A 144,179-nucleotide genomic window follows, 5' to 3' on the forward strand; every position below is an offset into this window, starting at 1 on the left:
TTGCCTTTGTAGCAGCTGCCTGACACTGGCCACTGAATTTAAGTTTGTAATCCACCCATACACCCAGGTCTTTTTCATTGACGGTTTTGCCCAGAGTTTTAGAATTAAGCACATAATTATACATCTTATTACTTCTACCCAAGTGCATGACCTTACATTTATCCCCATTAAAGCTCATTTGCCATTTATCAGCCCAAGCTTCTAGTTTACATAAATCATCCTGTAATATAAAATTGTCCTCCTCTGTATTGATTACCCTGCAGAGTTTAGTGTCATCTGCAAATATTGAAATTCTACTCTGAATGCCCCCTACAAGGTCATTAATAAATATGTTAAAAAGAAGAGGGCCCAATACTGACCCCTGTGGTACCCCACTGCTAACCGCTACCCAGTCTGAGTGTGCTCCATTAATAACCACCCTTTGTTTCCTATCCCTGAGCCAGCTCTCAACCCACTTGCACATATTTTCCCCTATCCCCATTATTCTCATTTTATGTATCAACCTTTTGTGTGGCACCGTATCAAAAGCTTTTGAAAAGTCCATATACACTACATCCACTGGGTTCCCTTGGTCCAATCCGGAACTTACCTCTTCATAGAAACTGATCAAATTAGTCTGACATGAACGGTCCCTAGTAAACCCGTGCTGATACTGGGTCATGAGGTTATTCCTCTTCAGATACTCCAGTATAGCGTCCCTTAGTATGCCCTCCAGGATTTTACCCACAGTAGAGGTTAAGCTTACTGGCCTATAGTTTCCGAGTTCAGTTTTTGTTCCCTTTTTGAATATTGGCACCACATTTGCTATACGCCAGTCCTGTGGCACAGACCCTGTTATTATGGAGTCTTTAAAGATTAAAAATAATGGTCTATCAATGACTGTACTTAATTCCTGCAGTACTCGAGGGTGTATCCCATCCGGGCCCGGAGATTTGTCAATTTTAGTGATTTTTAGACGCCGCCGCACTTCCTGCTGGGTTAAGCAGGTGACATTTAATTGGGAATTTTTATCACTAGACATTTTGTCTGCCATGGGATTTTCTTGTGTAAATACTGATGAAAAAAGTCATTTAGCATATTGGCTTTTTCCTCATCCTCATCCACCATCTCACCTGATGGTGACAGCTGATCAGATGTGCTCAACTTTCAGCGTCAGCAGAAACACCAAGCGCTGGCCAATGGTCATATTTTTCGCTATGCTAAATTTGGGTGGTATAAATTCACAAATCATTTACCTTGAAAACCAGCTTGAACCACTCCGTAGACGATTGTACCTGAAAAAATTGGCCCATGAACTAATGCTTGGAGAGCTACGCAGGAGAAGTATGAAAACCATCGGTATCCCCTCTGGCCTTCAAGTGAGGCTCAAAAGATTCCGCCCAGAAGATGATGGTGAAAATCCAACACCTGTACCACCTCCCAAAAGAAGGAGATGCACCACCTGCACCATGGAAAGCGGGAACAGAAGGCTTTCTAATTATCAATGTCACAAATTTCATAATGCAATCTGCCTGACACATGCAAAAATGTATTGCAATTCTTTCTCCTCTTTGCAAATGTGTTTTTTCTGGGGAACCTTCAGGATCTAATTCAGATTAATTCTGTGTGTAATATTATTCTAGGTGCCTAGAAAATGTTTTTGTGCCAAAATTTTCTCTTTTTAGTAACCGTTACTTGATATCATTGGGGGCTATTTGGTGGGAGTTTTGAAATTTGTGTATATCAAAGTTATTACTTTTATGTTGAGTAAATGGGTTTGTTTTGCACCTGATAATGTGTAGTCTCTTTTATTACTTCCCTATGAAGGTCTATGATCACTTTTAGATCACTGAAATTGAGAAAATTGGATATTCTAGGCATTTTTCTAGCCTGCGCTTGACAGGCACATTGTTCCATTACGACTCTACGAGTTAGTACGAATATTGTTCCTGACGGAGGGTTAAGTCTCCCATGACTGCACCCCAAGAGAATTACAGAGATGTAAAGAATTTAGGGAGGGACCACCGCTTCCAGCACCCTTCTGCCAAATGTGAGATCATCGCCTCCGATCTCTCAGCCCAGGATGTTGCCATGGCTCGCGTGGAGTGAGCTTTCAGACCCCTCGGAACTGCAACGCCACTTGCTGTTTAGGCTAAAGAAATTGCCTCCCTGATCCACCTAGCTAAGGTACTTTTGGAGACTCTAAGCTCCTTCCTAACTCTCTGAAAGGAGACAAAGAATTCTCATTCCAAGGGTCAGTCCCTGAAATATAACTACCACCTAGACACCTAACGTCTAGTGAATGTACAGTAGCTTTCTTTTTGATTCCCAGGGTTAGCGCAGAAGGAAGAACTCAGGGGCGGACCTACCGCCGGTTCAACCGGTGCAGCCGCACCGGGGCCCAGAGGTGGAGGGGGGCCCTTTCAGGCAGGGGCATACAGGGGCCTGGCTTTCTGCTGCTGCTGTAGATCGGTGCAGGCCCCACACTGTATTAGCAGTTTACAAGTGCCGGCCGGCATCCCCCTATTGCAGACAGCAGGCTGTGTATCTGCTGATCTGACGTCACCTGCGCGCCTGTTTCTTCTTCACGTGACGGACTTCATCTGATTCCTGCTTTCTTATCTGCTTTCTGTAGAGGATCTATATGTACTGTACAGAGATTTATTGCACCATCTTAATCTTACAGACAGATAAGGTCCCGGCTCCAGCGTCACCCGATCTGCATGTAAGCTGAAGCTGCAGAAATAAGTCACAGTGATCCTCACCCTGCACTGTGTGACCCTGAGCCCCGCTCCAGGACATCCCGCATTATATATCATATATATTATAATGTGAGTTCCTGCAGCCTGGTCAGTGCTCAGTGCGTGTAACACTATATATGTGCACATAGTACAGTGGTGCCAAACCTACAGTACAGTGGTGGCGAACCTATGGCATGTGTGCCAGAGGGGGCACGCGTGCCATCTCCTCAAAACTAGCTCCGCCATCACTTTTCTCAGCCCGCTTGTAATCTCCCCGACTCTCATCACTAGCACCACAGCCACTCTGCTCCTAAGGGTAAGGTTCCACGTTCTGGATTGCCGACGCTAAATGGACGGAGTGAAAAACTCACTCCGCCCAAAGCGCCGCCCCCTCCTATATGCCCGGTGATTCCGGATGTGTTCATTGCACATATTCGGAATCTCCGCACCCCATTCATAGGACCCTGTGATTTACCTTGCTGCGACGGAGCGTCGCCATAAGGTAAACAGACATGCTGCATTCTAAAAAGACGCGCCGCATGTCTGGAAACGCAGGGCCGCTGGGTGCGTGTTACCACGCATAGTGGAGACGGGATTTCATAAAATCACCTCCACTATGTTGTAATATCTGAACGCTGCGGATTGAACGCTCTGGTTGTACGCAGCATTCAATCCGCAGCTAATCCGCATGTAATCCAGACAGTGGAAACGCACCCCAACTCTCCCATCAGGCCGCATGCCATTCCATCAGTCTGCGCTCTTGCTGAGGATGGGGATGGCACGCGATCTGAGGAGAGTGACAGCGGCACTATTGCCGAGATGGTGCGCATGCCCACAGGTAGGACTGATATATGAAGAGACTAGATCAGTGTTGGAACGGACAGAGGTGAGTATTTTTTTTTGTAATGCAAGGCCATTACACAGTATGGAGCAGTATATGGGGCCATTATACTGTATGTAGCATCATGTGGGGCCATTATACTGTATGTAGCATCATGTGGGACCATTATACTGTATGCAGCGTCATATGTGGCCATTATAATGTATGCTGCATCATATTTGGCCATTATACTGTATGCATCATCATGTGGGGCTATTATATTGTATGCATCATCACGTGGGGCCATTATATTATATGCATCATCACGTGGGGCCATTATATTGTATGCATCATCACGTGGGGCCATTATACTCTATGTACCATCACAGGGGGCCATTATATTGTATGCATCATCATGTGGGGCCATTGTATTGTATGCATCATCACGTGGGACCATTATATTGTATGCATCATCATGTGGGGCCATTATACAGTACGGAGCATCATGTGAGGCCATTATAATGTATAAATCATCATGTGGGGCCATTATACTGTATAAATCATCATGTGGGGCCATTATACTGTATGTGTCATGTGGGGCCATTATAAAGTATGCATCATCATGTGGGGCCATTTTACTGTATGCATCATCATGTGGGGGCACTATAAAGTATGCATCATCATGTGGGGCCATTATACTGTGTGCATCATCATGTGGGGCCATTATACAGTATTGAGCATCATCATGTGGGGCCATTATACAGTATGGAGCATCATATGTGGCCATTATACAGTAGGCAGCATCATGTGGGGCCATTATACAGTATGGAGCATCATATGTGGCCATTATACAGTATGGAGCATTGTGTTGCCATTACACAGTAGGCAGCATCATATATGGCCATTATACAGTATGGAGCATCATGTGTGGCCATTATAGAGTACTAGATTGTGGCCCGATTCTAACGCATCGGGTATTCTAGAATATGCATGTCCCCGTAGTATATGGACAATGATGATTCCAGAATTTGCGGCAGACTGTGCCCGTCGCTGATTGGTCGAGGCAACCTTTATGACATCATCGTCGCCATGGCAACCATTATGACATCTACGTCGATACTGTGCCCGTCGCTGAATCAGAAACGTGGGATTTCTACGTCCTTTATGACATCATCGTCGCTGTGCCCGTTGCTGATTGGTCGAGCCCTGGCGGCCTCGACCAATCAGAGATGCGGGATTTCTACGTCGATGCTGTGTCCGTTGCTGATTGGTCGAGGCCTGGCGACCATTATGACATCTACGTCGATACTGTGCCCGTCGCTGAATCAGAAACGTGAGATGTCTACGTCCTTTATGACATCATCATCGCTGTGCCCGTTGCTGATTGGTCGAGGCCTGGCGGCCTCGACCAATCAGACGCGGGATTTCTACATCCTTTATGACATCATCGTCGCTGTGCACGTTGCTGATTGGTCGAGGCCGCCAGGCCTCGACCAATCAGACGCGGGATTTCTACATCCTTTATGACATCATCGTCGCTGTGCCCGTTGCTGATTGGTCGAGGCCTGGCGGCCTCGACCAATCAGAGAGCCGGGATTTCCAGGACAGACAGACAGACAGACAGACAGACAGACAGACGGAAAAACCCTTAGACAATTATATATATAGATGGAGAATCATCATGTGAGGCCATTATACAATATGCATCATCATGTGTGGCCATTATACAGTAGGCAGCATCATGTGGGGCCACTATACAGTATGGAGCATCATATGTGGCCATTACACAGTATGGAGCATCATATGTGGCCATTTCACAGTATGGAGCATCGTGTGGCCATTATACAGTATGGAGCATCATGTGTGGCCATTACACAGTATGGAGCATCGTGTGGCCATTATACAGTAGGCAGCATCGTATATGGTCATTATACAGTATGGAGCATCATGTGTGGCCATTATACAGTAGGCACTATCATGTGTGGCCATTATACAGTATGGAGCATCATGTGTGGCCATTACACAGTAGGCAGCATCATATATGGTCATTATACAGTAGGCACCATCATGTGGGGCCATTACACAGTATGGAGCACTATGTGAGGCCCATTTCACTGTATGGAGGAATATGTGAATTTAGTTTGACATCCCTGGCTTAAAGGGTTATTCTCATCATGATAAAGGGTTACAATTGCAAAGAGGCTGTAAAAAACAAACAACTTGGCAATTTTACTTTGGAATAAAAATCCTCTTCATTCTTAAGAACAGACCTCCACTGCATTCGGTGGCTAGTATCTTTGGCTTGGAGTGCAGTGCTTACAAGCTCTTTGCTATAGACGCTATAGCACGCTAATGTAGGAGATTTTCTAATCTAAAACCACAGTATTCCGGTTAAATTGCCGTGCTGGCACTTTGTGATAAATAAGTGGATTTTAGATTGCAGTTTGGGCACTCGGTCTCTAAAAGGTTCGCCGTCAGTGGTATAGTACATAACACCCAGTACACAGATTAGTATATGGCTCATATATAACAGACCTGGGCAAAATGTGGAAATCGAACCGGGCTATCTGTGATAACAAAACATCCTGACACACTGGTCCGCAGGTCACAATATACAGCTGACCTGCATCCAGATGTCATCGGGGACTCTGTGAGGGCTCCTGCTCTATATAGGGGGCTCTGTGAGGGCACAAATTGTATATAGGGAGAGCTGTGTGGGGGCCCTCCCTGTAGTACGTCTTTTACATGATACTGTTATATGGAATAGTGCAGTCTACTACAGGATTCCATACTTTTATTTGTAGTATACTATCAGATACCAGACATATAATGTAATATAATATTTAGGTACATGGTCAGGCTCTGCCGTTTCCCACAGTAATCACATAACCAAGAGGATGCACTTCGCACACTTGCTGTCATGTGCCAACTAGAGAGTCTAAATGAGGAGATTGGTATTAGATGGCCACATCACGTAGGTACAGTGCGTACGTGTTCACAAGGATGCGTGCTAGCCGGACTTGTACTCAACCTTGTGGTAACTACATCATGCAAGGGGGGAATGTGGAAACCACAGAAAAAACGACAATAGGAGAAAAGATTATCAATAGCAAATAAACCTTTATTAATGCAAATGACATACAAGATAAGATATGGACCATAACTTAGAACAAAGTGCCAAGATAATGCAAACCACAGGAAAACTGCTACCTGTGCAGAAAGGACATGCAGCTGAGGAACTGGCTACCCATGGAACAAATCCAAGATTATGCAGTGGAGATTGTAGCTAGCCAGCTACGGCATCTACTCTAAATGGTGTCCATGTCCACCTAGGCATAAACCCTACACACGAGTGTACAAAACGCTAATGCGGCTCCAGCGTTAATAACCTATCTGCAAGTGCACTCTAATGAGCCAACATGTCTTAGACATAATCAGAGGAGGGTAATGCCCATACATGGAGGTCAAACAAATGAGACCCAGTCATCAGATTATAATCAAGCCACATCCACATAGCCGCAACCATAGAGGTGCACTAATTAATCACATGGTGTAAAACAGACACTGCTGCTGCAAGGTATATTACCTGTTAGTGCGGCTGATAGTACTCTGCCAGGACCTGAAGCTGCACGTCCGCCCGACGTGCGTTTCGGAGGGGAACTCCTTCGTCAGGGGGCGTGTCTCTATAAGAGACCTGGCACCGCCCTGCTCGCCACATTCTGCTCCGGACTTAGCGAGTGCAGGGAGACCTGCTGCTGAGATAGGGTCAGAATCATCCTTTTAATAGTTAGTGTAGGTCAGCATCAACTGTTCTGTCCACAACTCGTGAGAAACCAAAAGTCATTTTAGGGCTAATTCGGGGGTCCCGAGATTGCAGCGCTAGGTAGGCAGGGGAGTTTATGTGCACATATCCACATCAGTGCAAGGCCTGCAGGCACTGTATATGAGTACATAGCTCTCACTGCATACCTCCAAAAGCTCCATTACTGTCTGCTGCTGCTTATTTAATACTAGATTGTGGCCCGATTCTAACGCATCGGGTATTCTAGAATATGCATGTCCCCGTAGTATATGGACAATGATGATTCCAGAATTTGCGGCAGACTGTGCCCGTCGCTGATTGGTCGAGGCAACCTTTATGACATCATCGTCGCCATGGCAACCATTATGACATCTACGTCGATACTGTGCCCGTCGCTGAATCAGAAACGTGGGATTTCTACGTCCTTTATGACATCATCGTCGCTGTGCCCGTTGCTGATTGGTCGAGCCCTGGCGGCCTCGACCAATCAGAGATGCGGGATTTCTACGTCGATGCTGTGTCCGTTGCTGATTGGTCGAGGCCTGGCGGACATTATGACATCTACGTCGATACTGTGCCCGTCGCTGAATCAGAAACGTGAGATGTCTACGTCCTTTATGACATCATCGTCGTTGTGCCCGTTGCTGATTGGTCGAGGCCTAGCGGCCTCGACCAATCAGACGCTGGATTTCTACATCCTTTATGACATCATCGTCGCTGTGCCCGTTGCTGATTGGTCGAGGCCTGGCGGCCTCGACCAATCAGAGACGCGGGATTTCTACGTCGATGCTGTGCCGGTCTCTGATTGGTCGAGGCCTGGTGGCCTCGACCAATCAGAGAGCCGGGTTTTCCAGGACAGACAGACAGACAGACAGACGGAAAAACCCTTAGACATTTATATATATAGATATACCTAGCTGCAGTTATCTGTGGCAATTTTTTTTTTCTTCACCGTACACCTGTTCCTTTTATTGTAAAGCAATCCATAGCCTCCTTATTTCTACATTTATTTGCTTGGTCACGTTGCAGACTACAACCAGGTCATTCTAATGAGCATGCAAACCTAATCATTTTTTTTGGTTCCAGGCATCATATGTGAGTGCACCAAAATTATAAGACTCTGCCGATAACCCCAAACAGGCCATTTGCAGCACCTGCCATGCCAGCATCAGCAGGGGTAGCAAAACTACCAGCCTGACCACAGCCACCATGATCAGGCACATGGCAGCAAAGCACCTGACTTTGTGAGCCGAACCCCAGGCTCCAGGAATACTGTCTGCAGGTGACACCACTGATTCTTCCACTGTTTTGCGTAGAAGCCAATCCCCAGTCCACCGTGCATGTGAAGATGCCTAAAGCCCTGCCCCGTTGTTGCCCACAGTCAAACAGCACCATCATCAAGCACGTCCTTGTCCCAGCACAGCCTTCAGTTATCTATTCCCAAGTCATTAGAACGCAAGAGGAAATACCCAGCCAACGCCCCACAGGCCACAGTACTAAATTCTAACATTTCTTTTCTGCTTGCGCTCGAAATGTCTTTTAAGCTCGTTGGGACGGGAGCTTTCCGCAACCTGATGGCGGCGGCCGTCCCAGTCACCACTATTTCTCCCGGTGTGCCGTCCGCGCATTACACCAGCATGTGTCCCACATTACCAGCGCCCTCAACAATGCTGTTACTGGGAAAGTCCACCTAACCACGGACACGTGGACAAGTGCTTGTGGGCAGGGACGGTACATCTCACTGATGGCACACTGGGTTAACATAGTGGAAGCCGGAACCCAGTCGAACCTTGGGATGGAACACATCCTCCCCACACCCGAGGATTGCGGGCCCTATGTCAATCAGGGTTGCCCCCACAGTCTACAGCTCCTCCACCACCTCCTCCTCCTGTTTGTCAGCCCATGCACTGCGTGTATGGGCATTACAAGTCTAGGAGACACACTCCTTTACATTGGGACTAGTTTTTAATGAGACATTCCTCCACCTCATCATTTCCACCACTAGATCACCAGGGTTCACGTCTTCCGTGCTGCTACAGACACTCAATTTTTTGGCAAGGGTGTCTATGATCCCCATTAAATATTTTTAAAAAATGTACCACCCATGGGGAAATGTTTGTCAGCCCATGCACTTAGTGTATGGGCATTACGAGTCTAGGAGACCCACTCCTTTGTAATGGGACAGTTTTTTTTTTATGAGGCCCACCTCCATGTTTCTTCCAAGGGGGGATTGGGGTGCGTGCAAATTTGGGCCCTTGCATTCAGTGCATAAGGAGACAGTATGGCAGGACCAACTGAAGAATGTGAAGTGGGTTTTCCTGTGGCCATCCAGTACCTGGGTTCACAGGATTCTTGGGGTGCATATGACTTGATAGCAGGGCAGGCCTTGCATTCCATTTAATGCAACATTTTTTCAGGAAGCCCTCTTGTACCTCTCATGAAAGGGGTATTTGGGTGCGTCATAATTCTTGGCAGCCCAGCCACTCACTGCATAGGCAATAACAGCATAGGAGACCCACTCTTTAATAATGGCCCTTTGAGAAAATTAATGCTGCCTGATGCCCCTCTAAAAGTAGGCTTTGTGACTTTGAGTCCATCCTTCATAAATGAAACAAGATGTGTCTGCTTATGTGTCACAGACCACATGGCCAGCTAGGGTTGTTAAGTGTTGCAATGCATTTGTATTGGTTGAAAGCAATGTTAAAGTTGAAAAATGCATCAAAACCGCTGCGTGTGAACATAGCCCAAGTGGTGGAGGAACATTTTGGTCTGGGGTAAATTATTTTGCCTTAAATACAAGTCATTAGCCTGGAAAGGATGTACCTTAACATATTTCCCAGCAAAATCCATTTTGGTTACGTTATTGTATGTTTGTTGGTGCACTTGTAAAAAACTCTGACAACATTACTTACAGCTGTGATCTAGGAGTCAAAAATGCTTCCAGGGGCGATCCCCATGATGTTCCTTTGTTATTTGAGCAGTGTTTCCATCATTTTCTGACATTTTTAGACCTTAAAAGGAAATATTTTTGAGTTGAAGTCGGCAGGAAGTGGAAAGGGCTTGGATATGTGGTTTGAAGGAGAGATCAGCATCAAGGATTACCCCGAGGCAGCGAGCTTGTGCGACTGGGGAGAGTGGGCAGCCATTTACTGTATTGGATAGGTTCGTTGGGGGGGTCGTGTGAGATGGGGGAAAGATGATGAATTCTGTGAGTACCCGAGTATTCCAATTTGCTCGACCCGAGCAAAGAGCACCCGAGCATTTTAGTGATCGCTCATCACTAGTAAGCACATGTGAAAGTTAGGTTTAGCTTAAAATGTTGTATTTATTGCTACTAACCTGGGAGGTTGTCACGATATTGTATGAAATATTATATAAGTTTAGTTTCGCTGCCAGCACACATAGGGTGGGCGGCGACCCCCCCCCCTTTCACTCTGTGTTTAGCTTGCCTTGTGAATGTGTGTAGGAGAGCTTTTATGGCTTCTTGCAAATTCCTGACTTTCAGCTCCCAAACCCCTCCTGCCCCTCCTAAAGGAATTTTTACGACTAGGCTCAAATCTTCCTCTAGCTGGAACTGGTAAAAATGGCTCCAAAATCCATGGAAGTCCTTTGTTCCAATATGTTAAGATATTGGGCCAACTACTGGGCGTAAGAGAATTTTAAATAGATATTGCTAAAGTCCATCGGAGCCTCTATCAATCACACTAAACCTGAGCTTCTAACTCCATCAGGTAAAAAAGTAGGGATTTCTCGGTAATTAGGCATCCCAAATAGGACATATTTGATCTCGTTAGAATGTTAATACGAGATGAATACTGGGTTTGTTATGACCATGACATGTTCTGTAGCGGAGTTACAAGCATTAGAGAAAATAGGTTAAAGTTAGTTTACACGGAGGAGGTAGGAGGGACGGAGCAAACCAACTCCTTTCTGTGATGTCACAGGCTGCAGCTATAACTTTTTGGCCAGATCCCAGCAGTCAGTCTGCTGCTGGAAGCCATGTGAGTCTGACCTGAAGAGCTATTCCTAACCAGTCCTAATGCATTGGGACATATGGACCTAGCCTGGTTGCCTGAACTGATATGAACTAAGAACAGGTGAGTTGTACCTATTCTTATTTAATCCCTGTTTATTTTATAATTACCTTGTACATTTTTTCAATTGTCTCATATTGTAACATCTTTATATAACTTTTTATAAACACTGCCTGAAAATCATTTATGGAGTATAATATTTAATATACTAGATTTGTTCTCCTGTTCTAAAACGTACCCTAAGTCTCCTGAAGGGAATTACGCTACTGTTTTGGGTTAGCTTCAGACCCGTTTAATCGAAGCTGGTGGCAGCAATACCTTTGGGTGTCTTTGTAGCGACTGCGGCGTTGATAATTATTGTTCCTGCCTGAGTGGGAGTAGTTTATTGCGTCGCTGCAGCGTGCCCAATAGCCAGTGCATAGCAGGCAGCCGTTCTGGCGACTAATTACCCCAGGTGCAGTACCTAATCTGACCTGAGAGTAAGGGGGGCACCAGAGAGCTGCAAGTCTTAAGTGGAACTGTAAGCGGATATACATAAATCCCTGCAGTTTGTGGTATATTGGAGAGCAGTGGGATACCTAAAATAAGCCCCTGCTGTAAACTAAGAGGTCAATAGCCTTGTGTGTGTTTTTTTCATCACATTGTGGAGTGGAGGGATAACTAAGATAAGCCCCCCTGCACATGTGATAGCCGTCTGTTGGTCTAAAGTCACCCCGACCCGTGACGTAGGGGTGACAGTCACGGTGTGAATCGTGACAGAGATCCTCTCATGCTCTTTAATTCAACTGATGCAGGAGAGGTGCCGCCCTTTTATGCCTGTAGGTTTCCTGTCCCTGAAGGGCGGATCCCCTCTCTCGTGGTGCTGTCATGGGCTCTGAAAAACTCCGCTACCGGTAAGTAGCTAAGCATTTCTTTATTAAATTTGCAAAAATTTCTACATTTCTGACTTTCTTTCAGTCAAGATGGGGTGCAGAGTGTACATTAATGTGAAAAAAATGAACTTTTTTAATTTACCAAATGGCTGCAAGCAGTATTATAGTAGTTATATTCTTGTACATAGGAGCAGTATTTTAGTAGATATCTTTTTGTACAGTACAGAACAAAAGTTTGGACACACCATCTCATTTAAAGATTTTTCTGTATTTTCATGACTATGAAAATTGTACAGTCACACTGAAGGCATCAAAACTATGAATTAACACATGTGGAATTATATACTTAACAAAAAAGTGTGAAACAACTGAAATTATGTCTTATATTCTAGGTTCTTCAAAAGTAGCCACCTTTTGCTTTGATGACTGCTTTGCACACTCTTGGCATTCTCTTGTAGTTATAGTTATATTCTTGTACATAGGAGCAGTATTATAGTAGTTATATTCTTGTACATAGGGGGCAGTTTTATAGTACTTACCGTATTTTCCGGCGTATAAGACGACTGGGCGTATAAGACGACCCCCCAACTTTTCCAGTTAAAATATAAAATCTTAAAAATCGGGGGTCTTCTTATACGCCGTATGTCATCTTATACGGCCGGTGACTAATGTGCCTTTTTTTTTGGGGGGGGAGTGGTCCCGATGACGGAGGGGCGTCTCACAGGGAAGTGTGAGTATGCCCCATTACCTCATATTGTAGCTGCAGCGTCAGCGTGGGGTGCTGGGGAGCGGCGGCGGCTGCTCCTTTGTGCCGCGTGGGTGCTGTGGGGCGGCGGTTCCTTTTGGTACAGCGCCGGGGCTCTGTGCTGTGGGGCGGCAGCGGCGGCGTATCTTCAGGGAGAGTCAGTCGGGGCTCCTCCGGCATCTCCCGAAATCCCGGAGGCGCCGGCAGCTCCATTGCTGCGATGCGGTGGCCTCCGGGAAAATGGCCGCTGGAGGCGGCGCAGGCTCAGATTCAGATCTCGTCTCCCAAGATCTCGGGACGAGATCTGAATCTGAGCCTGCGCCGCCCCCAGCGGCCATTTTCCCGGAGGCCACCGCATCGCAGCAATGGAGCTGCCGGCGCCTCCGGGATTTCGGGAGATGCCGGAGGAGCCCCGACTGACTCTCCCTGAAGATACGCCGCCGCTGCCGCCCCCGCTGCCGCCCCACAGCACAGAGCCCCGGCGCTGTACCAAAAGGAACCGCCGCCCCACAGCACCCACGCGGCACAAAGGAGCAGCCGCCGCCGCTCCCCAGCACCCCACGCTGACGCTGCAGCTACAATATGAGGTAATGGGGCATACTCACACTTCCCTGTGAGACGCCCCCTCCGTCATCGGGACCACTCCCCCCCCCACCCACCATAGATACCCGGCGTATAAGACGACCCCCGACTTTTAAGAAGATTTTCAGGGGTTAAAAAGTCGTCTTATACGCCGGAAAATACGGTATATTCTTGTACATAGGAGCATTATTATAGTAGTTATATTCTTGTACATAGGAGCAGTATTACAATAGTATATGTTGTAGAATATTTATATTTCCTGGTTAAATTGCTATATAACAGCACTAAAACACAAGTAAAATAGACCTTTATAGTCACTTTCTCCCATAATAATAAAGTTCACTGAACCGGGTGATAATTAAATTTGTCTTGTTTTACTATTTGCAATGAAATAAGAACCTCACCCACAATAGAAAATGTGGTACAGTAAGTAAAAATGTTTACATTTTGTTTGTAATATATCACATTGCATCCTACTAAAATTATATCAAACATCAGGTCCTTTAGACCCTAAGTTCCCACCTTGTATGTGAACCTGTGCTGATGATTTTTTTTAATGTAAACTGCAGTGTATCATTATTCACATACTATCTATAGGCTTGGGGGAACTTGGGAATCCTTTTTATAGTTAGGATGCTTGGCTTACAGAGTACCAGTCTTATTAATTGTTGCTTCATGGCTCAATAGTACAAGTGAAAATAAACAACTTTGTAATGTCTTATCAGAGGAATCTGCTTCCAAGGTTCTTATCACCAGCTTAAGTGATTACAGTTTCATGATCCAGTCCTCATGTACTCATACAGTAGATGTAGAGAGGCATTCCATAAAAGTTGTGATTTAATCAGTCCTTCTAAACCAATCGCACGTTAATCTCTACAAAATTAACAACTTGAAAATTACCCAGCTATATTTGGTCAATTATACATCACATGGGAGACACAGACTGCTGTATATGCATCACATGGGAGACACAGACTGCTGTATATGCATCACATGGGAGACACTTGTGCTCGAAGTTATTAAGGGTCGGAGGCCTGGTTTTGTACTGTGGTTCATCATCCCTGCTCTATATACTACACCACAAGGGTCCCATACGCTATATACTACACCGCATCGGACACATCCTCTGTATACAGTAGGAGAAATAAGTATTGGATCCCTTGCTAATTTTGTAAGTTTGACCACTGACAAAGACATGAACAGTCTAGAATTTTAAGGGTAGGTTAATTTTAACATTGAGAAATAGAATATAAAAAAAATCCAGAAAATCACATTGTATAAATTATACATATCCTCTATATACTACACCACACGGGACACATCCTCTATATACTACACCACACAGGACACATCCTCTATATACTACACCACACGGGACACATCCTCTATATACTACAACACACGGGACACATCCTCTATATACTACACCACACGGGACACATCCTCTATATACTACACCACACAGGACACATCCTCTATATACTACACCACAAGGGACACATCCTCTATATACTACACCACACGGGACACATCCTCTATATACTACAACACACGGGACACATCCTCTATATACTACACCACACGGGACACATCCTCTATATACTACACCACATGGGACACATCCTCTATATACTACACCACATGGGACACTGTCATGATCCCAATGGCAGGGAATCACAAAAGGACAAGCACACAAAAAACAGAACAAGCTCTAGGGTGATGGAAACTGAGCTGACCGCGATCCTGAACCTAATTCACAACACTAGCAGTAGCCGGGGAACGTGCCTACGATGATTCTAGACGTCTCGCGCCAGCCGAAGGACTAGCTTCCCCTATTAGAAGAAACAAACACCTCTCTTGCCTCCAGAGAAACACCCCACAGAAATAGCAGCCCCCCACATGTAATGACGGTGAAATGAGAGGAAAGCACATACGTAGTAATGAAAACAGATTCAGCAAAATGAGGCCCGCTAAAACTAGATAGCAGAGGATACAAAAGTGAACTGCGCGGTCAGCGAAAAACCCTACAAAAAACCATCCTGAAATTACCTGAACTCATGTGCCAACTCATGGAACATGAGGAGTAATATCAGCCCACTAGAGCAACCAGCAACAAGGAATCACATAACTGCAAGCTGGACTTAAACAAAAATAAAGCAAAACGTGGAACAGGAAAATCAAAAACTTAGCTTGTCCTGATGATTACAGAAACGGAAAGCAGAGGTAACAAGACACACTGATTACATTGATCGCCGGCGAGGAAATGACAAGAAAGCCAGGTTAAATAGGAAACTCCCATATCCTGATAGAACAGGTGGACACCAGAGACCGCAGAGAACACAAGTCACCCAGTACCATCTGTAACCACCAGAGGGAGCCCAAAAACAGAATCCACAACAGTACCCCCCCCTTGAGGAGGGGTCACCGAACCCTCACGAGAACCACCAGGGCGACCAGGATGAGCCCTATGAAATGCACGGACCAAATCAGCAGCATGAACATCAGAGGCAACCACCCAAGAAATATCCTCCTGACCATAACCCTTCCACTTGACCAAATACTGAAGTTTCCGTCTGGAAACACGAGAATCCAAGATCTTCTCCACAACATACTCCAATTCTCCCTCCACCAGCACCGGAGCAGGAGGCTCAAGCGAAGGAACAACAGGTACCTCATACTTCCGCAACAACGACCGATGGAACACATTATGAATAGCAAACGATGCCGGGAGATCCAAACGAAACGACACAGGGTTAAGAATTTCCAAGATCCTATAGGGACTGATAAACCAAGGCTTGAACTTAGGAGAAGAGACCTTCATAGGAACAAAACGAGAAGACAACCACATCAAGTCCCCAACACGAAGTCGAGGACCCACGCGGCGACGGCGATTAGCAAACTGCTGAGCCCTCTCCTGGGACAACTTCAAATTGTCCACCACATGACTCCAAATCCGATGCAACCTATCCACCACCATGTCCACTCCAGGACAATCAGAAGGCTCCACCTGACCAGAGGAAAAACGAGGATGAAACCCCGAATTACAAAAGAAAGGAGAAACCAAGGTAGCAGAACTAGCCCGATTATTAAGGGCAAATTCGGCAAGCGGCAAAAAGGTAACCCAGTCATCTTGATCAGCAGAAACAAAACACCTTAAATAAGTTTCCAAGGTCTGATTAGTTCGTTCCGTCTGGCCATTCGTCTGAGGATGGAATGCAGACGAAAAGGACAAATCAATGCCCATCTTAGCACAGAACGTCCGCCAAAATCTAGACACAAACTGGGATCCCCTGTCAGAAACAATGTTCTCCGGAATCCCATGCAAACGAACCACGTTCTGAAAAAACAGAGGGACCAACTCAGAGGAGGAAGGTAACTTAGGCAAGGGGACCAGATGAACCATCTTAGAAAAGCGGTCACACACAACCCAGATGACGGACATTTTTTGAGAGACAGGGAGATCCGAAATAAAGTCCATGGAAATGTGCGTCCAAGGCCTCTTCGGGATAGGCAAAGGTGACAACAATCCACTGGCCCGAGAACAGCAAGGCTTAGCCCGAGCGCAAACTTCACAAGACTGCACAAAAGAACGCACATCCCTCGACAAGGAAGGCCACCAAAAAGACCTGGCCACCAAGTCTCTAGTACCAAATATTCCAGGATGACCTGCCAACGCAGAAGAATGGACCTCGGAGATGACTCTACTGGTCCAATTATCCGGAACAAACAGTCTTTCAGGCGGACAACGATCAGGTTTATCCGCCTGAAACTCCTGCAAAGCACGTCGCAAGTCTGGGAAGACAGCCGACAAAATCACCCCATCCCTAAGGATACCAGTGGGCTCAGAATTTCCAGGGGAATCAGGCACAAAACTCCTAGAAAGAGCATCCGCCTTCACATTCTTTGAACCTGGCAGGTATGAAACCACAAAATCGAAACGAGAGAAAAACAGTGACCAACGAGCCTGTCTAGGATTCAGACGCTTGGCAGACTCAAGGTAAATCAGATTTTTGTGATCAGTCAAGACCACCACACGATGTCTAGCACCCTCAAGCCAATGACGCCACTCCTCAAATGCCCACTTCATGGCCAAAAGCTCCCGATTACCAACATCATAATTCCGCTCAGTGGGCGAAAACTTTCTAGAAAAGAACGCACATGGCTTCATCACCGAGCAATCGGAGCTTCTCTGTGACAAAACCGCCCCCGCTCCAATCTCAGAAGCATCAACCTCAACCTGAAAAGGAAGCGAAACATCTGGCTGACGCAACACAGGAGCAGAAGAAAACCGGCGCTTAAGTTCCTGAAAGGCCTCCGCAGCCGCAGGAGACCAATCAGCAACATCAGCACCCTTCTTAGTCAGATCCGTCAAAGGCTTAACAACACTAGAAAAATTAGTTATGAAACGACGATAAAAATTAACAAAGCCCAAGAACTTCTGTAGACTCTTAAGAGATGTAGGCTGCGTCCAGTCACAAATAGCTTGAACCTTGACGGGATCCATCTCAATAGTAGAAGGGGAAAAAATATACCCCAAAAAAGAAATCTTCTGGACTCCAAAGAGACACTTTGAACCTTTCACAAACAAAGAATTGGCCCGCAGGACCTGAAACACCTTCCTGACCTGCTGAACATGGGACTCCCAGTCATCAGAAAAAACCAAAACATCATCCAAATACACAATCATAAATTTATCCAGATATTCACGGAAAATATCGTGCATAAAGGACTGGAAGACAGAAGGAGCATTAGAAAGTCCAAAAGGCATCACCAAATACTCAAAATGGCCCTCAGGCGTATTAAATGCGGTTTTCCACTCATCACCCCGCTTAATCCGCACAAGATTATACGCACCCCGAAGATCAATCTTAGTGAACCATTTAGCCCCCTTAATGCGAGCGAACAAATCAGTCAACAATGGCAAAGGATACTGATATTTGACCGTAATCTTATTCAAAAGACGGTAATCTATACAAGGCCTCAAGGAACCATCTTTTTTGGCCACGAAAAAAAAACCTGCTCCCAAAGGAGATGAAGATGGACGGATATGTCCCTTTTCCAAGGACTCCTTAACATAATCCCGCATAGCAGTATGCTCTGGCACTGACAGATTGAACAAACAACCTTTAGGAAATTTACTGCCAGGAATCAAATCTATAGCACAATCGCAATCCCTGTGAGGAGAAAGCGAATTGAGCTTAGGCTCCTCAAAAACATCCCAATAATCAGACAAAAATGCAGGAACCTCAGAAGGAGTAGATGAAGCGATAGAAATCGGAGGTGCATCATCATGAACCCCCTGACATCCCCAGCTTAACACAGACATCGCCTTCCAGTCCAAGACTGGGTTATGAGTTTGTAACCATGGCAGACCAAGCACTAAGACATCATGTAAATTATACAGTACCAGGAAGCGAATCACCTCCTGATGAACAGGAGTCATACGCATGGTCACGTGTGTCCAGTACTGAGGTTTATTCATAGCCAAAGGTGTAGAGTCAATTCCTTTCAAAGGAATAGGAACTTCCAGAAGCTCCAGACTAAACCCACAGCGGTTGGCAAATGACCAATCCATAAGACTCAGGGCAGCGCCAGAATCCACATAGGCATCGACGGAAATGGCTGATAATGAACAAATCAGAGTCACAGACAGAATGAACTTAGACTGTAAAGTACTAATGGCAACAGACTTATCAACCTTTTTTGTGCGTTTAGAGCATGCTGATATAACATGAGCTGAATCACCACAATAAAAACACAACCCATTTTTCCGCCTATAGTTTTGCCGTTCACTTCTGGACTGAATTCTATCACATTGCATTGTCTCAGGTGCCTGTTCAGAAGACACCGCCAAATGGTGCACAGGTTTGCGCTCCCGTAAACGCCGATCAATCTGAATAGCCATAGTCATAGACTCATTCAGACCTGTAGGCGCCGAGAACCCCACCATAACATCTTTAATGGCCTCAGAAAGGCCATCTCTGAATTTTGCAGCCAGAGCGTACTCATTCCACTGAGTAAGCACCGACCATTTCCGAAATTTCTGACAATATATTTCTGCTTCATCTTGCCCCTGAGAGAGAGCCAATAAAACTTTTTCAGCCTGAATCTCTAGGTTAGGTTCCTCATAGAGCAAACCCAATGCCAGAAAAAACGCATCCACATTGAGCAACGCAGGATCCCCTGGTGCCAATGCAAATGCCCAATTCTGAGGGTCACCCCGCAGGAAAGATATTACAATTTTGACTTGCTGAGCAGGGTCTCCAGAGGAGCGAGATTTCAAAGAAAGAAACAACTTGCAATTGTTCCTAAAATTCAGAAAACTAGATCTATCTCCAGAAAAAAACTCTGGGATAGGAATTCTAGGTTCAGACATAGGAGCATGTACAACAAAATCTTGTATATTTTGAACCTTAGCAGCAAGATTATTCAGGCTGGAAGCCAAACTCTGGACGTCCATGATAAACAGCTGAGGTCAGAGCCATTCAAGGATTAAGAGGAGGTAAGACGCAGCAAGGCTGCAATTAAGGCTAGGCAGAAAACTCTGAGGGAAGGAAAAAAAAAAAAAAACTTCCTCAGACTACTTTTCCTCCTACTTCAGCCAATACGATTACCACTTTTGGCCGGCGATACTGTCATGATCCCAATGGCAGGGGATCACAAAAGGACAAGCACACAAAAAACAGAACAAGCTCTAGGGTGATGGAAACTGAGCTGACCGCGATCCTGAACCTAATTCACAACACTAGCAGTAGCCGGGGAACGTGCCTACGATGATTCTAGACGTCTCGCGCCAGCCGAAGGACTAGCTTCCCCTATTAGAAGAAACAAAGACCTCTCTTGCCTCCAGAGAAACACCCCACAGAAATAGCAGCCCCCCACATGTAATGACGGTGAAATGAGAGGAAAGCACATACGTAGTAATGAAAACAGATTCAGCAAAATGAGGCCCGCTAAAACTAGATAGCAGAGGATACAAAAGTGAACTGCGCGGTCAGCGAAAAACCCTACAAAAAACCATCCTGAAATTACCTGAACTCATGTGCCAACTCATGGAACATGAGGAGTAATATCAGCCCACTAGAGCAACCAGCAACAAGGAATCACATAACTGCAAGCTGGACTAAAACAAAAATAAAGCAAAACGTGGAACAGGAAAATCAAAAACTTAGCTTGTCCTGATGATTACAGAAGCGGAAAGCAGAGGTAACAAGACACACTGATTACATTGATCGCCGGCGAGGAAATGACAAGAAAGCCAGGTTAAATAGGAAACTCCCATATCCTGATAGAACAGGTGGACACCAGAGACCGCAGAGAACACAAGTCACCCAGTACCATCTGTAACCACCAGAGGGAGCCCAAAAACAGAATCCACAACAGGACACATCCTCTATATACTGCACCACACGGGACACATCCTCCATATACTACGCCACACGGGACACATCCTCTATATACTACACCACACGGGACACATCCTCTATATACTACACCACAGGGGACACATCCTCTATATACTACACCACACGGGACACATCCTCTATATACTGCACCACACGGGACACATCCTCTATATACTACACCACATGGGACACATCCTCTATATACTACACCACACGGGACACATCCTCTATATACTGCACCACACGGGACACATCCTCCATATACTACGCCACACGGGACACATCCTCTATATACTACACCACACGGGACACATCCTCTATATACTACACCACATGGGACACATCCTCTATATACTACACCACATGGGACACATCCTCTATATACTGCACCACACGGGACACATCCTCCATATACTACACCACATGGGACACATCCTCTATATACTACACCACATGGGACACATCCTCTATATACTACACCACATGGGACACATCCTCTATATACTACACCACATGGGACACATCCTCTATATACTACACCACATGGGACACATCCTCTATATACTACACCACATGGGACACATCCTCTATATACTGCACCACACGGGACACATCCTCCATATACTACACCACATGGGACACATCCTCTATATACTACACCAAACAGGACACATGCTCTATATACTACACCACACGGGACACATGCTCTATATACTGTACCACACGGGACACATCCTCTATATACTGCACCACGCGGGACACATCCTCTATATACTATACAATACGGGACACATCCTCTATATACTACACCACACGGGGCACATCCTCTAGATACTACATCACACGGGACACATCCTCTATATACTACACCACACGGGACACATCCTCTATATACTGCACCACACGGGACACATCCTCTATATACTGCACCACACGGGACACATCCTCTATATACTACACCACACGGGACACATCCTCTATATACTACACCACACGGGACACATCCTCTATATACTACACCACACGGGACACATCCTCTATATTCAGAATTCCTCCACACAGAAGAACAGGAAACAAAAAGTTAAAGGGATTGTACGAATGTGTAAGTTATTCCCTATTAATAGGATGAAGTATAATTTAGTGATCGCTGGGGTTCCTACCACTGAAACGCTCTGCGATTTTCTTAGATTTGGTCCCATAGAGCCACGTTTGAATGAAGTGGAGATGAGACCTCCGGAGAAAGACGAGCACTTTATTCTGGCAATTACATTGCTACTATTTTAATGTTTTATGTCACTTCACATTTTTATGAACACAATGTTGTGACATCAATGAATTTGTTGCTGGGTTATAACATGGGCCCGGTTCCTGAGTCTAGTAGCCCTCACATTGCCTGTTTCCTCAGTTAATAATACTCCTTACTTTAATGACAGCCAATACGTCTTTTAACTGACCTGAGATTTAAGAGAATAGTATCCCCATACAGGTGACAATCTAGTAGCTGTCGGCTGTCCACTATAGCTGACAACTTGCTGTATCAGCCACGATCAGTGTTGGCACCGTACATATCTGTTTAACCCCTTAGATGCTGCTGTCAATAGTGACTACATCATTATAAATGGATAACAGAATGTGAGGGCTCCCTCTTTATCCCAATTGGCGCCCTCAGATCTTGATTTTGTGGTCCTGATGTTTGCGGTGGCAATTCATGACCAAATAGCGACCTTAGAGTCTGTCGGCTGTTGTAACCTGTTCAGAAGTTACCGACATTTAGGTGGTAAAAATGCACTTTTTTATTTTTCATTTCTGTCATGCCTCTTTGCATTAATTCTTATAAAGCACCTGAAGGGTTAATAAACTACCTGACTGCAGATTTCAATATGTTAGGGGGTGCTGTTTTTAAAATGGTATCACATTTGGGTGTTTCCCAATATATGAGACCCCTAAAGTCAATTCAAACATGGATAGGTCCCTAAAAATATAAATGTTGTAAATTTCCTTGAAAAAATTAAAAATTGCTGCTACATTTTTCAACCTCCTAAAATGCTAACAAAATAAAAGAACATTTTACAAAGGGTGCTGATGTAAAGCCGACATGTGGGAAATGTTATTTATTAATGGTTTGCTGTGGTATGACCATCTGGATAAAAGGGATAATCATTCAAATTTTGAAAATTGCTAATTTTTTTAACATTTTTTAACATTTTTCTCAAATTTTTGGTATTTTTTTTTATAAATAAACACAAAACATATTGACCTAAATTTACCATTATCATAAAGTATAATGTGTCACGAAAAAACAATCTCAAAATCACTGGGATTTGTTGAAGCGTTGCAGAGTTATTACCACATAAAGTGACACTGGTCAGATTTCAAAAACTTGGCTCCGTCACTAAGGGGTTAACGGCTTGTTATACAAAGTTATTATTTTACAGTGTCGTAAAACCACATTGTAAACTGTGATTGGCGTAAGATATAAGATAGCTGTTATCCATACTGAGAGAGATACTCCTTCCCAGCTCAGTCAGCGCACCAGAAAGAGTCCAGTAATGGGTCGATACACGGGCAGAACCGGGCGCCTGATCCTCATGTGCGTGATCAGTTCCTTCTTGTTCATGGCAGAGTTGGTGATAGGATTCATAGGGAACTCCCTGGCCCTCTCCTCCGATAGCTTTGTCGTTCTTTCCCACCTCATTTCTATGATCGTTGGTCTATTGAGCGTCCGGTATAGTCGTGTTCAATGGCACAAGAGAAACACCTACGGCTTCCAAAGAGCGGACGCAGTTGGCGCTTTTGGTAACTCTATCTTTGCCGCCGCTCTTATGTTCAGCATCCTTGTGCAAGCCATCAAGAGGTTTATCGAGCCGCAGAAGACAGAAAACGCTGTGCTGGTGATGATCGCCGGGGTAGTCGGCCTGGCCACTAATATATTAAACTACATCCTCTTTATGGACTGCTGCTTTCAGAAAAAGTCGGGAGATAATCTTGATCATGAAAAAGGTAAATGTGCAATTGTTGAATGAATGATATATCACCAATTTTCATAGACTCCTAAATAGCAGATCTTATATCGATCTATCAATTGAATTGATCATATATGATTATTGATGGCACGCCCAAGGGATATGATCATGTGTCCAAAATTCTGCACAGTTGGTTTATCTTTGCTGCAGGAAAGCATTTTCTGGTCCCTGTTCATGTTGCAGAAGGCTGCCTGTCTCACTCATTTCAGAAGCTAAGCCAGCCCCCTTCATTTTCCCTATGTCAGCTATGACAGGCGCTTCATTACTGGAGATCTATCTATCTATCTATCTATCTATCTATCTATCTATCTATCTATCTATCTATCTATCTATCTATCTATCTAAACATTGTTCAACCTAATTGGATGAAATACTTATCCAAGGGCACCAACTGAGCTTCTCCCAGACAAAAATCCGAAAATGAGGCAGCACAATACATCAAGAAAAAAAATAGAAGTGCAAGGGACCTTAATTTTCCAAAATTGGGTTTAGAAAATTCTCCATAGAAAGCCAAAATGTAGCTTGTGGGGGTCAATAAAGGAGCCTTACATTATTTTTACACCCTACTACATAGGAATAGGTAGATTTACGGTATTTATTTTACTGACTTTTACAGCGCCATTAATTCCACAGACATTATCGGCAATGTCCACAATGGGACTCACAATCTAGATTCCCTAACCACTGAGGACATAAAATAGACAGACATAAGATAGATGTAATAGATAAAAACAAAGGCGTATAGCAGCCCATATATGCCAAGATATAAGCAAACATTGAATATATGAAATGTAAACTGCATTATTTCCATATGGAATATTCTTATAAAATGAAGCCGGTGTCACACAGGCATTAGCCAATTTGGGAGCCAATTACCTACATTTTATTATATCCTATTCTCTATGGATATATTGTGATTTACATTTCACATGCTTAATATTTTAGCACATTGTGTTGCTGCATCATGATATAATTTGGTTTGTAGATAGATAATAAGATAGACACACGATAGCAAATTCCTTTAACAAAAATATCATTTAGTGAATAAATAATGTTTGTTGTGTACAAAATATCAAACTAGCATAGAAAATTGATATAACATATTTGTCTAAAGCATAAGGCAGGGATGAATTATAATTTTTTTTTTATTTTTTAATGACAGATTTTTAATGATTTGGGTCCAAATGAATCAGATGCATAATTTGCAATATTGCAATATTTTTTCAAGTACGGATTTTTCAGAAAAGGGCGTCACACTATTCAATTAAAAATGACAATGACATGATTTCTTATTTTGAAAACATTCATTTTACAAACACAGCACAAAAAATTGGACCTAACTATAAAAATTATTAAATCTTAGTTGCTAGAAGCTAAAGATTAGGCGTCCCAAAAAAAGGACATTAGTAGATAATGGGTTAATCGCTGATATCTGCGTCTTATGTTTGTTACCTGAATGCCGACTGTGTGATCGGAAAGAGATCCCAAATGATGAAAGGTCAGGAAAGGGTTTAAAAAAAGCCATTGATAGATTGGGACATATACGTGTGGAATAATTAAGGTGATGCCCAAAGAAATCGCGTACCGCGGGTCAGTTTAGGCTAAGTCAAAAAGAAGCCCAATGGACATGAGGTTTCTATAAATCCCATCTACTTTGTTGGAAATGTAAAACACTGCTTTTTTATTGCAGCGAAAATCCACAACTTCAGAAACTTAACAAAAACTCAATGAGTTTCACACCCCATTCGGACACGATCTGATATCCATGACCTATCCTAAAGATATCACCTGACCAGACATCGGTATCATCTGACCGGACATCAATGTCATCTGACCAGTCAACGACGTCGTGTCTCTGAACACTGATGTCGTGTCTCTCTGGACACCGATGTCGTGTCTCTGGACACCGATGTAGTCTCTCTGGACACCAATGTCGTCTCTCTGAACACCGATGTGTCTCTCTGAACACCGATGTCGTGTCTCTCTGAACACCGATGTCGTGTCTCTCAGAACACCGATGTCGTGTCTCTCTGGACACCGATGTCGTGTCTCTCTGGACACCGATGTCGTGTCTCTCTGGACACCGATGTCGTGTCTCTCTGGACACCGATGTCGTGTCTCTCTGAACACAGATGTCGTGTCTCTCTGGACACCGATGTCGTGTCTCTCTGGACACCGATGTCGTGTCTCTCTGGACACCGATGTCGTGTCTCTCTGGACACCGATGTCGTGTCTCTCTGGACACCGATGTCGTGTCTCTCTGGACACCGATGTCGTGTCTCTCTGGACACCGATGTCGTGTCTCTCTGGACACCGATGTCGTGTCTCTCTGGACACCGATGTCGTGTCTCTCTGGACACCGATGTCGTGTCTCTCTGGACACCGATGCCGTGTCTCTCTGGACACCGATGTCGTCTGACTGGACAGCGCCTTTGAAGATGCTGTGACCTAGAGCTGAGGTTCTGCAGTAATATTCTGTGACTCCATACTACATCTATTGTGTTTTACATTACTATACACTTTTGCTCTGATATTACCCGATGTGGACGGTTTTTACCATGTTTCCAGATATTCCTATCAGTTGTGTAATGACCTTATAGATTGTAAGTCATCATGGGTAGGACATTACCTTCTAATCTAAAGACGCTTCAGGTTTACAAAACCCAATCGAAAAGAGAGTTGAGAAGTTTTCTGTTTGAAAAAAGCACATATTTTCCTCTGAAAAAAGAAACATGGCCTTACTATATGTACTGCAGTCTATGCAAAAATAAGGAAGCAGAGAGCACTTAGGTCTTTCTATAAAGTGCAGGAGGTAGGAGACCGGTGCACACCGACAGAAAAGGGTACCTGTGAAGAATATATGGGCCCTTTGCAGACCAAGATCTCAATATAATGCCCAATTCCACCTGTCTTGGAGGTAGAAATAGGCCTCATGGACCCCTGTGCGGCCACAGCACAAATATATACCCGCCCCTGGGTATATATGGCGTAGGGGTGCCTAAAGGGGACCCGAAAGCCTGTGTGCCATATAAGTTGACACCAACATTTTAAAATAGCTAATTGTAGTGGGAGTTGGGGGCTATGACATTAATTTCAGAGTGCAAGAACTTTAAAGAGGCAGTTTGGGCTAATATTATTTGGCAATAGATTGGATCAGATAACCGGCACCCTCACTGATTAGCTGTTATTCGCTGGGGTGATCAGATGTAAATAGCAAACTCAGCCGGACCATAGCAGCGCCATTCACTTTGTAGTGGCTGCCTCTCTTGAACTTGATTGGTGGGGGTGCTCAGTGTCGCTCCCCCACCGATGGGAATAGGTCATCAATATTAAGGGTTTAGATAACCCCTTTAATGGTGCGCATACACTGTGTGGATATTCAGCATTAGTTTTTTTCTAAGTTGAAACAAAGCTGCTTTTTAATTATGCAGAATTTTGGAGATTTTCAAAAATTCCAAGTGGAAATAGACTAAATCTACGCACGTGAAATCGACAGGTTTTCCATAAAGAAATCTGCAATAAAATGCGCGCCATTTGTCCATAATGTCACTATCCCCACCTGGTGGTCACAGATGGTTCTACATTTTTTTTTCTACAACAATTTGGCACCTGCAAATTTTTCCTGAAAGTTACTTGAACTTAGTTTTCCACAGAAGAAGCTTGAACAGTTTCTTTAAAAATTAAAAGTTGCAGATTAATGCAGTAATGTTTCGCAGGCGTGAGCACTAATGAATTCAGTTGTTGGAACTCAATTAATCTCCTTATTGCTCCAGTGCTTCTACACTATATATATATATATATATATATATATATATATATATATATATATATAAAATCTGTCCTTTGAAATGAGTGATTACATTTTTCCTACCGTTTTGTGCATACATCTCCTATGTTCTTGTTTTCATAGATACAGACTACAAAGATACTGACACTACATAAATACGGACACTACATAGATACAGACTAGATAGATACAGACACTACACAGATACAGACACTACACAGATACAGACACTACATAGATACAGACACTACATAGATACAGACACTACATAGATACAGACTACATAGTTACAGACACTACATAGATACGGACACTACATAGATACAGACTAGATAGATACAGACAAAACATAGATACACACTACTTAGTTACAGACACTACATAGATACAGACTACATAGTTACAGACACTACATAGATACAGACACTACATAGATACAGACTAGATAGATACAGACACTACATAGATACAGACTACATAGTTACAGACACTACATAGATACAGACACTACATAGAAACAGACTAGATAGATACAGACACTACATAGAAACAGACTAGATAGATACAGACACTAAATAGTTACAGACACTACATAGATACAGACACTACATAGATACAGGCTAGATAGATACAGACACTACATAGAAACAGACTAGATAGTTACAGACACTACATAGTTACAGACACTACATAGAAACAGACTAGATAGATACAGACACTAGATAGATACAGACTACATAGATACAGACACTACATAGTTACAGACACTACATAGATACAGACACTACATAGAAACAGACTAGATAGATACAGACACTACATAGAAACAGACTAGATAGATACAGACACTACATAGTTACAGACACTACATAGTTACAGACACTACATAGATACAGACACTACATAGATACAGACTAGATAGATACAGACACTACATAGATACAGACTAGATAGATACAGACTACATAGTTACAGACACTACATAGATACAGACACTACATAGATACAGACACTAGATAGATACAGACTACATAGATACAGACACTACATAGATACAGACTAGATAGTTACAGACACTACATAGATACAGACACTAATGCTAACATGTACTTAGTCCTGCCAATAAAGCTCATTTGAATTGAATTGAATTGAATTGAATTGACACTACATAGATACAGGCTAGATAGATACAGACACTACATAGATACAGACTAGATAGTTACAGACCCTACATAGTTACAGACACTACATAGAAACAGACTAGATAGATACAGACACTACATAGATACAGGCTAGATAGTTACAGACACTACATAGTTACAGACACTACATAGAAACAGACTAGATAGATACAGACACTACATAGTTACAGACACTACATAGATACAGACACTACATAGCAACAGACTAGATAGATACAGACACTACATAGTTACAGACACTACATAGATACAGACACTACATAGATACAGACTAGATAGATACAGACACTAGATAGATACAGACTACATAAATACAGACACTACATAGATACAGACTAGATAGCTACAGACACTACATAGATACATACTAGATACGTACAGACACTACATAGATACAGACACTACATAGTTACAGACACTACATAGATACAGACACTACATAGATACAGACTACATAGATACAGACACTACATAGATACAGACTAGATAGATACAGACACTAGATAGATACAGACTACATAGATACAGACACTACATAGTTACAGACACTACATAGATACAGACACTACATAGAAACAGACTAGATAGATACAGACACTACATAGAAACAGACTAGATACGTACAGACACTACATAGATACAGACACTACATAGTTACAGACATTACATAGATACAGACACTACATAGATACAGACTAGATAGATACAGACACTACATAGATACAGACTAGATAGATACAGACTACATAGTTAAAGACACTACCTAGATACAGACACTACATAGATACAGACTAGATAGATACAGACACTAGATAGATACAGACTACATAGATGCAGACACTACATAGATACAGACTAGATAGATACAGACACTACATAGATACAGACTAGATAGATACAGACACTACACAGAAACAGACTAGATAGATACAGACACTACATAGTTACAGACACTACATAGATACAGACACTACATAGAAACAGACTAGATAGATACAGACCTCAATACAAGGCGACTCTTCCCAGGAAAAAAGGTCTCCAAAATCCGCTGCTCAACTATAGAACAAGCAAAGGCCGTAATTGACAATCCATATTTCACCAACCCAAACCACATCATCATACATACTGGCACCAACAATCTCCAGGACCAACACCAGCAGGTAGCAGGACAATTGTGTCAGCTGGCAGAGACCACACAACAGAAGTTCCCTAGCAGCAAGATCATCCTGTCATCTCTGCTGCCAAGAAAAGATTCCTTCCAATACATCACCCAAGACGTCAACAGAGAACTAATAGCCAAGATCAATACGATGCTAGACATCACCCTGGCACAACATCCCATCATAAACCTCCACCACCTGTATGATGACAAACATCTTAACAACCAAGGAGTCAGCCTTCTTGCCAAAGAACTTAAAGACATTGTACTCAACAGAGTCCCTGGACCAAGAACCCATACAAACCGAAAACCTATAGGAAGAGCACCAACTAACAGACCTAATATGGAATATGCTCAACGAACTGAAAACTGCAACCTGTATGGAAAACCAGTCTATGAGAGACACAAACCATGGAAGACACCACCCTCCCCACACAGAGTGAAACAGAGCAGTGAGCTGGCAGAAATAAAGACCATGATCAGCTCCATATGCAAGAAACTCACGCGACTGGACCAATTGCCTACAACAAGTTCACCAGTCAGCAACCCAAGATGTCCTATGCAGGACAGCCCATTACAAGGTATACAGCTACACAATGTCAACTCTAATCATTAGTAGCTGGAACATCCAGGGCCTGAACACCTCAGCCTTTGGATACAAGACAAATGACCCAGACTTTAACCAAAGACTGAAAGACATTGATATACAGATCCTCCTTGAAACATGGACTAAGGCCAATAATGAATCCTATGTCCCCATCGGATACAGGGAATTCTCTGTCTCCGCCCTGAAAAACAAAAACATCAAACAGGGCCGGAGCTCAGGAGGAATATTAGTATGGTACAAAGAAGAGCTCCATGAACATATCAGAGCAGTGAAGAGAGGAGACAGCCATATCTGGATAAGAATAAGCCGCTCCATCCTCACATCCGTGGCCGACATCTACCTCTGTGCAGTGTACGTAGCTCCTCCAGAGTCTCCATACTTCAACCCAGACAGCTTTGAGACCCTAAAGACTGAAGCTGCCCATTTCCAGACTCTTGGGAACGTTCTCATCTACGGAGACCTCAACGCAAGAACGGGAAGAGAAAGAGACTACCTGACCACTGATGGAAACATCTATATACTTGGAGCAGATACCGACTGTGACAACCCAGTGCACACCGACAGGAACAGCTATGATTGCACAGTTAATAAAAGTGGCAGAACGCTGTTGAACCTATGCCGAAGCCTTGGACTTCGTATCCTCAATGGCCGCACCAAGGGAGACTCACTGGGAAGACATACCCTAAACTCCCATGTGGGCAGCAGTGTGATAGACTATGCCATCACAGATATGGACCCTACAAATATTGGCGCCCTTATAGTCACCCCACAAACACATCTGTCAGACCATAACCAACTGCTCCTATACATCAAATCCACAAAGAAATCACCCTCACAAACCCCGCAAAAGACCGGCCTCTTTAGCCTGCCACCATCCTTCAAATGGTCCAAGATGTCGGCCCCAAAATACAAAGATGCCATCAACAGACCAGAGATCAAGGAGAAGCTCCAATGTTTCCATAATAACGTGTATGAACTCAACCCAGAAGGAGTACACCTAGCGGTAAGAGACCTTAACGACATTCTATATGCCATGGCAGAAATGTCTGACCTGAAAAGAATCATCAACAAGAGACCGAGTAAACAAAATCCCAACAACTGGTTTGACAAAGAATGCAAGACCATACGGAAGGCCCTAAGAATGGCCTCAAATAAAAAACACAGAGACCCCAATAACCCCACTCTGAGAGAAGCCTACCACACCGTACAACGAAATTACAAAGCCATCCTCAGAAAGAAAAAGCAAAACGACATCTCTACCAAACTCCTCCAACTCCAAGATGCCCTTGAAGACAACAAATTTTGGGAACTGTGGAATCACCTTGGATCCAACCAGAAAAGCAACAGCCTCCACATCCAGAGCGGCAACATCTGGCTCCAGTACTTCAAGGACCTCTACAATGACATCCCAAGTGAAGACCTGAACCTGGCACAAAAAGAGCTTGTGAAAAAACTGAAAGATATGGAGGAAAAGTTCAAAGATTTCCAAAATCCTCTGGATACACCAATCACACTGACAGAAATTACAGAAAGGATCACACAGATAAAAGGTAAAAAAGCCAGTGGTCCAGATGGGATCCCCCCAGAAATGCTGAAATACAGCCCTCCAGACATCCAGGCTGCGATAACAAAACTATTTAATATTGTACTGCAGGCCGGCTGCTTCCCCAAAAACTGGAACCAAGGCCTCATAACCCCTATACACAAAAATGGGGACAAGTACGACCCAGCAAACTACCGAGGTATATGTGTCAGCAGCAACCTGGGTAAACTCTTCAACTGCATCCTGAACAAGAGGATCCTCACCTTCCTCACCGAGCACAACGTCCTCAGCAAGAGCCAAGCAGGGTTCATGCCAAACCACCGCACCACTGACCACATCTACACTCTGCACAGCCTCATCAAGAGCCACGTCCACAATACAAAGAACGGGAAGATATACGCTTGTTTTGTGGACTTCAAGAAGGCCTTCGACTCAGTGTGGCACCCAGGACTATTCCTAAAATTGCTGGGGAGCGGAATAGGAGGCAAAACATATGATGTCATCCGAAGCTCCTACACAGAGAACAGTTGCAGTGTGAAGGTCAACGGAAGGAGGACAGCCTATTTCCAACAAAGTCGAGGAGTGAGACAGGGCTGCAGCCTCAGTCCAACGCTCTTTAACATCTACATCAACGAGCTGGCAGTGGCCCTAGAGTCCTCCTCAGCACCAGGACTCACCCTCCATGACACCCAGGTGAAATTTCTGCTGTATGCAGATGACCTCGTGCTGTTATCACCAACTGAGAAAGGCCTCCAAGATCATCTGAAAATCCTAGAGACCTTCAGCAGCACATGGGCACTGCCAATCAACGAGAAAAAAACTAATATCATGGTGTTCCAGAAAAGAAAGCAGAAACCCACTGGCAATCCTACCTTTATGATAGACAACCGTCCACTTACTGAAACCAACAGGTACACCTACCTGGGCCTAGAACTCAGCCAGTCAGGGAGCTTCAAGCAAGCCATAGAGTCACTAAAAGACAAGGCATCCAAAGCCTTCTATGCCATCAGAAGGCGTCTGTACCACCTCAAGGCACCAGCAACCGTATGGCTAAAAATTTTTGACTCCATCATTGCCCCAATTCTTCTATACGGTAGTGAGGTCTGGGGCCCAGTCTCATACCCAAACTGGTCAAAGTGGGACGCTGGGCCGACAGAAATATTCCACCTAGAGTTCTGCAAGCATCTTCTCCAAGTCCATCGGAGCACATCAAATAGCGCCTGCCGAGCAGAGCTGGGCAGATTCCCACTACACATCGCAATAAAGAAGAAGGCGCTGTCATTCAAGGCTCATCTACAAAGTAGCAGTCCCAGCTCCTACCATCACAAAGCCTTCCTACACCAGGAAGCCTCAGGAAGCCTCCCAAGGAAAAGTACCCAAAGCCAGTCTGACCAAGCCATCAACCTCCATGGCCTGACAAAAGGTGAAATCCAGAATATGGTACACAAAGTCAAAGAGGAATATCTCAGCATCTGGAAGAACGACATAAACAAATCCCAGAAACTGACAATATACCGGAATCTACAGAGGGAGTACAAACTGGCCCCATATCTAGAGAAACTAGAAAACCCCAAAGATCGACAGATCCTGAGCCGGTACAGACTGAGCGCCCACAGCCTACTCATCGAATCCGGGCGGCACCGACGGAACTACAAGCCTCGAGAGAACAGACTCTGCCAGCAGTGCCCCCAGGAGGCCGTGGAGGATGAGGCCCACTTCCTGCTGAGGTGCCCCAAATACTCCGCAGTGAGGGATACTCACTTCAAGAGGCTGTCTGATCTCCTCCCAGATTTCACCTCCAAGGAGGAGGAAGAGAAACTGCCGATAATACTGGGGGAAGAGGAAAGTGCAGTGGCCATAGCAGCGGAATATGTCAGTGCCTGCCACAGACTAAGAGGAGCCTGATATGTCATGGACTCCCGTACCCCAACACTGGACATATCCCTATCCCCCGACTAAAGAGCCCAATATGTCATGGACTCCTATACCCCACCCTGGAAACATCCCCTATCCTCTAAAAGGAATTTGATATTCCCTGGACCTCTATATGCCCCCCCTCCCCCACCCCCGTATTTTTACCATATGCTTTGGCAATGCTAACATGTACTTAGTCCTGCCAATAAAGCTCATTTGAATTTGAATTGAATTTGAATTTGATACAGACACTAGATAGATACAGACTACATAGATACGGACACTACATAGTTACAGACACTACATAGATACAGACACTACATAGAAACAGACTAGATAGATACAGACACTACATAGAAACAGACTAGATAGATACAGACACTACATAGTTACAGACACTACATAGTTACAGACACTACAAAGATACAGACACTACATAGATACAGACTAGATAGATACAGACACTACATAGAAACAGACTAGATAGATACAGACACTAGATAGATACAGACTACATAGATACAGACACTACATAGTTACAGACACTACATAGATACAGACACTACATAGAAACAGACTAGATAGATACAGACACTACATAGAAACAGACTAGATAGATACAGACACTACATAGCTACAGACACTACATAGTTACAGACACTACATAGATACAGACACTACATAGATACAGACTAGATAGATACAGACTACATAGTTACAGACACTACATAGATACAGACACTACATAGATACAGACTAGATAGATACAGACACTAGATAGATACAGACTACATAGATACAGACACTACATAGATACAGACTAGATAGATACAGACACTACATAGATACAGACTACATAGTTACAGACACTACATAGAAACAGACTAGATAGATACAGACACTAGATAGATACAGACTACATAGATACAGACACTACATAGTTACAGATACTACATAGATACAGACACTACATAAAAACAGACTAGATAGATACAGACACTACATAGAAACAGACTAGATAGATACAGACACTACATAGATACAGACACTACATAGATACAGACACTACATAGATACAGACTAGATAGATACAGACACTACATAGATACAGACTAGATAGATACAGACTACATAGTTACAGACACTACCTAGATACAGACACTACATAGATACAGACTATAATAGATACAGACACTAGATAGATGCAGACTACATAGATGCAGACACTACATAGATACAGACTAGATAGATACAGACACTACATAGATACAGACTACATAGTTACAGACACTACATAGAAACAGACTAGATAGATACAGACACTACATAGAAACAGACTAGATAGATACAGACACTACATAGTTACAGACACTACATAGATACAGACACTACATAGATACAGACTAGATAGATACAGACACTACATAGATACAGACTAGATAGTTACAGACACTACATAGTTACAGACACTACATAGAAACAGACTAGATAGATACAGACACTGCATAGTTACAGACACTACATAGATACAGACACTACATAGAAACAGACTAGATAGATACAGACACTACATAGAAACAGACTAGATAGATACAGACACTACATAGTTACAGACACTACATAGTTACAGACACTACATAGATACAGACACTACATAGATACAGACTAGATAGATACAGACACTACATAGATACAGACTAGATAGATACAGACTACATAGTTACAGACACTACATAGATACAGACACTATATAGATACAGACTAGATAGATACAGACACTAGATAGATACAGACTACATAGATACAGACACTACATAGATACAGACTAGATAGATACAGACACTACATAGATACAGACTAGATAGATACAGACGACATAGTTACAGACACTACCTAGATACAGACTAGATAGATACAGACACTAGATACAGACTACATAGATGCAGACACTACATAGATACAGACTAGATGGATACAGACACTACATAGATACAGACTACATAGTTACAGACACTACATAGTTACAGACACTACATAGATACAGACTAGATAGATACAGACACTACATAGATACAGACTACATACAGTAGTTACAGACACTACATAAAAACAGACTAGATAGATACAGACACTACATAGAAACAGACTAGATAGATACAGACACTACATAGTTACAGACACTACATAGATACAGACACTACATAGATACAGACTAGATAGATACAGACACTACATAGATACAGACTAGATAGATACAGACTACATAGTTACAGACACTACCTAGATACAGACACTACATAGATACAGACTATAATAGATACAGACACTAGATAGATGCAGACTACATAGATGCAGACACTACATAGATACAGACTAGATAGATACAGACACTACATAGATACAGACTACATAGTTACAGACACTACATAGAAACAGACTAGATAGATACAGACACTACATAGAAACAGACTAGATAGATACAGACACTACATAGTTACAGACACTACATAGATACAGACACTACATAGATACAGACTAGATAGATACAGACACTACATAGATACAGACTAGATAGTTACAGACACTACATAGTTACAGACACTACATAGAAACAGACTAGATAGATACAGACACTGCATAGTTACAGACACTACATAGATACAGACACTACATAGAAACAGACTAGATAGATACAGACACTACATAGAAACAGACTAGATAGATACAGACACTACATAGTTACAGACACTACATAGTTACAGACACTACATAGATACAGACACTACATAGATACAGACTAGATAGATACAGACACTACATAGATACAGACTAGATAGATACAGACTACATAGTTACAGACACTACATAGATACAGACACTACATAGATACAGACTAGATAGATACAGACACTAGATAGATACAGACTACATAGATACAGACACTACATAGATACAGACTAGATAGATACAGACACTACATAGATACAGACTAGATAGATACAGACGACATAGTTACAGACACTACCTAGATACAGACACTACATAGATACAGACTAGATAGATACAGACACTAGATACAGACTACATAGATGCAGACACTACATAGATACAGACTAGATGGATACAGACACTACATAGATACAGACTACATAGTTACAGACACTACATGGTTACAGACACTACATAGATACAGACTAGATAGATACAGACACTACATAGATACAGACTACATACAGTAGTTACAGACACTACATAAAAACAGACTAGATAGATACAGACACTACATAGAAACAGACTAGATAGATACAGACACTACATAGTTACAGACACTACATGGACTATAGCCCCCACAATGGATCTGCCCCATCCACCTCCCCTATGCCATGGACTATAGCCCCCACCCTGGATCTGCCCCCATCCACCTCCCCTATGCCATGGACTATAGCCCCCACAATGGATCTGCCCCATCCACCTCCCCTATGCCATGGACTATAGCCCCCACCCTGGATCTGCCCCCATCCACCTCCCCTATGCCATGGACTATAGCCCCCACAATGGATCTGCCCCATCCACCTCCCCTATGCCATGGACTATAGCCCCCACAATGGATCTGCCCCATCCACCTCCCCTATGCCATGGACTATAGCCCCCACCCTGGATCTGCCCCCATCCACCTCCCCTATGCCATGGACTATAGCCCCCACAATGGATCTGCCCCATCCACCTCCCCTATGCCATGGACTATAACCCCCACAATGGATGTGCCCCATCCACCTTCCCTACAGCTCCTACCCAACATCCCCCACAGTCCCTATCCCTATTGCCTTTATACACTTGCTTTGGCAAAACTGATGTGTATTTGGTCCTGCCAATAAAGCTTCTTTGAATCTTGAATCTTCAATCACTACATAGATACAGACACTACATAGATACAGACTAGATAGATACAGACACTACATAGATACAGACTAGATAGATACAGACACTACATAGATACAGACTAGATAGATACAGACACTACATAGATACAGACTACATAGAAACAGACTAGATAGATACAGACACTACATAGAAACAGACTAGATAGATACAGACACTACATAGAAACAGACTAGATAGATACAGACACTACATAGTTACAGACACTACATAGATACAGACACTAGATAGATATAGAATACATAGATACAGACCTGTATAGTCTGGTCCTCTATACCCCATTTCTTGCTAACACCATATGTATGTCAGTAAGATGTAGGGGAGAGATGAAGGCAGTATGACCTCAGGATCAGACTATGCAGGGTTTGTTTGTCGTTTGTTTCTATAGAGACACATAGTCTGCATAGGAGCTGTGTACACGAAACAATTTTTAATCAAGACCATTTCTAAATTTGCTACGTGATTTTACAAACTGCACAAATGTTGTAGCTACCTGTGATGCGGACGGTCCATTCTATTAGACAATATTTAATAGTGCCGCCTTTAAAAATATAATCATATATCAGTGATGGTGAACCTTTTAGAGACCGAGTGCCGAAACGGCTACACAAAAACCCACTTATCAGTATCAGAAAGTGCCAATACGGCAATTTAACATCACATCGCAGAAGACCTGCAAAATACACCCACACCTACACACACACACACACACACACACTACCCCTCTGCAAAACACACACACTCTACCCCTCTGCAAAACACACACACTAACCCTCTGCAAAACACACACAGCCCCTCTGCAAAACACACAAACTCTACCCTCTGCAAAACACACACACTAACCCTCTGCAAAACACACATACACAGCCCCTCTGCAAAACACACACACACAAAGCCCCTCTGCAAAACACACACACAACCCCTCTGCAAAACACACACACAACCCCTCTGCAAAACACACACACACAACCCCTCTGCAAAATATATACACACACACACTGTCCCTCTGTAAAACACACACTGCCCCTCTGCAAAATACACACACACACACTATCTCTCTTCAAAATATATACTCACACACTGCCCCTCTGCAAAATATATACAAACACACACTCCCTCTGAATAAAGCAGCCCCCCATCCCCACCTCTCTCAAAACTAAACTTAATACATTTAATGTCCAGCTCCTGCTGGAGCTCTTACCAGTGCACGCCTGCAGGCTTTACTCCACTTTGGCCCGGACAGCAATGTTGCACATTGGACCTGGGGCTGACAGCCTTGCCGGGGAGGCAATAAATCACTGGGGGTTGGCTCGAAGATCACAGGGGGGCACATAGCTGGAGGGGACAAAGATCACAGGGGGCACAGAGATCACATGGGAGCACAAATATCACAGGGGGTACATAGATCACAGGAGGGCACAAAGCTGGGAGGCACAGAGATCACAGGAGTGTGTGAAGCCCCAGGGTCCTGGTCATCACAGTGACATTGCTTTCCTCACGGAGAGAGTGATTTCACGCTTGGAAGCAAACGAAGATATCTTTTATCAGGTAACCACAATGCATGTTCACACTCCAGGCCAGAAGGGGGAGCTCTGAACCTGGTTTTCAGGGGAACTCCCCTATTAATACATTCTGGTCTGCAGGGAAAGAAGACAGTTCATGCCAGACAGCAGACTGGAGCAGTCCGAGGCAGAGAGACGTGTTTGGGGCCGTGCAGCCAGAGTTGCTGCAGCTCCAGGATTGAGAGGTACTGAAGGAAGTGAGCATACAGGAAAGCGAAGCACAGGCGAGTGACAACTGGGGAGGACAGCTGTGACTGGTCTACCTCCCTGCAAAAAAAAGGGCAGATACTGGTAGCCGGAAGACCGAGGTTGTGTCGGACTCTAAGTGGCACAGCAGAAACCGGCAGGACAGCAGACTACACATAACCTGTCTGCCATAACACCCAGGAGACACAGTGGCATATAGAGCCCGGGTCGTGATAGAGACCCTACAAAAAGACTCGAGCCACCTATCATACGGGTTTGTGTCCCACTTCTATGAAAGACAGAGAGAGAACTGTGATGACCTTGGCAGAAGCCATAGGAAGTAAGGGATTACAACATCACCGCGCTAATAAGAAGGCTTCTAAGTCCACCTGGTAAAGGGGACTCTGAATTTGCTTCCAAACCAGCTAGACCCTGCCTGTACTTGTGATCTGGTGCCCTGGACTGCGGTTGCCTGAAGCCTACAGTAAACCAGGTAAAGAGACTGCAAACCTGTGTCCTCCTTTCTTTACTGCACCATTCACCATCTCCAACTACACACGGGAGCCATGGGGACCTACTTCCCCTGTGGGAAGTTATACCATCTAGGTGCCTTAGCATCACCCTAGAGGACCCCTTTTAGCAGCGTCGGTCCCTACTAAACGAATACCACAGGTGGCGTCACAAACTTTATTCTCAAAAGCCCTTTAAAGACCGTCCCTTTAACCTGGGTGCTCAGGGCTACACACCGGGTCACCGCCACCGTGACATCCAACTGTGAGTACCGGACCCGGTACCGAGTACCCCACGACCCTGGTGGGCGACTCAGGTACACATAGTGAGGGGCACAGAGATCACATGGGGGCACATAGCTGGGGGGCACACAGATCACAAGGGGCACATAGCTGAGGGGCACAGATAACCAACAGAAAGGCACAGAGATGCGGTCACAGAGATCGCTCTGGACTCTCTGGCAGCAGCTCCTCTTCTGGGACAGGAGGACGGGAGCGCATTGGGTGCTAACCCCGCCCACCCCGATTACTGTGAATAGTGCACTTGGGGGGTTAAAGGGCCGGCAGCTGGCAGGATACGGCTGCCACCCGAGCATTGCGGACTTTGGGGATCTGCCGGAAGGGAGTGGAGTGTGCGGTGGCAGGGCTGGCCACGCGTGCCATAGGTTCGCCATCACTGCCCTACATAAAGAGCTCATTATAATGCTGCAATAATATACGGCAGTAATTAGCTCTTTGCACATGGACGGTTCTATTTCACATCCATTATAAAAGTGACAATCTGTTACTCTAATGAAATCCTCCACTCTGTGTTGCTGATATACAAGGGAAATAAATTATTGATCAGAACACGGTAAGTAATCAGATCAGGACTTGTGATTAAGACGCTAGGTGTGAGGTCTGGATGGTAGGACGAGCTGGCAGACGTGACCATTCAATGATTGAAATGACACAGCAGAAAATGGTAACAATTCCAGGTCTATGCGGGCCTTTGGGAGACCAAGTCCCAGTGGGCCCCTTTATGTTTTTGATTTTTCTTCCTCATCTACAAAGAGCTATCATGTTGTTGTTTTTTGCTTTTATTTGCGGTAAAAGCTGTACTTTTTTTTATTATTACCAATTTTGGGGTGCATATTAATTTCTGACTTCTTTTGTCAGATTTCGTGGGAAGACGAAACAGCCATTTACATTTTTTATTCCCTTACGGCGTTCACTATGAGGGATAAATATTCTGTTATATTATTAGTTCGGGTAATTAGGTAGGTGGTAATACTAACTATATTTTTCTTTTTTTAAAATTTTATTTATGTAGCAATAATAATTATTTATATATATATATATATATATATATATATTTCATAGAACGGGTGGGAGAATGTCCACCTTATCTCCACCTGCAGAGCCTGACAGGACCTGTGTGATGTCACAATCATGTGAACAGTCATATGATAGAGGAGTCAGGTGGTCTAAGGTTTAAGTAGCTGGCTTTCAATGGAAGCAGAGATGTTGTGTGTCTGGAGAGAGGATTCTCCCATGGTTTGTGTCCTGAGGAGGAAGGATTGTACCTTGAGCTACCGTTTTGTTTTACTTTGCTGTTTTTTTTTTCCCAGAGGACCGTGTTTATTTTGTGCTTAACCCTTGGTTAATGCCGTACTAAATAAATCAAGTGCATCTTTCAAGCCGCAGTGTTCCCGTGTCTATCTCCGAGTGCAGCCGAGTGAGCTGATCTACCACAGGTGGTGTTAGAAGTGCGGGCAGCGTTCCCAAGGAACAAGTGTGAGGACCTGCTCAAACATCTGGTACAAGCACAGCAGCAGCAGCTACAACACCAGCAACAATTATAGCAGCAACAATTGGTGCAACAAGAGAAAAGTAAGCTGCTTACACAGCAGATGCAGCAGCAACACCAGCAGCATCAGAAGCAGATTGACTTGCCTGTAGAGGCTATTTGTGGAAGGCCTGCAGCCCCTCCCCCAAGTCCAGGTGATGACACGTACGTCCGGAAGACTGTAAGACAAGCCATGCAAAAAATTACCCCCGGTGATGATGTGGAGGCATTTTTGACTGTATTCAAGCAGTGGCAGAGTGTGAGAAGCTACAGCCAGAGCAGTGGGCGGAGGTGCTGGCCCCCTATCTGACTGGTGAGCCCCAGAAGACCTATTTGGCATTGCAGGATGCACAGGAGTATGCCAAATTAACCCCTTTCTGACCTTGGACGGGATAGTACGTCCAAGGTCAGATCCCCCTCTTTGATGCAGGACTCCGGTGGTGAGCCCGCATCAAAGCCGGGACATGTGCCCGCAATAGCGGCGGGTGAAATCGCGATTCTGGCCATCCGGCCGGAAATGGGCGCATCGCTGACCCCCGTCACATGATCGGGGGTCAGCGATGCATCAGAATGGTAACCATATGGTTACTGATCCCGGCCTGCTGTGAGCGCCCCCCTGTGGTCGGTGCTCATAGCAAGCCTGTTATTAAGCTACATAGCAGCGATCTGATGTAGCAGAGGCGATCGAGTTGTGCCAGCTTCTAGCCTCCCATGGAGGCTATTGAAGCATGGCAAAAGTGAAAAAAAAAGTTAAAAAAAATGTGAAAAAAATAAAAAAAATATAAAAGTTTAAATCACCCCCCTTTCGCACCATTCAAAATAAATCAATAAAAAAAAAATCAAACCTACACATATTTGGTATCGCCACGTTCAGAATCGCCCGATCTATCAATTAAAAAAAAGATTAACCTGATCGCTTAACGGTGTAGCGAGAAAAAAAATTGAAACGCCAGAATTACGGTTTTTTTGGTCGCCGCGACATTGCATTAAAATGCAATAACGGGCGATCAAAAGAACGTATCTGCACCAAAATAGTATCATTAAAAACGCCAGCTTGGCACGCAAAAAATAGGCCCTCAACGGTCCCCAAATCATGAAAAATGGAGATGCTACGGGTATCGGAAAATTGCGCAATTTTTTTTTTTTATTTTAGCAAAGTTTGGAATTTTTTTTCACCACTTAGATAAAAGAGAACCTAGACATGTTTGGTGTCTCTGAACTCGTAATGACCTGACTCGTAATGGCAGCTCAGTTTTAGCATTTATTGAACCCAGTAAAAAGGCCAAACAAAAACAGAGGGTGGGAGGGGGTGGGGTCCTGGAGCTTGATTTTACACACGATTATTCATATCTTCTCTACAGCAAACGCTGCTGCAGGGAAGATATGAATGGGGATTCAGCACCAGATGCAGGGGACAGCGCTAAACTTTACCGCTGTCTCCTACATCGTGCGTGTGGTACCCAGTGGGCACACGGGCGGCACACGTGTGCCGCACGTGTGCCACACTGATGTGCCACAGAAGTGCACGGGCACACGGACACGGATAATTCCGGTACCGATTTTTTCCGGTACCGGAATTATCTGAACGTGTGGGACTGCCCTTATTGCTTCTTGTGCAAAAATGGTTGCAGCCAGACCAGAAACTTCCACCCGAGTCCATATGATTGAGCGCTTTGTCATGGGTATATTTGTGCTCTACCTTCTTAGGCCGGTGCAGACCTGGGATTTTTTTTTCACCTATCGACTTGCATTGGCGAGTCTCGTTCGATATATCCGGTCACTCACAGAATGCTGAATTTTTTATTGTCAGTCCGATCCGAGTGAAGAAAAAAAAATCGCAGATGAACAGCGAATCATTGACTAACATTAATTAGTGCAATCCCATTTTTTATCTGATTTCACTCTTCCATTTTAAACGTAGATGAGTATATTCCCTTACCCTCCAAACATAAATAGAAGAATCTAAGAAAATGGAAAAAAAAGAACATATTTGGTATGCTGCGTGTGCAGTCGCCCAAACTAAAAAGAAAAATTAAATGGAAAGAGATCAAAAAGTTGTATGGACCCCAAAATGGTGCCAATATAAACAGCTCATTCCGCAAATCAAACAACAACAAAAAACAGAAAGAAAAGCAAGCCCTGTTACAATGCTATTAAACAAAAAGTAAAAGTTCTGGTTAGAATATGGCAACTAAAACCAAATTTATTTTTGAAAGTTTAATTTAATTTTTTTTTTAAAGTACAAAAAGTACAAAGTGTCAAATCCACACAAGCTGGAAATTGTAGTTTTGCAACAGCTTGAAAAGTGCGTGTGACCTTTAGCAGACTGTAATACCAGCTCTTACCTCTAGGAGGTAGTAAAGGATTTAAATATGCTTTGTGGGTTACACACTTGTATTGGAAAAAAAACGTTAAAATTAAAACAACCAAGTTCAATCACGACAAATTCCAGAATTATTCAGGATGGGAGGAAATGTGAAAACAATTTAACAATTTCCACTATTTTATACAATTGAGCAAACATACAGAATGTACTTGTAAATGTTTTAAATTTCCCAATCCCTACACGTCATATTTGAGGAGAAGAATAATGCTGCATTAAGGGTTATTTTTTTTATGCCAAAACGCGAGAGGCTCCCAATACATTGAATGATAAAATGAATGTTTAGAAAATAGGAAAAAAAATTCTAGTTGTATTTTTGGATTTTGTTTTTATGGCGGTCATGGTGCTGTGAAAACGACCTGGAAATCTGATTCTCCAGGATAACCCTTTCACGACCTATGATGTATAGGTACGTCATAGGTTGTATGCAGGCTCCGGCACTAAGACCACATGTTTTCCTGCAAATCTCAGCTGATTTTATCAGCTGACATATGCCCTTAACAGCTGCGGGTGGAATTGACAACCCACCCATGACTGTTAACATGTTAAGTGCCGCTGTCAATCTCTGACACCAACACCACCTATCAACACCCTTGTCACATGACCAGGGCCGCCATCAGGGCATTACTGCCCTGACTGGCGTATGGGGCCCGGTGGGCAGAGGGGGCCTGCATCGAGCCCCATCTCATCTGCTCACCTGGCCCTTAGCGGCGCTGCGGCAGCAAAGCTATTGATGTGCGGGCCCGTGCCCGCACGTCAATAGTTAACAGCCGCCAGCCAATCGGAGGCTGGCAGCTGACGTCAGCCGCAATGCGCACGTTGCCGGCGTCCGACGTCATTGTCAGTCACCGGCGAGTGGAGGGAGCTTCGCTTTCACTGCAGGAGCGCGACCAGGTAAGAACTTTTTTTAATTATTATTATTGAGAGCGGCGATCTGGGGGGCCCTGGGGTGGAATGCTGGAGACACTGGGGACAGAGATGCTGGACACACTGGGGGCAGAATGTTGGAGACACTGGGGCACAATGCTGGACACACTGGGGCAGAATGCTGGAGACACTGGGGGCAGAATGATGGAGGCACTGGGGGCAGAATGCTGGAGACACTGTGGGCAGAATGCTGGAGACACATTGGGGGCAGAATGCTGGAGACACTGGGGCAGAATGCTGGAGACACTGGGACAGAATGCTGGAGACACTGGGGGCAGAATGCTGGAGACACTGGGGGCAGAATGCTGGAGACACTGTGGGCACAATGCTGGAGACACATTGGGGGCAGAATGCTGGAGACACTGGGGGCAGAATGCTGGAGACACTGGGGGCAGAATGCTGGACACACTGGGGGCAGAATGCTGGACACACTGGGGCAGAATGCTGGAGACACTGGGGCAGAATGCTGGAGACACATTGGGGGCAGAATGCTGGAGACATAGGGGGCATAATGGAGATACGGGGCATGATTGGATCATGGGGCAGGATGGATATGATGGAGACAGATGGGGCAGGATGGGGAGATCATATGAGGCAGAATGGATACTCATGAGGGCAGGATGGGAGAACATATGGCTGACGCCAAGAATGAGACACACAGGGGCCAGGATGGGGAATATTATTACTATAGGGGCTAATTAAGGGATATTATTACTGCAGTGATGTATTTATTTTATTTTTTGAGTATACTGTTTTAAATGGGGGGGTGGTCCTGTTACTGTGTAGAGTGATACTATGTTGCCTTTTTTTCTTCATGTGGTGTAATGTAGAAGTTGGGAAAAATTAAGTAATGTGTTCTGCAAGCGGAGGTCGAGATAACTGTGTTATTTCCTGCTGAGATGAGTCCTGGATGGAAGAAGTGATGGCGGTCTGTGCTGGATGAAAAACAAAGATGAAGGACTTCACCTAGAGACGTCACTGGTGAGTCAGTATGTTACCTATACACTGACACTATACACTGTATACTATATGTAACGACCGTTATGCCAGTCGCTGCTTGAGAACATAATATGGCGCTGCTCAGAGCACAATATGATATTAAACCAACTTTTCTTTAGAACTTATGCAAAAAATGACAGAATTTTCTCTCCCAACACAATATAATAATAATAATAATTTTTATTTATATAGCGCCAACAAATTCCGCAGCACTTTACAATTAAACGGGGACATGTACAGACAATAAATTCAGTACAAGTTAAGACAATTTAAACAGTGACATTAGGGGTGAGGTCCCTGCTCGCAAGTTTACAATCTAAAAGAAAATGGGGGGACACAATAGGTGAAAAGTGCTTGTTATTTCAGGTCTGGCAATTATAATAAATAGGGATTTTCATATAAAGCTGCATGATGCGGTCATCAGCCCGTGTGTTTAAGTGCAATAGTCAAGTATCAAGTGCAGTATGGGCCACAACAGCCACAACTCACAGAATACAAGTTATGGAGCCTGAGAGACCCCAAGTGCCAGCTTCACAGATAGGAATCGGACTACCCCACAACTATACCACTCCCTCCCTTACCTGTAATGGGCCTACACGTGGTCCTCTCAGGAATACAATCTTACACCCGCCTCCCGCCTAATTTACAATAGATCATGGGTACCCGGTTGTTCCCAACATATATATATATATATCACAGTATATACTCAATGTATACGCATTGCACTGTCTTATTGTTGAGCGCTCAGAGTGTACTCTTTTACAATATATGCTTCAATGGTAAATAACTGAATTTATTATACAGATGTCCAGCAGCGGATTAAATAGGGATTTGAGCCACCAAATCTTCTGATGCAGATCCAGATAAAGTTCACAAATAATTACAAGAATATCCCACAGCCAGAATCGTGAGCTAACTACACTGTCGGTGACCGGTCACACTTCTCTGTTTACTCACAAGAATAGCTTTCTTGCAGTCACACAGTCCCAAAACAGGAATGCCTCAAGATCTGGATTCCCCACTCTCCATCACCGCGCTGCTTCTTCTCAAACGCCCAGAAACTCTCTCTGAGGTAACTGTCTTGTTTCCAGAATCTTCTTGTCTTTTACCGGTGGCTGAACAAAATTACTGTATCAACACTGTTTATGATAGAAAAAAGACATCACCACTTTACACTCCACCCCACTTTCAATTTGGCGTCCCGACAAATGGCTTCTCACAACATTGTAATTATCCTGTCTATTACTCAAGGGTGACCTCCGGTGGCTGAACACAGTTACTGTATCAACACTGTTTATGATAGAAAAAAGACATCACCACTTTACACTCCACCCTACTTTCAATTTGGCGTCCCGACAAATGGCTTCTCACAACTCACAAGCGACATATACTCATCAGGATTATATCGTATCAGAGGAATTCCAGCTGTGCTCCTCTCTGACCTCCGTAAGCCAGTACCTGTCGGGTTCAATGAAACATTTGTAGTATCTGGTGGAACAGTAACATCAGTGGGCATATCTGGAGTTTGCACTGTCGGACTCTGCATTTCTGGGAGATCGCCATCACAGTCATCCCAACAGTAACACTCAACATTGCTCGGTTGCACCATCGTTGGATCGGATAACTCAGGGGAACAGACAGGTGCGTCGGATATCCACCGCTTTAGCCAATTCCGATGCATCGTGCGACGAGGTCCGATACACCCCTCAGGGACCACCATGTACACACTTCCTCCTGGGAACACCCTTTCCACTACTGTGTAAGGTGTATCCTCCCACCTGTCATTCAACTTCCCCTCTGGACGTGTAACCCGCACTAGCACCCTGTCACCCACCTGGAACTCATCCCCGTGCACTGGTTTTCGATCTCGGTGTGGATGATCCCGTACACATTCTTTCACTATCTGATGGATCTCTCGCAGTTTTCTTTGGTGATCCTGGACCCACTCACTGGCTGTACGATACTGTGGCTCATCCGGTACCGTCAGACTCAGCTCCCTGATTTCTCGTCCAGGCCGGCCGAACATCATTGCATAAGGCATGAACCCTGTAGTGTTATGGACTCTGTTATTATAAGCCCACATAAGTTCAGGGAGAAACTCAGGCCATCAACCCTTTTGCCTTTGTTCCAGTGTTCTCAGCATCTGGAGCAGCGTTCGGTTGAATCACTCACAAGCTCCATTTCCCTGCGGGTGATAAGGCGTTGCCGGGATTGCTGAATCCCATAGACCTGCAGCAACTCAGTCATGAGCTGATCCTGAAAACAGGTACCTTGGTCTGAATGCACTCTTTGAGGGCACCCATACACCAGAATGAAATGTTTACAGATCGCCTCTGCTGCGGACTTAGCAGTCTGATCTTTATTGGGAACGGCCACAGCAAATTTTGTGAAATGATCGGTCATGACCAGGCATGAATGATGACCGCTGCTGGAGTACCCAATGGACAGATAGTCCACCATTAATTCTTCCAGCGGGGCAGACGTCACGATTGTTTGAACAGGAGCTCTCTGTTCTGGGGACTTATTCAATTCACAGGTCCGGCACTTAGCACACACCTCTTTCACGACTTCTTCCAAGCCAGGTGTGTACATAAATTGGTGCAACCATCTATAAGTCTTTTCAGGTCCAAAATGTGCACCCTGCGTATGAGCCTCTCGGGCAATGTCCGGAGCCATTGAGGCTGGGATCACCACCTGCCAATGGTACCCCAGCTCTGCCGCTATGTAGATCCAGCGATACAGTAGCCCTTCCGTTATGGCCAATCGATCCCACTGCCAGGTGTGCCAGCGGATTATTGTCAGTCATCACAAAAATCTCAGAGCCAGCAAGGTACTCTGCAAATTTCTCAGTCATAGTCCACACCAAGGCCAACATCTCCAACTTAAACGAGCTATAATTATCTGGGTTTCGCTCGGTGTCTCTTAGAGACCGACTGAGTATGCAATAACCCGTTCACGCCCCTCCTGCTCTTGGGCTAACACAGCTCCCAGGCCATGGAGGCTCCCGTCAGTGTACAGAATGAAAGGTCGGTCAAAACGTGCATACGCCAACAAAGGTGCCTGTACAAGGGCATCCCGGATCCGATCAAATGCCTGTTGTTGTCGATCTGTCCATTGGATGGGTTGGTTCTTGGGCCCTTGCGCCGTCCCTCTCAACATCTCATTCAGTGGCTCAGCCACTTTAGCAAAGTCTTTTACAAATTGGCGATAGTATCCGGCTAGACAGAGAAATGCCTGCACTTCTCTCTGGGTCTTGGGTCTGGGCCACCCTTGAATGCCTCAATTTTACTCGGTGCCGGACGCACACCCTCAGCCGACACTACATGCCCCAGATACTCAATCTGCATCCGGAACAGTTGACATTTTTTTGGCTTGATCTTAAGTCCATTGTCTCTCAGTTGGTGCAACACTTGCAGCTTTTTTAGGTGATCATCGAATGAATTTCCGAATACGATTATATCATCCAGATAGACCAAAACAGATTCAAAATTGTAATCACCCAAGCAATACTCCATCAATCGCTGAAATGTTCCTGGGGCATTACTCAGTCCAAAAGGCATCCGGTTAAACTCGAAGAGACCCATCAGCAAGATGAATGCTGTCTTCTGCCGATCTCGAGCCGCCACAGGCACCTGCCAGTAGCCACTGGCTAAGTCAATCGTAGAGAAATACTTCGCCTTCCCTAGTGCGGACAAGGATTCCTCGATTCTTGGTAACGGATAAGAATCACGTACAGTATGTGCATTCAGCTTGCGGTAATCAACACAAAACCGTATGGACCCATCCTTCTTCCGTACCAACACGACTGGTGCAGCCCAAGGACTCTGACTCTGGCAGATCACCCCATTGTCTAGCATTTGGGCTATCATCCCCTTAACCTCCTGATAGAGGTTCGGCGGGATCTGTCGATATCTCTCTCGAATCGGAGGGGTATCTCCTGTGGGTATTTCATGTTCCACTGCCTTTGTGCAACCAAAGTCTTCATCATCCCTGGAGAAAGCAGCCTGATATTCCCACAGTGTATCTTCCAGCCTGCGCGCCTGCTCGAATGTTAAGTGGGACTCATCCACCTCCATAATCTCCATGATCTTCCTGCCATTCCATGCAGGTGTGGGGGACTCTTCGGTTGTCGTCTGCATTGACAGGGTCCAGGCAGTCCTGCGGTCTGCTCTCAATGTAAACTGACTTTTGGGAATGACTCTCTCACCGCACACATATACATCAGCCAGCTTGGTGCCTGCTGCCAGAGTCATCTCATGATCTTGCAGATTCAAGCACCTTATTGGTACACTTCCATCTCATACAACGGCCACTGTCCGAGCTACCATTAGACTGTCCGTGTCTTCTGACAGACTGGTCAGTTCCAGAATCACCTCCACACCATTCAGTTTTCTGTGTGTCCCTACCGGCATCAATACAAGCTTCTCTTGACCCGGACCGATCACAACAGCAGACCCTCGTGGGACATACACCGCTCCCACTGCTCTTCCTTCTGCCGAACTCTTCTGAATGCCGCACGAACGGACCACCTGCTGCAGGACTCTCTGAGTGACTTTGTGGGGCGTCGCCCGCTTCCAATAACGCGGACCATCACGTTCAAACAGAAGGGAATCCAGCTCTCTCAAGATGTTCATTCCCAGAGCCACCGGAAGGTTTGGCCTCGCCTGCGTCTTCACGAGCACCACTCCCTTGGTCCCCAACTCCTGACCACACAGCTGTACCTTCATCCATACAATGCCCACCACTGGGATTTCCTCATTATTGGTGGCCTTCAGTTATAATAGATGTCCTGACTCCGGTTTGACAGTCCCTTCGAAGTGCGCCTTAAAAAACTTAATTGGCATTGTAGTCACCTCCGACCCGGTATCCACCAGGCACGCCACCTTCTTGCCTGCAAACTGCACCTCCAAAGTGGGACTGTCCCCAATCAGATCCTCAGAACAGACATCGGGCACTGATTTTCGTTCCTGCCCCGCCGTATGCCCAACTACAGCGAGGGCCTCTCTTTTACTGATGACGAGTCTTCATCTGCCAGCTTCCACTGGCAGTCTCGCTGCAAATGACCAAATTCCCTGCATCGCCAGCATTGCACCGGTCTTCTTGCCCGACCTCTGGATGGCCAGGGTCTTATAGCAGTCGACATTTCCCTTGAGGTATGGGGTAACCGCCCATACAACGGAATAAAGGAGTTAGGCGGAGGCGTTTCCCGAACCTGCATCTGCTCTGCCAGGCTTGCCATGGTTTTCTATAAAGACGCCAGCTGTGTCTGGATGGGATCTGGCCCCGGCCCTCGTGTATCAGCCACTTGCAGGTTACTCCACTGCAGAACGGGCTTCACTTCTAAGGTCCGTGCTACTGCTTCTTCCTGAATTTCAGCATACGTAATACCAGGAATACTTCGTGCTTTCAGTAACAATTCACTCATTTTGGATCCCCACAATGAACTGATCCCGAAGAATACTGTCAACCTCAGCCTCAGAACCCACAGTCACAGGTGACTTCCTTTTAACCTCCTGATGCAGCTCCTCTAACGCTATAGCATACTGAATCAGACTTTCTCCGTCTCTCTGGGTCCGAGCGAAAAACTGTACTCGCAGATGCCCTGCCGCCGCCACGTGATCAAATGCTTTTTTCAATATCCGAATGATGTCATCAACTGTTCTTCGCTTATCCTCGGATTTCAACAAGACAACTTTGCGGGAATCCCCCTCCAAAGCATTCAGTGCGACTTCTGGCTGCAGTCGGGGGTTAACACCGAGCAAGGCAATGGCATTCTTTAACCTGCCTTCCCAATCACTGAGCAGCAGATTGTATCCATCAAACTTGGCCAGGTGATTGAGCAGCGCTCCCTTGGCAGAGCAACCCACTTATCCATCTCTACCAGAAACAATGGGGGAAGGGGGGTGAATAACTACAGCAGGAGCGACAGCGCCTTCTGTTCCATCAGTAACATCCATAGCGAACACCGTATCCTGCCGACTACGCCAAAATGTAACGACCGTTATGCCGGTCGCTGCTCGAGAGCAGAATAGGGCGCTGCTATGAATGACTCAGAGCACAATATGATATTAAACCAACTTAACTTATGCAAAAAATGACAGAATGACAGAAAATGATAGCCACAACTCACAAAATACAAGTTATGCAGCCTGAGAGACCCCAAGTGCCAGCTTCACAGGCAGGAATCCGACTACGCCACAACTATACCACTCCCTCCCTGTGACACATGGTCCTCTCAGGAATACAATCTTACACCCGCCTCCCGCCTAATATACAATAGATCACGGGTACCCGGTTGTTCCCAACATATATATATATATATATATATATATACAACAGTATATACTCAATGTATACGCAGTGCACTGTCTTATTGTTGAGCGCTCAGTGTATTCTTTTACAATATATGCTTCAATGGTAAATAACTGAATTTGTTATACAGATGTCCAGCAGCAGATTAAATAGGGATTTGAGCCACCAAATCTTCTGATGCAGATCCAGATAAAGTTCACAAATAATTCCAGGAATATCCCATAGCCAGAATCGTGAAGCGCAGGAATCCACACAGTGTCTATTAGTTATCAGGCAATTCTTAATGCAAGACTGTCTTTAATTAGGCTGTGATTCCTATCTAGCTATCCCTAGCTAACTACACAGTCGGTGACCGGTCACACTCTCTGTTTACTCACAAGAACAGCTTTCTTGAAATCACACAGTCCCAAAACAGGAATGCCTCAAGATCTGGATTCCCCACTCTCCATCACCGCGCTGCTTCTTCTCAAACGCCCAGAAACTCTCTCTGAGGTCACCGTCCTGTTTCCAGAATCTTCTTGTCTTTTACTCATGGGTGACCTCCGGTGGCTGAACAAAATTACTGCAACAACATTGTAATTATCCTGTCTAATACTCAAGGGTGACCTCCAGTGGCTGAACACAGTTACTGTATCAACACTGTTTATGATAGAAAAAAGACATCACCACTTTACACTTATACAGAAGTCCTGTGTATAATACCACCAGTGATCACTATTACCTGTACACAGACACTGCATACTAAGTACAGATCTCCTGTGTATAATGGCACTGATGGTGATAGTATTGTGGGCTTTTTATTTTTATTACTGATCAGTATTGTAGTATTCAGTCACTATGTGGTGGTAATATGTAGTCTGGACATGGTGTTGCGGTATTTGTCCCTTGTATGTGCTATTTGGTCACTTTGTGGTGGTAATATGGTGTCTGATCATGGTGCCGGGGTATTTGTTCCTTGTGTGTGATATTATTCAGTCATTGGTGGTAATGTGTGGCCTGGTCATGGTGTTGTGGTATTTGTTCCCTGTATTTGATATTATTCGATCACTGTGGTGGTAATATGTGGTCTGGACATGGAGTAACGGTATTTGTTCTTTGTATGTGCTATTATTCGGTCACTGGTGGTAATATGTGGTCAGGTCATGGTGTTGTATTTGTTCATTGAATGTGATATTATTGGTCATTTTTAAAATTGAAAAATAAATAAAAATATACCTAAATTATATTGCATATTTTCACAAATATTTAATAGGTTACAGTACAGTAGGGCCCGGCCAAATGTGTCTACTGTGTTATGGTGGCGGCTTAAAAAATCTTTTGGCCAAAACAAAAGCTGCCGGCTATATGTGTGATCTGGCGATGAGAACTGTTAATGTGTGATAGGTGAGAAGTGGAATTTTTCCAAGAGAGAGCGGTGAGACTGTGGACAGTTCAAGGGGTGGAGCGTGGAGGCGGGGCTGGGGTGGAGCCTGGGTGGAATCTCAAACGGGCCCCAAAAAATTTGCCAGTATGGGGCCCCAAAATTTCTACTGGCAGCCCTGCATATGACCACAGGTCGCCAATGGCTTGGCCTGACAACCTGGGATCTGCAGCAGACCCCTGTGGTTGTCATTGCTGAATTGCTATGAGCACCACCCTGCTTTGGTAGCATAGGCAATCAGATGATCGCAGCTTCTAGTCTCCGATGGAGACTATTGAAGCAAGTGAAAAGTAAAAAAAAATGTTATTAAAATATTAAAAAATTTGAAAAACATAAAAGTTCAAATCACCCCCCATTCAAAATAAAGCAATAAAAAACATATTTGGAAATGCCGTGTTCAGTAACGCCCATCTATCAAAGTATAAAAAGAATTAATCCCATTGGTTAAACGGAGTAATAAGGAAAAAAATCAAAGCGCCAGAATTATGTTTTTTTTGGTTGAAATAAAATGCAGTGTAGTTGAGGACACACTGCTGGGCGGGATCTCGGGCCTCGGCTACACACAGGCGCGAGATGAATACATCAAGTGATGTGAGTTGAAGGCAGTGCAAACGGCACATGCCCGAAAAAGGAAAGCACAGCGCAGGTGCCGGGTACATGACTGAAGACAGAGGAGGCGGCGCACTGAGGGGCTGACTGATGGCTGGGAGGCGGTTGAGTCCGGGGGAAAAGACTTGCCCCCCTGACAAAGGTATGGCATGGAAATGATAAAGCTTAATATTGCAGCGTTAGAAGGGACCACAAAAAGAAGTAGCCCCCTTATAGCATATAAAGTAGCCCCCTAATATAGTATAATGTAGCCTCATAGAATATAATGTACCCCCCGTAGAATATAATGCAACCAGCCTCATAGAATATAATGTAGCCCCCTCAGAGTATAATGCAGCCCCTCTATAGAATATAATGTAGCCCCCCTCATATAGCATAATGCAGCCCCCCACAAAATATAATGTAGCCCCTTCAGAGTATCATGCTGCCCCCCTCTTAGAGTATAATGCTGCCCCCTCTTAGGGTATAATGCAGCTCTTCCTCATCTCATAGGGTATAATTCAGCTCCCCCATAGGGTATAATGCAGCTTCCTCCATAGGGAATAATGCTGTCCCACTTATAGGGTACAATACAGCTCCTCCATAGGGAATAATGCTGCCCCCCTCATAGGGTACAATGCAGCTCCCCTCATAGGGTATAATGCAGCCCTCCCTCATAGGGTATAATGCAGCTCCCCCCATAGGATGTAATGCCGCTTCCCCCATAGGGAATAATGCTGCCCCCTATAGGGTATAATGCAGCTTCCCCTATAGGGAATAATGCTGCCCTCCCTCATAGGGTATAATGCAGCTCCCCCCGTAGGATATAATGCAGCTTCCCCCATAGGGAATAATGCTGCCCCCCATAGGGTATAATGCAGCTTCCCCCATAGGGAATAATGCTGCCCCCTTATAGTGTACAATGCAGCTCCCCTATAGGGAATAAGGCTACTCCCCTCATAGGATACAATGCAGCTCCCCAATAGAGTATAATGCTGTCATCCATAGGGTATAATGTATCTCCCCATAGAGAATAATGCTACCCCATCATACAGTATAACGCTGCCCCCCATAGGGTATAATGCTGACCCCATAGGGAATAATGCTGCCCCCCTCATAGGGAAAATGCTGCCCCCATAGGAAATAATGCTGTCCCCCTCATAGGATATAATGCTGCCCCCCTCATAGGGTATAATGCTGCCCCATAAGGAATAATGCAGCTCTTCCTCATCTCATAGGGTATAATTCAGCTCCGCCATAGGGTATAATGCAGCTTCCTCCATAGGGAATAATGCTGCCCCACTTATAGGGTACAATACAGCTCCTCCATAGGGAATAATTCTGCCCCCCTGATAGGGTACAATGCAGCTCCCCTCATAGGGTATAATGCAGCCCTCCCTCATAGGGTATAATGCAGCTCCCCCCATAGGATGTAATGCCGCTTCCCCCATAGGGAATAATGCTGCCCCCTATAGGGTATAATGCAGCTTCCCCTATAGGGAATAATGCTGCCCTCCCTCATAGGGTATAATACAGCTCCCCCATAGGATATAATGCAGCTTCCCCCATAGGGAATAATGCTGCCCCCCATAGGATATAATGCAGCTTCCCCCATAGGGAATAATGCTGCCCCCTTATAGTGTACAATGCAGCTCCCCTATAGGGAATAAGGCTACTCCCCTCATAGGATACAATGCAGCTCCCCAATAGGGTACAATGCTGTCATCCATAGGGTATAATGTATCTCCCCATAGAGATTAATGCTACCCCATCATACAGTATAATGCTGCCCCCCCATAGGGTATAATGCTGACCCCATAGGGAATAATGCTGCCCCCCTCATAGGGAAAAATGCTGCCCCCATAGGAAATAATGCTGTCCCCCTCATAGGATATAATGCTGCCCCATAGGGAATAATGCTGCCCCCCTCATAGGGTATAATGCTGCCCCCATAAGGAATAATGCTGCCCCCTCATAGGGTATAATGCTGATCCCTCATAGGGTATAATGCTGCCCCCATAGGGAATAATGCTGCCCCCTCATAGGGTATAATGCTGCCCCCATAGGGAATAATGCTGCCCCCTCATAGGGTATAATGCTGCCCCTTCATAGGGAATAATGCTGCCCCCCACATAGGGTATAATGCTGCCCCCATAGGGAATAATGCTGCCCCCCTCATAGGGTATAATGCTGCCCCCATAGGGAATAATGCTGCCCCCTCATAGGGTATAATGCTGCCCCTTCATAGGGAATAATGCTGCCCCCCACATAGGGTATAATGCTGCCCCCATAGGGAATAATGCTGCCCCCTCATAGGGTATAATGCTGCCCCTTCATAGGGAATAATGCTGCCCCCCACATAGGGTATAATGCTGCCCCCATAGGGAATAATGCTACCCCCCTCATAGGGTATAATGCTGCCCCCATAGGGAATAATGCTGCCCCCTCATAGGGTATAATGCTGCCCCTTCATAGGGAATAATGCTGCCCCCCACATAGGGTATAATGCTGCCCCCATAGGGAATAATGCTGCCCCCCTCATAGGGTATAATGCTGCCCCCATAGGGAATAATGCTGCCCCCTCATAGGGTATAATGCTACCCCCACATAGGGTATAATGCTGCCCCCATAGGGAATAATGCTGCCCCCCTCATAGGGTATAATGCTGCCCCCATAGGGAATAATGCTGCCCCCTCATAGGGTATAATGCTGCCCCTTCATAGGGAATAATGCTGCCCCCCACATAGGGTATAATGCTGCCCCCATAGGGAATAATGCTGCCCCCCTCATAGGGTATAATGCTGCCCCTTCATAGGGAATAATGCTGCCCCCCACATAGGGTATAATGCTGCCCCCATAGGGAATAATGCTGCCCCCCTCATAGGGTATAATGCTGCCCCCATAGGCAATAATGCTGCACCCACATAGGGTATAATGCTGCCCCCATAGGGAATAATGCTGCCCCCCTCATAGGGTATAATGCTGCCCCCATAGGGAATAATGCTGCCCCCTCATAGGGTATAATGCTGCCCCTTCATAGGGAATAATGCTGCCCCCCACATAGGGTATAATGCTGCCCCCATAGGGAATAATGCTGCCCCCCTCATAGGGTATAATGCTGCCCCCATAGGGAATAATGCTGCACCCTCATAGGGTATAATGCTGTCCCCTCATAGGGAATAATGCTGTCCCCCTCATAGGGTATAATGCTGCCCCCCTAAAGAATAATGCTTCCTCCCCTTATAGGGTATAATGCTGCCCCCATAGGGAATAATGCTGCCCCCCTCATAGGGTATAATTCTGCCCCCATAGGGAATGTTGCCCCCCTCATAGGGTATAATGCTACCCCACTCATAGGGTATAATGCTGCCCCCGCATAGGGTATAATGCTGCTCCAGACTCACTGATATATATATATATATATATATATATATATATATATATACAGTACAGACCAAAAGTTTGGACACACATTCTCATTTAAAGATTTTTCTGTATTATCATGACTATGAAAATTGTACATTCACATTGAAGGCATCAAAACTATGAATTAACACATGTGGAATTATATACTTGTATTTTATATAATTTGTAATTATGGCAAGAAAAAAGCAGCTAAGTAAAGAAAAACGAGTGGCCATCATTACTTTAAGAAATGAAGGTCAGTCAGTCCGAAAAAATGGGAAAACTTTGCAAGTGTCCCCAAGTGCAGTGACAAAAACCATCAAGCGCTACAAAGACACTGGCTCACATGAGGACCGCCCCAGGAAAGGAAGACCAAGAGTCACCTCTGCTTCTGAGTATAAGTTTATCCGAGTCACCAGCCTCAGAAATTGCAGGTTAACAGCAGCTCAGATTAGAGACCAGGTTAATGCCACACAGAGTTCTAGCAGCAGACACATCTCTGCAACGACTGTTAAGAGGAGACTTTGTGCAGCAGGCCTTCATGGTAAAATAGCTGCTAGGAAACCACTGCTAAGGACAGGCAACAAGCAGAAGAGACTTGTTTGGGCTAAAGAACACAAGGAATGGACATTAGACCAGTGGAAATCTGTGCTTTGGTATGATGAGTCCAAATTTGAGATCTTTGGTTCCAACCACCGTGTCTTTGTGCGGCGCAAAAAAAGGTGAACGGATGGACTCTACATGCCTGGTTCCCACCGTGAAGCATGGAGGAGGAGGTGTGATCAGTGGCGTATCTAGGGGGGGCAGCCGGGACATGTGCCCCGGGCGCAGCCGGCAGGGGGGGCGCAGTCGGGCCACCTAATTCGGCGGTCCGCAGTGTCTCCCCCGGCGGCTGCATTCTGCCGCCCCCCGCACTGGGAGTCAGCTGTTCTTTGTGCCGACTGTCAAGCTGACAGCCGGCACAGAGAAGCTGCAGAGTGCCGGCTCCCAGTGTGTGCAGAGGGGGAGGGGAGCCCCTGCAGAGTGGCTGCGGCGGGCAGGGAGAAATCCCTGCAGCTCCACTGCCCAGCCGCACGATCTGTCTTCTTCCTGCTTCCTCTCACACAGACGCGCCTCTGGATGACGTCATCATTCAGCGGCCGGCTGTGTCAGAGGAAGGCGATGGAGCTGCTGCGCAGAGCGCGAGGAGAGGTGAGAGGAGTGTGTGTATGTGTGTGTGTATGTGAGTGTGTGTATGTGTGTGAATGTGAGTGTGAATGTGTGTGTGTGTGTGAATGTATGTGTGTTTGTGTGTATGTGAGTGTGTGCGTATGTGTGTGTCTCAGTATTGTGTGTGTGTGTATCGCGCTGCAGGGGAATGTGCAGAGAAGAGAATGGTGTGTGTGGGGGGGGGGAGGAGAGGGCAATGATGGGGCTGACGGGGGGCATATGCCCTTGGAGGGGGGGGGCCAAAATGAATTCTTGCCCCGGGTGCCAGAAACGCTAGATACACCTCTGGGTGTGATGATGTGGGGTTGCTTTGCTGGTGACACTGTTGGGGATTTATTCAAAATTGAAGGCATACTGAACCAGCATGGCTACCACAGCATCTTGCAGCGGCATGCTATTCCATCCTGTTTGCGTTTAGTTGGACCATCATTTATTTTTCAACAGGACAATGACCTCAAACACACCTCCAGGCTGTGTAAGGGCTATTTGACCAAGAAGGAGAGTGATGGGATGCTACGCCAGATGACCTGGCCCCCACAGTCACCAGACCTGAACCCAATCGAGATGGTTTGGGGTGAGCTTGACCGCAGAGTGAAGGCAAAAGGGCCAACAAGTGCTAAGCATCTCTGGGAACTCCTTCAAGATTGTTGGAAGACCATTCCCGGTGACTACCTCTTGAAGCTCATCAAGAGAATGCCAAGAGGGTGCAAAGCAGTCATCAAAGCAAAAGGTGGCTACTTTGAAGAACCTAGAATGTAAGACATATTTTCAGTTGTTTCACACTTTTTTGTTAAGTATATAATTCCACATGTGTTAATTCATAGTTTTGATGCCTTCAGTGTGAATGTACAATTTTCATAGTCATGAAAATACATAAAAATCTTTAAATGAGAAGGTGTGTCCAAACTTTTGGTCTGTACTGTACATGTATATATGTGTATGTATATATATATCTAATATATAAAGCTGAATGTGTGTGTGTATGTGTGTGTGTGTATGTCCGGAATTGGCATCTGCACCGTCGCAGCTACAGCCACAAAATTTTGCAGTCACACGTCTGGACCCCGAGAGCGTCATAGGCTATGTTGTGAGGCGAAATTTTAACCCCGCGCTTTCCAATTCACCAAACAATTTTGCCCCTATCTACATAATGGGGAAAAAGTGAAAGAAAAAGTGTTGGAGGCGTCGCAGCTACAGCCACAAAATATTGCACAGTCACACGTCTGGACCCCGAGAGCGTCATAGGCTATGTTGTGAGGTGAAATTTTAACCCTGCGCTTTCCAATTCACCAAACAATTTTGCCCCTATCTACATAATGGGGAAAAAGTGAAAGGAAAAGTGTTGGAGGCAAATTGACAGCTGCCAGATGTGAACAAGGGGGACTTAAAGAATGAGAGCAATAAAGAGTATATACCGTACAGTTGCTAAGGTAGGGCCCCGACATGGGATACTCACCACACACAGGAATATGAACACACACACAAAATGTGCCACACATTTCCACGTGCTTGAACACATATCACCCTCAGCACACATTTCACCACACATACACCAACCTCGCCACATAAAAGTCGAAACACAAAAGTCTCCGCTCAAAACTCGCCACGCGCAAAACTCACCACATGCAAAACTAGGCTCACGCAAAACTCGCCACACGTGCAAAACTCACCTCATGGGAAAACTCGCGACACGCAAAACTTGCACACGCGGAAAAATTGCCACATGCACAAAAGTTGCAACACATGCTAAAGTTGCCTCACACAAAACTTGCACATACTCAAAAGGCACCACACATAAAACTCGCCACGCGCAAAACTCGCCATGCGCAAAACTTGCTGCACACAACTTGCTACACTAACCTGTCACATGCAACTCGACACACAAAAAGTTGCTACATGCATGTCGCCACACAAAACACATCTCACAAAAGTCGCTACATGCATGTCGCCACACGCAACTCAACACACCCAACTTGACACACGAAACTCGCCCTAAAACACACACAAGTCTGGTATTATCCTTCAAAAATAAAAATCTGATTAATAAGCAGACAAACTACAAGAGCAACAAATGTACCATATAGGAAATCCGGCAGCTGTCAGTCACATAACCTGTCTATTATGTGTATGTGTGAGCTAATATATACTGCCAGGGGGGAGGGCTTCCTGTTCGCTGGGGATTTATCAGGCTGCCAATTTAGCTTACAAATACCGAGGTAAAAATATTGACCAAATAACGTGTGAATGAGGTGTAATACAGGAGGAAATGACATACAGATATATACTATGTACAGGGGAGATAACACACAGGTATATACTATATACAGGAGAGATTACACACAGGTATATTCTATATAGAGGAGGAGATGACATACAGGTACATACTATATACAGGAGGAGATGACATACAGGTATATACTATATACAGGAGGAGATGACACACAGGTATATACTATATACAGGAGCAGATGACCTACAGGTATATACTATATACAGGAGATGACATACAGGTATATACTATATACAGGGGAGATGACACACAGCAGGTATATACTATATACAGGGGAGATGACATACAGGTATATACTATATACAGGAGATGACATACAGGTGTATACTATATATAAGGGAGATGACAAACATGTATATACTGATGTGAAAATGAGAGGTGTGAGGTGAAAATGAAAAGGTGAGTGCAAAATGAGAGGAGTGAGGGAAAATAGTGGAGTGATCGGAAAATGACAGATGTGAGGTCGAAATGACAAGTGTTAGGGGGGAATGAGAGGAGTAAGGGGGGAAATAAGAGGAGCGAGGGGGAAAATGAGAGGTGTGAGGGAGAAAATGAGAGATGTGAGAGGGAAAATGAAAGATGTGATGGGGAAAATGAGAGGCGTCATGGGAAAATAACAGAAGTGAGGTGCTATAACTAACCACAGATATTTACTATGCCCAGGCAATGGCGGGCTCTTCAGCTAGTATATATATATATATATATATATATATATACATATATATATAATATATGAAAAGAGCCGCCATCAATGTTTTTCTGACCATATTCTGAGAGAATTTTCCACGGACACCTTGGGGCCATGTTTATGAAAACCGACTTAGTGTCTTTGTTGCCTAATAGCAACCAATTACAGCGCAGCATTCACTTTTGAAACTGCACCTGCAAAATGAATGCTGCTCTGTGATTGGTTGCTATGGACAACGGACAGCTTTTTTTTATAAAAAAAAACATGGAGACGTGTCCTATTCTCATTGGTTTTGTGGACATATAATGATGGGTCAGAAAACTAAATTAAACGCTGTCCTTTTTATTATGCTAAGAAGCTCCATCCCATGACATATGGGCGGTAAACACGGACACAGGCGACGCAAACAGATGAAAAACGAAGCATTAAACGAATTAAGATAAACTCCAAACAGTCCATTTTCTTGTAAAGTGACAGGAATATATGAATAAAACCTTATAAAAAAACAGTTCCAACCATAATTTTTTTTATCAATTTTTTTTTTTTTACTCTAGGCTGTTTGCCCTGTCTACGTTCCTTTAAAGGGGAAGCTTTCTTCACTTAAGGGGCTGTTCCCTTACAACAATTTTTTGCTCATATGCTAAGTAACTTGTAAAAACACCAAACTGAGCTTTACTCAACCTCCCGAGTCTCCGCCACTTCCCTGTTTTTTTGTTGATTGGTTGCAGCGGTGACATAACATTAACATCGCTGCAGCCAGTTATTGAGCTCAGCGGCTCGGACGTGTGGACCTATGGAAACAGAACGGCGTACCCTTCTGGTGCATGTAATATTCCTTATACACATGATTAGCCTAAAAATTACAATACTGGAACCGATCAGATCCAAGCTCTAATTTTTACAGAACAGCGCCACTCTTGTCTATGGCTGTGTCTGGTATTGCGTATCAGCATTATTCAGTGTAAGGCCTCAGTTAGACATCGGTTTTGCTCTTGTAGGTTATTAGTGTGCTGGATCCAATTTTCATTCATTTTTCGTCTGTGTGTCTGTTTTTACAATCCATTTGCGACGCCCGCAAGGGCCGTGGGGTGCTCCATCCGGGTCGAGCAGTTCCTCAGGGGGTTGTCACGGCAGCAGTGACCCGGTCCTTGGCCCTGGGCGCGCAATAAAATGATGAGGGAAATAGGGGTTTATAGGGGATTAGTTCATTACACCACCCGTGGTGTTCGTCAATGGATGGCCGACGCTGCTTAAGGGGACCGCTGGTGATGCAACTGGGATGGTTCTGCTCCTCACAGGTGGAGCAGGGCCCCAGGGCTACCAGTACTGTTATAACTGTTATAAGGGATCGTGGACATTGGGGTGCAGGACTGAGGGTGCTAGAAATGACTGGAGGACACAAGGGCTGTAGCTTTCTTTTCCTTTACTCGATGGCTGAATGTGCAGTCCAGGGCACGGGTAACAGTTTGTAATGGAGATCCGGGCAGCCTGGAAGCAATTTAGGATCCACCTAGCCAGGTGGGTTCGGAGGTCTTCCTACTGCGCTGTCCTGTTAGGTCCTTGCTGCTTTAAGCTCTGCTCAAGTTCCTCTCACTGTCTGACAGTTAGAATGAAACATTACTAGCATGGCAGGCCAATTGAGCCTATTACAGGTGTTGCTCCTTCTTGGCGGCTCCAGGCTATGGAATGCTGCTGTGCTGCTGGGTGTTAGGTGGGCCAGGAGACCTGCAATCTCCTGCCCATCGGGTTTAACAGCCGGGACTTCAGTACCCCTGACGCTCCCACAGGGCAGTGGGATACTCGGTACCGGGTACAGTCGCAAAAGGGGATGTCACGGTGGCTGCGACCCAGTCAGTGGCCCTGAGCATCAACATTAAAGGAGGTTAAATGTTCAGAGTTTGTGGTGACGCCACCTGTGGAGTTTGGTCAATAGGGGGACCGATGCTGCATTAAAGGGGTCCCCTGGGGGATGTTGCAGCAGCCCAGATGTTACACTTCCCACAGGTGAAGCGGGGTCCCCATGGGTCCTATCATGTGTGGCGTAGATGGTATAGCCGGTGAATAAATGAGAGGAGACAAGTTGTAAGTCTTTACCTGGTTTACTTGTGGGTGACAGGCCACAGTCCAGGGTACCGGGCATAGATGATGGTGGTCCGGCTGGCTCAAAGGCAAGTGAGAGTTCTCCTGTACCAGTAGAGGTTTATGAGCCTTTCCAACTAGCGCCTTCCAAGGTTAGGTTCCTGCTGCCTGAAGCTTCCGACAGGGTCCTCCAGTTTCCCCCTGTCCTGGGACAGGTACCTGCACGACAGGCAGCTTGAGCCTTTTTACAGGGACTCTAACATGCCACGGGCTCCTCAGGTGCTGCTGCGTCTCAGGCGTGGTGCAGGCAGGTAACGTGTAGTGTCGTGCCCTCCTGTTCTGCTCCGTGTCCTAGAGTCCCATGAGAGCCTCGGGCTCCCGGTTGCCGGCTACTGCGCTTCAGCACTGAGGGTGCCCTGCCACAGTTCCCCTCTGAGCTCTGTTCCTCTACTGTGCTGCTTCCCTTCCGGCTACTCCACATACAACCACTCCAGGTTATCTGTCCTTCTAGAGGCTGCAGCTCCCTCGTGGCTATCAGGCCTTTCTGTCTGCACTCAGTTCCAGACTTCCTTCTCCTTCAGTGTCTCTGAACAACTAACTAGCTGAGGCTCCTCCTCTAGGTCAGGATATGTAAAGCATAGGGAAGCTCCCCTGAATCCGGGTATTGAGCTCCCCCTCCTGGCCTGGATTCAGAATGTGTTGCATGTGTGTGCCTTACCTGGTGAAGAGAACTCCTTTGCCTCTGAACATGACATCACCTTCCCCGAAGGTAACCTGGGGTGCTGCACCCACGCAACCACGGACTCCGGTGTCCGGTTTCTAACGCTCAGCTCTGGGGTGAGCTTGGTTACAGCTCCACTCCCCAGATTCTCCTCGACTTCTCTCCTCTCCTCTCACTCTCTCTCTCAAACTCAGACTAACTAACTCCACCTCCAGGCCAGAACTTATAGGGATTCTTTTTAATATAAACTTGGCATACACGAAGTGGATGCAGTGAAGAATTTAATGAAATGCAGTACATATAATAACAGTTGACATTTCGGTCACCGCGACCCTCATCAGAGGCACTTTGTTCCAACATACGATACAGTACATTACTTTAGTGCTCTGATGAAGGTCGCTGTGACCGAAACGTCAGCTGTTACTGTATGTACTGCATTTCATTAAATTCTTCACTGCATCCACTTAGTGTGTGCCAAGTTTATATAAAAAACTTGATACGGATTGGGCCCCTACTTGTGCACCACACATAGTTGTTTTCACCATTTAAGAACTTATAGGGAAGCTCCCCTGAAACCTGGTGTTAGAGCTCCCCCTTCTGGTCTGGGGTGAGGAAAAGTGTTGGATGCTAGTGATACCTGGTAAGGGGACCCCTCCTTGCTTCCAGGCATGACATCTCCCCCTGTGAGGGGGGCAATGCCACTGTTGCAACTGGACTCCTGGGGTGCCACACATGCATGCTTGTAAAATTTCCAAGCATCTCCTATCCATTTAACAGTAAAACACAGGCAGCATTCAGATATCACACAGATGGCGTCTGCTGTTCATTTTCCCACAGATCCATTGATTTGAATGGGTGCGTTTGATCTGTGACTCGTAAAAATGAACACATCTCGGTCCACAAAAAAACCCACAGACATGTAAACAGCCCCATAGACTGTAATGGGAACGTGTTCTATCCGTGAAAAATTGACTTCCGATGAAGCCTAAGTTTCAGGACTGCAACACCCATATACAGCACTTTTCTTTTTTTTAGAAAAATCAAAAACTCCATCAAGCACCAAGAAACCTTTGCCCAAAAACCTCCTTAAAGAGAACCTGTCAGCAGGATTTAGCCCTACAAGCTAAAGGCATGGCCATAAGGGTACTGTGACGTTGATTAATATTATACCTGATGTGACACCTGCTGACAGATTCTCTTTAAAGGGGTAGTATCATATCGGCCATTTATGCTATATCCCAAGGATATGCCATATATGCCTGCTACTTGCAGGTCCCGCCTATCTTGAGGACGAGTACCTGTTTTGTACAGTTCTTATTTATAAGCACCTCTCTCCATTCACTTGAGTTCTGAAAATTGCTGAGTGAGCGTGCCTGAAGTGAGACCCATTTGATGGAATATTCTTAATGGGGTTTTTCGGTTTCAGAAATTCCCTAGCCACAGACTGCATTTTGTTTAAAAAACAAATAATCAGTATTTTACTACCCTCATCGAAACCAGTGCTGAGCATCTGCTGCTGCTCCCATTGTTTGATATTGGATGCAGTCCTGACTAGGGTTGAGCGAAACGGGTCGAAATTGTTCAAAAGTCGCCGACTTTTGGCAAGGTCGGGTTTCATGAAACCCGACCCGACCCCAGTGGGGGGTCGGCCATGAAGTCGGCGATCTTTTGAATCTGGAATCGGAATTCCGATCCCGATTCCCGATATGTTTAAGATATCGGGAATTGGTATCAGAATTCAGATTAAAGTGTAAAATATAGAATTAAAATAAAAAATATTGCAATACTTACCCTCTGACGCGCCCTGGTACTAACCGGCAGCCTTCCTCCTTCGAATCCGCGCTTCTAGGACCTTGCCGTGACGTCGCGGTGACGTCTCGGCTTGTGATTGGCCGCGCGGCCGCCCATGTGACCGCTCGCGCGGCCAATCACAAGCCGCGACGTCACCCGCGACGTCACCGAAGGTCCTGGAAGGGCTGATTCTTAGGAAGGAAGGCTTGTGATTGGCCGCGCGAGCGGTCACATGGGCGGCCGCGCGGCCAATCACAAGCCGCGACGTCACCGCGACGTCACGGCAAGGTCCTAGAAGCGCGGATTCGAAGGAGGAAGGCTGCCGGTTAGTACCAGGGCGCGTCAGAGGGTAAGTATTGCAATATTTTTTATTTTAATTCTATATTTTACACTTAAATATGGATCCCAGGGCCTGAAGGAGAGTTTCCGCTCCTTCAGACTCTGGGAACCATGGAAACCCAATGCACTGCATTGGGTTTCGAGTTTCGGCCGACCCCGACTTTTTTATAGGATCGGCCGATTTGACTCGTCCCGACTTTTCCAAAAGTCGGGTTTCGTGAAACCCGACCCGATCCTATAAAAGTGAAGGTCGCTCAACCCTGGTCCTGACGTTATTTTGGCAGCACTGCAGCTAATTAATGAGCTCAGCTACTTTTGCCATGTTGACGGCATAAACAGCTCAGAGCTGCTGAGCTCATTGATTGGCTGCAGCGCCGTTGACATACAGTTTGCAGGGCTATGTGGGGGGACAGTATACTGTGAGGAGGGTTGTGTTGGGCATATCATATTGTGTGGAAGGTTGTGTGGAGACCATCATACTGTGGATGGTTATGGGGGCCGCTATACTGTATGAAGGGCCATCATACTGTGTGGGGGGCCAACATACTGTGTGGAGGGCTGTGTAGAAAGCAAGTAGGTAAACTGACTGAACAGAGAACTAGTCTGAACTGGTGCACAACCAGTGTAGAAAGCCATCATATTGTGTGGAGGGCTGTGTGGGGACCATCATATTGTGGGAAGGGCTGCGTGGGGACCATCATATTGTGTGAAGGGCTGCATGGGGACCATCATATTGTGTGAAGGGCTGCATGGGGACCATTATATTGTGTGAAGGGCTGCGTGGGTGCCCTCATATTGTGAGGAGGGCTGTGTGGGGACCATCATATTGTGTGAAGGGCTGCGTGGGGACCATCATATTGTGTGAAGGGCTGCGTGGAGACCATCATATTGTGTGGAGGGCTGTGTGGGGACCATCATATTGTGTGAAGGGCTGCGTGGGGGCCATCATATTGTGTGGAGGGCTGCGTGGGAGCCATCATATTGTGAGGAGGGTTGTGTGGGGACCATCATATTGTGTGAATGGCTGCGTGGGGACCATCATATTGTGTGAAGGGCTGCGTGGAGGCCATCATATTGTATGGAGGGCTGTGTGGGGACCATCATATTGTGTGAAGGGCTGCGTGGAGACCATCATATTGTATGGAGGGCTGTGTGGGGACCATCATATTGTGTGGAGGTCTGTGTGGGGGCCATCATATTGTGTGGAGGGCTGTGTGGGGGCCATCATACTGTGTGGAGGGCTGTGTGGGGGCCATCATATTGTGTGGGGGGCATCATATTGTGTGCAGGGCTGTGTGGGGGCCATCATGCTGTGTGGGGGCATCATATTGTGTGGAAGGCTGTGTGGGGGTCATCATATTATGTGGAGGGCTGTGTGGGGGCCATCATACTGTGTGGACGGCTGTGTGGGGCCATCATACTGTGCTGTGGTCACAATGGGGGGTATTATACTTTGCAGGGGCTACTGTAGTGACATCATACTTTGCGTGTGGAGGGTACTGCAGAGGAATTCACTGTGATGGTATTTTATTGTGTTTAGGGAGCACTTTTGTTTGCTTCATACTTTTTGGGGGCCATGAGAGGGGTATCTTAATGCGTGGGATCACTAAGGGGCTTCGATAATGGCAAAATTATTTTGTAAGGTCTGCAAAGTTGTGACATATGCTCTTCTGTGACCCCATCGGATATTATTTTGTTTTAGGGTAGGGGGGCCAATTAGGACTTCTGCTATGGGTCCTATGATTTCTATGTACGCCCTTGCATAAAATGTTATATCATATACATATCATGATTGATTCCATTTATTGCACCTCAGTATTGCTCCTAGATGGGTAGTAACCCAGGTCTTGCTGAATGGTATTGCCTTTCTTGCTATTGGGAAAGCAGGATGAGTCCCAGCTTTTCCAGAATCAGATTTGATGTAGGATCACTCAGCCAGCGGAGGCTCTGAGGACACCAGCTCATATAGTACTATAGGGAATCACTGCCATTCGTGCCAAGTGCTAATTATGCAGAAGAAATAATAAGAGGTAACAGGAGGAGGTCCAGGCTGTCACATTACCCTGTGTACGTGTTGGAAAATAGGAGCGGCCAGGGCTGGTTAGTGAGCTAATCCTGACACAGCAACTGTCCTTATCTCAGCCTCATATATAAACTGGAGCTCCAAAAGCCCTGATCCATTTCCCTGAGAGAAACAGGACCCAGGATAGGACCACCTGCCACAGAACACTTGTAGCCATTTTGCACCAACCAGAAGAGGACCACCAGCTCCTCTGCACTGGGGAACAGCAGCACTAGCCCTTCTGTACCACCTGCACCACAGAGGACATCAATACTTTTTTGTGCTCTTCTACACCAAGTGCACAACTTTAGCGCCCCCCACTGCGCAAGAAGCAAAGCAACTTTCCAAATGCTCCACCATCCTGAACCAGGTGCCTTCTTGAACTGCAACCTCTGGCTCTACAGCCTTTCATTCCCATCTTCCTTCTAAACTCTGCTGCATTAAATTTGTACGGAACCCTCTGCGTAAGACTACTCACCCTGGCTAATACAACGCCAGTTGCCTGCTACCATATGCTCTCTGCCCAAAGGGAGAGCAAAAAGAGTAGGTCTCTGAGCCACATTATTAGCTGACAGTGGCTCTATACCTGACCCCACTGCAAGACCTCTGAATTCCAAGAACCCACTGTAAGGACCACCAGTGCCCACAATGGGTCGCTACACCGGGAAGACCTGCAGACTCATCTTCATGTTGGTCATCACAGTCATCTTTTTTGTGGCAGAGTTAGTTTCGGGCTACTTGGGCAACTCCATCGCGCTAATCTCTGACTCCTTTAACATGTTGTCAGATTTGATCTCTCTGTGTGTTGGCATCACAGCCTCCCGTATATCTAGGCGACAGAGCAGGGGACCCCAAGCTACCTACGGGTACACTCGAGCAGAAGTGGTGGGGGCACTGTGCAATGCCGTCTTCCTCACCGCTCTTTGCTTTACCATCTTGGTGGACTCTATACTAAGACTGGCCAAACCTGAAAAAATTGATGATCCTGAGTTGGTGCTGATCGTTGGCACACTTGGGTTGGGAGTAAACATTGTGGGTCTATTGGTTTTCCAAGACTATAGATCATGCATGCGCTGCTTATTTGGGCCTAAAGACCAACAGGGACCAGAGGTGCCCACAGAAACCTCCAGTGATTGCATCAACGTCACCCCTTACCAAAGTGGAAGGAGCCAAGGATCTGAGAGCCCGGACAACAATTTAGCAGGTGCCTTTCGATTATTTTACAAGGGAATTTGGGATATAACTATAAGCGTTGGGTACATTATGATATTTCAATCTTTTTCCTGATCTTTCCTAAAAAATGTAAAGTAGATATTGCTTTTTCATTATCTTAAAATGCATTAAAGAGGGTCCATCTCTTAAGGTATTAGGTAAGCTCACTTTTGGCTGTTGTAGGACCTTCTGAAGTCCTCTTTTTTTGGACGGCCATTTTGTAATTAGTGCAATAATTTAAAAATCTTACAGTGCATTAAATCTTTGTACTTTTACATGTTAGCATCCTGGGTCACCAAGGGTTAATGGCTTCACAAATTCCAAGTTGTCCTTATCTCACATAAACTTACAAAGTGCAGTCATGGGCTCCCTGATAGCACTCTCTGCAGATAAGAACGCCCATTTGTAAAATGCAAAAAAATGTAGACACTTCGGAAAATTGTAACAATTTTTTTGAATAGGCAACAACAGATACAGATGACTCGAAGCAAATTAGTGACTCGATTCTTGCTCCTTCCAGGAGTAAAGGGCAAATATTACACAACAGGCACCATTACTGCTCCCTCTGACAGTGGCGGTAATGCTGACAGTCAGCAATCCATTTTTGTGGTTGCCTCAATGCATCACTGTCTAGCCTGCGCCTTAAGATATTTTCCAGTCCTTGTAAGCAAAAAAATATTTTAGGCAGTTTCATATATGTTTGGCCCATGTATATTATTTAGTTTTGAAAAAAGACCTAAGTTTGTAAATGTCTATGAATTTAAAGGGGAAGTTTATTACTTAAAGGAGAAGTTCACTAACAATTATGATATGAAATGCTGGGCAACTGCCTTCAGATCAAAACACGACTGTATACATACTTGCTGTTCCAAAATCTCTTTTGGAGACCAAATTGTTATAATTACTAAGGACCTTTTTTTATTAACATTTCAGGATCTCAATCTTGCAGGTCTTGGTTAAAGGTAACTTCCCCTTTAAATGCTAATAATGAACATATTTAGTACTGTTCTTAGGCTCACATATTTATAGGCAGTTAATAAATGCAATGCAGTCCAGCAGGTTTCCAGCTGAAATGCAGCGCCCCAGAGACCTGGTCGTTGCAGTAATGTCGCTCTGCCACTAAGGGGAGAGATGGTACGTCTGATGGCACTAAAGGAGTTCACCTGAACAGGTATCACCAGCACACATTACACTTCACACTCCGGCCACTAGGGGGAGCAAAGGGTTTTACTTATTAGGCCACTCCTCACACTGGTAAAACTAGGGGTTGGATAGGAAGTTAGTGAGAAGCTGACTGGGTTTTGTCCAGGCAACATCCCGTGGCAGGGGGTGTTGCGGGGAAGATGCAGGGGGGGCCCTGTCAGGCGTGGGAACCTGGCAGGTACCTAGCGACAAGGCAGAACGTTACGGAACCGCGCCTGCACTACCCGCGGTGGTATCCTTAAAAAGAGACACGAAGCGAAAGATATTGTGGACAGTGAGAAACGAGATCAAGCACAAAGGAGAGCCAGTAGGAGTCGTGCACGGAGAACGGCAACATCCTACTGAGGCACGTAGCCCGGAACACCGAGGAAGTAACTGACTTTATGCCTTACTTCAAATACCGCAGGACAGTTAATTATAGGTTGGCTGTCTACCATACATCACCTAGGCAGACATAGGGGGCAACGTGTGGAGAGGGGCGTCTCTAGGGTCCCGGAAGAGCTCCGAGCCTACCCCTCAAACGGGTGCGTCCTAGCCAAAACACACTTGGGGGACAGAGAATAGAAAAAAATAGAAAGAACTGGAACGAACTAGAAAGAACGAGAGCAGAAGTTGTGAGGACTATCCCGAATGCTCAGCAGGGAAGCACTACAACACACAGGCGCTAGTGGTAGGCAACGATTTCCACCTGTAAAGGGAACTCTGGATGTGCCTTCGGACCGGCCGGTCTCAGACAGCCCTGTTAACTGTGCTCTGGATTGAGGATCCTGAAGTCACCAGTAAAGAGGTAAAGAGACTGCAACCCTGTGTCCTCGTTATTGTCTGCACCTCACATCACCCCCTACACTACTGGGAAGCCCTGGGAACTCACTTCACCTGTGGGAAGGTATACCATCTAGCTGCCATCACATCACCCCAGTGGACCCCAAGCAGCGTCGGTCACCCTGACCGAACACCACAGGTGGCCTCACAAAACCTTGACAGACTCGTATCACCTTTCATTGGACGCCCCTTAGCAGGGTCACGGACCGGGTCCAGCCACCGTGACATCCCCAGAACTGAGCCAGAGAGGACCGGTACCGAGTGACCCGCGGCCCTGCGTCTGGGGGCGCTCCAGAAATGTCACCTGTGACCTTAAAAATAATCAGTTCAGACGAGGTCAGGGTGTAGATAATATTCTAGAGGATGTTATTTATCTGTAGACATTAATATGGACAACAAATAGGAGGAGCAGAGGAGATATATATGTAGTTTAGTTGGGAAAAGTTTGGTTCATTCATTTAGCTCCTAACTCATAATGTCCTTAGAAGTCCAGTGGGCATGTCCTACTTAGTTTTTCACATAGATCACTGAATAGTACGGCCCACTGGACTCCTAAGGTTACAATGAGTAGGGATTTAAATGAAGAAACTAAGTTATACAGAATAATTTCTCGTAAACCAACATACACATCTGCTCAGTTCTTCCTGACCTAGAACATTTCAAACATAGATCAGACACCATGTACAATGTGGGTTTCCTTTAAGAACTGGGCCAATTTGTGAATTTATGTTTGATGGCATGGAGGGTCTTCTGTGTAGACAAAAATGCTTTGTCATTTCCATAAAACAGAAATCCAGGTCAAGTGATCATTGCCAGAAATTTACAATAGAGTTTCGGGGCATTAGGTAAAAAAAATGCGAAAATCCGATTCCATGAAAAGTCACCCTCTGGTCCAAGCGTAATGCTCGGTTCTTCTCTGAAGACCTCATGATCATTAGGCGTTACATAATCTTTTCGTTTTGGTAGAGTTCACCGTTAGGTCGTAAATGAAGAATATCCTGAAGGTTCTTGTGATGCGTCTCACACGACCTCCGTTCGATAATTCTGGGGAATGTATTATGTTGTCAATGGTGAAACTGATTTTTTTTTTTAAAACTGGTGTTTCTTCTGTTTGTAGAATTTATACACAACACAGCGTTTCTTCTTTGGCCATAGGTGACAATATAGATGACCAAGAATCTGACCTAGAAGAAGTAAAGGGCAAGAATGAAAAGGACGCGGCCGCCCTCAACATTAGAGGTAATGTAAATGTGGCTTTGTAGGCAGCAGTGCCCAGTAGGACAATAAGGTCAAATGGTCCTATGGGTCAAATGCTCCTACACCACAATGGCATTGTCCAAAAATAAGATTCAGCAGAGCCCCGATCATATTTTCGATATCCTTTCTAGATTTACAGCTAGGCAGAGAAAAAAATAAAAAGGTTGATATTTTATTACTAAGCACTAGTATCTTGTAAGTGTACTGCTTTAATGGTGTCTTCAAGATGTACAGTTTGACCCTATTGCCCCATTAGCCATACTAGCCAACCACAATAATTGTGGAGCTTTCATTTGTATAACCATAGACCCTAGAACAGGCTACATCCACCCCCAACGTGCCTCAGAATGCTGGAGATCAGCATCATGGCTAAGAAAACACCAGAGGAGCGTTGCATTCCAGAAATTCTGGTAGGCTTCCATGGAGATTGGCCAACTCTTCGAGGAGTCTGAGAGGCACCATTTTTTATCTGGAGCCTCCTGGAAGTTTTGTAAGAGTTGGAAAGTCCTATAGTATAAAAGATGGTAATCATCAATCTATTATATCAGTTGCTATGACTTATGGCTCTACCTGAATCCCTCTGTATAATACAATATCCTGCTCGGGGCCCTGACTCCGTTCTTCTATCAAGCTTGCATAATTACAGGCACTTAACAAATGCAATGTGGTAGAGCAGGTATCCAGCTGAAATGTCACCAGTGAGGTGTCACATACTGGAAGAATGTGTTCCCAGGACCTCTGTAGATGCAGTTTCCATGGAACATTACTGTTGACCATATGTCACTGTGGCTTGGTCATCCTACCAAAGGATGGAGAACTGGTAGCAGGGACCAAACACAACTTTCATGCGTAAGGGTAGGTGCACACTGAGTCTTTTTGTTGAGCTTTTGGAGCAGAAACTGCCTAAGTGCTCACGACATCTTTTAGATGGTGCAAAGATGCTAAGTTTTCCCAAGTGAAGCCGGTGTCTTTTTTTCCTGAATCGGTTCCGCTGAGGGTTTTACTGTCATTTTCGCATTGGCTCCGCTGTTGGTGTCTTTAGAGAGCGGGTGGCGCCCAAAGAATGAACTTGTTACTTCTTTTAACTACTCCAGGGTTCCCGAATCTTGAAGTGGTTAAAAGAAGTAACTAAATACTAAATGTGCACAGCCATGTCATTTTGGTAATGCTGTGCATTTTGTTCATTTTTTGCTGCATTTTTTCTGGCGGATTCCAGGCGGAATATGCCTGAAGATGATGATGTGTGTATATAGCCAGATTTTGTTCCAAAACCTCCTCAAAAACTCTGTGTGCATATACCCTGTTTGGTTTTTGTGGTGGGGACTGAATCGTTGGCCACCTCCAGCAAGTCATTTAATGTTAATCTTAACAAAGCAATGGCACGATGGCAATATATATATATATATATATAAAGCTGAGTGTATGTATGTATCAAGCCACTCCCACTCCATGTAGCCCTGCCAACTCCACATAGCCACACTCCCTCCACACGCAAAGCCCTGCCCACATGGCCCGTGTTGTTAGCGCACACGGGTGGAGACACTATCACCTCGAAAGCCACCATGCAAAACTCACTGGCTGCAACGTCCCAGCCACTGCAAGCTACAATCAGGGCCACCGCCTTCAGAGTATCAGTGCGCGGCAGGCACAGGCCACATGTAGCTCCGTCATGACTAAAATGGAGTTCTTTCTGTGAGGCATGATTTCAAGGGGAAAGGAGGAGCCTCATGATTTACACCGCTGTGCTCATTAACCCCTTTCTGCCATTGGATGTACTATTCCGTCCATGTGGGGTGGGCCCTACTTCCCAAGGATGGAATAGTACATCCAGCGCGATCAGCCGCGCTCACGGGGGCAGCGCGGCCGATCGTGGCCGGGTGTCAGCTGACTATCGCAGCTGACATCTGGCACTATGTGCCAGGAGCGCTCACGGACCGCCCCCGGCACATTAACCCCCGGTACACTGTGATCAAACATGATCGCAGTATTCCGGCATTATAGGGAAGCATTGGGCAGAGAGGGGGCTCCCTGCGTGCATCCCTGAGACCCTCAGAGCAACGCGATGTGATCACGTTGCCCGAGGGTCCTTACCTCCTCCTCCCTGCAGCAGGCCTGGATCAAAAATGGCCGTGGGGCGGCATCCGGGTCCTGCAGGGAGGTGGCTTCACAGCGTCTGCTCAGAGCAGGCGTCGGGAAGTCTCCAGGACTGCACGTCAGATCGCTGATCTGACACAGTGCACAGCAAAGTGTCAGATCAGCGATCTGTCACTTTACTGTGATGTCCCCCCCTGGGGCAAAGTAAAAAAAAATTACATGTGTAAAAAAAAAAAAATCCTAAATAAATAATAGAAAAAAGTATTGTTCCCATAAATACATTCCTTTATCTAAATGAAAAAACAAACAAACAATAAAAGGATACATATTTAGTATCGCCGCGTCAGTAATGACCCAACCTATAAAACTGTCCCACTAGTTAACCCCTTCAGTGAACACCGTAAAAAAAAAAACGAGGCAAAAAACGCTTTATTATCATACCGCTGAACAAAAAGTGGAATAACACGCGACCAAAAAGATGGATATAAATAACCATGGTACCGCTGAAAACGACATCTTGCCTCGCAAAAAACGAGCCTCCATACAGCATCATAAGCGAAAAAATTAAAAAGTTATAGTCCTCAGAATAAAGCGATGCAAAAATAATTATTTTTTCCATAAAATATTTTTATCGTATAAAAGCGCCAAAACATAAAAAATTGATATAAATGAGGCATCGCTGTAATCGTACTGACCCGAAGAATAAAACTGCTTTATCCATTTTACCAAACACGGAATGGTATAAACGCCCAACCCAAAAGAAATTCATGAATAGCTGGTTATTGGTCATTATGCCTCACAAAAATCTGAATAAAAAGTGATCAAAAAATGTCACATGCCCGAAAATGTTACCAATAAAAACGTCAACTCATCCCTCAAAAAAAAAAACCTCACATGACTCTGTGGATCAAAATATGGAAAAATTATAGCTCTCAAAATGTGGTAACGCAAAAAATATTTTTTGCAATAAAAAGCGTCTTTCAGTGTGTGGGTTGGGGCTAGGGTTAGGGCTACAGTTAGGGTTGGGGCTAAAATTAGGGTTAGGGTTGGGGCTTGGGTTGGGGCTAGGGTTAGGGCTACAGTTAGGGTTGGGGCTAAAATTAGGGTTAGGGTTGGGGCTTGGGTTGGGGCTAGGGTTAGGGCTACAGATAGGGTTGAGGCTAAAGTTAGGGTTAGGGTTGGGGCTAAAGTTAGGGTTAGGTTTGGGGCTAAAGTTAGCGTTTGGATTACATTTACGGTTGGGAATACGGTTGGGATTAGGGTTAGGGGTGTGTCAGAGTTAGGGGTGTGGTTAGGGTTACTGTTGGAATTAGGGTTAGGGGAGTGTTTGGATTAGGGTTTCAGTTATAATTGGGGGTGTCCACTATTTAGGCACATCAGGAGCTCTCCAAACGTGACATGGCGTCCGATCTCAATTCCAGCCAATTCTGCGTTGAAAAAGCAAAACAGTGCTCCTTCCCTTCCGACCTCTCCCGTGCGCCCAAACAGGGGTTTACCCCAACATATGGTGTATCAGCGTACTCAAGATAAATTGGACAACAACTTTTGGGGTTCAATTGCAACTGTTACACTTGGAAAAATACAAAACTGGGGGCTAAAAATAATTTTTGTGGAAAAAAAAGGATTTTTTTTATTTTCACGGCTCTGTGTTATAAACTGTAGTGAAACACTTGAAGGTTCAAAGTTCTCACACCACATCTAGATAAGTTCCTTGGGGGGTCTAGTTTCCAATATGGGGTCACTTGTAGGGGGTTTCTACTGTTTCGTTACATCAGGAGCTCTGCAAATGCAACGTGACGCCTGCAGACAAATGCATCTAAATCTGCCTTCCAAATGGCGCTCCTTCCCTTCCGAGCTTTGTCATGCGCCCAAACGGTGGTTACCCCCCACATATTGGGTATCAGCATACTCAGGACAAATTAGACAACAACTTTTGGGGTTCAATTTCAACTGTTACCAATGGAAAAATACAAAACTGGGGGCCCAAAAAAATTTTTGTGGAAAGAAATGATTTTTTATTTTCACGGCTCTGTGTTATAAACTGTAGTGAAACACTTGGGGGTTCAAAGTTCTCACAACACATCTAGATACGTTCCTTGGGGGGTCTAGTTTCCAATATGGGGTCACTTGTGGGGGGTTTCTACTGTTTAGGTACATTAGGGGCTCTGTAAACGCAATGTGACGCCTGCAGACCAATCCATCTAAGTCTGCATTCCAAATGGAGTTCCTTCCTTTCCGAGCTCTCCCATGCACCCAAACGGTGGTTCCCCCCCACATGTGGGGTATCAGCGTACTCGGGACAAATTGTACAACAACTTTTGTGGTCCAATTTCTCCTGTTACCCTTGTAAAAATACAAAACTGGGGGCTAAAAAATAATTTTTGTGTGGAAAAAAAGAATTTTTATTTTCACGGCTCTGCGTTATAAACTGTAGTGAAACGCTTGTGGGTTCAAAGCTCTCACAACACATCTAGATGAGTTCCTTAGGGGGTCTGCTTTCCAAAGTGGTGTCACTTGTGGGGGTTTCAATGTTTAGGCACATCAGTGGCTGTCCAAACACAACATGGCGTCTCATCTCGATTCCAGTCAATTTTGCATTGAAAAGTCAAACGGCGCTCCTTCCCTTCCGAGCACTGCCAAGCGCCCAAACAGTGGTTTACCCCCACATATGGGGTATCGGCGTACTCAGGACAAATTGTACAACAACTATTGCGGTCCATTTTCTCCTGTTACCCTTGGTCAAATAAAACAAATTGGAGCTGAAGTAAATTTTTTGTGAAAAAAAGTTAAATGTTCATTTTTATTTAAACATTCCAAAAATTCCTGTGAAACACCTGAAGAGTTAATAAACTTCTTGAATGTGGTTTTGAGCACCTTGAGGGGTGCAGTTTTTAGAATGGTGTCACACTTGGGTATTTTCTATCATATAGACCCCTCAAAATGACTTCAAATGAGATGTGGTCCCTAAAAAAAAATGGTGTTGTAAAATGAGAAATTGCTGGTTAACGTTTAACCCTTATAACTCCCTGACAGAAAAAAATGTTGGTTCCAAAATTGTGCTGATGTAAAGTAGACATGTGGAAATGTTACTTATTAAGTATTTTGTGTGACATATCTCTGTGATTTAATTGTATAAAAATGTAAAGTTGGAAAATTGCAAAATTTTCTAAATTTTCGCCAAATTTCCGTTTTTTTTGCAAATAAACGCAGGTAATATCAAAGAAATTTTACTACTATGATGAAGTACAATATGTCATGAGAAAACAATGTCAGAATCACCGGGATCCGTTGAAGCGTTCCAGAGTTATAACCTCATAAAGGGACAGTGGTCAGAATTGTAAAAATTGGCCCGGTCATTAATGTGCAAACCAGCCTTGGGGGTAAAGGGGTTAAAGGAAGTTGCTGTGCCCGTGTGAGGGGGAAATGAGAGGAGTGAGAGGAAAATGTGAGGAGTGACGTGAAAACGAGAGGAGTGAGGGGAAAACGAAGAGAAGTGAGGGGAAAATGACAGATGTGAGGGGAAAATGAAAGAAGTTTGTGTTGCAAGTCTGCAGTGTTGAATATATGCTGTGAAATATTTTTATGTGCAATATAATCATTATAATTTGTTATAACTAACCACAGCTAGTTACTATGCCCGGGCAATGCCGGGCTCTTCAGCTAGTATATATATAATATTAATTTACATGGATTTTCCTGTGTCTACAGGCGTTCTGCTTCATGTAATGGGTGACGCACTGGGGTCTGTGGTTGTTGTGGTGGCAGGCGTCATATTTTATGTACGACCACTGTCCGCTGAAGCGAAATGCAACTGGCAGTGCTACATCGATCCCAGCCTGACAGTAGTGATGGTAGCCATCATTTTATTTTCTGCCTTCCCACTCATTAAAGAGACCGCCACCATCCTGCTTCAGATGGTCCCCAAAGGCATCAACGTCGGAGAAATTGGTAAGAATAATACATTCCTTCATTCCCTTCACGCTGTGCTATTGAAAGAATTTAGGATTTTACAAACCAGCCAAGGATTGCTACTTTGTTCTAGCACATCCATGATCTACTAATTAAGTCTGGTATGTCGATAGCCAGATCATTCTTATGAATTGCCTGATGAATGGTTGAGTGGGCACGTGGGGACCAATACTTACCTAAACCGCTATAAAGTTTATTCAAATAATTTTGGGTCTGCTTTCTGTGATACATTTATTACTTTTTGCTAATATCTATAATATAATATAACGCTAGGAGCAAGTGTGACACGCCTGTGCAGTCTGGACCCCCACAAGCATCCGCGGATGAGGATTGTGGCCCAGGAGATCGCGGTATGCGTAAGCACTGAACGCATACTGCGATCTCTGACGGAGAGGGTGCGATGACGTGTTTAGTGCGCGCCCTCTGACTGAACAGTCACTGCAGAGACCCAGAAGACACCGCGGCGCACAGCGGTGGAACGGGGACAGGTGAATATCGCAAGTGCTGGGGGCCTGAGCCAGTGGCGACTCTGGCACCTGACCCCCATAGCGCGCTGGTGTCCCCTCTTGCTCAGGCCACCCGCACTCGTCACCCAGAGATGAGTGTCATTTTTTTTTTTATCGCAGCGGCATATTATGCTATGGAGCATCTTATGGGGCCATCGACCTTTATGGAGCAGCATAATGGGGCATATTATTCATGAACTTTATGGAGCATTATATGGGGCTCCTGATTCAATATGGATATTCAAAAACACTTAACCTACTGATATCTCAATTAATTTTACTTTTATTGGTATCTATTTTTATTTTTGAAATTTACAAGTAGCTGCTGCATTTCCCACCCTAGGCTTATACTCGAGTCAATATGTTTTCCCAGTTTTTTGTGTCAAAATTAGGGGTCTCGGCTTATACTTGGGTCGGCTTATACTCGAGTATATTCGGTACCTATCCGGTATTGTAGCGGGGTCTCTTCGGGCTGGAGGCCGGGACATGAATCCTACGTCGGAAATGGCACATGCGTATAGCGCACTTCAGGTGCCATTTTGTAAGTTACGCATCCAGGGATGAGGATTGTGGCCCAGGAGGGTTGTGGCGCCGGAATTGGAACCTGCACAGTTCGCGCTTCCTCGCGCCATTTTTATACTGAATCTATATATAAAATACGTCAGCGGAGCAATCCAGTTACTTTCTACTGAATATATATAGAAAATACGTCACAGCAGCACATGACTGCACATGACAGAATGGGGGCGCAGGATGGGTGCAGCACATGACAGAATGGGGGCGCAAGATGGCAGCAGCACATGGCAGAATGGGGGTCCAGGATGGGAGCAGCACATGACAGAATGGGGGCGCAGGATGGCAGCAGCACAAGACAGAATGGGGGAGCAAGATGGCAGCAGTACATGACAGAATGGGGGTCCAGGATGGAAGCAGCACATACCAGGATGGAGACCATGTACCAATATAAATGCTCACCACCCGGGCAGAGAATGGGTTCAATAGCTAGTAAATAAGTATTTATATATATATATATATATATATATATATACATACATATACATACAGTATATGTATATTTTTTTTATTTTTGTTGTGTTTTTCATAATTTTTTCAACATGTTGTACCACTTAAATACATTTTAAATTGTTTTATTTTTGCTGTCGGTATTTATATGGAGGACACACAGTTTACGATCATGAGGAGTGGAACGAACAGTTGTGGATTGGGCCATGAATGCTCTTTCATTTATCAATTGACATTAATTTTTCTTTTTTTTCTTTAAAGAAGCACTCCTATCAAAGTTTTTATCCTCTTTTTATATTGCAATCATCATATTATATAGTACCGTGTACCTACAATTGCTCATTTTGCCCTTCTACCCAGTTAATTCTCTTTTCCATTAGATCTATAATATCGCATGATTATTAACAGTCTAGCCGAATCCTTCTAAGCTCTATAAAGAAACAGGAAGTCTCTTTTCCCTTCATGAGTCATCGCTAGAACAACAAGTCTAGATTGATGCTAAGTCCCTGTTAGCCCAGCTCTACCTCCTATTCAATTTTTGTACCCAGCTGCTCCCTCCTCCCCCCTACTAGGGACTTTGCAATGATGTAGAATTATAGTTCTGATGATGACTCATGCATGTAAAATTGACCTCTTGCTTCTACATAGAGCTTAGAAGCATTCACCTAGTCTGTTTTTAATCACGAGATGTCATGGACTTAAATGGAAAAAAAACACAGAAAAATTAACTAAGTTGAAAGGTAAAATTAGCAATTATAAGGACACAACACTGTTTAATATGATGATTGCAATATATTAGGAGGATAAAAACTTTGATGGGAGGGCTTCTTTAAGCGTGTTTTGTCTGGTGCCATTATTTTATTATTATTTTTATTTTATATTATACATTTTTATAGCGCCATTTATTCCATGGCGCTTTACATGTGAATTCGGGGCAAATATAGACAAATACATTAAACATGAGCAGATAACAAGGCACACGGGTACATAAGGAGGGAGGACCCTGCCCGCGAGGGCTCACAGTCTGGGATGGGTGAGGATACACTAGGAGAGGGTAGGGCAGGTTGTGCGGCGGTTCAGTAACTTCAGGATCACTGCAGGCTGTAGGCTTGTCGGAAGAGGTGGGTCTTCAGGTTCTTTTTGAAGGTTTCTATGGTAGCCGAGAGTCTGATGTGTTGGGGTAGAGAGTTCCAGAGTATGGGGGAAGCACAGGAGAAGTCTTGGATGCAGTTGTGGGAAGAAAAGATGAGAGGGGAGTACAGAAGGAGGTCTTGAGAGGATCGGAAGTTGCGTGTAGGTAGGTACCGGGAGACCGTGTCACAGATGTATGGAGGAGACAGGTTGTGGATGGCTTTGTATGTCATTGTGAGGGTTGTGAACTGCAGTCTGTGGACGATAGGAAGACAGTGAAGGGCTTGACATAGGGGAGAGGCTGGGGAATAGCGGGGAGACAGATAGATTAGTCGGGCAGCAGAGTGTAGGGTGGATTGGAGTGGTGCCAGAGTGCTAGAGGGGAGTCCAGAGAGTAGGAGGTTGCAGTAGTCGAGGCGGGAGATGATAAGGGCATGCACTAGCGTTTTTGCAGTGTTGCGGTCAAGGAAAGCACGGATCCAGGAAATATTTTTGAGTTTGAGACGGCAGGAGGAGGCAAGGGCTTGGATATGTGGCTTGAAAGAGAGGGCAGAGTCGAGGATCACCCCGAGCCACCGGGCGTGTGGGACTGGGGAAAGTGAGCAGCCATTGACATTGATGGATAGATGTGGTGGAGGGGTAGAGTGAGATTGGGAAAGATGATGAATTCTGTTTTGTCCATGTTCAGTTGTAGAAAGCAAGCAGAAAAGAATGTCGAGATAGCAGACAGACAGTGCGGGATTTTGGTAAGTAAGGAGGTGAGGTCAGGTCCGGATAGGTAGATCTGCGTGCCATCAGCGTAGAGATGGTACTGCATACTGTGGGATTCTATGAGCTGTCCCAGGCCGAAAGTGTAGATGGAGAAGAGTAGTGGTCCTAGAACAGAGCCTTGAGGAACACCGACTGACAAGGGGCGAAGTGAGGAGGTGGTGTGGGGGAGGGAGACACTGAATGTTCTTTCTGTCAGATATGACTAAATCCAGGAAAGGGCCAAGTCTGTGATGCCAAGAGATGAGAGGATTTGTAGCAAAAGGGAGTGGTCCACAGTGTCAAAGGCAGAAGACAGGTCCAGGAGAAAGAGGACAGAGTAGTGTCGCTTGCTCCTGGCAGTTAGTAGGTCATTGGTGACTTTAGTTAGGGCAGTTTCAGTTGAGTGATGGGAACGGAAGCCAGATTGTAACCGATCAAAGAGGGAGCAGGAGGAGAGGTGGGAGGACAGTTCAAGATGGACGTGTTGCTCCAGCAATTTGGAGGCATATGGGAAAAGAGCAGGGTCGGACTGAGCATCGGGCACTTCGGGCAAATGTCAGAAGGGCCGGTGCTTGTAGTGGGCCGCTCGATCGGCGCATGCATTGCTGGCTGAGTGGCAAGTACCAGCGTCAGAGAACAGTGGCAGAGAACAGCAGCACGCAAGCTGAAAGGTAATACCTGCCTGCGAAAACTGCTTCCTTAGCTCTCACTGGAAGCACACAGCTGGGTGACATTATCTCCTGCTCTGATCTGCTTTCATTCCAGAATCCCAGCAGAGAAGGAGAGACCGGGGGAGGGGCCGGGACAGAGCTGCTGCTGCTGTCTGTGAGCAGGAGGACCTGAAGAGCTGCACATGGACATCAGCGTGCTCTGCACCACAAAAGTTTGTGTGTGTGTGTGTGTAATAAATGAGTGTATGGTATCTGTAGTGTGTGTGTAATGTGTGTGCGGTATCTGTAGTGTAATACTTGTGTGTGCGGTATCTGTAGTGTGTGTGTAATGTGTGTGAGTTATCTGTAGTGTGTGAGTGTGTAATGTGTGTGCGGTATCTGTAGTGTGTGTGTGTAATGTGTGTGCGGTATCTGTAGTGTATACTTGTGTGTGCGGTATCTGTAGTGTATACTTGTGTGTGCGGTATCTGTAGTGTGTGCGTGTGAGTGTGTAATGTGTGTGCGGTATCTGTAGTGTAATACTTGTGTGTGCGGTATTTGTAGTGTGTGTGTGTGAGTGTGTAATGTGTGTGCGGTATCTGTAGTGTAATACTTGTGTGTGCGGTATCTGTAGTGTGTGTGTGTGAGTGTGTAATGTGTATGCTGTATCTGTAGTGTTTAATTGTGTGTGCGGTATCTGTAGTGTGTGTAATGTGTGTGCGGTATCTGTAGTGTGTGTGTAATGTGTGCGGTATCTGTAGTGTGTGTAATGTGTGTGCGGTATCTGTAGTGTAATACTTGTGTGTGCGGTATCTGTAGTGTGTGTGTAATATGTGTGCGGTATCTGTAGTGTGTGTAATGTGTGCGATATCTGCAGTGTGTGTGTGTAATGTGTGTGCGGTATCTGTAGTGTGTGTAATGTGTGTGCGGTATCTGTAGTGTAATACTTGTGTGTGCGGTATCTGTAGTGTGTGTGTAATATGTGTGCGATATCTGTACATTTCAAAAACCTGACCTGCACATCCAAACATAGACTGAGTGTGAACAGGTGCTGAACCCAGAGTCGCCAACTCGTATATAGTTAAGTAAAAAGGGCAGCACACTGCAGCGCCAAAACATGCAAACTTGAAAACACGAAATTTGAACTGCATTACTGCACTAGAAATATGAAAATGAGAGCTTTTAGCGCATAAAAATGGCCATATTTATGTGTACCTCGTAGCCACTTTACGGCATCTCTCTTATACGAGGTCCTACGCTTGACCTACCTCACCGAGAATAAACGTCTCCATCTGAATGGGTACATGTGAAACCTCTTCTTGGACTCAAATTCTCTCTTTCTGTGGAGGGGTATTGGACCTACTATAATTAAAACACCTGTGGCTAGGAGGCGGGGAGTGCGTGTGCGGTATCTGTAGTGTGTGTGTGTGAGTGTGTAATGTGTGTGCGGTATCTGTAGTGTAATACTTGTGTGTGCAGTATCTGTAGTGTGTGTGTAATGCGTGTGGTATCTGTAGTGTTTGCGTGTGTGTAATACTTGTGTGTTTGTGTGTAATACATGTGTGTGTGTTAAGGCTAGGTTAACATTGCATTAGTGCAATCCATTTAGCGCATACGCTAACGGAATGCGCTAACGCAATGTACAAAAAGGGATTGTGTTTAGCGATCCCGCTAGCGCAGATGCCCGATCTGCGCTAGCGAGAACGGACCCAAAAACGCTGCAAGCAGCGTTCGAGGTCCGTCAGAAAATAACAGTACACTGCTAACGCATGCCAAAAATGGCATACGTTAGCGATGCGTTACATACATTGCGGTCAATTGGTGCGCTAACGGATCCGTTGCATTGCATTAGTGGCGCTATGTAACGGATTCCGTTAGCAGACTGCCACTAACGCAATGTGAACCTAGCCTAATACTTGTGTGTGTGTGTGTGTAATGAGTAATGTGTACGTAATGAGCCTGTGTTGTCCACCATGTGTGCTGTGTACATGTATGATGTGTGTGTCTGTGTGACTATATCAGGTGTATGTAATGAGCCTGTGTTGTCCACCATGTGTGCTGTGTACATGTATGATGTGTGTGTCTGTGTGACTATATGAAGTGTACGTAATGAGCCTGTGTTGTCCACCATGTGTGCTGTGTACATGTATGATGTGTGTGTCTGTGTGACTATATCAGGTGTATGTAATGAGCCTGTGTTGTCCACCATGTGTGCTGTGTACATGTATGATGTGTGTGTCTGTGTGACTATATGAAGTGTAAGTAACGAGCCTGTGTTGTCCAGCATGTGTGCGGTGTACATGTATGTGTGTGTCTGTGTGACTATTTGATGTGTATGTAATGAGCTTGTGTTGTCCAGCATGTGTGCGGTGTACATCATATATGAAGTGTATGTAATTCATTGTATGTGGCTGGTTAATTTTTTTTGTACCAGGGCTGCTTTTTGGTCCCAGTCCGGCCCTGGAGAAGAGATATCAGGCGATAGCTAGACACAGAGGATGGGTCGAGGGAGGGCTTTTTGAGGATGGGTGTGATCTTGGCATGCTTGAAGGATGAGGGGAAGACACCTGTTGTGAGTGAGAGGTTGAAGAGGTGCGTTAGGGTTGGGATGAAGACCGTGGAAAGGTTAGGGATGAGGTGGGACGGGAGCGGGTCAAGCGTGCAGGTGGTGAGGAGTGATCTTGAAAGGAGGGTGGAGAGCTGATCTTCTGTCATGGTGGAGAAGCTGGTTTTGGAGGAGCACGGTTGAGCAGCTAAGAGGGGCAGTGGGCGCTGTGGGCCAAAGCTTTCTCTGATCGTATCGATCTTCTGTTTAAAGAAATGATGGGGGAGGGAGGAAGTGCTGGGGGACGGAGTAGAGAATTGAAAGTGTTGAAAAGCTGTTTAGGGTTGTGAGACAGCGAGGATATGAGAGATGAGAAATAAGTTTGTTTTGCGGCAGTGAGCGCAGATTTGAAGCTGGCGAGGGACTGCTTGTATGCAGTGAAGTGGTCGGCAGAGCGGGATTGGTTCCATCTCCGCTCAGCAATCCTGGAAGCCCGTCTCAATTCTTTGGTCAGACAAGGCTGCCTGTTAATTGTGCGAGTTTTACTATGCTTGAGGGGGTGCGGCCGAATTGAGTGTTGCTGTTATTGTGGTGTTATAAAAAGTGGCAGCAGCATCTGTGTCATGAAGGAAAGCTATGTCTGTGAGAGGGAGAAGGGACTCCGAGAGTGATTGTAAGTTGAGATGTTTGAGATTTCTGCGAGGGAGTTTGTGCAGTGGGGGTTGCACATTAGGAGAGGAGAGGGAAGAGAATGTCAGTAGGTTGTGGTCAGCTGGATAGGACATGATGTGGCCCTGTGTATCTGGAGAAAAAGGATTGTATGCGGAGGAACAGTTCTGACAAGAAGGTGAGGAGAAGGTGAGATGGCTGGGGAAGATGGAGGAAGAAATGACTAGTTCCTTACTAGGTGTCATCAGGTCATACAAGATCTTTGAGAAGGGCATTGCATTTTTTATTATTTTATTGCTTTTTTCTGGAAAATGCAACCTCCTGAGATATCCTGCAGAGCTGATCTGTTATGACCTGGTGATCTCTGGGACTGGAGAACTTCCTTTGTCATCACTGCTTACTAAAATGTGGACATAACGTTAATGTCTGTAGCAGGTATGGACTGGGACTGATGAAATTCAGCCCTGGTATTTAAAATCACACAGGCCCTATGCCATCCCCGCCCCCGAGCACCAGATGTTGGTATATTACTAATATTACCCAGGATTGAAGAAAGCAAGATTTACTACAAGGTCAATATTTCTAATGATACCTGTGGCCTGCCGGGACAAGTGACGGAGTCAGTGACTTTGTGCTTCCTCACAACTTTTAACAGTCCGGGTGTCTTTAGAACACAGATTCTGTTAACAACATAGCAGACAAGGCAGCCTACAACCAGACAGGCCCTTCTGGCATTTGCCAGAATTGCCAGATGGCCAGTCCGGCCCTGGTCTGTAGAGACATAGAGAAAGTACCCCATGGTCATAGCTGCCATCATTTCTGGGATTGGGTAAGCCCTGCATCCAACCCATTGGGCCACCCCAGAACATGCCCGATCCTGGTTGTCTCTTTCTATTCTACTTATCACTCAATCAATATTGCATTTATTATTTACAAACAGATAATAGACAGTAACACACAAAAAAAACAAAGACAAGTTGATTCATATAAAATGAGATTAAAACTGGATCTTTTGGCGTCAGATCAAAAATATAAGACATCTAATGTCAGTTCTACAAGCTTTTCCGTGTAAGAACACAAAGGCCCATAGAGCACTTCCAGCTGCGGGTAAACATAGGTTAGGCACGAACAAACAGAGGGCGAAAGAAGAATATCATTCCGGAAAATAGATCTAATCTCCAAGCACATAATCAGCTCATGAGACACAAGGGTCCGACAAGAAGACTTTACTGTTTGCATAGAAATAAGTAACAACAATTAATAATTGTTAAATAATAATAATAAGTGTTAAATAATAAAGATTATTATTATAATTCATCAGGATATCATGATCTAATATGGGTGAGTTTTCCATCACAGTAAAAGGAATTAAAAAAACAAACAAAAAACATCACAATACTCGGCTTTGGTTAGTTCAGTGATCATGAGCACAATTTACGGTAAAGGGGAACACTTTCAAAAATCTGCTTTTGACCTCACTTTCAATGATGATTGTGTATCTGGGAACTCTTATTTCGTGGGATGACCAAGATACACATTTATCCATTAGGTATAACAAAGCCTTACGATTCATTTTATTGTCCTCACTCCTCAGATAATTTATAGGAAAGGAAGCTGGGATTTTATTTCCTATTTTTTTAACAGTTCCATTAAAAGTATAACTAATAGGTTCATACAGAAGTTTCTTATCACAATTAGAAGTAAAAAAATAAAGTTTTAGGAAGCATAATTTAAGGGGGAACACCTCCAAAATCTAAAATCAATAAATGTTGCTTTTCAATGATAAGAACTCTTGTTTAGTGTGTTGACCCAGTACATATTTAGGTATAAGATAGCTTTATGATAAATTTAATGGTCCTAAAATAATTTATAGGGATTTGTGTTTTATATCCTATTTTTTATTATTATTTTTTTTTTAACATTTAACTTAAAAAAAAAAAAAATAGCAAATTATTATCTTGCCTATACATTTTTTTTTAAAATTTATTAAAAAAAAATTAATTTCTCGCTATGCAGGTGAAAAAATTTCCGGGGTACCAGGAGTAAAAAGTATTCATGAAATTCACGTTTGGGAGTTAGCCAGCGGGAAGAACATTGCAACGCTTCACGTGAAGTTTGAGAGCCTTGAAAGCTACACCTTGGCCAATCGCGTCATTCGTAAAATCTTCCACACAGAAGGCGTCCATGCCGTCACGCTTCAGGCTGAGTTCACGGAAGCCAAAGACTTCTCCTTGGCATGCAATGCTCCATGCATATCCAAGAAATGCAACGCAAGCCTCTGCTGCAACCAGGAGCTGGCACCATTTGGTGAAATGACTGGCAAAGCCCTGAAGAAGGGCAAGACATCTCAAGTGTGGTATAAGAGCAATGACATAATTACCGATGTTGAGAATCCAGTTGATCCCTCATTTGAAGAGACTCCGGAAGTTAAGGTGATTGCCAATGGCATAAGTTCAGAAAATGAGGCTCTGAACAACAAGGCCACCCATTTTTAGACTATTGGCATGGACTGGAGGCCAATATGAACCCCTGAGGACCAAAGTGACTTTTCAGATCTATAGTGCATGCTTTGATGTGGGCTGTGCTGGGTATCTCAGTCTACTTTTCCTTTTTAACAGATAGGCATCAGGGCCGACAGCATGAATGTCTTTGGATCGTAGAGTCCACTGAATGTACTAATATTGGTAACACACAAATATATGTTTTAGTACAGTAACACAATGTCTCTTTGGGTAAATGATGGATGATAAGCCCTAAAGTGGGCAAATCGTAAGAGCCACATTGTCATTATTATTATTATTTATTATTATAGCGCCATTTATTCCATGGCGCTTTACATGTGAGGAGGGGTATACATAATAAAACAAGTACAATAATCTTGAACAATACAAGTCACAACTGGTACAGGAGGAGAGAGGACCCTGCCTGCGAAGGCTCACAATCTACAAGGGATGGGTGAGAATACAGTAGGTGAGGGTAGAGCTGGTCGTGCAGCGGTTTGGTCAATCGGTGGTTACTGCAGGTTGTAGGCTTGTCGGAAGAGGTAGGTCTTCAGGTTCTTTTTGAAGGTTTCAATGGTAGGTGAGAGTCTGATATGTTGTGGTAGAGGGTTCCAGAGTAGGGGGGATACGCGAGATAAATCTTATATGCGATTGTGGGAAGAGGAGATAAGAGGGGAGTAGAGAAGGAGATCTTGTGAGGATCGGAGGTTGCGTGCAGGAAAGTACCGGGAGACGAGGTCACAGATGTTTGGAGGAGACAGGTTGTGGATGGCTTTGTATGTCACGGTTAGGCTTTTGTACTGGAGTCTCTGTGTGATGGGGAGCCAGTGCAGGGATTGGCAGAGGGGAGAGGCCGGGGAATAGCGGGGGGACAGGCAGATTAGTCGGGCAGCAGAGTTTAGAATAGATTGGAGGGGTGCAAGAGTGTTAGAGGGGAGGCCACAGAGCAGGAGGTTACAGTAGTCGAGGCGGGAGATGATGAGGGCATGGACTAGGGTTTTTGCAGATTCATCATCAACTCTAGTCTCTAACAAGTTTTTAGGGGCAGATTTTTATACATTTCCCATAAGGGGGGTTCAAAATAACCCTATATTCATATACCGTATAACTTACTATAGTGGGGTTTTGCATTCCAAGACCGATAGGTGGCACTAGAGTTATAGTCCTCTTCCTCTCTGAAGAGACAATTTGCATATTTCCCAGAGGAGCATTGCGGCTTTAAGTCTCCTCACCTCGACATGCTTATTATGTCACTCTCCGAAAGGAGAAACGATACTTCTTGGAGCCCGGTCAGACGCCTCTCAATCAGCCAAACCAGATCTCCGCTTTGCACTGACGAGGGGCAGTACCCCGAAACACAGTGTCTGCAAATTGAGATTCTGGTTTGGCTATTATCCTAAGTCATGTGACAAGGCTCGGTAAAGGGTCGACATTGACTGTTATGATTGCTACTTCCAATAGGTGGCACTAGAGTTCTAGTCCTCTTCCTCTCTGAAGAGACAATTTGCATTCCAAGACCCTAATTTATAAGCCACATTAGGAGCATCTGTACAGACCGATTCTTGTGCTGGAGGTCCTAGCATGTCATTTCTTCATTTGACCTGTGGAGGAGCTGCAGGAAATTGACCACTTGCTATCTAAGCTTATAATTGTGGGACTGTCCTCACGAAAGAAAGGTTTGTCCATAGCTGATAACATATTTAAAGAGTACGACCAATAACCATCGATAATAGTATCTATAGAATAAGACCATATAATGAGAAGAAAAATGATGCAGCACTCACCCTTGCGCTTCTTCCAAGTGTGCTCTTTATTCAGCAAAACATACTATACATAGTATGAACCGGCATACGCAGTGATCTGTGAGGGAGCGGGAGTGAGGAGAGACCGGACGACGGCCGTTTCGCGCTACGGCGCTTCTACGGGTCCATGCTGACCCGCGTGCATGGACCCGTAGAAGCGCCGTAGCGCGAAACGGCCATCGTCCGGTCTCTCCTCACTCCCGCTCCCTCACAGATCACTGCGTATGCCGATTCATACTATGTATAGTATGTTTTGCTGAATAAAGAGCGCACTTGGAAGAAGCGCAAGGGTGAGTGCTGCATCATTTTTCTTCTCATTATATGGTCTTGTACAAAACTCTGACGATTGCATAGCACCACCCGCAGCTCACAGTAAGGGAGGCCTCATCTGTCCTTCTGAAACAGATCGTCTAAGCGAATCTCCAGTTGCGCTATAGTGAAGCTCTGTGCCGATCATCTTTCTGTTTCTTGGTATAACGAAGGTATCTATAGAATAGTAAGCTTTCCTAAAGTGGATGGTAAAGCGGTTTTATGAAATATGCTTCTTTAAAGATGTTTATTTTCATTCTAAATATTACTCCCATCATGCCTCATGGTAGAGAACAGATAATAAACAGGAAAACAGAAAGTAAAGGAACACAACGGTCTGTATCAGTGCTGCCCCCTATGTATAAGAATATAACTACTATAATGCTGCCCCCTTATGGACAAGAATATAACTACTATAATACTACCCCCTATGTACAAGAATATAACTACTATAATGCTGCCCCCTTATGGACAAGAATATAACTGCTATAGTATTGCCCCCTATGGACAAGAATATAACTACTATAATACTGCCCCTATGGACAAGAATATAAATATAAGAAAATAAATATATAATCTAATACTCCCCCCTATAAATGAAAATATGGGTTTGGCTGTAGGAAAACGTTCACATTTTATTGAAATTGACTTTTTAAATGGACCTGAAAGATGAAGTAAAGGTTTTATCTGATTTTTTTTCATTCATTTTCACTTAAATTTGTCAGGGCTGCTATATAGCACAATTTTTTTACTTTTACAATCACTTTTGGGGTGTAAACTCTGTTGCTGTGTATATTAGTGATTGACATTCCTTATATTATGTATCTACAGTATGTCCCCTTAATGACAGCCAATACGTCTTTTAACTGACCTTACATATAAGAGAATAGTATCCCCATACAGGTGACAATCCAGCAGCTGTCGGCTGTCCACTATAGCTGACAACTTGCTGCATCAGCCAAGATCAGTGTTTGCACCATCCAACTCTGTTTAACCCCTTATATGCTGCTGCCAATAGTGACTACATCATTATAAATGGTTAAGGCCGGTTTCACACGTCAGTGGCTCCGGTACGTGAGGTGACAGTTTCCTCACGTACCGGAGACACTGACTCACGTAGACACATTAAAATCAATGTGTCTCTGCACATGTCAGCATGTTTTCACGGACCGTGTGTCCGTTTGGAAAACACGGAGACATGTCAGTGTTCGTGAGAGCGCACGGATCACACGGACCCATTAAAGTCAATGGGTCCATGTAAAACACGTACCGCACACGGATGTTGTCCGTGTGCAGTCCGTGTGCCGTGCAGGAGACAGCGCTACTGTAAGCGCTGTCCCCCCTGCATGTGGTGCTGAAGCCCCATTCATTTCTTCTCTCCAGCAGTGTTTGCTGGAAAGAAGGAATGAATAATCTGTTTTTTTAATTTATTTTTGGTTATAAAATAAAGGTGCCGGTAATCTGTCCCCTCCCACCCCCTGTGCGCCCCCCCCCACTGGCATTAAAATACTTACCCAGCTCCCTCGGCGCTTGCATCCTCTCCTCGCAGCAGCTTCTCCTGTATGAGCGGTCACGTGATGCCGCACATTACAGTGATGAATATGCGGCTACACCCCTATGGGAGGTGGAGCCGCATATTCATCACTGTAATAGGCACCACATGACCGCTCATACAGGAGGAGCTGCGGCGAGGACAGGAAGCAGGGCCAACGAGGGAGACGGGTAAGTATTTTATTAACAGCGGGGGGGCGCACAGGGGGTGGGAGGGGGTTGGGGATAGGGATCTTTTTTTAAAACAACAACAAAAAAAAGATTTTTCATATCTTCTCTCCAGTGAACGCTGCTGGAGAGAAGAAATGAATGGCGGCTTCAGCACCAGATACAGGGGACAGCGCTTAACTCTAGTGCTGTCTCCTGCATGGTCCGTGTGGTCCTCAGTCGGCACACGGGTGGCACACGGCTGCCACACGTGTGCCACACTGATGTTCAGCGTAAGCACACGGACACGGATAATTCCGGTACCGATTTTTCCGGTACCGGAATTATCTGGACGTGTGAGACTGGCCTAACAGAGTGTGGGGACTTCCTCTTTATCCAAATTGGTGCCCTCAGATCATGATTTTGTTGTCCTGATGTTTGCCATGGCTATTCAAGACCAAATAGCGTCCTTAGAGTCTGACGGATGTAGTAATCGGTTCAGAAGTTAGAGACATTTAGGTGATAAAAATGCACATTTTCATTCCTATCATGCCACTTTGCATTAATTCCTGTAAAGCACATAAAGAGTTAATAAAGTACCTGACTGCAGTTTTCAATATGTCAGGGGGTTCTGTTTTTAAAATGGTATCAAGTTTGGGGGTTTCCCAATATATGGGACCCCTAAAGTCACTTCAAACATGGATAAGTCCCTAAAAAAATACATTTTGTAAATTTCCTTGAAAAAATGAAAAATTGCTGCTACATTTTTAATCCTCCTAAAATGCTAGCAAAATAAAATAACATTTTACAAATGGTGCTGATGTAAAGCCGACATGTGGGAAATGTTATTTATTAATGGTTTGCTGTGGTATGACTATCTGATTAAAGGGATAATCATTCAAAGTTTGAAAATTGCTAATTTTTTAACATTTTTCTCACATTTTTGATATTTTTTATAAATAAACACAAAACATATTGACCTAAATTTACCGTTATCATAAAGTATAATGTGTCACGAAAAAACAATCTCAAAATCACTGGGATTTGTTGAAGCGTTGCAGAGTTATTACCACATAAAGTGACACTGGTCAGATTTAAAAAATTTGGCTCCGTCACTAAGGGGATATATTTCTCATTTATTATTGTTTCGAATAAATAACTAACGTTGAAAATTATAGATTAAATTTTTTAAGAAATGTCTATAAATATCTTAATATTGAATTGTTAGTCAATTGAGACGATCCCCTGTCTACTGCTACAAACCGCATCTCTTGGTTTGGAGGACCATCGTGAATTACGTGGACAGCCTATTGATTTAAAGTGTAACCGTCACTTTAAATATTTTTTGTATTTAAAATCAATAGAACACATGAAAAGAAGCAATTTTGTAATATATTTTATCAGAGAAAATCTGCTTCTTTCGTCTTCTGGTTTGATTTTTCACGTTCACTAGAAGATTACAGTTGCTATTCATAACTTTCTATGGAGAGGGGCAGATACAGACATTCTGCTGCAAGTTCTCCTGCCGCAAGTTCTCCTGCCGCAAGTTCTCCTGCCGCAAGTTCTCCTGCCGCAAGTTCCCCTGCCGCAAGTTCTCCTGCCGCAAGTTCTCCTGCCGCAAGTTCTCCTGCTGCAAGTTCTCCTGCTGCAAGTTCTCCTGCTGCAAGTTCTCATGCTGCAAGTTCTCCTGCCGCAAGTTCTCCTGCTGCAAGTTCTCCTGCTGCAAGTTCTCCTGTTGCAAGTTCTCATGCTGCAAGTTCTCCTGCAAGTTCTCCTGCCGCAAGTTCCCCTGCCGCAAGTTCTCCTGCCGCAAGTTCTCCTGCCGCAAGTTCTCCTGCTGCAAGTTCTCCTGCTGCAAGTTCTCCTGCAAGTTCTCCTGCAAGTTCTCCTGCCGCAAGTTCTCCTGCCGCAAGTTCTCCTGCTGCAAGTTCTCCTGTTGCAAGTTCTCCTGCTGCAAGTTTTCCTGCTGCAAGTTCTCCTGCTGCAAGTTCTCCTGCTGCAAGTTCTCCTGCTGCAAGTTCTCTTGCCGCAAGTTTTCCTGCTGCAAGTTCTCCTGCTGCAAGTTCTCCTGCTGCAAGTTCTCCTGCTACAAGTTCTTCTGCCGCATTTTACACTTTAAATAGTAGCTGTGTAATGCTTCATTTCTCCTGTGGTGGCGCTGCAGAGAAATGAAACTCTTGCTGTAAGGTTTCTCTACCATTTATTTCTGATCACTGAGGTTACCACCAATAGGTATCTGGTGATCTACTGTACCTATCATGTGACCTATCCAATAAAAGGGATTGTCCAAAATGTCTAACCCTTTTAAATCTTCAGAAATTGACACTGGATTATATTGTATATATTTACACCACTATCATAAATGCTCAACAATCTGTATTTACTTGTGTTTTATATTATCACTGTATTTGACTTCAGACAGAAAGTTATTAATATTTCCATCAGATTTATGTAAAATGTAATAAATTAACCGTTTCCCCCCCGCCCCCCCCAGTAAACCTAAAATGTATAAAAAATAATATTAAAACCCAGATTCATTTTATTATTATTTAAAGGGTTTCTCCACCATACCAGGAAGGTGTGCCCTGACTTCCATAAATATCTGAAATAAGTACTAAGCTATAGATTACAGACCTTATCTCTCTGATAATAAAACTGTTTTTGTTGCCCATAGCAACCAAATCAAAGCTCAGAATTCAAAATGTAAACTGTGTTAGAACTTTGAATTCTGAGTTCTAATCGGATGCTATGGGCAACAAACAGTTTTACTGTTAAACAGTTTTGATGAAGTAAGCCACATATTTTTTTTTGGGGGGGTCTACTATAGTTAAAGGGGATGTATGATCTTGGAAAATCAGAAACGGTGCCATTCATGTCCAAGACTTGTGTCTGATATTTCAGCTCAGCCTTCTGTAAATCATGGACCACCCCTTTAAGTCCAGCAATAAGCATAACGCAGTCGCTTCTTGTGACTGCAGACTTGTGAATCTTCATAATGCGTGCTGTCAGCATTCTCCAGGGGCTTATGGGACTGCAAGTATGTGATATGCATACACCTGGATACCTTCCGACTAGACGTGAGTGGCCTCACTCATTTCAAGTGTGTTGAATGAGGCCGCGTGCGTCTAGTTGGAATGTGACCGGAAGTATGCAAATCGCCCCATCTTGCCGCAGTTACTGGAGAATCCAAAAACATGGACAACCCCTTTAAGGTCTACACTGATATACTAGCCCGCGATAATAAAAATGAAATAGACAAAAATTAAACAGTTTGACCAAATTGTTGGAAACCGTCAACCGGATGCTGACTCTGGTTCTTATTAAATGCTATATCTCTTTATAAAACTTAATAATCATAAAGGTGTCCAGCTCTGAATAACTTCTGTCTCCCGATGTCTTCTTAAAGGAGCTTTCAAGACTGTGTTAGAACTTTGAATTCTGAGTTCTAATCGGTTGCTATGGGCAACAAACAGTTTTACTGTTAAACAGTTTTGATGAAGTAAGCCACATTTTTTTTTTTTTTTTTTTGGGGGGGTCTACTATAGTTAAAGGGGATGTATGATCTTGGAAAATCAGAAACGGTGCCATTCATGTCAAAGACTTGTGTCTGATATTTCAGCTCAGCCTTCTGTAAATCATGGACCACCCCTTTAAGTCCAGCAATAAGCATAACGCAGTGACTGCTCCTACCCCCTTATGCATGGTGCCAAACCATATCTTGGATGGAAGAGAGTTCACGTCATGAACAGGCAGACTTCTATACTGAGATGTTAAAGGGGTTGTCCAAGTTTAGCACAAAAGTCTGCAGTCCACCCCTTTAAGTCCAGCAATAAGCATAACGCAGTCGCTTCTTGTGACTGCAGACTTGTGAATCTTCATAATGCGCGCTGTCAGCATTCTCCAGGGGCTTATGTGACTGCAAGTATGTGATATGCGTACACCTGGATACCTTCCGACTAGACGTGCGCGGCCTCACTCATTTCAAGCGTGTTGAACGAGGCCGCGTGCGTCTAGTCGGAATGTGACCGGAAGTATGCAAATCGCCCCATCTTGCCGCAGTTACTGGAGAATCCAAAAACATGGACAACCCCTTTAAGGTCTACACTGATATAATTATAAAGGTGTCCAGCTCTGAATAACTTCTGTCTCCCGATGTCTTCTTAAAGGAGCTTCCAAGACTTTGATATCAAATCAGTAGGTATCTAACGCCCATCATCCCCACCGTTTAGCGTAGTTTTATGCATTTTCTAGTGGCTATACTTGGTATTGCAGCTCAATCCCATTCACTTGACGTCGGTGCTAAAGAGAAGCTGTAGCGCCAGAGATGGTCACTGCGAAATATATGGAGCTCGGCCCAATAAACAAACAGGAGGCGCAGTATCGGAAGTCACCGATCTGATATCGATGGCCAAACCTAAGGATAAGCACTTCATTTCACCTACCCTGAGACCTTTTGGATCTTGATTTTTTTTTTTATTACAATGTCCCCATATTAATAAAACAAGAGCAAACGACAAAACTGGAATAAAATAAGACCGTAATACGATCTGAGAATACAACCTACTTGTTGATGGTTTCCACCTGGCAAAATGTTTATTATATTTAAAAAAAAAAAAAGTTATGCGAATCCAGTAAAACAACAACAAAAAATAATGACTATTACACGAAAGAAAAAATATTTTATAAAGGCAAACCCACACCCTCCCCCCCAAAAAAAAATAATAATAATAAAAAAAATACTATACCTGTTATGTAATTTCTGTTGTACATGTGTGACACCGTGTTCTTTATTTTGTGTGTTCTGGTTCTGGCTGTGTACTTTTTGGACATTTATATGAAAAAAGTGAACAAATGAAATAAAATGTTTATTTGTATAACTTTGTGTTTCTGTATCTTCTTGTTTAATGTAGGATTTTCTTTTCTAAAGGGGGCACTCTGAACAAAAGTTTTGGGGACTATATTCACACAACCTGCTGATCTCTGTTTGTCACCTTCGCTGAGACCGTCATTTTGGTCTTTTGACCATGGGGGACTGTAGTATTAAGAGGTTTATACACCTTCGAGAACATTTTTTTTTATTTATATGCATGTATTTTAGCTCAAAATCATTTTTTTGTATTTGCATTTTATTAAAAGTGTTGCAATGTTTAACTTCTATAACCTTTGTCTATTGCTGGCTGCAGAATGAGTTAACTGAGAATCAGTCAGTACGCTCATTTTGACGTGAGAAACTTCTGACTTCTGACGTGAGAAACTCCTCTCAGCTCACTCATGGCCACAGACCACGTCAAAATTGAATAAGCCAGGAAACAAAGAACCCATAAAAGCCAAACTGTGCACAATTGTTAATGAAACCAAATTGCCAAAATGAAATTTAGCCCCAAATACATGCATTTAAGTAAAAAAAAAAAAAATTGTGTCCCCCAAAGGTTGATGATTTTTTGAACCCTGCTTCAACAGCACAGTAAAGGGAGGGGAATCGAAGTTCAAAATGACCACTGCCTCCTATCCCACTGCAGCAAACATCATGGATGCAGGATGAATGGAGCTCCAGTGTCCATGTAAAGCTCAGCAGGTGGAAACCAGCACCAAGGAGGGTGACTACACATGGCAGATGTACAGTCACTTCTCAGATCCAGGGTGCAGGCTCACTTTAATGTCCTCCAATGTCATGGTGTCTTATGTGATAGGTTAAGTTTTTGAGAAAAGGCATTGCCCCATTTTAGCAAGTTATCATTTATTCACCAGATATCCCCCATCAATTCTCAGAATTGGGTGCAATGTCTGTGGACGCCCGCTACCACTCTACTCCCCTATCCTGTAGGGTTGAGGGCTTCTCTGATATATTGTGCTATGCCTAGTGTGCTGCTCAGTTTATTATGATAGACTTTCAGCCATACATGGACATTATGTAGTGCTAATAAGCCTGGTTCTATCATTTGTTATACTTTGCTGCCATCTACTGGCCGTTTGCTATATCACTGTAATATTTGTTATGGAATTCTCCCACAACACCTTTCTGTCTTTAGCTCCTCCTATCTTTTTCCTTCTCTTCCTGTTTTGTGCTCCGTGCCATCTTGGATCCCACATGTGCTGCAGAGCTGGAGAAAGGATTCTCTTGTTACCTCTAACCTGAAGCTTCTATTATCTCTATCTGGTGATTCTGTAACAGCTCTAACCTACAGTTCTCACTCTCACCAAGGTACTGTAAATAAACCTGTTGAATGTATCACTGCATCATCCTTCCGGATCACCACGTGCGGCTGATAGAGACTGGTGGCACGGGTTGGCGAGTAACGCTACCTGCCATTGCTTATATTGCGATTTGTGATCACATCCCTCAGACACATCTCATCCACGTATATCGGTGGCAGAATAGTAACAAGAGACCTAAGTCTACAGTGTCTGTGTGCATATGCATTGTCTGCTAGCAAGTCTTAACCGTCCGCCATCTTATCTAAAACATGTCCACAAAGGGCACCGTGGACCCATCTGCAAGTGAAGCACATCAGGTTCCCGACACCATAGATGCTGCAGGAGCAGAGTCCACACTTACTGCAGAGCAGGACGTACGACCCAAACGTGTAACCAAGCCGACACAAAAGGCCAGAGAGAACTTTGAGACTACTAGAGACGAGTTCCATGATAACCTAGAACATTTATGGGGCAGAGTTGATCACTATTTAGCAGCTCTTCCACGCTATCACAGTGACGCTGCAGGTTTAACCGCCACATTGAAGAGTTTATCTGCCGCCTATGATCGCTACCAGAGACTGTCTGCAAAGTACATCACATTTCTGAGTAACTGTGACATGGAAGATGCCCCAGCAGAAGTAACTGAAAGGGAAACTCTTCTCCAAGAAAAGACCTCATTAGTAAGAGATGCCCAGGATAAAGCAGAACTCTGCATCGCTCACCTCCAAGAGGTTAGGTCACATCGCACAACATCGACCAAAATCACAGCTTGGTCTTCCAGATCATCTCACTCCAGGAAGTCAACATTGTCCGACAAGCTACTGGAGATCCGTGCAGCTGCAGAGGAAGCTAGAGTAAAAAGCTCCTTTGCTAAAAGGGAGGCTGAAGTGGAAGTGGAAGCTCAAAGAAATGAGATGGAAGCTCAAAGGAAATTAAAAATACTCCAAGCAGAAAGGGAAGAAGCAACAGCCCTTGCTAAACTGAAGGTCCTTGAACAAGCACTGGGACAAGATGATAATCCGGACTGTCTTATTCCAGAAGAAATGGAGGACTCAGCTGATCGCACCTCTGACTACGTGCTAAGACATGTAACATCTGCACCAGCAGCACCTCCAGTTTCTAACACGGATGCGCCCGCAAGTCAAGAAATGTCGCCACCTACTGCCGACAAGGTAACTTCCAGCACTAACTCACAATTTAGGCCACAGCCAGCAGAACCTATAGAGACTAAACCGCAGTTTAACCCTTATGCCGCATCATTTCATCCTGATTTATCGCAGTCATATAAGCCAGAGAACTTACATTCCCTACGGATACCACAAGTTCATCCTGCAACAATGACCGGGAGATCGGATATGTCTGACTTCGCCAGATACATGATTCGCCGGGAGTTAATAAACATTAGTCTCTCAAAGTTTGATGATCGTGCTGAGAATTATAGAGCCTGGAAATCCACCTTTCAAGCAGTGATCCAGGACCTTAATCTCACCGGCAAGGAACAACTGGATTTGCTTGTTAACTGGTTAGGCCCTGAATCAGCAGAGCGCATAAAGACAATAAGGGCAGTTCATGTGGACTATTCAGATGCAGGTCTTATTGCAGCCTGGGAGAGACTGGAACAAACCTATGGCAGCTCAGAAGCTATAGAATGTGCCTTATTTAAAAGACTGCAAACCTTCCCAAAGATAACTAACAAGGACAATAGAAAACTTCAAGCGACCTGCTAAAGGAAATAGAATTGGCAAAATTAGACCCACGTCTCTCAGGACTGAGCTACCTAGACACTGCTCACGGCGTTAATCCAATAGTGTCCAAGTTGCCACACGGCATGCAGGATAAATGGGCAGACCACGGCTCACGGTATAAAAGGCAGCATGATGTGTCCTTTCCCCCCTTTTCATATTTTTCCAGGTTCATCAGTGACCAAGCTCGGAAGAAGAATGATCCCAGCTTTGACTTCACTGAGCCTACTCCACCAGCATCATCATCATCTACAAGGTATGATAACATTGCCAAACGTAGAGATTCAAGGAACACAGTATCTGTGAGAAAGACTGACGTTCCACTTACTACACCTGCCTTCACTAAGACAAATAATGTTGCTCCTAAAGTCATGGACAATAACCGTATGTGCCCTATCCACAAAAGGCCTCACCCACTTAAAGAATGCCGTGGATTCAGAGCAAGGAATTTGCAGGAGCGTAAAGATACCCTCAAGGAGCTTGGGATATGTTATAAGTGTTGCACCTCCTCAGACCACCTCGCTAAGGACTGTAAGGCCGCCATTAAGTGCACTGAATGCAGCAGTGATAAACACGTCACAGCCATGCATCCCACGCCAGCTCCATACAACTCACAACCTTCTGCAGCATCTAACCCTGCTCAAAAGCATGGCGGGGAGCTACAGGTCCCTGACCCAACTGCAACCGCTGTTTCCTCATGTACTGAGGTATGTGGAGAAGGGACTGATCCTAAATGCTGTGCCAAGGTATGTCTGATTAAGGTCTATCCAGAAGGACAACCCGACAAGGCCTCCAAAATGTATGCCATAATAGATGAGCAAAGTAACCGATCTCTAGCAAGGCCCAAATTCTTTGAGATCTTCAACATAAAGGGACAAACGACTCCATACACCCTCAACACCTGCTCTGGTCGTATTGAGACTTCTGGCAGGAGAGCCTCTGGGTACATAGTCTCTTCAATCAAGGGAAACGTGCATATACCTTTGCCAACCCTAATTGAATGTGACCAGATACCTGATAACAGGGAGGAGATTCCCACTCCGGAAGCTGCACTTCATCATCGCCACTTGAGGCACCTGACTAATGAAATTCCTCCTCTGGACATGAATGCTGATATTCTAATCCTACTCGGAAGGGACATTCTGAAGGTCCACAAGGTACGCCAACAATGCAATGGCCCAGATGATGCTCCATACGCCCAAAGACTCGACCTAGGCTGGGTAATCGTGGGCGATGTATGTCTGGATAGGAGTCACAAGGCATCCGAAGTCAACGCCTGTAAAACGTATGTGCTCCAAAATGGTCGAGCAACTCACTTTAAGCCATGCCTTCATCACTACGAAGTGAAAGAGAGGTTCTCTGATTGCATCCAGGAGCCTGACATCATTCCCACTCCCTACGCTGATGACTTAGGGAGAACAGTGTTTCACACAACAAAAGATGACAACAAAGTCGCCTTATCCATAGAAGACAAGGAGTTTCTTAAAATTATGGACAGTGGATTCTTCAAAAATGAATCGGACCGCTGGGTTGCTCCCTTACCCTTCAAGGCTTCAAGGACCAGGCTTCCTAACAACAGAGAACAGGCCTTATCTAGATTCATCTCACTGCAGAGAACATTAAGGAACAAGCCTGAAATGAAAGAACATTTCATAGCTTTTATGGACAAGATATTTCGCAATGATCACGCAGAGCCAGCTCCACCATTGCAAGCTGATGAAGAATGCTGGTATCTACCTTCCTTTGGAGTGTATCATCCAAGAAAGCCGAAACAAATCAGGGTGGTGTTCGATTCAAGCGCCAAACATGACGGCGTATCTCTGAATGACGTTCTCCTCACTGGTCCGAACCTGACTAACAACCTGGTTGGAGTGCTCATGAGATTCAGAAAGGAACCGGTCGCCATTACCGCCGACATCGAACAAATCGCTCCTGTCAAACCAATCTAATCAGTTTTTATGAAGAGGTAAGCTATAGGCTGGACCACGGTGAGTCATTGGACGTGGTATATCTCGATTTTTCCAAAGCATTTGATACCGTGCCGCACAAGAGGTTGGTACACAAAATGAGAATGCTTGGTCTGGGGGAAAATGTGTGTAAATGGGTTAGTAACTGGCTTAGTGATAGAAAGCAGAGGGTGGTTATAAATGGTATAGTCTCTAACTGGGTCGCTGTGACCAGTGGGGTACCGCAGGGGTCAGTATTGGGACCTGTTCTCTTCAACATATTCATTAATGATCTGGTAGAAGGTTTACACAGTAAAATATCGATATTTGCAGATGATACAAAACTATGTAAAGCAGTTAATACAAGAGAAGATAGTATTCTGCTACAGATGGATCTGGATAAGTTGGAAACTTGGGCTGAAAGGTGGCAGATGAGGTTTAACAATGATAAATGTAAGGTTATACACATGGGAAGAGGGAATCAATATCACCATTACACACTGAACTGGAAACCACTGGGTAAATCTGACAGGGAGAAGGACTTGGGGATCCTAGTTAATGATAAACTTACCTGGAGCAGCCAGTGCCAGGCAGCAGCTGCCAAGGCAAACAGGATCATGGGGTGCATTAAAAGAGGTCTGGATACACATGATGAGAGCATTATACTGCCTCTGTACAAATCCCTAGTTAGACCGCACATGGAGTACTGTGTCCAGTTTTGGGCACCGGTGCTCAGGAAGGATATAATGGAACTAGAGAGAGTACAAAGGAGGGCAACAAAATTAATAAAGGGGATGGGAGAACTACAATACCCAGATAGATTAGCGAAATTAGGATTATTTAGTCTAGAAAAAAGACGACTGAGGGGCGATCTAATAACCATGTATAAGTATATAAGGGGACAATACAAATATCTCGCTGAGGATCTGTTTATACCAAGGAAGGTGACGGGCACAAGGGGGCATTCTTTGCGTCTGGAGGAGAGAAGGTTTTTCCACCAACATAGAAGAGGATTCTTTACTGTTAGGGCAGTGAGAATCTGGAATTGCTTGCCTGAGGAGGTGGTGATGGCGAACTCAGTCGAGGGGTTCAAGAGAGGCCTGGATGTCTTCCTGGAGCAGAACAATATTGTATCATACAATTATTAGGTTCTGTAGAAGGACGTAGATCTGGGTATTTATTATGATGGAATATAGGCTGAACTGGATGGACAAATGTCTTTTTTCGGCCTTACTAACTATGTTACTATGTTACTATATTGTTTCATCGTGCAACAAGATCACAGAAATTATCTCCGTTTTCTATGGCACCGAGACAACGACACCAACAAGGAAATGATCGAATACCGCATGAAGGTGCACGTTTTCGGAAACAGTCCTTCTCCTGCAGTCGCTACCTACGGCCTACGTAGGACCGCCTCCGATGGTGCAGCAGAGTTCGGGAAGGATGCCCAACAGTTCGTTGAAAAGGACTTCTACGTGGACGACGGTCTTAAATCCCTGCCCACGGCGGAAGAAGCCACAGATCTGCTCAAACGGACACAAGGTATGCTTTCTAAAGCTCATTTAAGATTGCATAAAATTGCCTCCAATAGTGCTGTTGTCATGAAGGCCTTTCACCCTAATGATCATGCCGCAGAATTTAGGGACTTGAACCTAGGCTCAGACAATCCACCAGTACAGAGAAGTCTAGGCCTGAGGTGGAACTTGCTAAATGACTCCTTCAGCTTTCAGGTTAGTGGTGCAGAAAAACCATTTACTAAGCGTGGGGTTCTGTCAGTGGTGAACAGTCTATATGATCCACTTGGGTTTGTCGCACCCCTGACTATACAAGGCAAGCTCCTGCTGAGACAACTCTCAGAGTACATTAAGGACTGGGATATACCACTCCCTGCAGACAAACAACTAAAGTGGAGGTCATGGAGAGAATCTCTTTGCGCCTTGGATAAGATCCACATACCACGTTGTTACACTCCAGCATCCCTAACTACAAGTCAAAGGAAGGAGATTCATGTATTCGCTGATGCCTCCACTGAAGCTATTGCCGCTGTCGCTTACTTGAAGGTTGTAGACTCTAATAATGAAGCCCATGTTGGATTTCTGTTTGGAAAGGCTAAACTGGCTCCTAAACCCGAGCACACCATACCCAGACTCGAGCTCTGTGGGGCTGTACTAGCCATAGAGATTGCAGACTTCATACAGAGCGAACTAGCTATTCACGTGGATGACACAAAATTCTACACAGACAGTAAGGTAGTTCTGGGCTACATATACAACCAGACGAAACGCTTCTACGTCTATGTCAGTAACCGAGTGGAAAGGATCAGGAAATCCTCCAAACCCCAGCAATGGCAGCACGTCCCATCCCATCTTAACCCTGCGGACCTTGATACTAGACCAGTGTCTATTGGTGCCTTCGCAAGCTCTTCTTGGTTGACCGGACCGGAGTTCCTTCACGAACAGTGCAAAGAGACTGCCGTTGAAGACAGCTTCAGCCTTGAGGATCCAGATGTCGACCCAGAGATCCGTCCTGATGTCAGCACCTTCATCACCAAACTCAAGGAGGAGGTTGGCTTGGACTGTCGGCGTTTTGATCGCTTCTCAAGATGGACGAGGCTGGTTCGTGCCATTGCAAGGTTAGTACACATTGTACAATGCTATCGCAATAAGGACAGTAACACTGATTGTCACGGTTGGCATATCTGCCATAAGCCTCTCTCTGCAGAAGACATTGCTCTGAGTGAACTCATTGTGATACGCAATGTGCAGCAGAATGTTTTTCACAAGATACTGGAATCTATGCTGATGGACTCAAATCTTTCAAGACTCACTCACGAGACCTTGACCACTTTCTTAGCAGAAGTCTCTGCTATAGTAAACTCAAGACCTCTTGTACCCATATCTACGGATCCAGAATCTCCTACAATTCTCACTCCGGCAACTCTCCTCACCCAGAAACTTGGAACTGTTCCTAACCCGCCTGAACACTCTGTGTCTGGTAACAAATATCAGAGACGGTGGAAATATGTGCAACATCTGGCTAATTGTTTCTGGAATAGATGGAAGAGGGAGTACCTGACACTTCTCCAAAAACGAAGAAAATGGCAACACGTAAAGCCAAATTTACAAGTAGGAGATATTATCCTCATGAAAGACCAGAAGGAGGAAAGAAGCACATGGCCTATGGGACTTATATCTAAAACCTTTCCAAGTGACGATGGCAAGGTACGCAAGGTAGAAGTGACAGTTACTAAGCAAGGTGACCCTAAAACTTTCATTAGGCCTATATCAGAGATTATTTTACTCATACCGGTTGAGGATTGATTATCCATCCAATCAGTAGGAACTCTTTCAAGGAACTTCAACCTTTGGATTACAAATGGGTTGGAGACAGTTTGGCCTAGCGCGGCTTCTCCAATCCGAAGATGGGTTATCCTTTGGATTACTTCAAGAAATCGTTCTAGACTTGTTATTCAATATGTTATTGTTGCATTGCATGCGTTGTTTTTATCTTACAGGTTGAGGTATCCCTCCATGCACTTCTGGTGAACACTCCCAATTCGAGACTTATGGTATAGTGAAATCCAAGGATTTCAGACGGGGAGTGTGCTGCTCAGTTTATTATGATAGACTTTCAGCCATACATGGACATTATGTAGTGCTAATAAGCCTGGTTCTATCATTTGTTATACTTTGCTGCCATCTACTGGCCGTTTGCTATATCACTGTAATATTTGTTATGGAATTCTCCCACAACACCTTTCTGTCTTTAGCTCCTCCTATCTTTTTCCTTCTCTTCCTGTTTTGTACTCCGTGCCATCTTGGATCCCACATGTGCTGCAGAGCTGGAGAAAGGATTCTCTTGTTACCTCTAACCTGAAGCTTCTATTATCTCTGTCTGGTGATTCTGTAACAGCTCTAACCTACAGTCCTCACTCTCACCAAGGTACTGTAAATAAATCTGTTGAATGTATCACTGCATCATCCTTCCGGATCACCACACACGTCTGATAGAGACTGGCGGCACAGGTTGGTAACGCTACCTGCCATTGTTTATATAGCGATTTGTGATCAGATCCCTCAGACACATCTCATCCACGTATATCGGTGGCAGAATACCTAGTCTGGCCTGCGGGGGCAGTACATGATATAAGGAGTCCTTATTTGCTGTTTGTATTAGACACTGCACTGTACCTTTAAATCTGCCCAATTACATTCAGATCGAGAAAGTGCGACCATAAGCAATAGGAAAAGTAATTAGTTGTCGTCTCTCTCCTGTACGCACAAAGAGCTGGTGGCAATGTAGAGAGAAGAAACTGATCAGCGACCATAAATACCCGACCGGATCTGCACAGACTTGAATCTTACATTCTATAAAATCACATTGTAAGTTTCCATTAAAAATCGATTTTTCTCACTGACCCTATCTCTTTAATGAGTTCTTATACCAGTGCAAAGAGAAACAATAGCCAAGTCATGAAGTCATTAACTTGTTATAATGAGGGTAGAGGGCAATAATCCATCAAAACAACCGTACGATCAACGAAAGAATGGAAGGTTCTAATCATCGAGTGCTCCTTCATTTTTTAACAGGCGCAAACGGGTTATTACATGATAGGGGTGGACGGACCAAGAGATGGAAGTTTTGGCTCACAAGAAGACGAAAAACTTGAAGATCCTGGGCCCCAAAACAAAATATGTCTCAGGGCCCCCACCTGTATCTAATACTGGTCACTGGGCAATTGGGCAACAGAACCAGAATGTAACATCTGCTGCTGCACCTAATGTAGATAGCTCCCAGTCCAGGCCCCCAAAATGTCAATGTATCAGTTTCTGGACCCATCGCACCAGTATGATTGTCACAGGAAAAAAGTGTCAGTGTATTGAGTCCCTAGACCCCAAAAACTACAACGAGGGTATATCACTGCTCTGTGAACCCCCAAATGTCATTGTTTGTGCTGATGTTCTACCAGAGGAGATCTGGACTCTGCAGTTATGGGGTCAGGAGAGCGTTGGTGACATTTCTGTACTATATGAGTTCCAATATAATGAGCATACAAAGGAGAAATATCTGCTGGTGTCCTTGTCACAACGCTGGTGGCTTCAGATGTGCAAGATCAGCATAGTCCACCTTATCCATAGGCAGCAGCTCTTATCTCCGGGGCACAGTGTGTCCCTACTGCAATACACTGGGCATCTGGCTCGTCTCTGCTTCTGTCAGTTACATATCTATAATATTTCAGTATTGTACACCAGAACGCCCAATATTAATAATATCCATCTTTGTCTAGTTGAGCTTTAGTATAGTGAAAGGGAAGACAAGTGGCTGCCAGACATATGTAAAGCCGCTTGTCTCCAAATTCTAACACTGCCTAAGGTCAATCCTAGCCAACCCCTTCAAGCTCAGTGCCTGGATAATATATTTACAGATCCCCTGTAAAAAAAAATAGTTTATTATATTTAAAACAGTCCTGTCACCAGGTGAAAAGTTGTCACGTTTTGCTCTTGCTTTATTTCCACATCTCTCCTGATTATTATTATTATTATTTTTTATATATATAAATTCACCATATGGTTCCAGAGATAAGCCTTTTTTATTTGGCGCTACTTTTCATGGTCTTCACAAAGAGGTGTAGCTCACAGGATCCTCAGGGGCGTGTCTTTAGGCTGCTCTCCATAATTACCCTATGAGTAGTGGTGCTAAATAAAAAGGCCCATATCTCTAGAATCGTATGGCGTTTAAAAAAAAAAAAAAAAAAAAAAAAAGCAAAACAATGCTTTCGGGAGTAGAATCAATAAATAAGAGCAAAAACTGTCCACTTATGCTCTGGTGACAGATCCTCTTTAACCCTTCCAGGGTTGTTGCTCTGCTCACAGATCATAGTGAGGATTTTTTCCCCTATGATTAGGGGATAGCTTACTATTTTGGGAAAAACCCTTAAGTCGCCGCTCTGAGACTTGACACACGGGTTTTTTTTCCAGCCTATTTCTCATCGTCACTTTCCAAGTATTATTCCGCTGAGACCTTGAGAGCATTAATGATTGCTTTTCTATCACTGTCTTCTCATGTGTACCAATCCCTGTGCCTCACGTAGGCTGCATTTATTCCCACGGGTCCTGTAGACGTTGCTCTGCATCTGTCTGTTAGGATGAGCTTAGATGGTTGGTCGTCTCCTGGGATAGACATGACACTGGTATTGTCGAAGGTGTTCCATATGAAGCAGTAAAACTCGCTCCAGCCCAACCAATTGCTTGTACCCCCCTTTCCCACCAGCACCAACTGTTCAGCCCACCCAACCCTAATAAAGACAAAGACCAAGATTTCTTTGGAATAATGTAGGCCACAGCAGCCTTTTTTATTTAACATACAACAATCAGTACAATGAATGTAAATACATTAACTTTTTAAACTGGAAGGAGTCCTTGGAGCCCACAAGAATCTGGTGATTAATGACCCATCAAGTGAACATAACACCAATTTTACTCCCAGCCGTTCTAACACTGGCTCGGGAGCACCAAAACCCACAAGAGGGTTCACTGTTCACGGTAATATTCCAGGAGATCCGACCGCCCCTGCCGGAAGTCCCCACCACCATTCACCAGATCTGAAACATATTAAACTCCAAAAAACAGAGGAGCCATATGCCAATGGATCCCCCAAACCAATTCCACCAACTCCAAGGACTCGCCCCGGACACAATGACCTGAAAAACAAAACCTCAATTACTTACGAACTATGACTACCCGCTCTACCCAAGCGATATAACCAAAATAGGGCGGGAGGGTGGTTCAACTTGGGACAGCAAGCGGGAACTGACCAGGCCCCGCCCCCAATCACCCCTTTATGCCCACTATCAGCCCCCACCCCTTGTAATTAGCCTAATCTCCCCCACACCTCCAACCTATTGTCATGTTGGCCTTTGCTTATGCCGTGGGGGGGGGGGAGGGGACGGTTCGCTCCGGCCTTTCCTTTTGAAGGCAACAGCTTCCTATCAACCATCATCGTCATTGGGCGAGGAAATATCGTGCAAGTATGATAGTCTAAGATGCTAAATTTATCCAGCTCTGACTACATCATGGACTCACCTAACATATACAAAAGAAGATTACAGGGTGGGCTTCATATCAAATCGGCCCGGGCAAAATGTAAGCTAGGGCCATTTTTTCCCGGAATGTCAAAATCCCTGAAGATCTATGGGAGTAATCTAGTTATTTCCCTGGTGATCTAGAGCAGCTTCGGTTTATGCTGCTCCCTGTGGTCTAGTTGATCATGAGTATACGGAAAGGGAAGACAAGTGGCTGCCAGACATATGTAATGCCGCCTATCTCCAAATTAAAAAACTGCCTAATCCTAGCCAACCGCTTCAAGCTCAGTGTCTGCATAATATATTCACACATCCCCATATGAGGTCCTGCCACCAGGTCAGAAGTTGTCACTTTTTGCTCTTACCTTATTCTAGCTGCTATCCTGATTATTATTTTTATTATTTTTTGTTTATATATATATATATATAAATTCGCCATATGGTTCCAGAGATATAAACCTTTTTTATTTAGTGCTACTTTTCCTGGTCTTGAGGTGTAGCTCACAAGATCACAGAATTATTTATACTAACGAGGGACCAAATGAATGTCTTATTTGGTTTATGAAATAATTTCATTCATTTGACGGTATGTGCACAAGAGATCAACGTTTTTGAAGAGATTTGGACGAGTACGGTTTGGAGAGTTCCTGCTCAGTTTCTGCTCTGAAAACTCCATTTGCTCGTAGCCTTTGATGAAGAAATGTTTTACCGAGCTGTTTTGCATGGAAATCTCCATGATGCTAAGGTGGCAGCTTCTTTTCAGGGTGTGAATTGTTTTTGCGTTCAATTGAAATGAACTCCATAACTTTTGTAAATTACCCGTATAATAGGATGTTCTGCGCACACATAATGCCCTGGAGCGGCTCCAGCCGGGTGGAAGGATGGATAGAAAATACTGGTAATAACACTGAGAAGACTTGTCTCTTGCTTTCATAAGACTTGAGCAATCCAACTTTCTAATGTGCACAGAGCAAGTTCTACTTGTTTTGTAAAATCTTATTTGCACATCGAATACTTAAAGGTATTTGTTTTTTTTTGTGCAATCTTTTTTTCAAATCCACTTTGAAAACAGTCTTCATTAAAAAATGTCCTACTGTGTTGTGTAAGCAGCCTCAATGCAAAACTATGTGTCTCCATGGTAACAGACTACAAACGCTGTTTGTAGTCTGATCCTGCAGTCATGTTTTATTTATATGTTTTCGGTATTTTATGTTCCCCTTTGTTAAACTAAAGCGACAAAAGGTGTCACTGAAAATGTAAATACATTTTTTTCTTTGAATCACAAAGGCGTCTTCACAGCGATTCCTCTACAACATTGACAATTCATTGGTGTATTTTCTCCAAAATCGACTGGACACAGGGCAGTAGCAACTAGACGCACTACTCCTTCCCCATATGTTGGAGGTATTTGATAAAGCTGTCTAACAAAAAAACAGATTACAAGAGTTGATGGCCTCTTTTCTTCCAGAAATTTAATATTTATCATACCGTTAAAAAAAAAAAAGTCACATCAAGCATTCGAGATGTCCATAAGAAAGTACGACCGTATGTGCTCAGTGACATGAAGTCTAATATGTTTAGATCCCCTGTGTCAGCAACATGTTCTGTAAGTGTCCTGTAACTCCGAGGCATTTACAATTCTGTAAATGCTCTGAATTTTGTAAATGAGCGAAGTAAGCACCGTAAAATGCTTTACAGGGCACAGAACATGGGCGTGACATCAGAGTCGGAATGGTGTGCCAGAAGAGATGATTCTGAGGGCCCATCCTCCATATTTCGCTTCCTGTCCTCATCAGACCAGTCTTCGAAATTATTGGTTATTTTTGGTGACTTTCATCTAACTGCCAGTATAAGTAGGGAGCCTCCAGAATCCTCCAGGGAAGGTAGCCTGGTCTCTGTCCAACCCAAGTTTTTCACGACTGCTTCACTTTCTCATCCGGTTAGGTGCCAATATGCAGGTGTCTAGATAGCAGGAGGTAGGGGGCACAATTGGTGTATGAACGTAAAGCTTTGTTGAATAGTTTGGGGGCAGCAACTACTATCGTTACTCCTTATGAAGTTAAACTGTACTTTTCGGTCACATTGATAAGGATGCCATGTGGAGTCATCCCACTAAGGTCTCATAAGTTGAAGATGGACTTCTACAGTGAGGATTTGTGGTGGGTCACTCCCTTTTGCAGAGTCTAAGGTGCTCCCTGGTTTTCACCCTTTAACCCCTCTATAGGGATTTGGTTTTTGCGGCAGGGGCTCCAAGGTTGCGTCCCTGGAGTAGTTGCTGACTGCAAAAGCAAATAAACTAAATAACCTAGGTATCAGAAGAAATTAAACAAAAAGCAAGACGAAAATCAGAACAGAAAGTTTAGGAATAGCCAGATCAAAGTCCACCTCTGTCTGACAGAGTATTAAAGCAAAGTAAAAAAAAGGGTAAAATAACCCAAGCTGGTACCAGACTGCAAACCAGGATCTTAGCTACTCGGGAGGGTGGAGAGGCCAGAAAAGGTTGTTGCCCTGTGCCACTTACTTGGAGAGGCCCATCTGGAGTGACCACCACTCTTAATTGTACACCATGTGTATACTGCATGCTGATACAGCATAAATCTACTGTAGAGCAAGAAGACATTGTCTCCCTGCTTTACCCACAGGTATGAACTAGGATTTTAACTGGTGTGCATGCAGCGTGTAAGCGCGCATTCACACTGGCCACTGTTAGATGGCAGACTAGCCAGGATTCGAGATTAGCTGAGTATATGGTGTTTATTTTTTATTTATAGTATTTGTAGTGGGGATATGGGGGCATCATAATAATAATAATTATTTTATTTATATAGCGCCAACATATTCCGCAGTGCTTTACAAATTATAGAGGGGACTTGTACAGACAATAGACATTACAGCATAACAGAAATCACAGTTCAAAATAGATACCAAGAGGAGTGAGGGCCCTGCTGCTCGCAAGCTTACAAACTATGAGGAAAAGAGGAGACACGATATACTGTTGGGGGCAGTATGCGGTGTTTAGTGGAGGTATGGGGTATGATACTCTGTGTTTGGGGCACTATACTGTGTATATGGGAGCAATGGGGCATCATACTCTGTATAGGAAACATTATACTGTGTATAGGAGGACTTTGGGGGCGTTATACTGTGTGAGTGACTATCATGCAGTGTGGGGAGCATTGTACTGTGTATAAGGGGCCTTTTAGAACATTACAAAGTGTGAAAACTACTGTGGGGACCATCATGTTGTACTGTGTATAGTTTTTTTTAAAGGGGTATTATACTATATACTAGATGGTGGCCCGATTCTAATGCATCGGGTATTCTAGAATATGTGTGTATGTATGTACGACGCGCTGTGAGTGTGGGTTAAATTCCACACCAATATAGCTGATTGGTCGCGCCCGGCTGGCCGATCAGCAAAGCGTGGTTGAAATCTGGTGCCAATTCGCTGCCGGACTGCGCCTGTCGCTGATTGGTCGCGGCCGCCCGGGCGCAACCAACGACCGAAGCAGTGTTTAAATATGGCGCCAATATCGCTGATTGGTTGCGGCCGGCCGTGAGCTACCAATCACTGAAGCGGTGTTTAAATCCAGCGCCAATATCGCTGATTGGTTGCAGCTGGCTGTGCGCGACCAATCGCTGAAGTGGTGTTTAAATCCTGTGCCAATATCGCTGATTGGTCGCGGCCGGCCGGGCGCGACCAATCAGCGTAGCGTGGCTTAAATCCAGAGTCAATTCGCAGCTGGACTGCGTCTGTCAATGATTGGTCGCAGGATGTCAGGGGTTCGGGGTGCTGAATGTCGGTAGTTCGGGGTGCAGGATATAGTACAGCCACGTAGTATGTAGTATATAGCACAGCCACGTAGTATATAGCACAGCCACGTAGTATATAGCACAGCCACGTAGTATATAGCAGCCACGTAGTATATAGCACAGCCACGTAGTATATAGCAGCCAGGTAGTATATAGCACAGCCATGTAGTATTTAGCACAGCCACGTAGTATATAGCAACCAGGTAGTATATAGTACAGCCACGTAGTATAAAGCACAGCCACGTAGTATATAGCACAGCCATGGTATATAGCACAGCCACGTGGTATATAGCCGCCACGTAGTATATATTATTATTCATCCCTGATAAGTGGAAACCCAGTGTAATAAATAAAAAATATATCGACAAGTTTTTTTTTGTTTCTCTTTTAACCATAACATCCCCTGATGAAGCAATAGCGAAACGCGTGTTGGGGGACTTGGATCACATTTTAGAGAATATTTTCTTCATATAAATATGTAAGCATCTTACTTAGGTCAATGTTCTTTCCTATGAACACTTGTTCCTAGACAATATTTTAGGCACTGACAGGCGTTCTCTATACACATTTACTGGATATTTGTTATTCAGTCTGTTGTGTACATTTTTCAAATAATTGATGTACTATATATTCACATGTAGTCCTCCATTGGATGACTCTGCTTTTTAATATTTTATTTATTTTTCTAATAAATGAATCAGACCTTGTACATCATGTGGTTTCTGTTGTTGGTATTCTCTTTTAACCATGTAGAGCCTTTAGTCAGAAACAGGGGCGTAACGATCGCGGTTGTAAAATGCGGGAAGGGGGCAGCTGGTATTTCAGCTAGATGTCTGTCCATGGACGCACATTCAGCTGATATGTATCGCAGCGCAGAGACCCACCAGCTCTCTGCCCCGCAATAAATGCTACTGGGCAATCAGAGGCCAGCAGCTGATGCCGGCGTGCCGACGCATGGCAATGATGTCATGCACTGCTCGTCGCTTGCACGCTGAAGTCAGCTGCCGGCTCGTGTGCCGGCTATAGAAGAGTATGCAGCAACAAAGTGGCAGCTGAGGAAGGTGAGCAGAATCGTTTATTTTTTCTTAATATTTATTGGAGAAGAGCCACAACACGGACATTGTTACTGGAAGGGACCCATGGTGATCAATGAACCCAGTAGTTTGTATAAAGCATTGACGTGCCAGGTCCTCTGGTGAGAGAGTTGGTCGGATTGGATGGTCTCTTGAGTTGGTTCATTGTTAGAGGTCCCAAATAAGTCAGAATACTCCAATAGATTTTCGAAGAGATGTTTTTATAAATCAGACACCCCGTTTTTACAGCACTGCCTACCAGAGAGTAGCCAACACTTCGCCTCTTTTATTGATCTGGTTAATAAGTTGCAGCATTTATTGTCTAGATCAGAGTTTGCGACCTTAGTCTTACTTGGTGACTTGATACTTCTGAATGAGCAGAACTGTGTCAGCAGCTTCTCCTTTATAAAATCGACTGTAAATCTCTATTATGAGCGTTTATAAAGAAATGAGCTGGATATGAGACAAGAAAATGGAGAAGTAAGCGAAATGCGTGAGGCCAGAAATGTGATTATGTTTAAAGTTAACCTGTCAGCAGGATTCTGCTAAGTAACCTACAGAAACAGTAAGGTTGGCGCCGTTACACTGATTAAAATGATGTCTGGGTTGATGAAATCCGTATTGTGGGTGTTGTTTTACTATTACTCCCCAGAGACATGCCTGCTGTCTTCGGGTTATACTTGATTCCGTGCTTTCATTCACCCCCCACATCCAATCACTGGATCACTCTTGTCATCTACACCTCAAAAACATTTCTAGAATTCGACCGCTTCTTACTTTCAACTCTGCAAAAACTCTTACTGTAGCTCTTATTCATTCTCGTCTGGCCTCTTGTAACGCTCTACTAATCGGCCTCCCTCTTATCAAACTCTCCCCTCCTATCTGTACTGAATGCAGCAGCCAGGATCATATTCCTCACCAACTGTTACACCGATGCCTCCACCCTGTGCCAGTCATTGCACTGGTTACTCATCTGCTACAGAGTTCAATATAAACGTATCACTCACAAAGCGCTCCACGGTTCAGCACCACCCTACATCTCCTCCCTGGTCACAGTCTGCCACCCTACCCGTGCCCTCTATTCTGAAAATGACCTAAGACTAACATCCTCAATATTCCAAACCTCCCACTACTGTCTCTAAGACTTCTTGTGTGCTGCGCCAATTTTCTGGAATGCACTATCCAGGATAATCCGATTAATCTCCAAATACCCACAGTTTTAAGCGTGCCCTAAAAACGCATTTCTTGAGACTGGCCTACCGCCTCAACACATTTATCTAACTATCCCTGTTTTGTCTATATAAAATTTTCTTCACAACCAGGACCCTTGCATCATCTGTTCTCACACGCTTTATGCATTTAATAGCCCTCTGTGTCTGTACTGTTACATATTCTGGTTGGTTACCGGTTCATACAGCATTACATGAACACCCGATTTATTACATTGATGGCCGGACCGTACATGAAAGCAATTGCTACCATCCACCTTTGGTGTATCCCCTATTTCCTCATGGGGGATGCATATGTAAACAGATCACCAAATAAAGCCATATACCGTAATGAAACATGGGGAAAAAAATTCTAAGTGAAATGCTTTCCTCCTCCCCATCCCCCAGCAATTAAAAAAATTCTGTACTCTGGAGTTTGGAATAAAGAAATTGGTTTGTGTTACCATTTTCTAAGACCTTTTTAGTTTATTAATTTTTCTGTTGAAAAAATGTTTTTATCAATAACATTTTGGCATAAGTACAATGTTTTGATCACATTTATGCATTTTTCATGGCGGAACTGTGCCATTTTAATTTTTTTTCTGGGGAAAAAGGGGTTGATTAGAACTTTTTTTTATATTTTACAAAAACTTTTTTTCTTTAAACTTTACATTTACTGCATTACCAAACTTGTATAGTTTTTTTTATTTTATTTTAAATTCAGAAGTTTGCAAAAATAAAATTGTTTTGTGTCACCCATTCCTAAGATCCGCAGCATTTTTATTTTTCTGTCAATGGTTCTGTGTTAGGGCTTGTTTTTTTTGCAAAGTGATGTGTTGTTTTTTTATACCACCTTGGGGTACATTACTGTCAATTAAACTTTTTTTTGGGGGGGGGGAGCTGCAGTGACCGAAACACAGAAAATTTTACATTTTGTTTTTTTTTTTATTATGGGGTAAATGGAGTGATTAGAATTTTTATTTTTAGATTTCACAATCCTTTTATTAAAATTGTTTTCATGTGCTGAATTACCAAACTTTTATAGTTTTTTTTTTACTTTGAACATTTTTTGAGTGTACTGCATTGGCTACCAAAACTGCAATTTTGACTTCTCCATTTTTTCATTTCTTTATGGTGGTTAAATAATTTTTTATTGTGATAGATTGGACTTTTACAAATGAGGTGCTACAGAATTAGCTTTTTTTAAAAAAAAAAACAAAACATTTCTTTGGTTTTGGATGGGAAAAAAATCGAGGTAATTGTAATGTTTTTTTTTTAATTTATTTTTATTATATATATTTTTAAACATTATTTTTATCATTTTAAATGTACCATTGGGGACTTGAACCTGTGCTGTTACGATATACTGCTTTTACAAATGAGGTGCTGCAGAATTAACTTTTTTTTAAATAAACATTTCTTCAGTTTTGGATGGGGAAAAAAAGGAGGTAATTGTAATTTTTTTATTTTATTTATTTTAATTATATATTTTTTAAAATATTATTTTTATCATTTTAATTGTCCCATTGGGGACTCGAACCTGTGCTTTTACGATATACTGCAATACTTAAGCATTACACTATGTATACAGTGAGAATCATAGTATTCTATGAAGCTCAACACGCCTTCTTATAAAAATATCATGGCCCGGGAAGGGGTTAATAAGTTTGCAACATCACAAAACAAGCCAATTCACAATCTCCTCCTTAAAAAAAAATGCAATACCCATCTGCAAATTCTGAGGTAGAATCTTGTGGGCCAAGCAATGCATCCTGGGAAAAAAAGCTATGCAAATGATCTCTTTTCCAGAAGAAAGAGAGTGGTCTCTCTGGTGCCACCTAGTGGAGGGAGGTGCCCTATACATGGGTGTATTGTGGTCTAATGTGGATCAGTTTGTGCAGGGATGTAATGGCAGAGGACGCAGGGGAAGCCACTGTACCCATGATGTTCTGCTGCCTCTGGTGGCCTAAATGAACCTCTGCCATATTGCAAGACCCCAGTATTACAGATTTTGCATTAGTGCCATTAAATTTCAAGCTCGTTAGTTGTTATACGTTATTAATTGACCCATTTTCGAGGTTGCCGGGTTCATTGGGATTTAAGGAGTACATGTAATTATACCATATTGGTAGGACGCCAAGTAAAATTAAATTTTCCACATTAAATCTCGCCCTGGTTTTTATGGATGAACCCATTAGCTTTGATGATGAATAAATGTTGGCTCTGACTGTAGGTGATTGTTGCAGGTTCTGGTGCTGTAAAACTTATCAATAGATAAGTCAATATCTGTGGTGAAAGGGTCACTAAGGGTTAGAAAAGTGGCTTTTAAAAAAATAAAAATACAAAAAATGGCACCACCCCTACCCACAGGCAGTTTGTGGTATTGAAGCTCAGTCCGATTATTTAAGCGGGGCTAATCTGCAGAACTGGACATAACTAATCGACAGGTTTGTTGCTGCTTCTGGAAGAAACGGCTTAGTAATGGAGAGGCGCCTATAAGACACCTATCCATTACTAATCCTATAGTTGTATGGTAAATAAAGACACAGCCAGAATAAAGTCTTTTATTTGAAATAAAACAAAACACTTTTGCATTTTTATTTAAAAATAACAAACACAGCTATATTCACCTGACGACTAATTCCACTGAATCCCTCGTCTCCTGTAATAAAACAAAAATATCTCTCACCTGTCCGTCGTTCTGTCCCACGCCGTAATCCATGCCTGGGGGAGAAATAGTTTTCAACTTGGATGGTGCCAAGATGTGACTGCCCAGGGTGAGAACCACTGTAGGGGTGACATCATTGATGTTACTGCCGGTCACTGAAGCTGCGCTCCCAACCGGCAGATGAGCTGCGGTGACCTCAGCACCGTGGGAAAAAGTCTCACGGTGCAGAGGCAAGTTCACCAGGAAAGTTTCACTGAACTGCATCTTGACAAATGGTTGAGCTGTATTACATCTTCCTTTTCTCCATAGTTATTTTTTACCTGTTTTTTATGTACTTTTATTTATATTTTTAATATTTCACATATTGTGCCGCCCACCGCCCATGAGGTCATAAAAGATCTTTGGGGGCATTTCAATATTTTTTCTTTTTACCTGATTTTCCCTGTAATTGGGGCTTGTATATTAACCCCAGTCACAGCGGAAATGGAGCCTACTGGCAGTACAGTAGAGCTTATGGCGTCTTCTAGGACTCAGCAGCACCTGCTTCCTCTCTACATTCAGCGATCACATGACCGCTGGGTCTGGAGGAGGAAGCGCCCATAGGGCTTCCTATTACTGCATATAAAGTGATTGTTCAACACTGTGTATAGCGCTCTAGAGAAGACAGAGATGGTAGCAAACCATCTCTGCCTTTTCTATGGGGAGTCTGGCTGTGTCTGACAGCCGGATCTCTGCTCCCGAAGCTACATGATCCCATGCAGCTGCTCAACTATGCAGTGATATTTTAGAGAAAAACACGGACCGTCTGGACAATTAAGGTCAATGGGGGGTCTAGAAGTAGATAGTGAGTGTATGTGTGACTTTATTTATCTATTATTTATAAAGCAAATATGCCTTATAATGCCATGATGTGCATCCTTGCCAACAGTCGACATTTCGCCAGATACATGCTGTGAACTGGGCCACAGCGAGGCATAGCTTAGTGACCCCCCAAACTGGGTGATGTAGGGGCATCATTGGGTATATGACAGCGCTGTCTGCTACCTCCACCCCTAAGGTTATCCAGCTCACTAGGATTTTGCCGTTACATGTAATTTACACCTTTGCCAAGTAGAACGAACGTTCTCCTCTCGGTTTTATATGGCTGAACCCATTCACATTGGAAAAACTGGTGAGTTTGTAGCCAAAATGGTGATTGCCACAAATCCCCGAGCTGTAAAAACGTACCCCGAGATGGATAAACATGATAACGAATGAGATAACGAGAAATGTGACGGATCACCTTAATTTAAAGGTGTTTTCTATCATTTTAAATTCATGGTGTATACTTGCATGAATAGTGTGGGGTCTAATCAGGAACCCCCTTATGATCAGGACCATGAAAAAGCTGGATTCAGATTGGAATGAAACAATTATTACTAAACAAATGCAAGCAACGCACCATCAATGGCTGATGACAGACGAGTATACACTGACATCTGGTGGTCACGTCTGGACTTACAGCAGATAACTGTGACGGTAAGACTGCTCACATTTCATCGCTTCGGAAACTACTGTCAATATCTTGAGGCAAATCTGACATTAAGCAAATGTGGACAGTGCCACACAAATAAGTTGGCTTTTTAGGAAGTTGAAAACTTTTAAAACATTCGGTGCAAGCCGAGCATGCACAATTCAGCTCCACTCATTGTCTATGGAATTGCTGAAAATAGGTGAGCGATGTGCTCAGCAGTACTATAGACAATAAGTGGAGCAGAAGGGGACAACTTGTTTTTTTGGTAGGGTATAACCCATCTAGCAGCTGTGATGAGTCATGACTAGTGATTATACTGTAAAAATCTCATCTATACGTTTCGTAAATTGTCTGAGCATAAATTGCCAAATTTTAAAACTGGTAGCATTTCCATACTACGCCCCTGTAACAAAGAAGAAATGCTGCTATTATGCTGTAGAAAACCCACGTTAACTTTAGGGCTTGTTATTTTTCTTATATGTCCTTTATTTTTGTCAGACAGAAAAGCGTAGCGCTTTACAGTAACTGCAAAATTAAGGAGATTTCTAACATCATAGTGTGTTTTTTTTCTATGTTTTTATGCAGCAAGTCTATTCTTTCACTGAAGCTTTTCCTTACTGAACTCAGAGACTTAGCGGCCAAAAAAAAAAAGGAATAAAAAAACTCTGAAAAAAATATAAAAAATGCACCAAAACTGCACTTTTGTTGAGGGGGAAAGTTACATTTTGAAGCCCATGCCTTGCAACACAAAAGATTTTATGATCCTGGCTTTGGGTCATGCCAACCTTTACTGAAACGGAGGAAGGGGTTGAGAACAAGAGCAACCCTGGAATGATGGGTGCGATGGAGTGAATCAATAGTATCGGGGCCCCATTTTATTTGGACAATGCAGTCTCCTTTGCTCTTTGTTGCCGCCTTCATGCATAGATGGATACCAACTTATGCTCCGGCTCATTTTTCTGGTTTTGCTGTAGTTTCTTGTACTCTGTACAAACAAGGCAGTGGCCTACATTTCTGAGCTGGGCATGTAATCTTTATGGCTTCCCATGGACAGGTGGCTGAACAGCTGGGTGAGTATCTTGGTCTACCCTTATTCACATCGGCTGACCCAACGTGAGGTTTTAATACTGAAGACAGTATAGGACAGTTCCGACTTGGCACACATTGTTGCAGTGGGATGGCTCTTATGCTTTTTAATCAAAGTAGTGTTAACTAAGTTCCTTAAATTATTTACTAGTACTATTACTATACACTCATTTATTTACAACAGGAGTAGTTTTTTCTTGGGTTTTGCTTTTGAAATTGCAGTGCGAACGTGCTATTTTTGCACCTTTTTGGGGATTTTTAATCTTCATTTTTCTGTCATCATATTTTTGTCTCTTTTTGCAATATGTAGGGGAAAATAAAGTAAAAAGTGCCTGTTTTTCCACATTTTTTAATGTATTTTTATGACAACTGAAATGTATTTAAAAATGTGTTCCCCTTTCTGAAACAATTATTTTTATATATCGAATACATTTTTTTCCCGTTGGGGGCAGGGCTAATAACAGCAATTTAGATTATGTATTTTTTACCCACTTTTTAATTTTTTTTTTATTTATTTCACATATTGTGCCTCCCATAAAAGTAATAAAATATGTTTGGGGTGCATTTTTTCAATATTTAATTTTTTCTTTTGCTTGATTTCTTCTGCCCCAGTTACAGTGGAAATAGAACCTACTGGCTGCCCAGCAGAGCTGGCTGAGATTTTCAGAATACCGCAGCTCCTGCTCCCTTTCCTACATTCAGTGATCATATAACCGCTGAATCTAAAGGAGGAAGTGCCCACAGTGCTTCCTATTGCTACTCACAACTCTAGATTAGCGCTGTGTATACAGTTCTCGGGAAGGCAGAAATAGTAACAAACTGTCTCTGCCTTCTCTATGAGGAGTCTGGCTGTGTCTGACAGCTGGATGTCCACTCCCGCAGCTACACGATCATTTGCAGCTGCTCTACTATGCAATGATGTTTTAGAATGTCACTACAGAGTAGAACACGGACCGTCCAGACGTTTAATGTCTATGAGGGGTCCCCAGTGTATATGTAGCTTTATTTATATATTATTTATAAAGCAAGCATGCCTTGTAATCCCGTGCACGTCCTTGCTAACAGTCAACATTTTGCCAGAACAGTTCTGTAAACCAGGCCACAGCCAGGCAGGTTTTAAGGAAATACTATCACAAAGCGGGTAATTTAGGGGCATCCTCGGGTATATAACAGCGCTGTCTGGTACCTCCACCCCTAAGGTTATCCAGTTCACTAGGATTTTGCCGTTACACATAATATACACCTTTGCCAAGTAGAACGAACGGTCACCTCCGGTTTTATATGGCTGAACCCATTCACACTGGAAAAAATAGTGAGCTTGGAGCCAAAATGGTGATTGCCGCAAATCCCCGAGCCGTAAAACTTATCACAAGATGGATAAACATGATAACGAATGAGATAACGAGAAACTATGTAGAGCAGTTTTCAGCACATACACTTATGGCTGCAGGCAGCTTATACTAGACCTACATATTATATTTTCTTACGATGTATGTGCAGCTGGTGGTTAGAGAGCCTGTCTGTAACTGCTGTAGAGGAGCAGGCGGCTTCTTTATTGTTACAGCATAGAACACAGCATTGCCCATCATCGAATGCATCTGACCTTATGATGGGACATTTTCCAGGATCAACCTGTAATATACCTTGGTGGTAAACTTACATGGTGTTTTCATCTTCACTTATCCCACATCTTGTGCAGTTGGGGGGGTTCTTGAAGTTGGTTATAAATTGGTCTGGGGGATCCATTGGGATATGGATTCCTCTTTTTAGAATTTAATTTGGTTCTTGATCTGGTGAATGGTAGAGGGGATTTTCAGCAAGGGTTTGTTGAATCCTCAGGAAGTTCAAGTGAACATTGGAACCCTGTGGTTGTGGTGCTCCCGAGCTAGTGGGGTAACGGCTGGGAGTAATTGTTGGTACATTTTATGTTCACTTTTTGTTTGGTAATAATCACCAGATCTTATGAGCTTCAAGGACTCCTCCCAGCATGTTAATGTTCTTTATGCTCTTTATGCTTTGATGTTTTATTGTATGCTGTTTTAATTCTTATATTGTCCCCTTCATATATTTGCAGGAATGGTGTACATCCACCGAGTGCTTAATTTTATATTACCTAAGATGGTGGATAGCACAGACTGAGTGGATTACCTGGAGCCGGGCAGTTGGGGGGGTCCTTGAAGTTGTTTACAAATTGGTCTGGGGGATGCATTGGGATATGGATTCTTCCTTTTGGTATTAAATATGGTTCTGGATCTGGTGAAATGTGGAGGGGAGTTTCGGCAAAGGTTTGTCGGATCCTCGGGAAGTTCAAGTGAACATTGGAACCCTGTGGTTATGGTGCTCCCGAGCCAGTGGGGTAACGGCTGGGAGTAATTGGTACATTTTATGTTCACTTTATGCTTGGTAATCTCCAGATCTTATGAGCTTCAAGGACTCCTCCCAGCGAGCTAAGGTTATTTATGCTTTGTTGGGTTATTGTATGTTTGTTTTAATAAAGGTGTGTATTAAAAAAAAAAGCTGCTGTTTCTTTTTTTAGTGGGTCCTTGAAGCTAAGTATAATTTGGTCAGTAGGGGTAACCATCTCAGGTATGGACCCTCTGTTTAGGGGGGTGTTCATCATAGTATCTCCCCTTGTGTGGAGGAGTAAACATCTCGGGTGTGGCCCCTGGATGGAGGGGTGTACATCATAGTATGACCCCCTGGTATGGAGGGGTAACCATCTTTGGTATGGCCCCCTGGTGTGGAGGAGTGACCATCACGGTATGGTCCCCTGGTCTGCAGAAGCATTTATATCTTACCAGACCCTGTTAGGGTAAAGTCCCTGTGGTCATGGCAATCATATTCTACATGCCTACAAATTGGGTGTTGGATGAGGTCCTGAATAGTACCTGGACAGGTTATATGCCTGGGGTGTTGGACTACGTCCTGAATAGCACCTGGACAGGTCATATGCCTGGGGTGTTGGACGAGGTCCTGAATAGTACCTGGACAGGTCCAAAAAAAAAAAAAAAAGTTGTTGTCTGGACAATGCAGTAATCTGGGGTATTAAAGTGAAGAGCAATGTACCTAATATGGGTGCTCTGGAGTCAGTGGGAGTGACTAAAGGTACCGTCACACTAAGCGACGCTGCAGCGATACCGACAACGATCCGGATCGCTGCAGCGTCGCTGTTTGGTCGCTGGAGAGCTGTCACACAGACCGCTCTCCAGCGACCAACGATGCCGGTAACCAGGGTAAACATCGGGTTACTAAGCGCAGGGCCGCGCTTAGTAACCCGATGTTTACCCTGGTTACCATCGTTAAAGTAAAAAAAACAACCACTACATACTTACCTACCGTTGTCTGTCCTCGGCGCTCTGCTTCTCTGCTCTGACTGTGAGCACAGCGGCCGGAAAGCAGAGCGGTGACGTCACCGCTCTGCTTTCCGGCTGCCCGGCGCTCACAGCCAGTACAGAGAAGCACAGCGCCGGGGACAGACAGCGGTAGGTATGTAGTGGTCGTTTTTTTTACTTTAACGATGGTAACCAGGGTAAACATCGGGTTACTAAGCGCGGCCCTGCGCTTAGTAACCCGATGTTTACCCTGGTTACCAGCGAAGACATCGCTGAATCGGCGTCACACACGCCGATTCAGCGATGTCAGCGGGAGATCCAGCGACGAAACAAAGTTCTGGCCTTTCTGCCCCGACCAGCGATATCACAGCAGGGGCCTGATCGCTGCTGCCTGTCACACTGGACGATATCGCTAGCGAGGACGCTGCAACGTCACGGATCGCTAGCGATATCGTCTAGTGTGACGGTACCTTAAGGGAAAAGTAATAAAGTGCATCCCGATGCCCGTGAGCCAGTGGGAGCGGCTGAGCGTGAAGAAATCAAGTGCATTAACACGAAGGGCGATGTGCCTATTCCCAATGCCTTTGTCCCAGTTGGAGAGGGTTAATAGTATATGTTATCAAGTGCCTGTAAAGCAATTAACAATGGTGTGGCAAGGTTATTAATCATGCCTTTGTAGACTTTTCTGCTATAGGCTTATTTCATTTACTATGTCCAAATATTACAGAAATTATTTAAATTATTTAATGATCGGTTATAATGTCGATATTATACTATGTATGGCTTTTAATTACTCCTTGTTTATAGTAACTTTCTCTTTACATACACTCATCACTTTTTGGGTAGTAATAGTAAGTGGGTTTAAGAATTGGTTACTGCATCCCAGCTACTGTATGTAATGGTGGTTTCTTGAACTGAAACCTGTGAATTAGTGAGTTATTAGAGCTGGCTACAATACATGCGGTGTAATAGTTTTTGAGGCATCACAGATGTCATTATACAGGTAGTCAGACTGTGGCTACCCCTTTGTTATGGTTTAGTTTCTGCATTCCCCATTATAGGATCCACATTGCAGGATGTTTAGCGGCTGGTATTTTGCTGTAGGTACCATATTATAGAGCATAATTTGGTAGTGTTGCATTGTTAAAATTAATCTGTTGTAGTCCTGGAATTTTGTTCCTTATATGCACAGTCTTTCCATAGCATGCAGAACTGGTTGATGACTTTATTAGGCATGGGTGATGGGGGTCGAGTCCATTCAAGGTGTCAAATGGCCTCGCTGGTGGCGGTTTAGGAGTCAGATGGAAGTTGCAGACAACTTAAGGTGGACTCATTTTAACTAATAGAGGATGTAAAACCTCATGGTCGTGAGCAGGCTAGGCATTGGTGGCCAGCCTCAAGGACGATGTAATTGTAACATCAATCAGGGGCGGGCACAGTGGTTAAGCACAGGGTGAGGATAATAGGGTCATTGGTGCCCTGAAAGTTTACTGGCTCTGCTTGAATGGCAAGCCAGTGCGTGCCGCCCCTTTATGGCTGTCTGTCCTGGTGCTGTATGTCAGACAGCTGGGGATATCGCAGTACTTGTGAATCCCAATGTACCAGCACTCCACCTGACTCCTACTGTGATTATTTAATCCTGTGATTTGAATAAAAGCTGTGGCCATTTTGACAACCAAAATAATGTGTTTTGTGTATTTATTTTAGTACCTAGGTTTACAGTAGTTATGGTGGTTTTAAGAAGGAGTGGGGTCCATCCCATATCCAAAAGTCATGTATCAAAGGGCTAACAGTAAGAGCAATTAAGGGAAAAATAACAAGAGGTAAATGGAAAATTATCATAAGTGCAAACAAAGTTGACTAACAATAAGGGGGTCACAGTAGCCCAACATATGAATGCACTATCACAAATTAAGTAGCTGCCCTAGAGTAGGAATAAATAACTCAAAGGGTCTTTCTCCTGCTGGAATGACGCCACATTTCGGCCCAAACCTTTGTCAGGGGGTGGCATCATGTCAGCAGAAAAACCCCTTCACACTCCCACCAGCCACTGGAAGGTATCAGCACCAATGTGTGGCATCTCAATAAAGCTCTGTGGCCTGTGACGACGCATGCCCAAATTATCGTTCAAGAAAGGCACATCCCGATCCTGCGTCATCCAACTCCTAGCCCAGTTGAAGCGGAATTCCTGCCATGTGATTGGGCACAGGAATCGGTCCGAACGCGAACATAGTTGCAAGAGAGGATTAGCCCAGTCGACAGGAATCGGACACGTGCCCAAGCGGAAAAAGGGGCAAAGGACTAGATGGAGAGAAAGAACAGGAGGGAATGTTGGGTGCGTGAGCTCACACATCAGATTGAAGTCACAGACAGAGAAACTTGAACTTCTTTTTGCTTCAGGAGAGTTTCTATGGAACATTATAGTATGGGATAATTGTTCAACTTCTATAGGCTTTGTTTAAGGCTAAATAGACATCACATCTGGTTACGTTTTAGGATATTTTCCAAAAAAGAAAGAGCACGTAACCTTGGATGCAGCTTGGCAAGATTCCCCATAATGTTTTGGAGTTAACCCCTCCCACAGAAAATTTATTGGGCACTATCTCCATTGGGGCTCACAATCTAGATCCCTTATCAATATGTTTTTGGAGTGTGGGAGGAAACCGGAGAACCCAGAGGAAACCCAGGCAAACATGGTGAGAACATACAGATGGTCTCCATGGTGGTATTTGAACCCAGGACCCCAGCATTGCAAAGCCATCCTACATGATTTGTAGTATGCAGGGCTTTTATGAGTGACAGCTCAGTCATCCAATCAGTTTCTGGGAGGCGTGCTGGGCTGTCAGCATTTTTGATTGACAACCCTGCTGCTTAATTCTCCAGGTTTCCTCCAGTTCTTGAATATTGGCTAGATATTTAACTGTCTAGCTATGAGAAGACCATTGTCAGCTCTAGCTTTGTTCTTTTATGTGTGTTCTGTGCTCTGTGTCTGATTCCTTGATCTTGTTGCCGGACCTTGGATTTGTCGTAACTATTCATGTGTTACCCCTTTTGCTCTTGATGCTCTCTGACCTCAGGTACCTGACCCCGGACTTAGCCTCTGATTGTCCTTTTTTCTTATCCCCTTATCTTGAAGTACCCTCCTGGCATTGGATCCTGTACCGTTATTTGACCACACCTTTGTATTGCCCCTCTGTAGTACTAGTCATCCAGGTATCTGACCTTAGACCTCTTGACTACCCTGTCTCACAGCTTGTCCGTGAGTAGTGACTCAGCGTCACACGGAATACACATATGGATACAGTGCGCTTCTAGTATGAGCCATGTTTTTCTGAAAAAAATAACCAAAATGAAGAAAGGATTGGAGATAATTTATGTATGCTAAATCTATTATATATGTCATTTTGATTCAGAACCAGAGGGTTTCTTTAATATAATTATGCATTTCATGCTATTATTTGCTTTCTTCTGCCTATATGTTATTCATTACTATCTCATATATTATTTTTATATTTCCAAAGCCCCAAACGTCCCAAACCCTTAACAGTAAAAAAAAAATAGAAATGACTAATGTGCTTTTTAGTTGAAAACACTGACAAATTTAATTTTTTGTGTCTCCAGATGAAAAGTGCGCTTACTTAACCTCTACAATGATGACTAACGACTGGTGCCATTGATGTAAAAAAAGAAAAAGTAAAACCCTAAGGGTCCATAAAAATCGTCACGTGTGAAGCAATCAAAGCGAAATACCCCAAAGAATGATTGTTTTGAGTACATGTAATAGGTCATAAGGACGTTCCTAATGTATTTACATTGAAGTGTGGTTCACCCGTGCCAGATGTCTTAATTTTTCCAAAATTACATTGGTTACAATGCTTTATGATGTAACTAAATGTTCTTTATTAACTTTTTAGGAGCCTAGTTAAAATTATATATACGTGTACATATGCACAAGAAATTAGACTGCTATTGAACGTGCGCTTGGTCCCTTGCCATGTCATATAATAAATATGGTTCACAGCCAGTTCATTCTCGGTGCTGTCTATTCCGTCAATGTACTTGGCCCTGACATCAAAGTTCTCGAAAGAACCATTCTGAACTGAGAAGAAATACATTGTCAATTCACGGCAACTTAATGTAAATTAAGGAATAAAAAACACCAAACCTCTGTCATGTTCCCAGTAAACACAGGGTTCTTTGTTGTTTCGTGGATCCGGGAAAAATGTACGAGTCCATATATTGTTAACTTTAGGACGCGATAGTTTATGTTGGGACTCTGCTGTTGCGGGTGATGCATTGATGACGTTTTTGCGTATGCTATAAGACTATGGCGGTCCACACCGGACAAAAAAATTGCACAGTTGTATCACTTTAGTAGAATATTTATTTCTTATGAAAAAGTTTTTTGAAGCAGCTAAAAAAAAAGTTTTTTAAAGGGAACCTAGTTGAGGCATTACAGCTGTGTGTGCTTTACTATGTTCCGATTTACCTTTCTGCGTGAAGGTTGCACCAGCTCAATCACTGTAAAGCTGATAGGCTTTATATCCCCCATCCGCACATTCTGCAATCAGTGTATCCCTTTAACTACAGATATCATTCATATTGTCACAATCTGTCTCTTCAACAAGATATACAGTCTGTACAGTCACATGTACATTAGCAGAAACTCAGGCCCAATCATTTACACTGAAGCAACTCATGAGGGTCGGCAAAGGTCATTGTTAAAGAGGGGTTGTCCAGCCTTACGGTCTGAACACATTTTATAAGTGGTCATAAACTTGTAAATAACTCATGAAAGAATAAAGTTACGTTAAAACCAAGCTCACCATTGTTTTTCTTGTGAAATTCTCAATAAGCTTGATGTGTCACATGACCCTCTTCCCAGTGAAAAAAATAAAGTTGGATCAAAGATGGCCGACTTCAAAATGGCCGCCATGGTCACCACCCATCTTGAAAAGTTTTCCCCCTACCATACACTAATGTGTCACAAACAGGAAGTTGATATCACCAACCATTCCCATTTTATTTAGGTGTATCCATATAAATGGCTCACCCTGTATATATATATATATGTATATATATATATATATATATATACACAGTGGGGCAAAAAAGTATTTAGTCAGTCAGCAATAGTGCAAGTTCCACCACTTAAAAAGATGAGAGGCGTCTGTAATTTACATCATAGGTAGACCTCAACTATGGGAGACAAACTGAGAAAAAAAAATCCAGAAAATCACATTGTCTGTTTTTTTATCATTTTTTTTTTGCATATTATGGTGGAAAATAAGTATTTGGTCAGAAACAAACAATCAAGATTTCTGGCTCTCACAGACCTGTAACTTCTTGTTTAAGAGGCTCCTCTTTCCTCAACTCATTACCTGTAGTAATGGCACCTGTTTAAACTTGTTATCAGTATAAAAAGACACCTGTGCACACCCTCAAACAGTCTGACTCCAAACTCCACTATGGTGAAGACCAAAGAGCTGTCAAAGGACACCAGAAACAAAATTGTAGCCCTGCACCAGGCTGGGAAGACTGAATCTGCAATAGCCAACCAGCTTGGAGTGAAGAAATCAACAGTGGGAGCAATAATTAGAAAATGGAAGACATACAAGACCACTGATAATCTCCCTCGATCTGAGGCTCCACGCAAAATCCCACCCCGTGGGGTCAGAATGATCACAAGAACGGTGAGCAAAAATCCCAGAACCACGCGGGGGGACCTAGTGAATGAACTGCAGAGAGCTGGGACCAATGTAACAAGGCCTACCATAAGTAACACACTACGCCACCATGGACTCAGATCCTGCAGTGCCAGACGTGTCCCACTGCTTAAGCCAGTACATGTCCGGGCCCGTCTGAAGTTTGCTAGAGAGCATTTGGATGATCCAGAGGAGTTTTGGGAGAATGTCCTATGGTCTGATGAAACCAAACTGGAACTGTTTGGTAGAAACACAACTTGTCGTGTTTGGAGGAAAAAGAATACTGAGCTGCATCCATCAAACACCATACCTACTGTAAAGCATGGTGGTGGAAGCATCATGCTTTGTGGCTGTTTCTCTGCAAAGGGGCCAGGACGACTGATCCGGGTACATGAAAGAATGAATGGGGCCATGTATCGTGAGATTTTGAGTGCAAACCTCCTTCCATCACCAAGGGCATTGAAGATGAAACGTGGCTGGGTCTTTCAACATGACAATGATCCAAAGCACACCACCAGGGCAACGAAGGAGTGGCTTCGTAAGAAGCATTTCAAGGTCCTGGAGTGGCCTAGCCAGTCTCCAGATCTCAACCCTATAGAAAACCTTTGGAGGGAGTTGAAAGTCCGTGTTGCCAAGCGAAAAGCCAAAAACATCACTGCTCTAGAGGAGATCTGCATGGAGGAATGGGCCAACATACCAACAACAGTGTGTGGCAACCTTGTGAAGACTTACAGAAAACGTTTGACCTGTCATTGCCAACAAAGGATATATTACAAAGTATTGAGATGAAATTTTGTTTCTGACCAAATACTTATTTTCCACCATAATATGCAAATAAAATGTTAAAAAAACAGACAATGTGATTTTCTGGATTTTTTTTTCTCAGTTTGTCTCCCATAGTTGAGGTCTACCTATGATGTAAATTACAGACGCCTCTCATCTTTTTAAGTGGTGGAACTTGCACTATTGCTGACTGACTAAATACTTTTTTGCCCCACTGTATATATATATATATATATATATATATATATATATATATATATATATGTTTATTTATTTGTTATAGATGTGCTCAGAAAAGTCCGATCTATCAAAATATTAAAACAATTATGGCAAAAATTAAAGTGCGCCAACACTATGTTTTTTTTGATCATCACAATTTCACCAAAAATGCTTGTAACAAGCGATGGTACTAATAAAAACATTGTCTCACCCTGCAAAAGATAAGCCATCACACAGCTCTCTAGGCCAAAAAATAAAAATGTTATGGGTCTTGAAAAATGGCGACACAACCCCAAAATTCTTTTTTGCAAACTTTTGATTTTTTTTTTCACCACTGAAATAATAAAAAATAAGGAAATTTTGGTATCGCAGTATTCGTAATGATGAAAATGTACACTGGTAAAAATAATTCCCCAAAATAGTGTCATAGTTGTGCTTTTTACACAATTTCATCGCACTTGGAATTTTTTTTCCTGTTTTCAAGTGCACTATGTGGTAAAACGAATGGTGTCATTCAAAAGTACAACTTGACCCACAAAAAACAAACCCTAATGTCTATGTGGACAGAAAAATAAAATAATTATACGCATCCCCTCTAAAGTGTCTCTCCTTCTCTGCCAGTGCTTCTTCAGCCTTAGTGTGCTCCATACTCCTACAAGTGTGTGATTTCCTCCATGTATCTGTCTTTCGGTCCACTAGATGGCGAATTAGGTTTATGAAATCTTAGCCCTTCAGCGTCCGCTTTGCTCGTGCTCTGCACACTGTGTACGTATTATTTTACATTAGCTTGTACTGTATATGGACCAGGGATTTAGAGGTTAATGTCTCTGTTCTGGTAACCTGCCTGCCTCTGTTCTGTCCCTGCTCTTCTAACCTGCCTGCCTCTGTTTTGTCCCTGCTCTTCTACCCTGCCTGCCTCTGTTCTGTCCCTGCTCTTCTACCCTGCCTACCTCTGTACTGTCCCTGCTCTTCTACCCTGCCTGCCTCTGTTCTGTCCCTGCTCTTCTACCCTGCCTGCCTCTGTTCTGTCCCTGCTCTTCTACCCTGCCTGCCTCTGTTCTGTCCCTGCTCTTCTACCCTGCCTGCCTCTGTTCTGTCCCTGCTCTTCTAACCTGCCTGCTTCTGTCTTGTCTCTGCTCTTGTAACCTGCCTGCCTCTGTTCTATCCCTGCTCTTCTAACCTGCCTGCCTCTGTTCTGTCCCTGCTCTTCTACCCTGCCTACCTCTGTTCTGTCCCTGCTCTTCTACCCTGCCTGCCTCTGTTCTGTCCCTGCTCTTCTAACCTGCCTGCCTCTGTTCTGTCCCTGCTCTTCTACCCTGCCTGCCTCTGTTCTGTCCCTGCTCTTCTAACCTGCCTGCCTCTGTTCTGTCCCTGCTCTTCTACCCTGCCTGCCTCTGTTCTGTCCCTGCTCTTCTAACCTGCCTGCCTCTGTTCTGTCCCTGCTCTTCTACCCTGCCTGCCTCTGTTCTGTCCCTGCTCTTCTAACCTGCCTGCCTCTGTTCTGTCCCTGCTCTTCTACCCTGCCTGCCTCTGTTCTGTCCCTGCTCTTCTAACCTGCCTGCCTCTGTTCTGTCCCTGCTCTTCTACCCTGCCTGCCTCTGTTCTGTCCCTGCTCTTCTACCCTGCCTGCCTCTGTTCTGTCCCTGCTCTTGTAACCTGTCTGCCTCTGTTCTGTCCCTGCTTTTCTAACCTGCCTGCTTCTGTCCTGTCTCTGCTCTTGTTACCCGCCTGCATCTATCCTGTCTTTGCTCTTTTCTTGTAATCTGCTGTCTCTGTTCTGTTTCTGCCTTGCTGTTCTCCTTTCCTTACTATTATCTGCTTACTCCTCATGTTGACTTGTCTTCTTGTCCATCCTTTACGACCTGTCTTTCCTCCATCTTTATTATGTTCCCTTTCTGTCCAGTTCATGCTCTGTCCCTGCCTCCTCTCTGGCCTGCCTGTTGCCCCTTTACCTTCTTTATGTAACATATAATCTGAGTTTCTTGATTTTATTCCCCCTAAATATTTTTAATACTTTGAATTTTCTTTGTTCCCCTATTTCTTGCTACACCCCTGCCTTGTCTATATTTGCTATATTTTTGTCATTTCTACTTATATATCCATACCGATTGGTCCCTTTTTATTAACCATTTATCTAAAGACCCTTTATGCCATAAGTCCTGGATCCATCATACAAACAAGATGTTTTTGTAATTTTTCATGTTTTTCACGTTTTTGTATCATATGTTGCTACTTTCATAGATTTTTGAAATTGCGAGAAAACTTTCCGAGCTGAACTTTGTAACACCCTGGCTGTAATTATAGTCCATAGAATCTGTCGGAAGATAAATTAACCCTTGGATCGCAGACACCCCTGCAATTAATCATTAAGCACAACACCAGTGACTGATTTGGCAAGTAGAAGCCTCGCTACTAGGATACAAGTATTGGCAATGTGCGTCGGAGCATCTATAACCAGGCAGTGTTTTGTGGCTCCTCGCCATAGTAGCTATTAAACACCAAAGGTAGATCTGTCTTTGAAAACAAGTAAGTCAAATATTTTCTTTCCAAACATCTGTAGATAGTTAGTTTGATTTATTTTGATCTGAATTTTTTTTTTCGGTAGAAATGACAGCTTATTTTAATTTTCAGCTGTTTAAAAAGTTTCTGAGAGATCTGAATGAGGATACGACGGCGTCTTTGATGTTTCGGCGCTATGCCCTAATATTCAGGTACACCTGGGCGTTCTACCAATTTTGTAGTGGCATTGTGCCACTGTCAAGATGGGCGCTAACAGTATTACTTCCTTCTGCTAAAATGATTGAGTTTGTGGGGCCTTGCCTATTTCGGATGTCTATTTTTACCTTTGCTACTAAAGTCTGTGGAAACAGAACTGAATGATATAATGTTCACAGAGGGACAAATTTAAGGGGTCTTTTTGTTTTCAAAGAGCTTATCTTTGGGATAAAAGATGAGAATCCCCTTAAATTGGGGCTCTTAGAATGGGGCTCTGCAGTCTCCTCCTTAAAAGAGTGGTTGTGTGAATGCTTGGTCCCAGTCATCTTCTAAGGGGCTGCCGAATTCGGCTCTTTCCGGTAGACTCAATGACAACAAATGGAGCAAAGGCCGAACCTGAGCCCCAGTGATCAGCCAGTTATTTTCTACTAGATTGTGGCCCGATTCTAACGCATCGGGTATTCTAGAATATGCATGTCCCCGTAGTATATGGACAATGATGATTCCAGAATTCGCGGCAGACTGTGTCCGTCGCTGATTGGTCAAGGCAACCTTTATGACATCATCGTCGCCATGGCAACCATTATGACATCTACGTCGATACTGTGCCCGTCGCTGAATCAGAAACGTGGGATTTCTACATCCTTTATGACATCATCGTCGCTGTGCCCGTTGCTGATTGGTCGAGGCCTGGCGGCCTCGACCAATCAGAGATGCGGGATTTCTACGTCGATACTGTGCCCGTCGCTGATTGGTCGAGGGCTGGCGGCCTCGACCAATCAGAGACGTGGGATTTCCAGGACAGACAGACAGACAGACGGAAAAACCCTTAGATAATTATATATATAGATTGTGTGAGGCATGTGGGAAATGGGTAGTAGAAGCAATGGAGAGAGCAGACAGAGAAGAGACTGTGAAGCAGGTAGGAGAGGTACTGAAGACTGCAGGCAGACAGGAGACCAGGAAGCAGGTAACAGAGGTACTGGAGGCTGCAGGCAGACAGGAGACCAGGAGGCAGGTAACAAAGGTACTAGAGGCTGCAGGCAGACAGGAGACCGGGAAGCATGTAACAGAGGTACTGGAGGCTGCAGGTAGACAGGAGACCAGGAGGGTGGTAACAAAGGTACTAGAGGCTGCAGGCAGACAGGAGACCGGGAAGCATGTAACAGAGGTACTGGAGGCTGCAGGCAGACAGGAGACCGGGAAGCAGGTAACAGAGGTACTGGAGGCTGCAGGCAGACATGAGACCGGGAAGCAGGTAACAGAGGTACCGGAGGCTGCAGGCAGAAAGGAGACTGGGAAGCAGGTAACAGAGGTACTGGAGGCTGCATGCAGACAGGAGACCAGGAAGCAGGTAACAGGTACTGGAGGCTGCAGGCAGACAGGAGACCGGGAAGCAGGTAACAGAAGTACTGGAGGCTGCAGGCAGACAGGAGACCAGGAAGCAGGTAACAAAGGTACTAGAGGCTGCAGGCAGACAGAAGACCGTTAAGCAGGTAAAAGAGGTACTGGAGGCTGCAGGCAGACAGGAGACCAGGAGGCAGGTAACAAAGGTACTAGAGGCTGCAGGCAGACAGGAGACCAGGAAGCATGTAACAGAGGTACTGGAGGCTGCAGGCAGACAGGAGACCGGGAAGCAGGTAACAGAGGTACTGGAGGCTGCAGGCAGACAGGAGACCGGGAAGCAGGTAACAGAGGTACTGGAGGCTGCAGGCAGACAGGAGACCGGGAAGCAGGTAACAGAGGTACTGGAGGCTGCAGGCGGACAGGAGACCGGGAAGCAGGTAACAGGTACTGGAGGCTGCAGGCAGACAGGAGACCAGGAAGCAGGTAACAGAGGTACTGGAGACTGTAGGTGGCAAGGCGAGGTTGTAAGTATGGTTTAATTAAGATTATTAAAGGAGTCTGTGTCTTTCTTTCAATTAAAGGACTTTATTCTGGCTGTGTCTTTATTTACCATATAACTATAGGATTAGTAATGGGCATGTCTTTTAGTTGCCTCTCCATTACTAAGCCATGGGAATGATAATACAAAGGTGACATCATCAACCTGACAAATATAAACCCCACTTGCCACCGCTACAGGGCAATTGGGAAGAGCCAAGCAAAGCGCCAGAATTGGCGCATCTAATAGATGAGCCTTTTACCTTTCGCCACGACAGCACCCCACATGAGAGAGAGGGATCCGCCCATAGGAACAGGAAACCTACAGAATAAAAGGAGGCGGTCCCCTCTCCTCCTCAGTTTAGGTTTCCTGTTCCTACAGGGACCCGGCTTACCTACAGATGAAGAGGATCCCTGGGCCATGCACCCGCCTGCGCCGGTTTCTGTGGGAACGGCAGGGGCTGCGGTACCAGAAGCAGCGGCGGGGGAGCCCCTGCTTGCAGCCTCCCCCCTCGTCTGGCCAAACATTCACGGTCCGGGTCCGGTCACCGTAGGTCCGGCCGGCACTGTGAGGACGCGCGCGCTGCAGCGGCCGGCTTAATAGCCTCCGGCTGCCGCATGGTGAGTGAGAGCGGCGCGTCTAACCCGGAAGTCGCGGGAGCACTTCCGGGTTGGTCCGGGGAGGCAGGAGAATGGGCGGCAGTTTTAAAAATGCAGCGCTAGCGTCGGGCCGGTGTGTGTGAAATGGCTTCACCAGCCGACGAAGCGCACCTGCCCGCAGTGCAACAGCGCTCTCCCAGCAGGGAGAGAAGCACGAGGAGCAGCACAAAGAGTGGTGGCCGACCTCCAGAGAAGAGTTCTACCACCAAACGAATTCCGCCTCCAGAACCGGTACCTGTCAGCTTCACTGGGTGAGTTTTTGAGAGTCTCTTCCTATATGCTGATATATGTTCCTCCTGTATCCTTCCTCTAGACTAAGAAAAGGACACACAAATCTAAGCATAAAGAGTGTGCTTTATGTACGCAGCCCCTCCCGGATGATTATGCCAAAAAACTGTGTGCGGAGTGTATCATGCAAACTCTACGGCAGGAAAATATCATGACTCCCTCAGATGTCAGAGCTATTATCCGAGAAGAGATGCAGGGTTTGGCGCAGACAAGTAGCGCCAGTACCCGTCAGCCTAGCAGGTCCCGGTCTCCGGTTAGTTCGGAGTCAGAGGGTGTATGTATTTCTTCAGATGAAGAGGGATCTCAGCCGAGCTCATCCGAGACTGAAGGGGGACTTTGTCTTCCCAACAGTAATGTGGACAATTTAATAAAATCTGTCAGGAGCACGATGGGGTGCCCAGATGGGAAAGAAAAGAAATCAGCACAGGACATAATGTTTGCGGGGTTAGGACAGAGGAAACGTAGGTCCTTCCCCGTCATACAAACCATCAAAGATATTGTTAAAAAGGAGTGGGACAAGCAGAATAGAGGGTTTTTACCATCATCCTCTAAAAGGCGCTATCCCTTCAGCGATGAAGACCTAAACACCTGGTCAAAGGTGCCGAAAGTTGATGCTGCGGTAGCCTCCACAACCAAACAGTCGGTCCTACCAGTGGAGGATTCAGGGGTCCTGACAGACCCGCTGGACCGTAAAGCAGAAGCTTTACTAAAGAGGTCATGGGAAGTCAATACGGGGGCGTTCAGGCCCGCCATATCTAGTACCTGTACTGCAAGATCTCTACTAGTATGGACGGAGCAATTGGAGGAACAGATTAGAGGCAAAACTTCGAGGGAATCTATCCTGCTGAAATTGCCTCAAATTAAAGAAGCAGTAGCATTCCTAGCTGATGCCTCAGTGGACTCGCTACGTCTTGCAGCCAGGTCAGCCGGCCTAGTCAACACAGCCCGGCGTGCACTCTGGCTAAAGAATTGGAAGGGGGACGCACAAGCTAAAGCGAAACTTTGTGCGATTCCCTGTCAGGGTGAGTTCCTTTTTGGGAAGACGCTGGATGAACTCCTGAATAAAGCAGGTGAAAGGAAGAAAGGCTTCCCTAACCAATATCTCCCATCCTACAGGAGAGCCTTCAGGAGACGCCCCTTTACTAGGAACAAGCCGCTTGAACAAAGAGAGCGATGGGAGTCGAAGGACCCAAAGCAAAAAGGTGCCTTTTTTAGCGGGTCCCATAATCCGAGACGTAAATACCGCTAACCAGGAAGTAGGCGGCAGATTAAAATTTTTTCTTCCCCAATGGGAACAGATAACATCCAGCCAGTGGATTCTGGACATTGTGCAATACGGCCTTAAATTAGAATTTGATCGAATCCCTTGGGATTCCTTCATAATAACATCTCCAAAAGGTCAGGACCAACAGAGGGCTCTAGAAATAGAGATCCTATCTCTTCTATCTAAAAAAGTCCTGATTGAAGTTCCCCAGGATCAAAAAGGGAAAGGGTTCTACTCCCCTTTATTCCTGATTAATAAACCAGATGGTTCATTTAGAACCATCATAAATCTTAAAAAATTAAATTCTTTCCTGCGTAATCATACCTTCAAAATGGAATCCATTAGTTCTACCATAAAACTCTTATTCCCTAGGTGTGTCATGGCCGGAATAGACTTAAAGGACGCCTATTACCATCTTCCCATACATGCCGAACATCAGCAGTACCTAAGGGTAGCAGTCACCCTGGAGGGAAAGGTTCGTCACTTTCAGTATGTTGCAATGCCATTTGGGCTTTCTATGGCTCCCCGCGTCTTCACTAAGGTGATACTAGAAGTGATGGCTCATCTACGCCAACGAGATACCTTGATAATACCCTACCTAGATGACTTTCTAGTGGTAGGAAGCTCTGCACTTCAATGTAAAACTCGTTTATCTAATACGATCTCGTCCCTACAGGAGTTAGGTTGGATCGTCAACTTCGAAAAATCTCGGCTGAATCCAGAAACCGTTCAGACATTCCTAGGAATCCAGCTAGACTCCGTAAGTCAGAAATGCTTTCTTCCTCAGTCAAAGAGGTTGACTATACAATCAAAGGTATCAGACGCAATACGCAAACCCTACATGACACTAAGAAAGGCCATGTCCTTACTGGGGTCATTATCATCATGTATCCCTGCTGTACCTTGGGCACAATTCCATACCCGTCAATTGCAGTACGAAGTATTGTCGGCTCAGGGGAAAGACGGTTATCTAGAAAGTAGAATAACTCTTTCCAGTAATGTCTTAGAATCACTATCCTGGTGGCTAGACATGGACCACCTATCACGGGGTGTGCCATGGATAATAGACCCGTCTAAAATAATTACCACCAACGCCAGCCCTATTGGGTGGGGAGCACATATGGAAGACAATCTGGCCCAAAATACTTGGGATCAGACAGAATTAATATGTTCCTCCAACTGGAAGGAGTTAAAAGCAATAGAATGTGCCTTATATCATTTTCTTCCGCAGATTCATGGAACAAATGTAAGAATTTACTCAGACAATTCCACCGCAGTGGCATACTTGAACCGTCAGGGTGGTACAAAGTCAGGAAGTCTGATGACCATAGCTGCAAACATCTTTCAGCTGGCAGAGGCTCATCTAACATCCTTAACAGCCCTGCACATCAAAGGTGTAGAGAACATCAGGGCAGACTACCTCAGCAGAAACGAGTTGCGTCAAGGAGAATGGACCTTAAACAAATCCATATTCAGAAGGATAACAGAAGCATGGGGGATACCACAAATCGACCTATTTGCCACAAGAGACAACCGGCAAGTACAAAGGTTCGCTTCCCTGAACACCAGGGATCACCCAGATATGTTGGACTCTCTCCACCATCCTTGGCGGTTCAGACTGGCATATGCCTTTCCTCCAATGTCTCTGATTCCTCTAGTGATCAGAAAGATCAGGAGGGAACAGGCAAGAGTAATCCTCATTGCACCATTCTGGCCGAAAAGACCATGGTTCTCTTGTCTCCAGACCATGTGCCTATGCGATCCTTGGATTCTCCCATCAGACAAGGAGCTGCTGTACCAAGGCCCCTTTTTCCACCCGCAAGTGAAAGGTCTTCACTTGACGGCGTGGAATTTGAGAGGCAACTATTAAGTTCCAGAGGGTTCTCAACAGAACTAGTAAACACCCTCTTATTGAGCAGGAAAAGATCTACCACCCTAATATATAGTAGGGTATGGAATAAATTTTTAGACTTCTACACGGTACCGTTCACTAAGCAAGTTCCACTCACACCTATCCTAGAGTTCTTGCAAAAAGGCCGAGAGTTAGGACTATCTGTAAATACCTTAAGAGTTCAGGTCTCGGCATTAGGAGCCCTATATGGATGCAATATAGCAGCTAATAGGTGGATCTCCAGATTCATAAAATCTTGTGAACATAGTAAACCGGTCCATATTCCCCGTCTACCTCCGTGGGATTTAAATCTAGTATTAGAGGCCTTAACAAGCTCTCCATTTGAACCATTAGATTCAATACCTTTAAAAATCCTAACATATAAAGTAGCCTTACTAGTAGCCCTAACCTCAGCTAGACGGGTTAGTGACATCCAGGCCCTATCAGTAGACCCACCTTTCTTACTGATATTTCATGATCGGATAGTCCTGAAACCAGACCCCTCATACCTCCCTAAGGTAGCGTCCACCTACCACAGGTCACAAGAAATATTTCTCCCTTCCTTTTTTGATTCACCTGTAACTCCAGAACAACATAAGTTCCACACCTTAGATGTCAGAAGAGCCATCCTGACTTATATAGAAAGGTGTCAGACATGGAGGGAGAGTAGGGCTCTGTTTATCTCCTTTCAGGGCCACAAGAAAGGACATGGGGTCACGAGAGCTACCATATCTCGGTGGATCAGAGATGCTATCTGCTTGGCCTATACGTCAAAAGGCGAGATTCCTCCAGTGGGTATAAAAGCGCACTCAACACGAGCCATGGCTTCCTCCTGGGCGGAACAAGCAGATGTACCGATCCATTTAATATGTAAGGCTGCAACTTGGTCTACACCTTCTACCTTCTACAACCATTATAGACTTGATCTGTCCACGTCTTCTGATCTGACCTTTGGTAGAGCTGTTCTTAATACAGTAATCCCACCCAAATAATGACTCTCTGAAAATCTCTCATGTGGGGTGCTGTCGTGGCGAAGGGTAAAAAGCCGGATTACGTACCGGTAATGCTCTTTTAATGAGTCCACGACAGCACCCATGTATTACCCTCCCTAAATTATGCACAGCTCTTTCCTTTAAGGTCACAAATAATGGTTGTATAGAGTTAAGAAATTTATGTGACTGAATAAGAATGAATACTAACACTTTTGCGGTTCCCTTTTTATACTCTGTAACTAAACTGAGGAGGAGAGGGGACCGCCTCCTTTTATTCTGTAGGTTTCCTGTTCCTATGGGCGGATCCCTCTCTCTCATGTGGGGTGCTGTCGTGGACTCATTAAAAGAGCATTACCGGTACGTAATCCGGCTTTTTCTGGGCAGCTGCGGGTGGCTATTTTTAGGCTGGGGGGGCAATATCTTTGGCCCCTTACCAGCCTGAGAATACCAGCCCCCAGCTGTGAGCTTTAGCAAGAATGGTTGTCAAAAATGGGGGGAACCTCATGCCGTTTTTTTAAATTATTTATTTAAATAATTAAAAAAATATGGGGTGGGGACCCCTCTATTCTTGATAACCAGCCTTGCTGAAGCTGACGGCTGTGGGTTGCAGCCTGGCTGGTTACTAAAACCCCAGCTGTCTTAGCAAAAATACAGGGGAACCCATGATCAGAAGCGGTGTTTGCCACGCTGTCCCGCTGTCGGGCAGCCGGACCCGAACAGTAACACGGACTTCCTGGTGAAGTCTGTAACTGAACAGTAGGTGTTTGGTACGGACGTTGAACTTTACTGTTCAGATTTGCCCATCTCTACAAGAGATAGTTTTATCTGCCATCTTAAAGGTTCTCCTATCATCGGCCATAATCTGGAGGTTTTGGTATGATCGGTCAATTGAAGACCATTTTAACATTATAAAAGTGAGGGTTTTTTCCCCTGCCTATGCTGATAATCTGGGTCTGTACAGCCTGACAATATCTCTTACCCCTCCAAATATAGTATTGCAAAAAAATCTGATGATATTCTGGCTAATATGACACTTTTTTGTTGTTAAAATAAGAATTTATATATGATCTTGTAAAGAATATAAAAATGGGGAGCTCGACTGACATCATTTATCAAATGGGGGCTGCTGTACTGTTTGTTTGGTTTGCAGTTCCTTCTGTATTCCTCCATGTTGTGACGGTGCAGGTAATGTTTGCTGTATGTCCTAATCATTCATTCTCCCACAATAACTGAGTGCTGGATGATTCCGCTGAAAGCATAAATCTGATAAATATAGCAGTCTCCAAAACAATCCCCTACTAAAAGAAGGGGCAATGCAACACTATAACCAGAACCATGATGACCCCTATGACCGTGTGCCTCTGAGGATCAAGAAGTGTCTTACAAGTATGCAGTATACAAAAAATAATTCTTTATTAGTTAACCAAAATAATGCAATACAAATACTGTAAATAAAATAATTGTAAAAAGGTGTCTCACGCCATGGGCGATTGCAGCTCCAGAATCATTATAACAACCAAATGAATCCTGGGGAACTATGGTTCTACAAAGTGCCCTTATAAAAAACATCCATCAGTCTGATATATAGACTTCACACACAGAGAGTCCGTTTGTTTGTTTTTTTTATATGTCAACATAAAGCTATTGACTATTATAAATGATAGTAAATATGATTTCTGGCATGAACCTATATAACTATCATTCAAAGAGCCCAGAGTAAGTCAATATATCCATAGCTTCTTTGTAATGTTACCATTAAGTGTGCCTGAAGTAGGTGACATAAAGTGACAAAAGGTATAGGTGTATTAGCTGTATTAATTACCTAAATAGTAGATACGCTAACCAAATCCACAGGACAGATTAGAGCTGCATTCCTTCACCCCGACGCGCGTTTTGCCTTGCTTCTTCCCTCTTGGCCTGAGGCACCTATTTACAATTATTTTATTTATATTTATTGTATTATTTTGAATAACTAATAAAGAATTAATTTATGTACACTGCATACTTATAAGACACTTCTTTATCCTCAAAGATTCGCGGTCGTAGTGTTCATCATGGTTCTTGAAAGCATAAATCTGCAACAATATTTCTGTGCCTGTTGAGCAGGAATCACTGTATGCGGGACACTTAAATTCAATCCATCAACAGGTTTTACCAACTAATCTGAGAGCCGCATAATGTAGGGGCAGAGACCTGGAGTTCAGGGATATGTCACTTACTGGGCTGGCCTGCTATAGTTTTGATAAAATCACAGTTTTATCAGCTGGAGATTATCACTAGAGAACTAGTCAGCCTGGGGCCAGGTAGCCCTCCATATTCATGAGCTCTGTATAACCCCTTCCCCACCACTGATTGGCAGCTTTCTGTGTACATTGTTCATGGGCAGAAAACTGCCAATCAGTAGTATAGGTTGGCTCAGCATCCAGAGAACTGCTAGATCTGCAGCAGAGTAAACAGTGATGTTATCAAAACTACAGCAAGCAGCCCAGTTAGTGACATATTGCTGGAATCTGGGTGCCATATT

The 144,179-nt window shown here is 44.3% G+C and overlaps 1 protein-coding gene across 3 annotated transcripts; it reads left to right on the forward strand.

Moving 5' to 3' along the window:
* Window positions 1-23,495: 23,495 nt before the first annotated feature.
* Window positions 23,496-90,303, forward strand: LOC138681184 (calcium/manganese antiporter SLC30A10-like). Of its 3 annotated transcripts, none has more exons than XM_069768482.1 (4): window positions 23,496-23,981; window positions 73,846-73,929; window positions 79,750-79,989; window positions 89,301-90,132. In XM_069768482.1, the coding sequence occupies exons 1-4, from the start codon at window positions 23,531-23,533 to the stop codon at window positions 89,777-89,779; spliced, it is 1,254 nt and encodes a 417-aa protein (XP_069624583.1). In that variant the 5' UTR covers window positions 23,496-23,530; the 3' UTR covers window positions 89,780-90,132. The 3 variants fall into 3 exon arrangements, with proteins under 3 accessions (XP_069624583.1, XP_069624584.1, XP_069624582.1); XM_069768481.1 differs by lacking the exon at window positions 23,496-23,981 and adding an exon at window positions 69,516-70,657 and having other exon boundaries at window positions 89,301-90,286; XM_069768483.1 differs by lacking the exons at window positions 23,496-23,981; window positions 79,750-79,989 and adding an exon at window positions 69,508-70,657 and having other exon boundaries at window positions 89,301-90,303.
* Window positions 90,304-144,179: the final 53,876 nt, after the last annotated feature.

This window comes from Ranitomeya imitator, chromosome 5 (assembly GCF_032444005.1).
Source record: "Ranitomeya imitator isolate aRanImi1 chromosome 5, aRanImi1.pri, whole genome shotgun sequence".
Taxonomy (NCBI): domain Eukaryota; kingdom Metazoa; phylum Chordata; class Amphibia; order Anura; family Dendrobatidae; genus Ranitomeya; species Ranitomeya imitator.

Excerpts from the sequence above, each read along its gene's own strand:
- LOC138681184 (XM_069768481.1), top strand. The coding sequence starts at position 70,102 with ATGGGTCGCTACACCGGGAAGACCTGCAGACTCATCTTCATGTTGGTC. Across the intron at positions 70,658-73,845 it reads CCCGGACAACAATTTAGCAG|GTGACAATATAGATGACCAA; the intron begins GTGCCTTTCGAT and ends CTTTGGCCATAG. Across the intron at positions 73,930-79,749 it reads GGCCGCCCTCAACATTAGAG|GCGTTCTGCTTCATGTAATG; the intron begins GTAATGTAAATG and ends CTGTGTCTACAG.